The sequence below is a fragment of the Plecotus auritus genome, assembly GCF_963455305.1.
Source record: "Plecotus auritus genome assembly, chromosome: 2".
Classification (NCBI taxonomy): Eukaryota; Metazoa; Chordata; class Mammalia; order Chiroptera; family Vespertilionidae; genus Plecotus; species Plecotus auritus.
Window position 1 is genome coordinate 160,004,165 of NC_137771.1, and position 144,179 is coordinate 160,148,343.

Here is a 144,179-nt window from a genome sequence, read left to right on the forward strand (position 1 = left end):
AGCATTTCTTGTTCTACTGAGGCAACTCTGGGTGGGCTCTTGGATGAGGGCCAATAACCAAAAAAGCCAAGTCATGATTAGAAGCTTGGAATTTTCTGCTCCACCCCACATCCTCAGGAGAGGGAAGAGGGGCTAGAAACAAAGTTAATTGATCATGACTATGTGAGGAAGCCTCCATAGAATCTCAGTAGTAGGGGTTGAGAAAGCTTCCAGGTTGGTGAACACATCCACCTACTAGGAGGATGATGCATCCCAACTCCACAGTGGCAGAAGCTCCTGTGCTCCGGACCCTCCCAGACCTCTATGTATCTCTTCTGGCTGTTCACCTATATCCTTCATCTTATCCTTTAATAAACTGGTAAACATACTGTTCCTGAGTTCTGTGACCAGCAAATTTGAGGAGGCGAGTCATGGGAACCTCTGATTTGCAGCCAAATTGGACAGATGTTGTGGGTAAACTGGGAACCTACTTACTACTGGTGATTGTTGTCTGAAGTTAGGTGGGAGTGGTCTTGCAGGACTGAGTCTTTAATCTGTGGGATCTGACACTATCTCCATGTAGATATTGTTAGAATTGAGTTAAATTGTAGGATACCCACTTGGTGTCACAGAAAATTGCTGGCTGTAGGGGAAACCCTTCAAACATTTGTTGAGCAGAAGTGAAGCACTTTGTGTGAGTGGTAAAGGACAGAAACACAAGTGGAAAACTGAGTTTTTCTAATACATCCCTTATGGTCCTCTGTACCCATTCCTTTGGATTAAGTACTCCGGAGACATAATTTGACCAAGCACTACCAGATTCCACCCTAAAATGGCTGTATGAGTCTGCACTGTATCAGCAGGATACAAGGATTCCTCTATCTTTGAATGCTTACCATTATCCAACTAAATGTCAAGTATAAAGAAGTATCTTTTTTTATTTGTATTAACTAGCATCTCACTATTGAGTTAAGTATCTTAACACACTTGTTAGCTTTTTGATTTTCTTCTTCTAAAAATTGCCTGTTCATATTTCATCTTTAAAAAAAAAATTAGGATTCCTGGCTATGGTAGTGAGCCTACAAGATAAACCACAATGGTCCTTGCCTCCTGGCATTCACATTTTTGTGTAGTTCTCTCTCACAGTGGCCAGGACTGACCTGTGTAACCAACAGGATACTGAGAAAATTAAAGTTTGTAAATTCTGAGATGAGGTCATATGATACCTTGGCTTCTGCGTTACCCTCTTAGATGACCTCTGTTGGAGAAGCCCACTGTCATGTCCTGAGGACGCTCGAGTCTGATCAAGATGTCCACAAAGTGAGAAACAGCCAGCATCAACTTGCCATCTGGAAAGTGCACAGAATTGGATCCTCCAGCTCCAAACCTCCCAGTATCAGAAACTGTGGCCATCCCTGGCTGGTTTGGGTGAGTGGTTAGAGTGTTGGCCTGCAAACCGAAGGGTCTCAGGTTTGATTCCTGGTCAAGGGCACATACCTGGGTTGTAGGTCCGATCCCTGGCCCAGGTTGGGATACATGCAGGAGCCAACCAGTTGATGTGTCTCTCACATCGATGTTTCTCTCTCTCCCTCCCTCCCTTCTACTTGCTCTAAAGAGCAATGGAAAAAATATCCATTGAGGATTTTTCTTAAAAAGATACCATGGCAAATATGCTGACTGTAACATCATGAGACCCTGATCCAGAAACATGGCTAAAACACTCCCAAATTCCTAACCTATAGAAGCTGAGAGAAGGAATGCTTATCATTTTAAGCCACTACATTTTGAGGTAGTTTGTTATACAGCAACAGATTAATAACCTGATGTTCTTTGTTTACTTATAGGACCTCCCATATAGTCAAAAAATATGAATCCTCCATCAGTTTTAGACTTTATGTCATCTTCCAGAGTTACATAGGTCAATTAGACTATACGGTGTTTTTAAAAATAAGTTATTTTTTTTTGTTATAATAAAATTCTTTTTCTGCATTATGGTCCATGCTAGCTGTGGAAGACTGTACTTAAGAAGCCCTTCTACATCCTAGATGACATTTTCCTACATTTTCTTCCAGAAAGTTTATAATTCTACTTTCACAAGAGTTTTTGGCTTACTCTCTATATGCTCCTCAGGGCATATTTACCTCAATGCAGGTATATGTAATTTTTCACTGCAATAATATGCTCCTTTAAATCTTTGGAAGTAGAAAAAGTAAAAATTATAAATGCAGAGCGGTCTCCATTCTGTAGCTTCACACATAATAAGCTTTACCTATGAATCACTTTACAAGAGCTCATGTACTGTAACAGAATTCCTTGTAAAAGTCTGATATTTTTACCTAATATTTTTAGGAGAATCTAGGCTTAAGTTGCTTGGTTGTCTTTCCTTTCTTGAAATAAAACCCAAATCCTACACAAGAAACTATGCGTTCTTTAGATAAGTGAGTTTTGCATAGTTCTTTGGGAGCTCTCAAATCATTGACTTATTTGAATTATTTAAAAAATACACCAACTATTTTTAAACTGTTAAAAAACGTAAACACACCAACATATCATATGCCAAATACTTAGTATACTGTATACCATCACATCATTATATACTTCCAGGTTAAATCATTTTTGTGCAAAAGTCAGAATAAACATTCTCCACCATTTGGCTTAACTAAAACGTTAAATTGGTATTTTAAAAAACATAGACTTAAATTGGCATTTTAAAAAAACAGACTTCTGCCTTGGAATGTAGAGAGCTGGGAAAATGTTGCTTCCACCCCTGCAGCAAAAAAGAGCAAGTTGAGCTTCAAATTTAAGACTTTGAACCCATAGGAGACCTGAAGTTGCAAAGGAAACAACTGTCCAAAATCATCTCTGCAGGAAAAGGAGAGGTGACACAACCTCCCTAAGGTACTGCAGCTGGAATAGCTGGCAGAGGTGCAGGCAGGTTGCAGAATGGCAGAATAGTGTGAACCCCCTGAGGCTGAAGATAGTGGGGGAGTCCACATCCTTTGACAGGCTCTTCCTCCAAGAACTCTACCCAGCACTCACAAAAAAGGACAGGAAAGAGTCCTAAGAAGTGTCCATTATGGTACAGTCCCAGGGTAGGGGGACAGCAGCTATGCATGAGGGGCAGAAACTTCACCAGAATCTTTCCCCTCTATGTCCACTACAGAACAAAATGCCTTTAAAATTAACACAAATTACTAAAGAAGAAATAGACGTAAATATAATAAGAAATTGTGTTTTAAAATTTCCAAAAAAAAAAATCTCAAGACCCAGATGGTTTCACTAGCAAATTCTAATTCTATACAATTATCTTCAACAAAAGAGGAGAAACACTTCCTAAGTCATATTATAAGGCCAACATTACCATAAAACCAAAATCAGATAGACATTAGAAGAAATTTACTGCCAATATGCCTCATGAACATAGATGGACCTGGGGGGAATATGCTGGATGAAGTCAGACAGAGAAAGACAAATATACTTTGCTTATATGTGGAATCTAAAGAACAAAATAAATGAACAAATTTATAGATACAGAGAACAAACTGATGATTGCTACATGGAAAACAGTTTGGCGGGTTAGGTTTAAAAGGTAATGAGATTAAGAAGTACAAATCGGCAGTTACAAAATAGTCACAGGGATGTAAAGTACATCTTAGGGGAATACAGTCAATAATATCATCATAACTATATATGGTGTCAGGTGGGCACAAGACCTATCAGGGGATCACTTTGTTAAGTTATATAAATGTCCAACCACTATGCTGTACACCTGAAATATAATATTGAATGCTAACTGTAACTGAAAAATTAAAGATTTAAGGGTATCTGTAATTTTGGTAAATTAGACTTAACTGGAAGAATAATACTGACAATGTAATATCTAACATTGAATATCATTTAAAAGTATTCAAAAATAGATTTATAAAATCAATATGTAAGATTCGTTTAATAAAGGAGAGTGGTTTGCTGGCTACATGAGCAATATATCTGAAGTATATTAAATGATGATGCCCATATTTATATCTTTGTATTATATTACATCAAACACTACTTTAAACTCTCCCAAGTTATTTTCCTCATGGAGATTTCCTTGCAATATAAGAATTTGACTACAATTGGAAAAAGGAGAAACATAAAAGGGTTATTAATGGTAGAGTATTCTTGAATGCTGAGAAAAACAAAAACAAAAACAAAAACAAAAAAAAAAACCTGTAAGGTTCCTTAGAGGCAGGGTTAGCTACTCATTTGCAGGAAAGAACAGGGGTGAGAGGCAATGTGGGAGTATAAAGAGAATGAAGTAGGAGTTATCAAAGGGCCTGGTTTTGTTTTTTAAGTTGCGCTGTCTTTTTATTATTGAGTTACAATAGTTCTTTATATGTATGGGTTTTTGGATATAAGTTTCTTGACATATGCTTTGCAAATGTTTCTCCCATTCTGTGGGTGGTTGCTTCAGTTTCTTGGTGTTCTTTGAAGCACAAGTTTGATATACTGATAAAGTCCAATTTGTCTTATTTCTCTTGTTACACATCATTTTGTTGTATCTAAGAAATTACTGCCTAGCCAAAACCGGTTTGGCTCAGTGGATAGAGCGTCGGCCTACGGACTGAAGGGTCCCGGGTTCGATTCCGGTCAAGGGCATGTACCTTGGTTGCGGGCACATCCCCAGTGGGAGGTGTGCAGGAGGCAGCTGATCGATGTTTCTCTCTCATCGATGTTTCTGGCTCTCTATCCCTCTCCCTTCCTCTCTGTAAAATATCAATAAAATATATTTAAAAAAAAAAAAAAGAAATTACTGCCTAATCCAAGGTCAAAGATTTACTCCTGTTTTCTCCTAATAGTTTTATAGTTTCAGCTCTTGTATTTAGGTTGATGATCCATTTTAATTTTTTTATATGGTATAAGGCAGGAGTCCAACTTTATCCTTTTGTATAAGTATATCCAGTTATCACAGAACCACCAACATGAATGGAGACTGGGAATAACCCATATTCATACTCTCCTGGAGAGTATGCCAGCTTCTCTTTAAGTGAATCAATCAGTTCTCTGGATTTTGCTGACAGATGTCCATGATCTCTCAGCTGCAGCACTTTCCAGAAAGCAGCAGTGTCCCAGCCATTAATTTCACATAGTTGGCTCATCAAAACTGAGTAGGGGGTCCTGCTACATCAACACTGGGTCAATATATGGTTAGCACATCTTTGGTTCTTAGGATTGAGAAGACTTTTTCTTTAGTAATCAAATACCTTATGTCCACCTGGTTGCTCGTCTCATGTATGGCCAAGTCACTCATCCTGGCCACACTTCTCACCTCAGGACCCAGGGCTGCAGTTTTTAGGATCTGAGTTTTACTCCTTGGCTCTCAATGTGTCTCACAGTAGAACACACTTAAGCCTATCTGAACTCCTATACCCAGATCAATAAACTGATATGATAAAACAAAGGAATCCCTTTAAATTCTACTATTCTACCAGGCAATCACAATAGGAAGAATATTCTTAAATCCTTAATAAATAATAATTTTGGTGGTATGAATAAAAACAATCAGGAAATTAGATAATAGCACTTAGTATATTTCCTGGTCCATTAATATGTGCTTCATAAATATTAATAGATAGGAGTCTTGGGGAGAAGGTAAGAGAGGAAGAATAAAGAGGAAGAGAAAAAAAAGGGAAGTCTAGCATGCAGTATTTTCAAGGCTTTGTTCTCACACTGTCACATGCTTAAATACCTCCCTCATAAATGTGAATCAAAAATATTTTTATCATTCTGTATGAAATATTTCTTGACTTAAATGTTTGTTATAATGAAAATACTATATCACCTTTTGATAAGAAGCAAGGAAAAACCATCTCTTTACACTCATTTTTATTAAACAAATAAGGCTGGTAGTGGAACTTTTTTTATTTAATGCATAAACATATAAGTCCCTTTATTAGAGAAATTGTACATATTGGTGAAGAGGGTCAATGGTCACATCCATGGGTTAATTCTTTAAAAATCAGAACCAATGATTAGGATAAACTGTAAACTCTCTTCATTACATTGTGAAGTGTCTTGTGTAGTCATATTCTATTGTTGGAATGACAGCTTGTACAAATTTCAAGAAAATTAGAAGATACCTAAGGTCTTTGGCTAAGGAAAATAGATCAGTAAATAGCTCTATGATTTAAGCTAACATTGTAATTATCTATTTTATTAAGCAATAATTTCTCAGAAAAAATACGTAATACAAGATCTTAAATCAAGTATATTTAAAAAAATTCACTCATGCAAGCTTGTGTCTAGTCCATATGAGGCTCTCTGTAACTTTCCATTCCCTTTTAATATTTAAATGTGAAAATTGTTGTTGAGTAAGAGTTCATACAAGCCCAATTATTTTGGTATAAAAATAAAGACAAGGTTGTCCATGTTAAAATGACTCTTTTACTGTCTACAAACTTGCATGAGTATGTTAGATGGGTTAAAGAATATAAAAGCACTGAAGCAAAAAAGAAAAAAAAAATTAGGTGGAAACCCTCCATCAGAACCAATTCTAGGTTAGTGCATCTGTATTTGGCATAGAATCTGTTATTTTGGACTATCTTTAATAAAACCCTGAATTGTTTTCTATATTTCACTGTACTTGAAAACATTAGGAGCTTAATTTTTACTGGGGGAACTGATGACTCAATTTTAAATTATATACAGTCTTCCAAGTTGCTACCTAGCCACAGAGATGAATGCTCAAATTATGCATAATAGGATTTCAGGAATAAATTTAGTTTGGACCAAAAGTTCTTGATTTGTTTCATTATCAAATTGGTTCATGTACCTCTGAGGGATGCACTTTATTTGCAATGCTTATGTTACCTGTAATATCAAGAGAGTAACGCCCCTTAATCTATATCTAACACCTAGGGACATGAACCACCATGTCTAATATCAATCTAGCACAAAACTAATTCCAGCTATTTGCATCTAAACCACTGACTTTGGCTGCTTTTGATGAATGCATGTTATGGGTACACATATGTCAGGATTCGGGAGTTTACTTAATTTATTCATCTTGATAACCCCAGAGAACTGAGTTAACCTCAGAAGATAATTATAGTAAGAAGGGTATACTCTTCTTGTAGAAAAATGAAAGACAAAAAAAAAAAAGAAATGGGGGAAAATGAAAATACTGTATTTTAAGAATATCTGAAATATGCTTCAATTGCTTTACTTTTTAATTAATCTATTTAAGTTGAATTATTTGCTTCAGAGAGACCTCAAACTGTCACAAATGAACTCTACTTTTACCTGAGAGGAAAACACATTTTATAACATGTTAAATTGGATATATACTTAGGGAAAAGGTAATCATGTATTATCCTCTAAATTAGTAGACTACTCATCTTTCATCAATAAATTAAGCCCATTAAGTTTCTTTTTCATCAAGAGCAATGATTTTATATTCATATACGCTTAGCCATTGCCTCTTCAATAAACAAGAGCATTTGGAAAACTTGTTTCAGTCTCTGTAACAAAGCAGACCTAACTGGTACACACAGGGACATGTGCTGATCAACTGAACAAGGCAGAATAATCACAATATAACACATTCTAAGTAAATTAAATATTCCCATTAAGACTTCCAGATATGAGAGGCTAAAACAAGTTATAGGTACTGTGCCATTAAGGTTAAACTAAATCAATCCCTGCCTCCCCCGCAAAAAATCCTAGGAGTCAATTTGCCACTAGTCACATAAACAGGTAAGGATACATATGAACACCAAGTTCTCCCCCTCCTTCTGCAACAGTCTCAATGATTTTCTTCATCACCTCAGCATGCCTAAAAGCAAAAAAAAAACAACAAACAAATCTTATGAATATAGATCAATTAGACCAAAATAGGAGTTTTTGTTTGTAAAATCTACCTTATTGTCACTGAATCAGTTTTAATATATAATAGTTACATTATAAGACGTTCTTCCTATTCCCCAACAAGCCAGATGGTTGAGTCATGAAGACAGCTTTATTGGAGAAGGGGCAATTTTAAAAAGCTCTGGTAATCACAGATGAACACAATGGTACCAGCTCATTTTCCTATAATGGGGGTGGAAGGCTGGGAGGGTTGGGGTGGGGGGATAGAGGGCAGTTAGAAAACCAGAGAAAGGGAAATCATGCCAGGGCAGAATTGTAGAGCAAGGGCTCTCTGCTGAGAAAGAAAAAGAATCAAACCATGTATGGTAACAGTAAAAAAAAAAGAGGGGAGATATTTATAATGCTGTAATTTTGGCTGTTTAAATATTTAGCTGCAAATAACCCAAAACTGAATTAAAGAAAAGCTAACTGGTTAGTCAAGAAGTTTAGATATTTTGCCCTCATTTGTGCTGTAAAATTTATCTGATTCTATTACAAAGTATTTTTGTCTTTATACAGAGAACTAGAGACCCGATACATGAAATTCGTGCAAGAGTAGGCCTTCGCAGCCGCGGCGGCTGCCTGGATCTGTCCCTTACAGCCACAGCAGCTGCCTCCATCCCTAGGCTGCAGCCCCGGCTTCGTCTGGAAGGACATCCAGTCTAATTAGCATATTATGCTTTTATTTTCATAGATATTTATCTGAAGTTTTTGTCCTACCAACAAATCTTTTCATAGCCAACTGGTGTTTCTTCTGTGCTATACAAAAGAAAATTGTCTGGGCACATAAACTGAGAAAAGGACAACGAATAAAATTAATGAATAATCTTTTAAATCACCCTGGCTTAAAGATATGATGCTTCAATTTTTATGAATACAACCTTCATGACAGAGGCACTTAACTTAGAAGATGAGAGATTAAATGTATTAACTCTGAGGCTATGAAGGCATAATCTGAGGCGACCCATGGCAAGGCCTAAATTGTCCTTGAAGTCTCATTTTACAGGCCCCCAGATTTTCTGCCATATTTACATTTTATTCCATTATATAGTAGTTATTTATTAAAATTGTATAAAATTAATTCAGTTAAATTACTTATCTCTTCCACCAATTGGGTAAAATTTACACCTCAGAGTGTAAATTTAATAAGCACCATCCTAAAACCTCAGTCAAAAACGGAATCAATCAAAAATAAAAACCTTTTAGATTAAGTAATTGAAAACTAAAACTAATGATGCATAAATTACCTTTCACAGCAATATTAATACTTCTTGATATAAACTGGAAAAATGAAACAAACTTTCTATGGGATGAAGTCTGAGAATAAAGAGGTTGTAAAAAATGAGAAGAAAATATTAAAGAATTTTTGAAAACTAGAATGTTGCATTGAATAAGTCAATGGAATATCAGAGTTTTCATCTGAAAATTATTGTTGCCAGAATTTCTCAATAATTTTGTGAAAGTTACCCTTTAGAAACAACTAACAAAGAAATTGGCATGTAACACCTCTTTTATTTTTTTTTTAAGGAAATTTCTGAACAAATCATATATAGATTCAGCTTCACTTAATTGATCCTGTGAAAACACACTGATATAAAGAAAATCCCAAATTATAAAATGTACTTGATTTGGTAGGACTGAAAACTTCTTGACTAAAGAGTAAAGGAGAATAGAAAGTCCGCATATACATCTCCCTTCACTAACCAATAAAAGGAGATAAATAGGTCACCTAGAAAAAGCACAAGGTTAATTTTATATTCCATATTCACAGAAAGATACAGCATGACAGAGCAAACCATGCCTAAATAGTGAGTATTTTTTAATATAAAAAGGATCATCCAAACTATTTGTGGAGATAAAAATACGAGTAAAATCACCAAGATCAATACCTAAACAAAAAATAAAAATATATTTTTAATCAACTGAATTTAAAATAAATTTATAAAGTTTTTTGTTTCCTTTTCCTTATGTATTTAACTAAGCACAAAAACATTTCTAAGACAAAAGAAATTTTATCTGTATATTCAGTAATTTTTATTTTTTTATTTTGTTAGGGCACTACATTTATAAACTCTCCAAATAATAAATCCATGAAGTACGTACACACACACACACACACACACACACACACAGACCTGCATGGGTGAACTGAACACATAGGAGGTGGTGGGAGATGAGGATGATTTTCAATGGTCACTGTTTTCTTCACATGATCTTGACTGATGTCTTCATACATGTGTTCAACTGTTAAAGGCTGCCGTTGCTGAAACCATAAAAAACGTTTTAAAATTATAATTTAAAAACTTTTAGGCCTAAAATTCAATATTTATAATATATTCATCTCCACCTCCCATAACACTTACAATTCAGAATTCTAGACTATTTAGAATTACCAGATTATTTGGGGGAAATTTTATACCAAGAAAGCCTGACTGTCCATCAGACTATGTGACATCAACCATCAGCTAATGTAGTAAAGATCCCACGAAAAGGCAGGTTCATAGTTATCCAAACGTTTTATAACTACAACTCATCTTTTAGGCCTATTTTGTTGTATCTTCTTGTTTCCTATTGATGGTCATTAGAATAACAGGTTAAACAAGTAAATTTTATTTTAGTTATCCTTTAATTAAATTAAGTGGATGACTTTAAAAAAAAAAAAAGTTTTCTGTCTTAAGGGAAAAAGACACACATGTGCCTTGGACATTTTTCCCAGTGGTTAGTGCATCGGCCCAAGGACCAAAGGATTTCAGGTTCCATTCCTGGTCAAGGGCACATATCTAGGTTGCAGGTTTGATCCCCGGTCCTGTTTGGAGCACATGCAGGAGGCAACCAGTCGATGTCTTTCTAACATCAATGTTTCTCTCTCTCTCACTCTCTCTCCTCCTCCTTCACTTCAACTCTCTCTCTAAAGATCAGTGGAAAAAATATCCTCCAGTGAGGATTAAAAAAACCAAAAACATACACATGTGACATGATCTATAATAAAGGCACAATATGCTAATAAGACCGGACATCTTTTTGGACAAAGCTGGGGCTGTGAGGGAAGCCCGGGTCCTGGGTGCCAGAAAGAAGCCGGTGCCAGCAGCCGGGAAAGGAAGGCCTACTCTTGCACAAATTTCATTCATCGGGCCTCTAGTCACTGTATAAATGCTTAGTTATCCAACAGGGGTAATCCCAAACAAAATTTATTACAACAAACCAAGTTCAATTTCCTTCACAATTAAAAAGAATAAGATCAGGGACCAAGTAATAAATATGTAACAGATTATTTATGTTCAATTCTCAGTAAGAATGATGTCACACTGAATAATTCATAGTTTCTTCAAAGTAAGAATCAAGTGCAATATTAACCATAAAATTATAAAACAAGTGATATCTAAATTTAAAAGGCCACATACAATATATATCCATAGAACTAATGATGAAGAAATTAAATCCAACAATTTAAAATATTTACATTAAAATACATTTTTATTTTTACCTCATCGTAGCCGAACAACCATAGTCGTGGTGTCTGATAATATTTATCGTAAGTGATATAAAGGTCATATGTTCTGGTTTGCAAAATAGCATCTTCACTTCCAGCATCAGTTTTAGCTTTACAAGCTTCTACTATTTTCCTTGTGTCTAGGGTAGCCTGACAATAATAGAAAAAAAATTTACAACCATTAAAATCACTATGAATGTGACATTTTAGAAAATCTGTTTTTCTCACCCTATGTATTTATTTTTCAAAAGCAGATATAACTTAAAACTCAAAATGTTATATGCTTTGAAGAACTTGAAATATCAAGGTATTAATAATAAAAACACTAATCCCTAACTTTATTCATTAAAAATTAACTAAAGAAAACTCAGTTTACAAACCTCATCTGTTTCCAACAATCCACTCTCTTCATATTCTGTTGTAAAAAGCAACAAAAGATTAATCGATTTCAAAATAATTTTGTAAACCAAATTATATATTACTTCAGAGTATCAATGAAAAATTGGATTTTTGCTTTTGTTTCTGACAATAACGAATAAAATATATGTGAGATTCTACATATTTCTACAGCAGCAGCAACTTTACCTGGTAGAGAGCCAGACTGGAGAAAAAGTCAGCATATTAAGGCTTGGTCTGTGCTATAGTTATTAATACCAACTGGCATAATAAAACTGTAAAGTCTTAAGGGACTCCATAGCATACACAAGGCTATTTATATAATTGCAAAAAACGTGCTCATTGAAGTCACCAGTGACTTCTACTTTGCTGAATCCAGTATAGTCCCGGTTTTCATCTTAATTGACCTCCCTCGGCTTCTAAGATACTCTATTTTTCAGGCTTTGGTCTCACCTTATTTTTTCTTCACTATCTCCTATGCTTGTTCCTCTTCATCATCTGGACCATTTAAAAAACAATACAAAAGAACGCCAAAACTCTACAGTAACAAAGACTCAGTTTTTGGACCTTCTCTACCTACACTTAATCCTTGATGATTTATTTCACTAATCTCAATGGCTTTAAATGTTGCTGACTCCCATATTTATTCCATGACTACAGACCTGGATACCTAATTGTTTAACTTATGGCTCAAATGAATGGCTAAGGGACATCACAAATATTACATGTCCAAAACCAAGCTCCCAACTCTCCCTCCAAAGCTATTCAGTCAAGTGTTCCCCATCTCAGTTAATGCCATCACTCCAGATGGACAGGTCAAAAACACTTGACTATTCTGTCTTGCTCATTCCACATTCTCCAGCAGCAAATCCTTTTGCACTCCCCCCGACCCTTAAAAATATGTCCAGAATTCTGTTTCTCATCATTTCCAATGTTGCCACTTGAGTGTTCTGTTTAGATGATCAAAACAGCCTCCTGTTATCCTATCCCCGCTTCAGTCTATTCTCAACACTGCAGTCACATTGTTAAAATGTTAAATCTCATTCTAAGTCACTCCTCTACTTTGAAAAGCCCCCCACTGGTTTCTCATCTCACTTCTGAGTTAAAGCCAGGGCCTTACATAATCTGCCCCCAGGTTACCTCTCTGACTCTCCGTCACTTCTCTCTGAACATAGGAGCCTTCTCAGAGTATTTGATAAGCCACACATGCTCCCACTTCAGAACCTTTGCACTCCTCCTCAGATACCCAAATAGCTTGTTCACTTACTTTCTAAAAGGCTTTATTCAAAAGGCATATTCTCAATGAGATTTTTCTTCATCAACCTATTTAAAAATTACAACATTCATCCCACCCTTAAAGACTCTCTTATTCTCCCCTTTATTTTTCACCTTAACACTTATGACCATCTAATACATACAGTAAATGATTTGCTTATGTACTGTTGTTTATTGCTTTATCTCCAGCACCAAAAAGTATCTGATACATAGATTATATATTACTCAATAAAAATTTGCTGAATCATGTTACAGTTCAGAACTCAATGGAGCAGAGTTCTTAATCCACATAAATTACAAATATTCCCAAATCAATATTCTAATGTAATGAAAGCAAATCTGGGACACAGATACCTTCCATATCTGCAGCTTCTCCTTCATCTTCCTCTTCCTCCTCCTCACATAATGCTGAGCAATCTTGGAGTTTTATACTATCCTTTGAAATTAATTATATTTAAAGTCACTTAATATGTTCATTAGTTCTAATGCCAAGCACTCACATGCCAGCACAGTGCTAACCAGTGAAAATAAGAGTGATAAGACAGTTCTTATCCTTAAGAAACTCCTCCAGTGAGATGACAAACCCAAAAAACAATCATTAAAAGTGTTGTGCTAACGGCTGTGAAAAATATAAAAAGCATTATAAAAGCACCATGAGTCCTCTAAGTTAACCATTTAAAAATAGTTGCCAGTTGTTTTTAGTTAACCAACTCATTAGTATTAGAAAATAAGTTAAAAGTTATATTAACTTAAACATAATTTAAAGGACAAAAAATTATACATTTATAAATCACAATACACTTATATGTTAAATTTATTATTATAAATCATCAATATATTCTAATTTATGAACATACTGGCTGAATTAAGCAATTATAATTATTACAACACACAGGATTTCAGTTCACTTTCTTAACTATATTAGCACTAAAAATAATGCTAGCCAAAGACAAGCCTATATACTTATCATTTTCACAAATTAATATTCTAAAATTGTGAAGTCAAAAAGTTGGACATCTAGTTTTTACCTAATTTACAATTTCAATTAGGGATGATTTTACTTATCACTGGAAACTTAGATCATATACCAGTATGTCATTATTACACCAAAAACGTGAAACACAGAATAAAGTATCTGGGTAATTATTTGATGAGCCAACATCTGGCAAACTGATCATTAAGGGAAACTTTAATTAATTTACCCCTAATGTCTTGGGAGGGCCAGACCAAAGGATTTCTCGGCCCTCGGGCAGGATGTTCCCCACCCGTTATATTATGACATAAATATGTTAAGTGGCACAGCAAGTACCATATTAACCACTACTGCGTTTATTAAAAATTCTTGAAAGAATTCTCATAAACCTATCAAAACAATGTCATCCAAACTACTCTACCATTTATCATTCCCCAAATCTGAAGCATATACACTAATGGCTGGAGTAAACAAGATGATCTCTTTTAAGGCAGCAAAGCTGTTTCTCCTCAGTCATCCAAATTCTCCAAAAAGTACAAATTCAAATGAACTGCACCCTAAGCAAACATAAAAGTGAATTTCTAGCAAGCATAAAATTGTGCACTGAAAAAAAATTAAATTTGTTTTAGTCTCTAACACTTTCTGTTAAGCCCCAGTTAAAAATCCCAAATGATTCAAATGACAAGAACATGTAAAGAATATCTTAAAGTAGTAACTGGTTGAACATTTCATAAGGAAAAAAAGGAGTACAATTATTCTGTCTATTCTCTCTGAGACGTGACTTAGCAAAAATACATTCATTAGCCGTAAACTAAGAAAAAATGATATAATTAGTAAATTGCTTAAGATAATGTTTAAACTAAAAATTTTAAACCATAGCATTACTATCTACTAATCAGCAAGTAAATAAACTACTTCAAAAGTCTCCATTTACAGAACATTTGGTATTTATACTTAAAAATAAAAAGCTATTTCTTTTAAAGTAGCTTAGAAGGCTTCTCAATTAGTAAAAATTAGTTTTACTAGCTATAATTTCAAAAAATGTTTCTCTTAACCATACTTCAGATTAAGGAAAAGAAGAGAAACACTGGGAAACAGTAGTGTTTTAATATGTTGATACACAAAAAGGGGGGGGGGGAGTTAGAATATAAAAGTGCTTGATAATAATCAGTTTGGAAAAAATGATATGAGTAATCTTAAACTAAATATATATATATATATATAAACTAGGTCACTGAATTTGGAAACATATCTAATTAACAAGTACCTTGCTTTCCAGTGTAATCTCCTTAACTGCTTCGGTTATTCCTGTAATACCTGTTTAAAATTGTGCATAAAATATTTAAGTTGTAAACATTTTTCTGATTCAAGCAATATAACAACACTTAAAATTACTTAAATTCTGACAACTTCTCCAAAATAAGAAGCCAATATTAGCAACAATTTTATTAATGAATTCTAATAGAAATAAATAATCCCAAAGGTACTTCTCAAATTTTTAAAATAAAAGAATACCAATTTGATATTTTACTATGAATTATCCTATTTTATCATCCCTCATTTACTATTCATTTAATTTGCTTATGAATCGCTAAAAATGAGATTAAGAGACTATAGGATGCACATTTACATTTTCATCCTCAAAAATGAGATTAAGAGACTATAGGATGCACATTTACATTTTATTGAAACCTGCATTGGAATTTTCTCAACAAGGTATTAGTTATATTACTATGCCATTTGCTTCAGAAATCTAGGACACCCAGAAGTGCTAATACTATATCACATTTATGCAGGGCTTTCTGTTTTACTGTTTCCACATCTTATTTAATCCTTACACTGTCCTGTGTGCTAATTAGGGTAATAATTTCTCCCTACAAAGAAATAAAGTCTCTAGACAGGTAAAATAACTTGCTTGAGTCTCACAGCTAGTTAAGTGAGATATTGGAATTCAAATCCACACATTCTGACTTTTGGTTCAAAGCTCTAACCACTGCACCTGATTAAACAATTACCTCAGAACCTATTTGTCACAATGAAGGTGGCATTAAGCATATAACGGAACAACAAGTCAGCTAAATAGTATTTCTAATTCAAAATATATGTCAGTGTTCTCACTTAAATAGTTCAAAAAGGATGAAAATAGTAAAGAAAAAACCCTACATTAAAAAATATGCTTTGCTCCTTTGTTAATCTTCTAAAATCTTGATGTATCTGTTCAGTATGTCAAAACCAAAAAATGATTCACTTTCACAAATGGAAAATGACACCATTCACTCTAGCATAGAGCTTTTACTTCATTTTTTTCTAAAAATCTTACCTAATAAAAGAGAAACATGCAAATTAACCATCACTCTGCTACACCCACAGCCAATCAGAGTATGCAAATTAACCCAACAAAGATGGGGGTTAATCTGCATATGCAGGCGCGGAGCAGCCGGGAGGGGCGTGCAGCCAGGAGGGGCGTGACGCCTGCTATGAGGGGAAGGGGGGCGGCGGAGGGAACTACTGGAGCCGTGCTCCGGACAGAAGCGAGGACTTGCCAGCTCCCGGTCGGCCAGGGAGCTGGGACTTGCTGGCTCCCAGGCAGCTGGGGAGCTGGGACTTGCTGGCTCCTGGGCGTGCCGGGGAGCTGGGACTTGCCGGCTCCCGGGCGGCCAGGGAGCTGGGACATGCCGGCTCCCAGGCGGCTGGGAGTGAAGCCAGGGGAAAGAAGGCTTATTCTTTTTTTAAAAAAATATATATTTTATTGATTTTTCACAGAGAGGAAGGGAGAGGGAGAGATAGTTAGAAACATCGATGAGAGAGAAACATCAATCAGCTGCCTCCTGCACACCCCCTACTGGGGATGTGCCCGCAACCAAGGTACATGCCCTTGACTGGAATCGAACCTGGGACCCTTCAGTCCGCAGGCCGACACTCTATCCACTGAGCCAAACCAGTCAGGGCAGAAGGCCTATTCTTGCACGAACATTGTGCAATGGGCCTCTAGTTACTATATAATAAGTATGATTACTTCATAACAGTAAAAACCAAATCTTAACATATTGTATTGGCATTATAAAACAATTCACTGAATCCAGTATACAGAAACAAAGAAAATAAACTTCTTCAACCAGTCTAAATATGATATAGTATCTCATTAAATCACTCTTCTAAAAGTAGATATTTTGGCAAAAAAGTCCAGTGACTCTAATGAGGATAATACTCTCAAGGGTTGTGATGGTTAATTTTACATCAACTTGGCTAGGTTACTGTGTCCAGATATTTGGTCAAACGCCAGTTTAAATGTAGCCATGCAGGTATTTTTTAGATATTATTAACATTTAAATCAGTAGACTTTGAATAAAGCAGATTACTATCCTCCATAATGTGAGTAGGCCTCATCCAATAATTGAAGGAATTCCACCTCCAAACTGCCTTTAGACTCAAGCTGTAGCAATCAACACTTACCTGGATCTTCAGCCTGCTGGCAAGCCTGCCCTATAAACTTCAGACTTACAAACTCCCACAATCACGTAAGCCAATTCTTAAAAATAAATCTATCTATACCTATATCTACAATCTATTTTCTCTATCCATATCTACATTCTGTTGATTCTGTTTTTTCTGGAGAACCATGACTAATATAAGGGCTAAGACAAATCAAAGAAACTTGAAAGAAGTGAGGCACAGATGAAGCAAAAAAAATCTGCGTTGACAAGGAACCAGGCATCTGGACCTTGTGAGTCAACAGAAGCATTGTTTTAATCAAATCAGAACATAGTTTAACCCTGAAATTCTAAAATTATCTCTCATACACATATTATCTAATAAAAGGGTAATATGTAAATTAACCATCATTCCGTCACAATGATGGTGGCACCCATAGCCATGAGATGACAGCACCCAGTTCTCTCAGCCCCGCCGGAGTCCCCCAGTTCTGGTGGGGGGGGAGGGGGGGCGGGGTGTGACTGCTGAGAGCGGACAGGGTGAGCGGCCTGGCAGAATGCTTGCTTCGCGCTGCCATGGCGACGAGGCAAGTGTCATTCCACCCTGGCTGCGGAGGGCCTCTGGGCAGCTGGCATGGAGTGGCCGGGGGTGGGGGGAAGGGAGGGGATGGAATGTTTGTGTTGTCACCCCGGTGACGAGGCAAGTGTCCTGCGCCCAGCCGCAGATGGGCCTCTGGGCAGTGGGCATGGAGCGGCCAGGCCCTGTAGAGAGCTACTGGCGTATGGATTTGTGCGCAGGGCTACTAGTTAAGTTATAATTTGTTAGGTATATCAAATTAACTGCAGTAGAATACTAAGTTGTTTTCCATATATGAAAACGTTACTTGTCCCCATCAGCAAGGCAACCTTTTTTTTTAGTTGTCAATTTTCTGTAATACATTTTTGTCAATCCAATCATATTGATACCAACTTATCTCTGTAATGAAGGCTTTTGTAAATATGCACATAGATTTTTGGGATAGGGATTAAGGAATAAAATACAACTAAAAAACAGAGTAACTCATTAACTTTACATCAGAAACATAGTGCTATAACCAATGGGTATAGTCATCAACAGACAATTTCCTATGGATGTGCTGCCCAGTCAGGGGGAAACTAAAGCAGAACAGCTGAATAATTTTGGAAATGATGGAAAATAAATAAATGGGCAAAAGAGCATGATTTTGAAATTAGTTTAAAAATTTGCTATTCTCTTTAGGTTTTGACATAACAACATTCAACGCATTAAGAAACAAGTGAGTTTCAAATCAAGGAGCCCACGTTCTGAACCTGTGCCTATTATCACCATGAACAAACAGATGGCAGTGTCCCTTATCCAGAGTAAAGGACAAACTGACATACCAAGGTTCTTCTTCCTGGGCAGATTACCTAGCCTGTCTATTGCAGTGGATCTCAATTTAAGGGCAGCAATTTTGCCCTTCATGGTATATATGGCAATGCCTGGAGGCATTTTTGGTTGTCACAACTGAAAGAATTCTACTGGCATCTAGTGGGTACAGCTCAGAGATACTGCTAAACATTCTGCATTATACAGAAAATGCTGCAACAAATAACTACCCAGCCCAAAATGTTAACAGTGCTAAAGATGAGAAGCCCAGCTATACCACTACTTTTGATATGCCTCCTACTCTCCAGGGCTTACAGGGAGAAAACTTAATTTTAGTATTCTAGATTTAAACTCAGAACATACTTTCTTCAATAAAACTGGTAGTTAGCTATAGCAGCACATAATATGAATTTACATAGTTAATGTAAATATAGTGGCAAAGTAAGTTTTTAGGACTTGGAATAAAAAAATCATATTCAGAATTCCAAACAACTTATACAAGTAAACGCTTATGAATGGCTTAAGTTTAGTCAAATCCTTTAACAAAAAATTTGTTGAATAACTTCTGTATCAGATACTATGTAGATATTGAGGATTCAACAATGAATCTATACCTTCATGGTCTTTACAAACCTCTTAGTAGTCATTAAAAAAATAATTATTAAATACTTTTAAATGCCAGGTATCAAGTAAATATGAGTATGGTTCCTGTCCTAAAACTCATCATCCAGCAATGGAATGACATGCAGACAAGGGATTCAAAGTAAAGTAGTATGCATACTCAGTCTTTCTTTCTTTTTTTTATTTATTAATTTTATTTTTAATATTTTTTATTAAGGTATTATATGTGTACATATCTTATATTTATTAATTTTAGAGAGGAAAGGGAAGGAAGGGGAGGGAGGGAGAAAGAGAGAAACTCTTGCTCCACCCATCTATGCATTCATTGGTTGATTCTTGTATGTGCCCTGACCCAGGATCAAACCCACAACCTTGATGTATTAGGATGATGCTCTAAGCAAATAAACTATCCGGCCAGGGCCACATACTCAGTATTTTTAATTGGCTTTCTTCCTTTCTTTAGAAATAAAGACAATGATACGGGAATTTTCAAATTGCTAATGAAGTAGCAGTACTATAGCAATATGGTATACTTCAAGAGGATTTTTTTCTAATTTGTCCTCCCTGCTTCTTTTCTGGTAAAAGTCTACTGTGCCTTATATATGCTCTTCTTTATTTTAAATCAAAACTGTTATAAAAGATTATAGTTTTTAAAAATTTAAATCATATGTATGTCATTCTATTTGCCTCTTACCTGTGTTATGGTAAGTATCTACCCATCCTCCATCACCATCATCCTCTTCAATGATAGCTTCCAATTCATCTGAATATTCCATCTGCTTGCACCGCTTGTAACATGGCACTATAAAAAATGGCAAATACAATTAGAAGCACATAATCTGCTTCCTATAAATCCATTTTTAAAAAGATAAAGTTTATACCATAAAATAGTTTTGCCATCAAAATATTAAGGGAATATTACAGTTCTCCTCTAATGAAAATGATTAAAGAGTTATATTCACCCTACAGACACATTATTTGACCACATTTATCTTTCCCTAAGTAGCTTTTGTTGTTGTTAATCCTCAACTGAGGATATTTTTTCCATTGAATTTTACAGAGTGGAAAGGAGGGATGGAGAGAGAGATAGAAACATCAATAGGAGAGAGACACATCGATTGGTTGCCTCTGGCACGCATCACTGACTGGGGCCAGAAACAAACCTGCAACCCAGGTACATACCATTGACCAGGACTCAAACCCAAGACCCTTTGGTGCTCAGCCTGACCTGACGCTTTATCACTGAGCCACACCAGCCAGGGCTAAATATCTTATTTTTAGAAGATAAGTAGAAAGGCTCTACTTGGAGTGTTCTATAAATTCTTTACCCTAATGGTCTGTGAAAACTGCAAACTGAAGCCAGAGATGACATTATTCAACTTCAGGCTAATGAATAATAACTATTTTAATAGCTTTACTCTCAGAACAAGAAGGCACCACCTGTCATTCTCAGAGGTGGTAGAGGTGACCTCCAGAAATTCATAATGAGCAAACCAGTATAAAACTCACTGCTAAATGTTACTCTATTGTACAATATTGGTATTGAGTTTCTGATATATCAAATGTTTCAATTAACAGGTATTATTATACATATATGCCTAAAATTAAATCATTATAAGGCAAAAACATGATGCATAGTCAACAAATTGCTATAAATACCCTGATTTTTTTAAAACAAGCAATATATAAATTATTAATTCTAATAAAAACATGCCGTAGGAAAGAAGAAACTGATATTTTATACATATTTTGCCCTTCCTATGAGTAAATTAGAATGAAAATCAATGTATTATTATATGATAAGAGAGGGATTACAACAACTTTGTGTTGTTTTCAAATTAACTTTATAAATAAAATGCTATCTGTTTCAAAAACATATTTTGTACCTATAGGCAAAATTTTATTTTCAATGACATTATGGATAATAAAATCTTTAGCTTTGAGCTTTTAGATGTCCAAGTTAGTATCAATTTCATCTTCCATAAAAAATTTAAATCTAAAGAGGATCGAAGTTAAATAGCTAAAAATATTGTAAAATCAACTTACATTTTGGGTAAAAATAACAAAAAAGAAAGAAGATGAAAATCAGATAAGGAGAAAAAAATACCTCAGCAATAGAAAACCCAGAGCTTCATTCAATTTCCAAATTTGTCTGAAATCAGCTGTACGTACAGCTTTGAGCACAAATCAAGGTTATAAGGTGTGTTTTTAAAACATATAACTGTAAAATTTACTAATAAATGCAACATAATTCTTACCATTTTTGGTGACCAAAAATTGTTTGCCTGTTGGTAGGTATGCCTTCACTTTCAATTCTTCCCCTGTAGCCCTTTAAAAAGAGAAGCACCAAAATACAAAATAAAATTTTAAAGGCAAAGACAGAACAGAAGATATCACATGTAAATCTCAAAACTACACAATCCACACCCCTGAAAAAACTGTTTTAGGAAGGACACCATTAAAGTGATATACATCAGGGCATCAAAGAATATAGCACTATTATAAATTAAACTAGAGGCCCGATGCATGAAGATTTGTGCAAGAATGGGCCTTCCTTCCCCTGGCTGCGGGCACCACCTTTGCTCCGGCCAGAGCCACCTTTCCGCCTTCCCACGCTGCCCAGAGGCCCAGAGTGGCCAGGGGTGGTGTGGAACGCCTTGGGCCGCTCGGCGCCTGCATGTGCAAATTAACCCGCCATCTTTGTTGGGTTAATTTGCATATTCACTCCTGATTGGCTGGTGGGCATCGCGAAGGTATGGTCAATTTGCATCTTACTCTTTTATTAGTGTAGATGTACTAAGAGAAACAAACAAGACCTAAGAGAATTTGGATTAAATATTAGATAAAAAATACAAAATAATATAGAATGACTATTATATTTGCCTCTGAATAAAAAGAAAATGCTGTTTTTAGTGAGTATAATCTCATTCATATTTTTAATCCTAAAGTACTGCTCATCTTGAGACCAAGAGGCTGAAAAATAGTTGCATGACATTATATAACAAAGTAGGTGGTTAGCAAGATCTCTGTTCCTACCACACTATTAAAATTGGAACTAAGATATAAGATACTTTGAATCACTGAAAACAAAAAACTTGTACTGAGTGCTTATTAAATATAGGATTTAGAACTCTAACATGCATATTTTTTATATTCACCAAAGTATATATTTTTATTGATTTGAGAGAAAGAGCAAGAGAGAAACATCCATGTGCGAGATAAACATCGACTGTTTGCCTCCCATATGCAGCCCAACTTGGATTTGAACCCACAACCTAGGTATGTGCTCTGACTGGGAATCGAACCTGCAACCTTTTGGTATAAGGGACAACATTGCAATCAAATGAGCCACCCGGCCAAGGCTAACATGAATTATTTTTATTTAATCCTCAGAACCCTAAGAGGTGAGTAACATTAATATCCCTTTTTTATAGGTAAGTAAACAAGAGCTTAAAGAAGACTGCCCACAGTTACAAAACCAGGAAGTGGAAGAGCCAAGTGAGCCCAAGGCTCCTGCTTTTAAACACTATGACCTATGTGGGTCATTTCCGATTTTTCAGTGCTACTTTCTGGAATATCTCATTAAGAATTTGCTCAAAGAATCTCATGTGGGTCAAAGAATCTTTTACTGGAATTGGCCAGAGCTGAGATAATATGTCTATCACAATCACATGAGCATAAATTTGGAGTCCTGCTGTGTTCTTTCTCAAGCTTTAGTCTAAAGCTCAAACCATCTATTTAAGCACAAAATAAAGCTAGGTAGCTATCTAAGCATCCTTGGACCTTTCCCAAAAGTCAAATTCAACAATGCCATGACACTGCCTGAAGTTCTGAGAGAAGATGGTATAATAAAGTCATGATGACACCTACAGACATGAAAGTATAATAACAAGTATATATTTTAAACACTGATTTAAAATAAATTGTTCCTTTGGCCTCAGGAGTTCAGCTGGAAGTGTGGACATTGGAGTGGGGTAAAATTAAGTTCTAAGTTAAATGAAATTATTTCAACCATTGCAATTCATAAAGTATAACTATAAACCACCACCAGCTAAAGAAGATTCTATACATATATATAATCCCTATAACAATACTATATATCACATGTCTAAATTAGATAATTAAGGACTATAATAAAGAAACCTGAAAAAGAAAATATGTTATCGTATTGAAGATCCTAAATTAGTTATGTTTACAAAATGAATATTATTTTAAACTTTATATACCTATTTGACTTTTTAAAATACATAAAATATAGATCCGACCTAGGTAAATATAGTTTTAACTTACAATTTAGCATAGCGGGGGGGGAAAAAAAGTCAACCAATCTTACTAAATCAGAGAGATTCTATGATATTAACTCAGTTTTAAATATGGAACAGAAATACATGTAGGAAAGACAAGGACATAAAAATAAATAAATCTGACACTTTGGCCTTGATACTTAAAAATAATGCTCTAAAAGATAAAGAGCAATTTACATATATAAAAGTGTAATATGCAGATTGACTGGACAGTGGGACAACTGGTTGGCTATGATGTGCACTGACCACCAGGGGGCAGACGCTCAATGCAGGAGCTGCCCCCAGCCTGAAGGCTCTGATCGCCCAATGGGGAATTGGGAACCGGGCATGGGTGGTGGTGGATGCAAGCTGCGGACACAGGTGGCGGGGGACGGGGCTGCCAACTTCTTGGTCCCCCCCCCCCCCCCCGCTGCCCCCACCCTGAGCTGACAGGCTCCCATTGCCTGATGGGGAACTGGGAACTGGGGGTGGGTGGTGGAGGACATGGGTGGCGCCGGGGCCCCAATCACCCCACCGGTCACCCCACACACACAGGGCGACCTGCAGCAGCAGCAGCCGGGGGCAGGGATGGCTGCTGGGGAAGATCGGCCCTGATCACAGGCCAGGCCTAGGGACCCTACCCATGCACGAATTTCGTGTGCCGGGCCTTTAGTTGATAATAAGCAGTAACAACTGTGTGGGGTATGTGTTAAATATAAAAATTGAGGGGAAGAGAAGAGCACATAGTGTAATTCTTTAAGCTCTTTAGATATTAAGGAAAATTTATCAATTAGAACCAGGTTAGTTCTAGAAATACTTCTAACAAATCAAAACTGTGCCTTTCAACTATAATTGAAAAAGTGCCATTGAAAGAAAAAAAGGCTATCATAAGTTAACAACTTGTATATCTAAACTAAATAATAATTGCAAATATTTCTACAACAATTATATAGTTCTGCCAGTATTGAGATCACTTTTCCAGGAACTGTCTGTCTGGTGGTTTTACCATGAGTACTTAACAGTAATAAAACTGCATTTTTAAAAACACATTCTGCTATTATTCAGAATATTTAAAATATATGTTATGAGATCAGCTAAGTTGCTTAAACTACTTTTATGAAGAGAAAAGTTAATAAAGAAAATAAAACATTTTTAAAGTATATTACCAACAGATTTTCAATGAAGACATTAGTCGATATGAAAGTTTTAAACTTTTGAATTAATTCCTAAAACGGGATCATACTTTTGAACTTTAATAAAAGGTCATATGGTTAAAGAACATAAGACTGCAAAATCTCTGCATTAATGAATGTTATAGAAATATGCAATAAATACCCATTAATATGAAAAAAATGAGCTGATCAAATTTATAATCTCTTGAACATGATTTTTTAAAAGCACTATAAAGAAATGGAATCCTAGTAAAGGAAGTGAAGGCATTTATCTCAAAAATACCCATCTTTTGTGCTAACAGAGCAAAACAAAACAGGTGTAATGCCCAATTTTTCTTCCTTTACTTTCGCATCATGGGGAACCATTTAATAGAAAAATCTATTAAAAAGGATTAGACTGGTCATTCCAATTTTCATGTCCTAACCAATTTTCCCAACTGCCATAGTTATGAAGTCATACCTTTATTAATTTTATATTCTTCACCCAAGATTACTTACCATTGCCATGTTGGACAGTGGTGAACTAAGTGATCTCCAGCTGCCACAAACTATTAAGGATTTAGAAGGAATATGAAAAAAGGGAAAAAGAAAAATTGAACATTACTAAATGTAAGTTGGCAAAATACCAAAGTGTCATCTTGTGCATTCTTGATACCTAATAATCAATTTAAATACAAACAGCACCAAATCTGCTCTACCAGCCTGAAGATTTTTTATTATTATTAAAACTGAAAAATTTTTAGCACCCATAAGTTTAATTTTGGAACAAAAAAAAAACACTGAATGCTATTATTTTAATCCGTTTTTATCACTGGATTAAATGCCAAAGGCATACATATCATGAAATGTATAAAGTTGACATAGGATTCAAAATGTCAAAAATCATTTTATAGAGAAATAAAATGTAGAGAGATTCTTCCTAGTGGCTGAAAAGTCAAAGAAGATCTTGAAAAAAAATTGCTAAATAGATACATGTCTGATGTAAGAATAGTTTTTACATCACATTTCTTTCTCTCTCTCTCTCCCTGTTTTCTTAAGTTAAGGTAACAGCCAATTTTGAAAGCTTTTTCATAGTCTTAAAGGAATATTAACAAGAGTGCCAAATAATGGGGGAATGTTAGAAGCTTTTGGACTGACTTAGAAAACACCGAGACAATTAAGAAATTGAATTCTCTAACAAACTTTGGACTTTCTGGGCAGATTGAACATTGAACGAGTTTTTGTTTATTGTTTCTTTTTTTTCCCCAAAAAAGAAAAACCAGACTCAGGAAGAAGTAGTTTAATCTTTTGAGAATTTCTATTATACATGAACTGCTCTTGCTACAAGATAGAAATCTTGTTTATTCTTGAAAGCAGAAAATGAAAGTCTGTTAAGCATAATTGCAGTGTCCCAACTCAAACAATATGCACACATACTTTCCCAATTACTATTTCACAACAACTCTAACCTAAAATCATGTATTTTTCATGGGTTTATTACACAGCAACAAATTGCAATGTCTTTAATTTTCTAATGTCTTTCTGAGAAAAGTCAGTCTGCATATAATACTCTATTTTATTTGAGAGAGTAAAGCTCTATAAAGTAAGCATTCTGCGAGTAATTTTCCAAAAAGACACAATAACAAGATTTAGCATTGTATTCCCAACAGCAACTGTTTATGTTCTTTTATTTCACCTTTACAAATGTTTCTGTTCTTTTATTTCAAAGAATCCTTTTTATTACTTAAACTGATCAAGCAAAGACAAAAACCCAAATGAAAACAATACTCTCTTCCCCAGGTTTTCAGCATTTTGGGTCATTTCGACTAGATGCTGCATTTAACACTAGCTATCAGAAACTAATTTAGCACCATCAAAAGAGTATTAACTTAACAAAATGCAAGCAAAACAAAGAATTAAAAAATTTAAAAACTTGCCCTAACTCGTTTGGCTCAGTGGATAGAGCATCGGCCTGTGGACTGAAGGGTCCCAGGTTCGATTCCAGTCAAGGGCATGTACCTGGGTTGCGGGCACATCCCCAGTGGGGGGCGTGCAAGAGGCAGCTGATCGATGTCTCTCTCTCATCGATGTTTCTAACTTTCTATCCCTCTCTCTTCCTCTCTGTAAAAAATCAATAAAATATATTAAAAAAAAAAAAAATTTAAAAACTTCTTTAATGATACTGCCTTGATGTCACAAGACTCTAATAATTTTATTCCATGGTAACTCCGGTAGCATCTATTAAAAAAATAACATAAACACTAGAAGGTAAGGAAAACTATAAAAGAACACAGAATTGTACTGATAATTAATACATATGTACATTTGCCCTCACTAGCAATGGCCATTATTAAATGTTTCATATGTTCAAGTGAAATAAAATGTAAGACAAAAACTCAAACTTCTAAATTTTCAACATTTTCTCCAGTAGCTTTTTTAGTGACTAAACATTATATAACACTGAATAACTCCCAAAAAGATTGAATCAGTATTAACGATTTGATGAGCAACTTTATTTTTGAAGCTGCTCTTTATTACTATATTCAATCAAGTCATACACATGTTGTACAATAAAGTATTTTTAATAAACAATACTATATTGGATAATGCCTGACCCTCTTTTAAACACAAGACTTCCAGACCTCTCAATGAAAACAAAAAGATATCTGGAGGCTGACAGCCAGAAGCCTAGAAATAGTAAGAGAAAACAAAAAACTCAGTATAGTATTTATCTAAAACAAAGTATGTCTTCTCATTTTCCTCCTCTAGAGTCATTCTAATTTAACACAACCCTATAATTGTGCTCTATCCCAATTCAGCATTATGTGGTTGGGACCCACCTGGGCTAGTTATGCTTTGTATTTTTTTTAAAAGGAAAAAATTTACTAGGTGTACCGGTTAATAATGCGGACTTTTTTCTTTCTTTTTTTTAAAATATATTTTATTGATTTTTTACAGAGAGGAAGGGAGAGGGATAGAGAGTCAGAAACATCGATGAGAGAGAAACATCGACCAGCTGCCTCCTGCACACCACACCCCCTACTGGAAATATGCCTGCAACCAAGGTACATGCCCTTGACCAGAATCGAACCTGGGACCTCTCAGTCCGCAGGCCGACGCTCTATCCACTGAGCCAAACCAGTCAGGGCCAGACTTTTTTCAATAGATGGAGTTACACATATGTTGATATATAGGCAATCTGATATGTATGCTATTTTGTTGTATTGACAACAATCTTCAAAACTTAATATGTCAAATTTGCTGCAGGTGTTAACATCATAGATATTTTTACACTTAAAAATGTCGAATTTTGTGCCAAAAAAAGAGCATTTGTGGGAAGTTATAACTCATTACTTTATTTTGAAGAAAATTGTTGCTGAATACTTTGGGAAGCTTATGGTGAACATGCTCCATCTCAAGATACTTGTGTACGCTGGTTTAAAATTTTTAAAAGTGATGATTTCAATGTGAAAGACAAAGAACGTCTAGGTCAACCGAAAAAGTTTGAAGACCAACAATTACAAGCATTATTGGATGAAGATGCGTGTCAAACTTAAAAACAACTTGCAAAAAAATTATGAGCTTCTAAAACCAGGTGAAACCATTATACTGATCACTACCGACAACAAATAATCAATTTGAACCACAACCAGAATGTTCCATAAGACACGGTAAAGTAATTTTGCTTCATGATGATGCACCATCACACACTTCAAAACCAGTTAAAGACACATTAAAAGATCTTGCCTGGGAAGTATTAACCTGCCCGCTGTATTCACCAGACCTTGCTCCTGCAGATTACCACTTGTTCTGATCAATGGCACACACAGTTTCTGAGCAGCACTTCAAAACATACAAAGAAGTGGAAAATTGGGTCTCTGAATGGTTTGCCTCAAACCAATAGAAGAAAAGTTCTATTGGGATGGTAACCACAAATTACCTGAAAGATGGAGAAATGTGTAGCTATCGTGGACATTATTTTGAATAAAGCACTTCTGATGTTTCTCTTGAAATTACTGTTTTCTTTGATTACAAAATCTGCTATTATTAACCAGTACATCTAGTATTACCCACTTCATGATACAATTAAGTGCAACAGTTATTCAATCTAGGATTAGTAGCTATTTTAAAATAGCTTAACTCTATCTAATAACTAATGATATGGATCTCTAACTCATCTATTTAGTAATTAGTCATTCATCTTTACATAGAGGAGATAAAACCAAAGAGCCCAAAAAGAATAGCATACTTTCATCTCTGCTCTTGACTTCAGATACTTAGTTTCAAGAGTCTTGTCTACATTACACCTTTGTTGGACAAGAACATTAAGATCCTTAACATCAAAACTTTAGTTTTATTTGGCATCCAAGATATTGAACTCATGATGCCTAAGGCAGAATGGGTCCATCAGAAAATGTCTAGCCATGACCCCTCATTTTATAAATAAGGAAACAAGAAGCCTGTGCCTGGTTAGCTTAATTGATTTGTCCGAGTCAGAATAGGAGAAATTAGAGAAATTGGTCTGGAAGGCAGATCTCCTAGTTTCTTTCCACACCACTATGTGTCTTCACTAAAAATAAAGACAATTTTAGATAAAAGATCATCATCCTTATAACTCACAAGGATTTGGCACTGAAGAAATTCCATCCCAATTGAAAACTGAAAGATCAGTTAATTCTCTAGCTTGAGATCTTGCAATTTACAGCACTAGCCAATCATAAAACAAGGTTTATTTCAAAAAGTTTCTCTCAAAACAATGATTAAGTTCTATTGCCAATTAGTGGTACTTTTAATAAATTCTTTGCCATTTATTAAGATTAAAAAATAAGTCTGATGCAATCATAACCATTCATAAAACTGGAGTCTAAAAGGACTTTTAGGTCAGTATTCATTCCACTAAGGATGACAAAATAACTGCCTAAAGGAAAGAGAACACTTTTATTATATAGATTTGGTGAGCAAGTAAAATGACTCCTTCGAACATAATTCTTCATTAAAAGTTCAATAAAACTCCACAGGCCTATAAAACAGCCATCAGTTTCAGCATTAAGCAGAGTTAATATTACTTGGTTGGGAGAAAAAGTGAAAGAATGTGAGAAAAAAATCCTCGTTAAATATGTAGAAATAAAATGTTTAAGCTAAATACTGCGAAAAAACTTAATATCCAAGCAGTGAACCAAAGTTTCCAAATGGAAAGTCATGAAAACTCATGTTTGGTTAGACCAGTGGTTGGCAAACCGCGGCTCGCGAGCCACATGCGGCTCTTTGGCCCCTTGAATGTGGCTCTTCCACAAAATACCACATACCCTAATTAAGTTAATAACAATATACCTACCTATATAGTTTAAGTTTAAAAAATTTGGCTCTCAAAAGAAATTTCAAACGTTGTACTGTTGATATTTGGCTCTGTTGACTAATGAGTTTGCCGACCACTGGTTAGACAAAGGCACGACAACAAAGGCCTCAGAGTCCACTGCTCAATACAGCACAAATATGAGTGAAGGGTAAGTGAGGACAGGAATCTTTTCTGTTCCCTCTTCCACCCTCACTTCCAAATAAAGAGGAACCACAGAGAAATATGAGAAGTGGCAAATCAAGAGGGAAGTTGCATTTCTATGGGAAGCAGAAAACCCTATAAAAAAGCTAATACAGTCAACAGAATAAACTTTTACTCAAATCTAAATTAAAGTTAAATATTTTTTTCTTAATAGTAAAAAAGCCACCCAATTTAATATAATTGTAAAATATCAGAGCTTCAGAATATCTTCAACACTCACCTCTTCTGGGGTGATAACACCTGTTTCCTTAAACTTTGATTCCTAAAGTGAGCAAAAAGAATAACAGTATTATACTACTTTCCCTTTCAAATTAAAAATGTTTTTGTGCAACTGTTTGCCTGGCAGTCTTTTAGGCAATGGAGCACTTACAAAAAAAGAATATATCACTGGTACCCGACCTCAAGGAATATATATATATATATATATATATATATGTCTAGTGGAGAAAACTGACATGAAAATAATTTCAAAACAATAATTTGGGGAAATCACAAATATCTTTATTTTACAGAACAGTGAAAATGTCTTAAAGATGTTTAGACATCCCACAATTCAGCCAACATTTCATTTAAATGGAATAATATTAGAAACCAAACCTATTAAGTTGTAAGTCATTTAATACTTTCCCATTATTTTCATCTCCAAGGTACTAATGCAATATTCTCTTTGCTAAAGCAAGGATGTTATCTACCAAATATTTCTAAGTTTTTAAATTATATGTAAGATTTTGTGGTAGAGTCTGAAGAAATGCAAAGATTCATTTATGAACATTATTAATTCAACAAATATTAACTGAATAACTATGCGCACTATTTGAGTTAATGGGGGTATAGGAGTAAATAAAATAGAGCAAACTCATCCCTGTCCTCATAAGAACTTTAAACTCTCTAGTGGAGAGACAAAAGCCAAATGGTAATGAATACCATGAAGAAAAATGAGGCAGATAGGAAAATGGACTGGTCCAGGCTGTAAAGAGAGGGGTGTAAGGAGAGGTCAGAGATGGTCAGCGAACAAAGACTTCACTGATAGGTAACTACTGAACAGAGAGAGACCTTAGGAAAGGAACCAGCCACAGGCTGTCTGGGTGAAGAGCATTTCAGGCAGAGGGAAGAGCAAATGCAAATCTGAGGCAAGAGAGGGCTTGATGGAGTAACAAAAATAGGTCAGACTGGCTTAAGCAAAAGTGAGCAAAGGATAGAGTAGGAGATAAGTCGATAGGGGCCTTCTACCAAGGCTTGAAGACCACTGTAGACTTTGGCTTTTACTGTACTTATGTCTTTCAAACCATGGTTTTTCTTAATTTTTACCTACTAGGAAAAATAATTCTTTCCTTCCCAGGAATTTAGTGTTTTTTTTCCCCCTTGCTTTCCTATGTCTGGTAGGAAACCATAAGTATTTTCTCTGTAAACCAACAAGTTTGCACAGGGAGGGGCAAAGAGAGGGCCATTAATTCTGCTTTCTTTATTACTAAAAATACATACTGATAAGCTAACACTTCCTGACGAGTAAAATGATTTCCTAAAACACAATTCTATGTTATAAGATCAATAAAATACAACTGGCCAACAAAATAGCAGTTTTATATTTAATTTAGAAGGTCTTTTTCTTTTACACCTCTCTCCCTGAAACTAAAAAGTTGTAACAATCATGTATTATTTAAATGCTGTATACCTATGTCCTAGGTAGACAGTTTTCTGAAAAGATGACATAATATGCAAAATAATCATGATTCAACTGTCACGATGGTTTTCAAATTCAAATTGACTGAATAATCTCAATTAAGATGGGTTTCACAGTAAACAAATATAAGCATAGCAGGAGTTGAAATTCTCATTTATAAACTTTTCTGACTTTTTTTTTTTAACTTGGTCTAAGTATCATTTTAAAATCAGTCTCAGAAACAAATATAAAAAGAATATAGAACATTTCTCTTTGCCATGGGAAAGGAGCAAAGTAAAGCTGTCCACTATTCTTCTTAGTGTACCAGAATAGCTTCCTGAATAAAGAGAACCATTTCCATGGATACTTCATCCCCACACCAAGATTTGTAAAATTTTAGATGAAAGCTTAAAAAAAAAACATTAAACAAGAACTCGCTATTCAGCCACTATAATTGCTCTTTTCAGAAAGGAAAAATAAAGTTGCAATAACAAACTTTACTCTAAAATAATTATATAATAAAAACTTGAATACACTTCTAGAAATGTACCTTTGAAAATAAGAAAACCATCAGTCTCTCCTGTAATAGCTAATGTGTCACAATTTTTACTTTAAAAATGATGCACTGCCAATGGAAAATCAGTTATAGATCGAGGAGGGGCAAAGCTGCTCCTTATTATCACTGAAGTCCAAGATTATCAACGAATTTCAGCTTCTTTAAAAACTTGGGAAAGGGAGGTTTCGCCTGTTAGCTGGGTTCAATGGTACCGATGATGCTGCAAATTCACCTCGTTCCTTTGAAATCTAACAGGTTGGGTTCTCAATCACCACTGGTTATTTCAAACTCTTAATCATACAAAAGATTTACACTTAGAGAAAAAGTGACATGTGTCATTTTAGTACCAAGTATAGATTTCATTTTTTTTTTAAAGATAAGCAAAATCTTTGTTTAAAAAGTTCTAAAGACTACCGATGCTGGGTTTAACGTTCTCAAATATACTTGGCTTCGGACTACCTCGCAACCCGACGTACCCCGACGCGCTGAGTTCTGACGGGTGAAGGGCGACACGAGTATGCACAGAGCGTCGCTCCAAGTTTACCCGAAGAGCCGGAAAGCCCTAGAAAACAGCTGCGAGGACCACAGGTGGGGGATGCACCTTTTCCGGTGTCCCACCTTCCTACACCTTTCCCGGGCGGAGAGCACGGTGACTCCCCCGGAGCCCGGTCCTCGGCGCCTGCAGAGTTGAGCGTGTACCTGACAGCCCCTGGCAAGCCCGGCCCGGCTTACCTTGAGGACCGGGGTCAGGTACTCAGCCACTTCCAGTGCCTTTCCCTTCACTGTGTTAATCACATTCTGCATCCTGGGGCCGGGGTAGCGGCCGGCCCCGCGACGGGGTGGGAAGGGCAGCCGGGACAGGGACCAGGAGTCAGAAAATGTCCCCGCGGCCACCGACGTGCATTGGCACGCGGCCGACGGCACCCGAGGGGACGGGACGCGACGGGACGGACGGGACGTGGGGGAGGGGCGGCTGGCGCGGCGCGCGAACGGGGCGCGCACCCCTGCGCCCCAGGCAGCGAGTGGCGGACCGGGCCCGGCTGTCACCTGGCCTCGAGGGAGGGCGGCAGGGCCGAGGGGTGTGTTGGGGTGGGGAAGAGCGGGCGCACGCGCACCCCTGCCCTCAGGAACTCTCCTCTTCCCTTGGCTTCATTCGCGCCCCTTCCGGCTTCCCCTTCCTTTTCTCACTCTCTCGCCGTAGCTTCGCCTCCACCTAGGCCTCACGTGACGCAGGACTCTCGGGACACGTGACGCGAGAAAGGCCGCGCTGGGGCGGAATCAGGTCGCTTCTCCCCGCCCTCCGGAAGCGTAACACTGAGCGCGCCTGCGCAATGGGCGCCAGGTCCGCTCTCTCCCCGTTGGGTCCTTATTGTGCTTTTTGTTTCGTAATAGGAGGTTCTGGGGTAGAGGCTTTTTCGCCTCTCTTTCCCTCCCTTAGGTTCCCCGCATATGGATCCTAAAAGCTGCTGCTGCTGAGCTGATTCAGCTTTAGGATGTGAGCTCTTCCCCTGGAAGCTCTTCGAGGGAGGAACTGAGGTGACAAGGCCGAGCAGTGCGCGTGCGGATGAGGGGTGGGCGCGGCAGAAGAGATCCCTACTGCGCAGGTGTGACGAGAGGTTTTTCCCTGGCCCTGCAGAAAAATCTGCTGTCCTCTTGTGGGAGAGGTGTCTGTTTGGCCTCTGGACATTGTCCAGTCGAGCTGTCACCGGTGGCGTTTCAAACCCATAGCTCACCAATCCCCCAGTGCGCCATCCCTACACGGGGAGGCTTTGTACAAGTACCCGCCCTGGCGTTTAGTGTCCTCAACATATGAAAGTGTAACCAGATAACCAAGGGGTCCGGGCTGCCTGTCACTACCTGAGCCACTTAAGCAGAGATAGGATTGAATCATATATGAGCGTTTTTTTCCTAATAACGCTGGCAGTATGGGAGAGTAGCAGGTCTTCCGCAAAAATCTGCTCTGACACTCCCCATAAACCAGCTGCTTATGTTGGGTAGAAGGGAAAAGATTACGTGGGAAAGTAAGAATTACAGGCATGGGAAAGTGGGCAAGGTATTATGGTTACACTCTACAGGCAATAAGGGCTGGGGGGTTGCAAAGGGCGGGTGCCTTGGGGACTAGATTGTTTCAGCCAAGAGGTTGTAAATCTTTCCATAATGATAGGCAGATCTTGGAAAAGGAGGATGAACTGCATTCCGATGTTAGCTCCCATGTCCCAGGGAGCACAACTCTCAGCCAGGCTAGAATGTGTTTCTCTAATCAGAACAGAACCATCTCAGTTAACAGCATGATTAATATTTCTTATAATTGTAGCTAATCCCCAGTATTCTATTTCTGCCCTTAACAAAAGGAGGGCCGTAGAGTCATTGATTTCTAAGTTCTTTCTTACTTCCATAATGAGTTCAGTATAAGTTAACAGTAGTGTAATGAAATCTTTCCAAGCAAGCTCTTTTTCCTCCTAAGGAAGATCTGCAACAAAGGAGAGAAATACAAATCTGAAATTCTCATCTTCTAGAGCAAAGTTGCTAATAAAAATGGAAGTTAAAGAATTGCTTTTCTGTAGAATTCTGCAGTCCCCAAGTGTCAATTACTCGCTTGCTACCTTTGGCAGCACTTCTAATGTGGTTCTTGCCTTTTCTGTCTCTAGAGTTACCCCTCTATCAAATTTTTATCATTTTCATTTGCTTTCTCCATAGTTTCTCTTGTACACTTCAGCTTTCTTCGATTTGATAATAGCCATAGCCAGTAGGGTTACCCATGAAAATTTATTTTCTGTCCCTCACACTTCAATGGTATTTGCATTATCCTTAACCTGCCAGTTGGGTTGCTCATGAATTTATTCTTCTTTTTAAGGCAATTAGAAAACAGTGAAATGGAAAGCAAGTGCTGTGGTCATCCCATGTTATGCTCCTTGTCAACAATGTATACATTCTTGCTAGGGACCATATTTATTGCTTTAAGCTCAAGTCGCATCCTATTGGTAAAATATTCAGCCAATGAAGGTAAGTTAAGACTTGTAATATGTATGGAGCACTTACATCTAATTACACATTCTTCTGTTTTTTGTTTCCTTGTGGGTAAAATGGGGATAATACCCTTTCAAGTACGTGGCTTCATGTGAATGATGAAGAATGTTTAAATTGATTTTTTTAACCTTTAATTCTTTAGCAAGAAACATTTTTTATGCTTAGTGAAGTTTGGGTCAGTCAAGAACAGGATCCAGCCCTTTACAGAACAGATCATAACATTGCTTTAATCAGCCAGTACATCTGGGCCTGTAGCAGTATGGAGGATATATTTGTTTGGTCACTTGGCATTTTTCATGTACCATCTTAATTACTGCATCAGTGTAACAATACAGATTATTAGCTTTGATAAATATGTGCTCAAGAAATCTATTTTTTAATGTAAGAATTTGTATTTAAACTTACTTTAATTCCACAAAACTATATTGAGAACCTTTCACGACTTACTGAGGACACATAAGTTTATGACACCATGACCTTTAATGGTCTGCTTGAGAAGTCTGATGTGTCTTAAGTCTCTATTTCAGTTAGCATTTATCTGCCAGGCCCTAGGCTAAGTATAAGCAGGGTTCAAAGTGCAGAGCACTTATGTACTTGTTTGCATAGCCCAGCCGTGGGCAAACTACGGCCCGTGGGCCGGATCCAGCTGTTCTATCCAGTTCTCTTGCTCTCCCCTCCGCTCCTTTACTTTGAATTTATATTAGTTCACACAAACACTCCATCCATGCTTTTGTTCCGGCCCTCCGGTCCAGTTTAAGAACCCATTGTGGCCCTCGAGTCAAAAAGTTTGCCCTCCCCTGGCATAGCCCATGGACACAGGCAATAGGGTGGTGAAGAACTGGATAGATGCTGGGAGGAGTGGGACATCTGTAATACTATCAACAATAATATATATATACTAGTGGCCCAGTGCACGAAATTCGTGTACATTAAAAGGGGATTAGTTAGAGGAAATAATTTAATATTGCTATTTGCCCTTTCTCTATAATAGAAGTGTCAGAGATGAAAGAAAATTAGTAAAATGTATATGAAAACCTTCCTCCTGTCAGAGTCTGGGGCACACCATGGGACCCAGAGTTAAGTCTCTGCCCACCCACATGTGCCTCAAAATTGTGTGAGACCCAGACCCGGCGGGCCCCCACCCCTCATTGGGATAGATCCAGACCTGGCTAGTCCCACCCTTGTCAAGCCCCGCTGGGCAGGGAACATAGCCTTAGGTCCCCTGGCCTGGCACCAGGACAGGGGGCGTGGCCTGAGGTCCCCCAGCCCAGACCGGGGTGGGGGGGGCGTGCCTTGAGGTCCCCCGTCAAGCCCCGCCAGGTGTGGGAGATGGCCTGAGATCCCCTGTCAAGCCCTGCTGGGTTGGGGCATGGCCTGAGGTCCCCCGTCAAGCCCCGCCAGGTGGGGGGGAGCGCAGCCTCAGGTCCCCTGTCAAGCCCCATCAGCAGGGGGGTGCAGCCTCAGGTCCCCCCTGGGTGGGGGGTGCGGCCTGAGTTCCCCCGACCCAGCACTGAAGGTGCACCTTGAGGTCCCCTGTCAAGCCCTGCTAGGCAGGGGGGTGCAGCCTCAGGTCCCTTGGCTCAGTACTGGGGTGGGGGGCACAGCCTGAAGTCCCCTGTCAAGCCGCACCTGCTGGGGGGCCTGGCCTGAGGTCCCCTAGCCCCTGTCAAGCCCTGCCGGGTGGAGGACATGGTCCGAGGTCCCCTGTCAAGCCCCATGGGGCAGGGGAGGGTGTAGCCTAGGGGTGGGCAAACTTTTTGACTTGAGGGCCACAATGGGTTCTTAAACTGAACCGGAGGGCCGGAACAAAAGCATGGATGGAGTGTTTGTGTGAACTAATATAAATTCAAAGTAAAGGAGCGGAGGGGAGAGCAAGAGAACCCTCCGCTCTTTCGGCTCCGCGGGCCGGATAGAACAGCCGAACGGGCCAGATCCGGCCCGCGGGCCATAGTTTGCCCACGGCTGGTGTAGCCTCAGGTCCCTGCTGATTGCTCGTTAAGGCTCCTTATGGGAACTTGGCCTCAGCTGTGGGTGCAGCCATCTTTGTGACGGAGTGATGGTTAATTAGCATATTCCCTCTTTATTAGATAGGATACACACACACACACACACACACACACACACACACACACACACACTAGAGGCCTGGTGCACGAAATTCGTGCACCAGAGGAGTTGTCCCTCAGCCCAGCCTGCACCCTCTCCAATCTGGGACCCCTCGAGGGATGTCCGACTGCCCGTTTAGGCCCGATCCTGGTGGGATCGGGCCTAAACGGGCAGTCGGACATCCCTCTCACAATCCAGGACTGCTGGCTCCCAACTGCTCGCCTGCCTGCCTTCCTGATTGCCCCTAACTGCTTCTGCCTGCCAGCCTGATCACCCCCTAACCACTCCCCTGCCAAGGGGCCCAAGTGGAGGCCTTGGTATCTAGGGTTTATTTATCTTCTACGATTGAAACTTTGTAGCCTGGAGCAGAGCCAAGCCTTGTGCTTGCTCCGTGGTGGCAGCCATTTCTGTTGGGATTTATGTATCTTCTATCATTGAAACTTTGTAGCCTTAAGCGGAGACCTGGGCTGGCCAGGGTGTGCGGAAAGCTTGGCTTCCTCCATCGCCGGGGAAACCCAAGCCTCCCTCCTGCTCTCTGTGGCCGTAGCCATCTTGGTTGGGTTTATTTGCATATTCGCTCCTGATTGGCTGGTGGGAGTGGCCTGTGGGTGTAGCGGAGGTACAGTCAATTTGCATATTACTCTTTTATTAGATAGGAGATATATATATATATATATATATATATATATATATATATATATAAAATAATTTTTAAAAAACTAAGTGCATAAGACATAGACCTAGTTCTCATGAACAGTTTATTAGGAGAGACATACATGTAAATACATTGTGAAAATACAATATAATAAATGCAGTTCTATACCAAAGATGAAGAAATTGTTTAGAGTAGAAAGTGGTATATTCTGTCTGGGAGACAATGATGTGGAGTGCAAAGGGATAAAGGAACGCTTCCTTGATAAGGTGACAGTTGATCCCCAAGAATACAAGGTGGTCAGGAGTATTCAAAACAGCCTGTAAAAATGAATAGATACATATAAAAGTAGGATTGATTGTGAGAAACATGTAGTTCAAAATTACTGAACAAAAAGTTTAAGGGCTCAGAGGAGAGAAGAAAGGAATGCTTTGCCAGAGAGAGAAGCAATGATCAGATAGTTAAGGACTTCATATGTCATGCTAAGGATCTGGGACTTTATTCTCTAGACCTTAGAGCAGGGGTGGGCAAACTTTTTGACTCGAGGGCCACAATGGGTTCTTAAACTGGACCGGAGGGCCGGAACAAAAGCATTGATGGAGTGTTTGTGTGAACTAATATAAATTCAAAGTAAAGGAGCGGAGCGGAGAGCAAGAGAACCAGATAGAACAGCCGGATCCGGCCCGCGGGCCGTAGTTTGCCCACGGCTGCCTTAGAGTCTGGGGAATAAGGAGTACTTGCAGTATTATAAACCAAAGGGCAAAATGAAAAAGACTATTTTGGTAACTGGATGGAGGATGGACGAAAGGGGAAGAGACTGGAAGCGTAGTTATGTGGTTATTGAAAATCGAGCTACAGGTGATGGAGACTAACCAAGGCTTTGGAAGTAGAAACAGAAAGGAGAAGATAAATTCAAGAAATATTTTAAACATAGACAAGACAGGACTTGTAGAATATATTGAATGTGGAGACTAAAGGAGATGAAACACTGGATAGCTCAAAGTTTTCTCTTGGAAGTGCTAAGTGGATTAGTGATATTCTCAGCTGAGATGAAGACTATTAGGAGGAAGAACAGGTTGGGCAGAGTTAAGAGAGATTACAGAGTTTTAGCTTTGTACCTTCCATAAGGCCAGTAGCTGTATACATGCTCATTGCAATATCCTGCAGTATCTGGCACATCACACATGTGAAGGAAATGCAAATTAATGAATTAAATACAAGGTAGTTATTCATATGCATATGTTTAGTGAGCATTAAATGTTCCAGAGTACAAATTTGGAGACATTAATATTAAATTGACATTTAAAACCCTAGAAGCAAAGGGCTCATTCAGGGTAACATGCAAGATGAGAAAACAGAGCCAAGGACAGAACTCAGAGAAATGCCAACATTTAACCATCCTGCAGACACTCAGAAGGATTTTAAGAAGGAATTGTTAGTGAGAACTAAATGCACATGAGTCGCAGAAGGAAAGAAACAAGTTTGAAGACAGGGAATTGCAACATCATACTAAGATAAGGATTAAAACATGCCCTTTGGAATTAGTAATATATATATATATACTGAGTGGAAAGATTATTATGATCTCTGAATGCATAATAATCTGTCCACTCAGTGTGTGTGTGTGTGTATGTGTGTGTGTGTGTATAGTATATGTAAAAGGCTAATATGCAAAGTGTCCCATTGGGAGTTCGACCGGGAGACTGTGAGTTCGATCACTTGCTCTGACATGCGCTGACCACCAGGGGGCGGTGTGGAATGAAGGAAGGCCCAGCTGGCAGCTGGGGAAGGAAGGCCCCAGCCAGCAGCAGGAAGACCCCGATCGTCCCTGATTGCCGGCCAGGCCTAGGGACCCTACCCATGCATTAATTTTGTGCACCGGGCCTCTAGTTTGAAGATAATTAGGTATCTCAGGAGTAGGTAGGTTGAGTACAGTGGTGGGATCAGAAACAAGATTGCTCTGGGACAAGACCTGAATGGAAAGTAGGCAAATGGAAATGATGAATATTGACACAGTTTTAGGATGAGAAGGAGAATATATAGTAGTTGAAGTGGTAGGATATTATACAGTGTGTTTCTTGTTTGTTTGTTTGTTTGTTTCTTTGTTTTGGATGAGAGTTTTGAACAAATTTTAGTCATGGGGAGGAAACCAGTTAATAGAAAGATAAAGGAGATACTGAAGCCAGAGTACTTACTTATTGGAAGAAAATCTCTGAAGATAAGAGGAGATTTTAAAGGGGAGAATGGGTGAATAGTGGGGCCACAGCCCCTTTTTGGGGCGACTAAAGGGACACCAGTAAGTATGGATGTAATGTAGATAAGATATGTGAGTGTGGGCAGAAGGTGAGTGGAGGGAGGTCCACATAATGCTGAGACACAATTTGGAATCAACCATGATAGAACTATCCTATCTAATAAAGCAAGAATATGCTAATTGACCCTCACGCTGTAATGAAGATGGTGGCACCCACAGCCAATAAGGAGGGAATATGCTAATTGACTGTCACGCCCTCAAAAGATGGCAACGCCCACAGCCACAAGATGGCGGCACCTAGTCCCCTCAGCCCCGTTGGGGTGGCAGGCTGGACCAGCCGCTCTGCACACCTGCCTCCAGAGTCCCCCAGTCCTCTCAGCCCCCCTGGCACCCAGGGCCGGCCCGAAGTGCAGGCAAACCTCAGATGGTGACTCCCCAGCCGCCCAGGGCTAGCCCGAGGCACAGGTAACCAGGGCTGGCTGAGGCTTGCACTGCCAGCAGTGGCAGCAGCAGAGGTGTGATGGGGGCATCACCTTCCTCTGATCGCTGGGTTGCCTCCTGCCCCTGAGGGCTCCCTGACTGTGAGAGGGGGCAGGCCGGCTGAGGGAACCCCCCCTCCAGTGCATGAATTTTCATGCACCGGGCCTCTAGTAAGAAAATAAGAACAAGAATGAATTGAAGAATGAGTTTAAGAGTTGTGTTCTGAAACCTCCACCCAACCCCATTCTTGTTTGTGCATGTTGGCAGATGTGTATCATGAGAGAGATCAATGCAAAGTATTGGAGGAAAATAGAGTGTGATTTCAGTCTAGCTTTGAGCTCAGAAAAGGGAAGAGGATATCTTTTAACTAGGCTTCAAATGATGGAAAGTTTAACATGCAAATAACTAAACTTAGGTAACATTTATTAAGTGCCCACTAAGTGCAAAACACCATTAACTGCCAGGTATATGAAGATGACTAGCATGGTCCCTTCCTTATGAGGAGTTTACATTCTAAAGGTAAGACATACACAAAAAATAACAGTAGAGGTAAGGACTGTTATAGAGGTTTGTAGGTAGTGGTACAGGATCAGAGATGAATAAGAAATTAATTATGCTTAGGTTGAGAAGGTCAGGGGAAACCACAGGGAAAAGGAAGAAGGGTGTTCTGGAGAGAATGTCAAGTTGGCGTTTTTCCTCTGTACTTGGCCAGTTTGGGTTTTTAATATGATGACCAAGGGAAACAAGGTCATGTTTTCAAAAGGGGGCAAAATTCATTCCTCAAAAGAGAACCTAAGAACGTTTATGTTTGTCCTTGGCAAAATTATAGAGCAAGTTGTTTGTAAGCATTTGGAAAAGACAGTGGTAACAGCTAAGACCAAGGCATGCTAACCAAACGTCATTTCCTAATTAGATTGATTTGTAAATTAGGACCTAGCTTCCCATCTCATCAGTGGGTTCCTGACTGTGTCAGAGCATTTTCTCTCAGCCCTAGAGTAGCCAGACCCCTGGAGCAGTTGCCTCTTGCCTCAAATAGCTTCCTTCTTTTACTCCAATGTACCATTTGTTCCAGAGTGCCAAACAAATACTATCTTTGTGTGCCATTTTATGAAACAGAGAGGAACACTCTTGACACCATGAGCTGAGTAATAATTCAGCCAGATAAAGTCATAGCTGTTTGAGGAGTAAGGCCCCGAGTATTAATTAATGGTCAGTTTTAGAAGGCAGCCTCTAATGCCATGTCACAAAGCTTTTATTGCCCATAGCCCTAGCCTCAACATATTTATCAGCAACTTGGATGAAAACATGAGGGGCATATTTATCATATTCAAGGATAATAAAATGCTGAACAGGGTAGGGATAGATAAAACAGTAGGTGAATTGACTGAAAAAATGCCCTAGCCGGTTTGGCTCTGTGGATAGAGCATTGGCCTGCGCACTGAGGGGTTCTGGGTTCGGTTCTGGCCAAGGGCACATGCCAGGGTTGCGGGCTCGATCCCCAGTGGGGGGCATGCAGGAGGCAGCCGATCAGGGATTCTCTCTCATCATTGATGTTTCTATCTCTCTCTCCCTCTCCCTTCCTCTCTGAAATAAATAAAGAAATAATATATTTAAAAGAAAAAAACCCAAAAGAGCAAAACCAATTGGATGAAGTTTAATATAACCAGCATTACAATTCAGCTTTTAAAAAACAACTCTAAATTATTAGCTGTATATAAGCATTGTATAAAACAAAATTGATAATTAAAAAAACATTTCTGTTACATTTCAGAGAACAAATATGATTATCTTCCAACTACTGTGAATGTGTGCTCAGAACTAGTGAAGCTGGTTTTCTGTGTGCTTGTGTCATTCTGGGTTATAAAGAAAGGTGAGTCTCGAAGCAATACTATATACATGTTAAAAATCACAGAATCAAAAAATTTTAGAAGTGGCTGGCAGGAACATTTTATATCATTTAGCCCATTAAATTCATATATGAGGATGCCAAAATACAAACATAATTATGATTATCTGTGTTATTCAGGTGTAGATAAGGGCTCAGAGAAAAGTCTTATGCAGTTCTGGGTAGGAGGGCAGAGCCAGGACTCCAACCCACGTTTTCTAGTGTCCTGTCCGTTGCTTTACCTTGTAGCTTGTTCTTATAGTGGGTCATACAGTGAGTTAGTTATTCAAATTCAGGATTTTTAAAAATTACTCCTGTCTGACTTAGTATGTAGCACATTGCAAAGACATCCCCTTTTCCATAAGCAAAGGTAGTATAGTGCATTGGAGTCAGGGAGACTGTATTTAGGACAGATTATTTTAACTTGTCTGAACTCCAGTTTCATCAACTATCAAATAAGGACATTAATTCTTACTCAAGTCGGAAGTATCTAGCCTTTTGTGGCTCTTTAATATGTATTTATTCTTCACATGCACTTCCCAATTAATGAGCCTTTGCTCTCTTTATTACTTTGATCTGCCTTCCCATGTGAGGTAAACAGAATTTATTAAAGGGCTTGTACAAGAAGATGACTTGTCACACTCAAGGATTTCAGTCTGTGCAGTTTCCAGTTAGTGGAATATATTTCTTAAACTCATGAAATCCAGTATTTACAGGGCTTAAACTTAAATTTTCTTTTTATTTTATATTCTTTCTGTTACAGTACTGTCCAAAGTTTTTGAAAATCTAGAAATGGGACAATAACTCATACTAGGTTTAGTGAAAGTTAATTTTTTCTACTTCCCTAGATATAATTTTTCACCTAAAAACTGCCTTTCATGATCCCCCACTCTCAGGGAAATAGGGAATAGGGTGGGGAATACCAGCATACCAGCCTGAAAGCTTGGTATTTTTTTCTTTTAATTCATTGATCTCTTGGTTTTATGCTCTCAGAGTACTATGAGAAAAACAAGAGTATCCTCAGTTGCCTTAAGTGATACTTATATTTCAAGTTAACAGAAATTAGGAGGATCAGTAATCCTAAAGTGTTGCTAATTGTCAGTGATGATACACAGTGGTGGGGTGCAGAAAGACGGCATGCAATGAAATTCTGTATTGTCTTTGATTTCCTAAGGATAATAGTCATTTATGAAAGCAAGTTCATAAAGCCTCTTTTAAAGAATTTTGTTAAAAAGCAAATACAATTTACTGTCTATAAAAATATGGACATTCTCCTCAAAATCATTTATTTATTGCTGTATTTCTTTCTTTAGAAAATCATCAAAGTAGAAACTTGAAATGTGCTTCCTGGAGGGAGTTCTTTAATTTCATGAAGTGGTCCATTCCAGCCTTTCTTTATTTCCTGGATAATTTGATTGTCTTCTATATCCTTTCTTATCTTCAACCTGTAAGTAAACATGACAAAGAAAATAGCATTGGGAAAACACAGAGAAATGAATTTCAGGGCTAATTTTTTTCAATCATTTTCCATGGCATTGTTAGTTTCTCATTGCCCTCCCTGGCCTTCCAGAGGTTTGACCAGAATCATCTGAGTATTGACTTACCAATCTGCTTGCCAGATTCTATCACTTGTTAAAGTTTGCTGTATTAAACTGTGATGACTAGTCAAGAATTGCTCCCTGGCCAGTGAATCTGGATCCATCTCTCTTTGTGTAACCTTAACCAATCTGCCTGTTTTCTGAGCCATCCTATGATCACCAGCCTCTAAAATTAATCTCAGCATCCAGGTCCTCCACAGAGACTTAACTTAGAAAAGTATACATTCAGTACTCTGCTCTTTCTTACACCTGCATTAATGTAGTATATACTAGAGGCCCAGTGCATGAATTCATGCATGGAAAGGGGGGAGGGGCCATGGGAGGTTGGCCAGCAGGCCCCGATCTAGTTGTGTAGATGTGTTGAGGTAGCGGCAAGCAAAGATCACAGACAGAGTGCCCCCAAACAGCCTGAACACCAGCTATGCTCTGAGATGGAATTACAGCTCTACCTTGCTGCCCACTCTCAGGCAGCCTCACCCTCCCTGGGGTGGAGTTGCTGACAGACAGACGGGTCATCTGTCCTACCTCAGCCACACCTTTTCTCAAGGCTCCACCCCCAAGCTTGATAGGTAGCTGACTTCAGCCAATGGTGGCACACCATCATAGGAGTGCTAGCCAATCAGCAGCTAGTAGCCTGGAAAGGCACAGGGCAGAGCTAGAAGTGGCCAACAGGGCAGAAGGGTGAGCACCCACACATGCGGTGGCAGAGGTAAGATGGCAGTGGTGCTTACTTTACAACTTTGCCGTTAGGCTGCTGCCTTGCCCCTTCTGCCCACTCTGAGCTGCTACTCTGTCACGATCAGTGTCTGGGTCACTCTCCTCCTACATGCTTCCTGGACCCAGATTCTCCAGTGCCTGGAGCCTTAGCCAGAGGGAGGGACCGGCTGGGGGAGGGACTGTGGGAGGTTGGCTATGGGAGTGCACTGACCACCAAGGGGAAGCTCCTGTGTTGAGCGTCTGCCCCCTGGTGGTCAGTGTGCATCACAGCGACTGGTCGTTCAGTCATAATGGTCGCTTAGGCTTTTATATATATAGATATATTTGTTATGATTTTATTTTTGTTAGTCCTCTCTTTTAACCAACAAGTACTTTAAGGGTAGAGAGTGTATCTTCTCGACTCTAAACACTATAACTGATAATACTGGAATATTTCTTATCACTATTGGCATTCTCCAGGCCAATTTAGAAAACCATTAATAATCAAACTTAAAATTTGGTCTTCTGCTCTTACCTATTACTCAGTTTGGGTCATGTGTGTGTGTTCTCCTAATGTTTTATAAAATGAAGATTTCTGTTGCCATTGTTGCCAAAATGTGTTACAAGTTGTAATGAATAAGTTCGGGGATTTCTATCATAAATAGTATTTTTATTGGTTCTAGTCTTCTATGTGAAGTCTCTTAAATATAGCCAGATTAGTTTGTGAGTGGGATGACAAAGAGGAGTCAATAGAACACAGTAGTAGAAAACAGGAGTTTGATTCTTTTGCACAATTTAGAAGCTATGTAACTAGCAAGCCCCAACTGCTCTAAGAGTCAGTTGCCCATCTGTAAAAGAGAATAATGTTATCACATCACCTGTGCTGGGTGATCACCTGAAGTTCTTTTCAGCTCTGTGATCCATATTGTTATTATTACTAAGTGTCCCTTTCATCTAAACTGTGTCCTCTCCTAAATTCTTGCTTCCACTTTCTCAGATCTGAGAATTCCTGTACCCAAAGACATAATTATTCACATTCAATAAGTATATATTTGTTCTATTTTATTTGTATTCAATAGATTAAGTTCTTAAATTCATATCCATTCCCTGCATCCCCAGTTCCAAAATAAGATTATAATTTCCTGTTTTTTTTCTTCCAAGTTACTGCTTTGCTTTTCTTTCCTGATTGTGTAAAACCACAAATATTACAAAATAAATCACATGGCATATTCTGTGCATTGCTGTGCCCAAGTCTAATTGGAAAGAATTAAATAGAGATGAATGGAAGTTTGGGAGCAAAGAGTTCTTGCGTTTTGTTTATTCTGTACTATTGCATAGAAAGAGTTTTCAGAATTCATCGGGCCAGCCAGGATGCTTGGTTAGTGCATTTGCACTGCCGTTACTATGACTGCTCAGAGCCACCACTTCCCCACTCTTACCAGCCACTTTCTTCATCTCTTAACTAGGGCTTCACAAGCATTTGTCTACAGAGAAGGACACTGAGAAAACAAAATAGTCCCATAAAAATTTAATAGAAAAACAACAATGTTGTATTCTTGGAATTTTTGTTAATTGTTATTGGATTTACTCTTATTTCTTTAATTCAGCTTCATGTTAGCTCGTTATAAAAGATTATTGAGACTCTGGAGTTTAATCATTTTAAAGTGACAGCAAGGAGGAAGTCAGGGTGAACTAAATAAGTAGGATTTGTTTTTTAAAATTATTAATATTGTCAGATCCAATTATGAGGGGCAGTGATGAAATTTCATACTTTCTTGGCCAAAATGTATACATGTTCAGATTAATAGTCTCAGGTGAAATATGGCTGAATTTACAAAAAGAGACCTTCATGAAATTTGGTTAACACATTTCTAAGTTTTTAGAACAATAAATAAATCCAAAGGACTGTAAGATATGAGTTTGGTAGTAAATCATTGGTATTGGGTCATTGTAGTTCAACCAGGAAAATGGATTCAGTTCCTACAACAGGTATGATGCTTAAAAATCTGCATCCCAATTATCTTAATGTATAAAAGGGCCTAACAGATTCTGTCTTTTCTCTTTCCATAAAACAGTATTAAAAGTCTATAAAGCACTCTGAGAACTTTAAAAAGTATGCTTTAGAAGCATGGTAACTGTTATTTCAGACCCAAACCTTTAGAATTTATAAGTATTTCTAAATCTGCACATACAGATTATTTACACAGGCATTTTCTGAATTTCAACACATTTTGAAAGCCTGTACAATAATTTGATCATATCTGCATAAATTTAACAAGCAATAAAAATGGAATTTAATCCTGTAGTGAAATAGCTGCCCTAATAACCCCTCTAGTTTTTGACCAAAAAGCTTTTCTTGTCAGGTGAACCACCGAGCTGGGAGATTTCTGAGGTTAGTACTTTATTTGGATTGTAACTCTATATCTCTTTTTCTTTCTAGGCCATGGCTGTTATCTTCTCGAATTTTAGCATTATAACAACGGCTCTTCTATTCAGGATAGTATTGAAGTAAGTAACTTGTTGTGAAAGCATATGTGGTATTTTAAAACGCCACCACCTTGTTTCAGGTGATATACCCAGAGCACTGAACCCTCCGGTTCCCAAGGCCAGGATTTTATTCCTAACTAGAGGCCTGGTGCACAAATTTGTGCATGGGTGGGGTCCCTTGGGGTGGCCTGTGGGGATTGGGCCCCAACTCACACTCCCAGGCTTGCAGCCCCAGCTTGTGCCCCAGCCTCACAGCTCTGCCTGGCACCCAGTCGTGGCCTGGCACTGCCCCCTCACCTGCTCCACCATCCTGCCTGCAGGGCAATCAATCAGGGCCACCCCTCCCCCACCTCCCCACTGCCGGTCGCCCTCTGCGGGGTGATCAGTGGGGCAATCGGCCCCCACTCCCACCCGCCTTGGCCTGGTGCCACCTGCTCACCTGCTCCTCCATCCCATCGCGGTCCCGTTCTCATCAGGGCCGGCAGCACTGCATTGCCGACGCCCACCATGTTCCGCACCACCCCCTGGTGGTCAGCGCACATCAGCGAGTGGTCAAACTCCTGGTCGAACAATTTGCATATTAGGCTTTTATTATATAGGATAGGATTGGCTCTGTGTGTTGGCAAGTTGCTTAACCCACCTAGAAAACAGCTCCACTGCTAGCCTGTCTGAATCCTCTGTGATTCCATGTTTCAAATGTTTTTTTTTCTTAGCATCTAAAAAAAAAATGATAATTGTTGGGGTTATAAGTATTTTAATTTTTAGTGCCAGATTTTCAACAAATAATTCCTGAGATGTTTTTATTTGTTTTGTTTTGTTTGCAGAATCTATATTACAGTACTAGGGAACCAAGAAGTTCTTAAAATTAATACACATTTGTTATTTGGTGTTTGAAGATGATAAAGAGTAACAAATTCTTTGTTAAACTACTTGAGATGAGTACATGATTTAAGTTCTAACTGGCAGAGTATTTGCATGAGAAATCGAATTAATAAAATGATAGATTTTTAAACTTCAAATTTCTATCACCAGTCTTTACTATCTCCAGGAAGACCTATGGGTAAAATTAAAACATTTTCAACTAAATAGGCTCTGCTGCCAAGCAAAGGTCATAATGTTCTAAGGTGGAATGGGGTCTGGGCACTTAACTCCAGTTTGATTTGTTATTTAATGACTAGAGGCCCGGTGCACGAAATTCGTGCACGGGGGTGTGTGTCCCTTAGCCCAGCCTGCACCCTCTCCAATCTGGGACCCCTCGAGGGATGTCCGACTGCCCATTTAAGCCTGATCCCCTTAAATGGGCAGTCGGACATCCCTCTCACAATCCAGGACTGCTGGCTCCCAACTGCTCGCCTTCCTGCCTTCCTGATTGCCCCTAACTGCTTCTGCCTGCCAGCCTGATCACCCCCTAACCACTCCCCTGCCACCCTGATTGATGCCTAACTGCTCCCCTGCCAGCCTGTTTGCCCCTAACTGCCTTCCCGTGCAGGCCTGGTCACCCCCAACTGCCTTCCCGTGCAGGCCTGGTCACCCCTAACTGCCCTCCCCTGCAGGCCTGGTACCCCCTAACTGCCCTCCCCTGCAGGCCTGAGTCCCCCACAACTGCCCTTCCCTGCAGACTAAGTCACCCCCAACTTCCCTCCTCTGCCGGCCGGGTCACCCCTAACTGCCCTCCCCTGCAGGCTTGATCGCCCCCAACTGTCCTCCCTTGCAGGCCTGGTCCCTCCCAACTGCCCTCCTCTGCTGGCCTGATCGCCCACAACTGCCCTCCCCTGCTGGCCATCTTGTGGTGGCCATCTTGTGTCCACATGGGGGCAGGATCTTTGACCACATGGGGGCAGCCACCTTGTGTGTTGGAGTGATGGTCAGTTTGCATATTACTCTTTTATTAGATAGGATAGAGGCCTGGTTCATGGGTGGGGGCCAGCTGGTTTGCCCTGAAGGGTGTCCCGGATCAGGGTGGGGGTTCCCTTGGGGTATGGGGCGGCCTGGGTGAGGGGCCTGTGGTGGTTTGCAGGCTGACCACGCCCCCTGGCGACCCAAGCGGAGGCCCTGGTATCTGGGGTTTATTTATCTTCTACAATTGAAACTTTGTAGCCTGGAGCGGAGCCACGCCTTCTGCTTGCTCTGTGGCGGCAGCCATTTCTATTGGGATTTATGTATCTTCTGTAATTGAAACTTTGTAGCCTTAAGCGAGGCCTGGGCCGGCCAGGGTGTGCAGAAAGCTTGGCTTCCTCCATTGCCGGGGGCAACCCTAGCCTCCTGCTCTTTCCAGCTCCGTGGCTGCCACCATTTCTATTTGGGTTTATGTATCTTCTATCATTGAAACTTTGTAGCCTTGAGTGGAGGCCTAGGCTGGCAAGGGCAGACAGAAAGCTTGGCTTCCTCCATTGCCGGGGAAACCCAAGCCTCCCTCCTGCTCTCTGTGGCCGTAGCCATCTTGGTTGGGTTTATTTGCATATTCGCTCCTGATTGGCTGGTGGGCGTGACTGGTGGGCGTGGCTTATGGGTGTAGCGGAGTGATGGTTAATTTGCATATTACTCTTTTATTAGTATGATTATGATAAAATACAATTTACTTCTTGTTATATTCTTTGTAATTGTTTAATTTTGCATTCACTTTTCCTTATTAATTTCTTATTTCTCAGTGTGCTATGTCATAGGGTGTTTTCATAATTTATATGTATTGCAGATGAATGGCTTGATGCATAGGCACTTAGTAAATATTGTTGAATCCATGATGCCTTCAGTACATAAATTGCATGGAATTCTTAAAAGATTTTATTTTATCTTGAGGAAACATTTGATTTAATAATTGATGTAAGAGATAGAAAAAAATAAAGTTTTTGTGTCTTCCGATTTAAATGTTACAGTACACTGAAGTTTGCTTTTGTTTCTTATTTTATGAATTTTTTCACTTTATTCATGAATTATGAAAATAATTCAATAAGCATATTAAAGAATGCTGTTCTAAAACATTTTAAAGTCTTTAAAGTCAACATGAAAGTCACTTTGAAGGATAAAAAGTTAGCTTCTGAGAAAATATATAAGCCATAATATTTTTATGTTGATTCCTATAATAAAATTATAGATGCATTTCCTTCCATAAGGGACAAAAAATTGGCTCTGACACATAATAAAAGGTTCACTATTTAATAAGGGAGCAAAGGTCTCAAAAACATGTGTTTTTTTTAAGTAATATTTTTTTCCTCTGAAATGATAGTTTATGAGTAAGTTATTAAATAATACACTAGAGGCCCAGCACATGAAATCATGCCCAGGTAGGGTCCCTAGGCCTAGCTTGCGATCAGGGCCATCTTCTGCCTGCTTGCCAGTTCCCTGTCCCGCCCCACCACCACCCACCCCAGTTCCCACGTGGTTGCCTGTTCCCCATCCTGCGATCAGAGCCTGCAGGCAGCGGGGAGGGACCAAGAGGTTGGCCATTCCACCCATTTGCCAGTCCCCAGTCCTGCCGCTACCCACCCTGGTTCCCTGTGGTTCCCCATTTGCCATCTTGCGATCGGAGCCTGTGGGCTGGGGCTGGGGGGTAGGGACCGAGAGGTGATCAATGCACCTCATAGCGATGGTCAAGCAGTCGTTCTGGTCGTTACGTCGTTATGGTTGCTGGGCTTTTATTATATAGGATAATATGTATTATATCTATGTACCATGTCAAAATTGCATCGATTTAAAACTAAGTTTGCCAAAGAGAAGATATAAAGTATCTATTGCCTAATTTGAAATCGGCCAGTAGTTTGACTCCAGAGCATGAGCTTGGAGGCCAATGTGGGGGTCCACTTAGAAAGACCCTACCTACCCAGAAGTGATTCAGCTGCCCTGTAGGCAGCGGGGGCAGGGAGGCTCTTGGCCAGGCAGTGATGAGAAAACACTTGACTCAGGGCCAAGTGCTGCACTGAGGGCCTTTCCTCCCTATTTTGACTGAATCCCACATTGACCCCATGAGGCAGGTATAGTCATTGTCCCTGTTCATCAGTAGATTCATCTCAAGCTGCCTCTGTGCTTGAAGCCCATAATTGAAGTGATTGGGTGGTTCCCTTTTACTGTAGAGGAGAGAGTGTCTGGGTTGGACAAGGCTGGGGACAGAGGAACCAACTTGAAATGAGCTGCCTCTTTTCATGCAGAGAGTGCCACCACCATGGGCAAAGGTGGGCCTGTTAAATTTTTAAACATTTAACAATTTATGTTAACACAGTTCATTCTTAATGTAACCAAATCCAAATCTATGCTAAAAACTGTGTTTGCTTTTAATACTATGAAATATAATAATATTAATTGTATTATTGCTAGTTTTATTAAAAATTAGCATTGTTATAAACTAAAATTTTAAATACTTTTTTCACATTTTTACCTCTTGATATTCAGAGCAGTAATATTGATTCTTAGATATGTGTTTGCTTTGCAGTTAATATCTCTGTTTTGATTCCTTGAAAGTTATTTATATTAAACAATTTTAAAAAGTACTCAATTTTTTATTATTTTCTCAAGCATTAACTTAGTTCTCAGTGCATCATAGTTTGACTGATTCACAAGAAGCTATTCTGAAGTACAGCTAAAATATAATAGTAAATCTAATAGTCTTTTATGAGAATACCTTTTAAGTATTTTCTATTATTACATTTTAATATCAACTTTATTTTATTAGTTTTATTGTTGGTGGTGTATGTCTGTCTGTTTTTCCCTGTTTAATCTATTCTGTGTCTCATTTGATGGTCTTTTGCCCTCTGCAATAAAATTTTGACCCAAGAGTAGCAGCTTGAGTCCTATCACAAATTCTTAATTTGTTTTTCATAAATAACTCATATTTCATTTAGAATATTATAGCTCCTGTTTTATACTTCACTCTAGTAGAGCCGTCAAATACCCTTCCCGTAAAGATAAAGAATATAAGGCTACAATGGGAATTTGCTTTTGTTTGTTTTCATTGTCTGGAGATTTCATGGAGGAAGATGCATGATACGATTGGCTCAGTGGAAAGATAAAAACTTTACCACGATGGTCTGAGTCATTGGATTAATGCTGTGTTGAGCACATGAGTTGGAAAGGAAAGAAGATGCAATCTAATGAAAGAAGCAAGACATTTCAAGGCATTTGTTACTCCTCATTACCAGAAAGGAGTTGTGATACCTTACAATAAACACATATATACCATACACAGGGCAATTGCAGGAAAAAAAGAAAAGGTCACAAGGAATGTAGAGAAGGAAAAGTAATTCAGAGGACCGGCAAGGGGCTTTGAAACAAAGGTGGTAGTTATTCCAACTTTAGTTTGTTCAGATTTCCAGAAGGCTTGTGGTGGTCAACTGCCATTATGTTAGCTGAAACTTAACTGGTTTGTCCTCATCTAAATTTTAAGAGACAAATCAATAGGGCCTGGGAGTAAAGAATCAGATCTCATTGCAATGAATTTTTATGTAAAGCAAAATTTTTTCAACTGCTAGTTTATATCCAGTTTATTGCAATGTTATTAAGTATAACATTATAATTATAACTCTATACATATATAATATTTTGGTACCGTCAAAAGAGTTTAAAAAGGAATATTGGTCAAATTCTATTACAACTCCTTTCAATTCTTTGGAATGAGTTGTGATAGAATCTGACCCATATCTGTGGCCCAGGAACTTGACCAAGCTCACATAGTTTGTTCTTCTCTAATTAATTCAATGGCGGGACATTTGGTTTTCTCCCTGATCAGATAGTAAAATCACCCATGATTTGTATATTGTCTCTGGACATTAGGAGTCCTTTGACATTAGTTTATAAGAAGCCTCCAGCATAACTCAGGTTTTTATTTTTGAACTTAAAAATGTGCTTTTGAGATTGGGCTAAGAAGTGATTTTGAGGCAGATATTTGAGTGAGTAAGGAAAAGCACAGGATGATTGAGTTAATTTTATTTTTCCAAGTGATGTTCAGGCCATGTCCTCTCGCAGCCTTGACTGGAGTCAGAGGATTGTCAGAACTGCTGGCAGCCAGTTCCAGAGCAAGAGACAAAAATGGTCTTTGTCTTTGACACAAAGCACTGTGTCATCGCAAAGCTGCTGTTGTTCAAATGACTTTATATTCCTGGACCCACCTTTCCTGTCTGTGTCATTTTCTCTTACATTTTCACACCCCATTAAACTGTGGAACTGTTGCTATCAGAGGAAGTAGTTGGACCCCTAAGATTCTCTCACTAAGACTACTGAGTGTTCATTCTTTGTCTTTTAAAACAACTCAGGGAAAGGAAATTGCAGCAGAGATGAATTCTTTGAAAATAGCCCTTTGCTGACTCACCAAAGTTGAGTAAGAATGACTCCTGCGATATAGTCTGTTACCTGTCTACATGCGGGATGCGCTGTTCTTTTTCTGTGAACCTTTCCTTCCAGAGACAATTTATAAAAATAACCAAAAGGCTCAAGTATAGAAATCTAACAGCTTTGCCCTTTTGTGTATAGAATCATGAAATATTAACAGCTGGATTCTGTAAGCATCATCTCTTGGATCACACCCTCATTTTATTGGAAAAATATGCTCTGGGGATATAAAGTGACACCCAAATCTCACAGCCCAAACTTGTGTTTCAACTTGTTATTTTCTAGCTGCTTCATTTCTCTTTATACCAATGGAGAGAGCAAGTGCCTTTAGCACACCTGCGTGAGCGTCTGAAGAGTGAGTTCTTGCGCACAGTCCTAAGGGACAATGCCTGTGTCTTCCCTGGGTTTTGTCCATGTTTAAGTGTTGTTATAAATAAGAGTTGGCTATTAAGTCATATAATTGACATATAACATTAGTTTCAGGTGTACAACATAAAGATTATCTATACTAATAAAAGGCCAATATGCAAATTGGTCAAGATGCCCTCACAGTAATGACCAAACAGCAGGCTGCGTGGGGCATCTATACTAATAAAGGAAATATGAAAATTGGTCAGGACGCCCTCACAGTAACGACTGAACATCAGGCTGAGTGGGGCGACCAGGATGACAGTGGGGGGGTTAGTGAGGGATGACCAAACAACTGACCAGCAGGCTGTGTGGGGTGACCAGGCCGGCAGAGGGGGGGCAGTGAAGGGCGACCAGGCATGCAGGGGGGGCAGTTGGCGGCAACCAAGCCAGCAGGGGGGCAGTGAGGGGTGACCAGGCCAGCAGAGGGGGGCAGTGAGGGGCAACCAGGCCGGCAGGGGGGGCCATGAGGGGTGACCAGGCTGGCAGGATGGGGGGCAGTTGGGGGTGACCAGGCCAGCAGAGGGGGTAGTATACACACACACATACACATACACACACTCACACACACACACACTCTGAGTGGCCAGATTATTATGATCTCTGAACGCATAATAATCTGTCCACTCAATGTGTGTGTGTGTGTGTGTGTGTGTGTGTGTGTGTGTATTAGAGCCCGGTGCATGAATTCGTACATGGGTGGGGTCCGGCCAGCCTGGGCAGGGGGAGGGGACATGGGCGGTTGGCCAGCCTGCCTGCTGATCAAACTCCTGGTCAAGGGGACAATTTGCATATTAGCCTTTTATTATATAGGATATACACTGAATGGCCAGATTATTATGCGTTCAGAGATCATAATAATCTGGCCACTCTGTGTGTGTGTGTGTGTGTGTGTGTGTGTGTGTGTGTGTGTGTGTGTATAAAGGGTAATATGCTAATTAGACCGAACGTCCTTCCAGACAAAACCACAGCAGGTGGGGGCTGGGGCCAAGGCCCTCGCACGAATTTTGTGCATTGGGCTTCTAGAACATATATATATATATATATATATATATATATATAGCACGAAACGATCACAACAACAAGTCTAGTTAACATCAGTAACCATACATAGTTATAATTTTTTCCTTTCAATTAGAATTTTAATGAGATTTGCTGTCTTAGCAATTTCAAATATACACTTCAGTATTGTTAACTCTAGTCACCATATTGTACATTACATCCCAGGACTTACTTATTTTGTAACTGGAACTTTATGCCTTTTAATTATCTTCACCCATTTTGCCTAACACCGCCCACTTTAGGCATTTACAATCTGTGTTTCATATCTATGAGTTTGGATAAATACCCAGAAGTGGGATTGCTGGATTATATGGTAGTTCAGTTTTTAATTTTTGAGGAACCTTCTACTGTTTTACATAGTGGCTGCACCAGTCTGCATTCCCACCAGCAGTGCACCAAGGTTCCCTTTTCTCTACTTCCTCACCACACTTGTTATCTCTTGTCATTTTTATGACAGCTATTCTTGTAGGTGTGGTTTTGTTACAAGAAAGGGGACTGGGCCAAAACCGGTTTGGCTCAGTGGATAGAGCGTCGGCCTGCGGACTGAAGGGTCCCGGGTTCGATTCCGGTCAAGGGCATGTACCTTGGTTGCGGGCACATCCCCAGTGGGAGGTGTGCAGGAGGCAGCTGATCGATGTTTCTCTCTCATCGATGTTTCTAGCTCTCTATCCCTCTCCCCTTCCTCTCTGTAAAATATCAATAAAATATATTTTAAAAAAAAGAAAAAAAAAGAAAGGGGACTGGCCTAGACCAGGAGCCAGTCTGCCTCAGGCGGCCTGTAGTGTGTGGTTCTTGATGTGCAGCAAAGATTTCATAACAGGAGTCCAGATGACTTTTAGAGCAGGTTTATTAAAGCTGGGGACAGAAAAACAAGGGTGGTCCTAGGACAGAATAAGCAACAGGCGAGGGACTAGGTAGGGCTGCTTTGGCTCCCTGGGAAGGTTATGGGAAACAAATGAGCTGAGGTGGGGCTGCTGTCAGCTCACTGCAAAGTCAGAGAAAAGGGGGCCTTGGAAACATGTTCAGGGGCTTAGCCTGGGAGGAGCTGCCGCTGCCCATTGCTGCTCTGGTTGCAAGTCTCCTGGGGACCGTTAAGAGTTCAGACAGGGGTGGGCAAACTTTTTGACTCGAGGGCCACAATGGGTTCTTAAACTGGACCGGAGGGCCGGAACAAAAGCATCGATGGAGTGTTTGTGTGAACTAATATAAATTCAAAGTAAAGGAGCGGAGGGGAGAGCAAGAGAACTGGATAGAACAGCTGGATCCGGCCTGTGGGCCGTAGTTTGCCCAAGGCTGGTTTAGGAGATGCTTGCCTGTCTGGGAAGAAGGGGAAGGGGAAGGCTCAGAGCCAGGGAGAGAGAGTGTCCCTGGCACTTTTGTTTTGAGAGTTTTTAAAGGCTGGGAGTTTAGAGGGAGTCTTACTGGAGGATCTCAGTAGAATATTCAGCAGCTTTTCCAGGTGTGTCCTTTCAGGGCTATGATCGTCACTGATTGGTCAGTGTCAGGGCAGGGGAAAAAAGAAAAAAAAAGAACATAAGGCTACACTGGTAGGAAAAAATAAGTCTGGTGACTAATGCAAGAATTATTTGAAAAAATTCAAAAGTGGAAAAAGGAAAAATATTGCTATCCAAATGTCTTATTGTCTTTTCTAGAAAAACCCCATTTAATATATAGATTTGTTCTTTGAAGTATAGAAGACATTGGTTCAAAGTGGAAACTGGGGACAGGCCTCAAAGCCTTACTGATTTGCTCTTAAAGCTTGGCAAAGCTGTATAAACTTGTTTGTTTAGGTTTTAGTAAATAATTTCCACATGAACATTGAAATTTGTGAGAGGGAGGGCAAAAGATAACTAAGACCAGCACTTATTTTCACCTAAAGAATGTATATGTGTCTCTGATTTCTTTAAAGAGAAGCTATGGAAAAAAATATTTAAAAACACATCTTGAAACATGATGAATGTCTTAGAAGTCATGGTAAAGTTTACTCTCTGAACCAGCAGAGAAATAAAAGTACAGCTCAGTAAACAAGCCTTTCTCCAAAATCATTCACTTGATAAATCTTTTTATAATTTCTCATTATAAATCTGCCCCTGGTTGCTCTATTTGTGCTACTAAGAAACATGTTATGTACAGCTTTTTGTAAAAACAGTTATGTAAATCTTTCCACTTAATTATTTTCATGCTCTGCCTTGGTTTACTACCACCAATATGGTAGTGATGCCCTGACATAATTTTGATTTAATTGTTGACTTTCCCCTCAGTTAGTTGAGGGGCAACTCAAAGTAAGGAATTATTTTTAAAAAATACATACTTTAAACAATTTAACTTAAGATATGTAAATGTTCATTATTTTGATTGAAAGCTAGGGTCTTTCCTTTGAGTATGTAGGGTTTGCTAATTGGCGTTCTTTGGCTTCTTTCTTGGTTGAACCTATATTGGTTATTTCTGGTTTTAGTTTGTTTAAAGTGGAGCAAGTCCTTGAAAGTACTTTTAAAGTAGATTCTTCCAGATTTTTATTATTTATTACCTAATTATAACATAAGCTCAGCTATACCTAAATCACAGGTAGTTTTCTTATCTTGTGATTTCCCTTTAATTTTCTTAAAGCATTCAACTTAGTTTTCATAAAGACAGCAGTTCTTTTCTTTACTCATAGTTTATCATTAATTTAACCGTTAAAATATATCATTACAATAATGAGGTCACTTGGCAAAAAAATACGTTTAGAGACAGAGCTTGGGAGCAAACAGTTCACTTGGGAACAGAGGATCTCAGGTAGAGCATTCCTCTGGCTGCAAGTGTTCAACTTTAAGCATCAATCTGGATGTTTTACTGGGGCAGTGGAGACATGAGTTGAGTTTCTGCTAAATTGCATCTACTAAATTGAGGAGCAAACTCTTCATGCACTATCAGTCATCACTTGTACTAACTAGTAAGAGCACAAATTCTCAGCTGACTTTACAGAATAACTTATTAAGCGTTATTTTATTTGCTGAAAACCTATTTTCAGCCTAATCCTTAATTATTTTTATCTTCCCAAGAAAGTTACCTTGAATGAGTAATTATTTGCAGTAAGTACTATTTAGCTTGTTTAGGGCTTTGTTTCTTTAGATTCTTTTTTCTCAAGGTCAGTATTAGTGCAAAATCTATAGCTGTCAGAATTGAAAACTTCTAAAGGAACTGTAGATCATTGCCTCATTTTTCTTTTCTTTTTTAACTTTATTTTTATTTTAACACTTTACAGATATCCCCGTTTTCCCACCTCTTCCCAGCCCCGACACCCCTTCCCTCTGGCACCCACCACACTGTTGTTTGTGTCAATGGGTTATGCATTTATGTCCTTTGACTACTTAGTTTCTTTCATCAGTTTTGATATATATCATCTGTTTTAATATACAGTTTGCTAATAATATTTTTTTATAAATTGGGCATCTATTTTTTATCCTGTATTTTCTTTTTCCATTTGATTTGCTTCCTACAACTTAATGCATACCAGCTGCATCTTCAGAAATACGTGTGGCTAGTTCCGTTTCTGGCCTCATGTCATAGGGCTATGTTAGCCTCGTCACTAAGTGCTTGATCTGGTTATTTGAGAGTATATACACAAGAAACGATGGTGTGCACAGGTGACCCTGCTGGCGGTTCTCAACCTGTGTGTCGCGACCCACGGGTTGAAAAAGGCTGCTGTAGAGCCTAAGACCATCGGAAAACACAGATATTTACATTAGGATTCATTCACAGTAGCAAAATTACAATTATGAAGTAGCAATGAAAATAATTTTATGGTTGGGGGTCACCACAACATGAACTATATTAAAGGGTCATGGCATTAGAAAGGTTGAGAATCACTGCTCTATGGAAACATTGGTGAAATCAGGCACATCTTCATATATACACACTTCAAATAATTATAAAGGGAGTGTTTATTAAAATACATTTCATTTTCAAAATGTAATATCTATGGACATTGTGTGTATACACATATAGATAGATAGATACTAGAGGCCCGGTGCACGAAATTTGTGCACTCGGGGTGGGGGTCCCTCAGCCCAGCCTGTGCCCTCTTGCAGTCCGGGAGCCCTCAGGGGATGTTCAACTGATGGCTTAGGCTCCCTTCCTCGGCAAGCGGGCCTAAGCCGGCAGTCAGACATCCTTAGCACTGCCACAGAGGCAGTAGAGGCTCCCGCCACTGCCACTTTGCTCCCCAGCCGTGAGCCCAGCTTCTTGCTGAGTGGTGCTCCCCCTGTGGGAGTGCACTAACCACCAGGGGGCAGATCCTGCATTGAGCAGGATCGGGCTGAAACTGGCCCTCTGACATCCCCTGAGGGGTCCTGGATTCAAGAGGGCACAGGCCAGGCCGAGGGACCCCACCAGTGCATGATCAGGGCTGAGGAGGGACCGCAGGAGGGCTCTAGGGCGTGTCTGGCCCGTCTCGCTCAGTCCCGATTGGCCAGACCCCAGCAGCAAGCTAACTTACCGGTCAACTGTCTTCCCCCTGGTGGTTAGTGCACATCGTAGCAAGCAGTTGAGCAGCCTTAGCATATCATTAGCATATTACACTTTGATTGGTTGAATGGATGATTGGATGACCAGACACTTAGTATATTAGGCTTTTATTATATGGTATAGATATAGATATAGCTATAGTATAGATATAGATATAGATATAGATATAGATATAGATATAGATATATATCTTGAGCACTCTAAATTACTTAAGAGATACATTGGTCTGGAACAGGGGTGGGCAAACTTTTTGACTCGAGGGCCACAATGGGTTCTTAAACTGGACCGGAGGGCCGGAACAAAAGCATGAATGGAGTGTTTGTGTGAACTAATATAAATTCAAAGTAAAGGAGCGGAGGGGAGAGCAAGAGAACCGGATAGAACAGCCGGATCCGGCCCGCAGGCCGTAGTTTGCCCAAGGCTGGTCTAGAAGGAAGACATACAAACCATGGCTCCTTGCCCTTTCATAAATGCATGACCTTAAGGAAGTCAAAGTCAGTTAACTTCTCAGAATATTCATTGTTTCCTCTTGTAAGGACATTGCTTGACCCATGGTCGGTGCTCAATAATGCTCCAAAATTCTTATAACTTCTATTTCCTACCTGTTACTTTATACTTCTGCCTTTGCTTATGTTATTCTCTTGTTTCCCCACTCTGGTGTCCCTCTAATTCATCTGACTAATCCTAATCCATCTTCAGACTTGAAGATGTTCTTCCCCCCAGAGCAGCTGTGGGCAAACTACGGCCCGAGGGCCGGATCCAGCTGTTCTATCCGGTTCTCTTGCTCTCCCCTCCGCTCCTTTACTTTGAATTTATATTAGTTCACACAAACACTCCATCCATGCTTTTGCTCCGGCCCTCCGGTCCAGTTTAAGAACCCATTGTGGCCCTCGAGTCAAAAAGTTTGCCCACCCCTGCCCCAGAGGCTTCCCTGTTTACCCCAACCTGAATCAGTTACTCCTCTTTATTTATTCAACATTGTACATTCTTGTTGCCTTTTCATAGACTTATCCCTCTGCCTGGATGTACACCAACTCCTTTTCACATGGCAAATTCAGTTATTTTTCATCTTTCCACTCAAGTGTCATTTTTCTTTGAAGCAATAGCTGACTCCGTTATAGACTCAAATGTTTCTTCCTCAATGTACCCCAGGTGTTCTGTGTATCACTTGTCACACATTATATTGTCATCATTTAGTTTCATGGCTCTTTACCTTTTAAAAGTATAAATTCCTCGAGGGTGGACATCAAGTTTTTATCTTCCCAGGGTGCCTGCCACATAGGTGCTTATTAAATGTCTTTTAAACTGAATGAATCCATAAAACAGAATAACAGTGTATGCCTTTAATAAATCACAAGTTTGTTGTTAGGCAAAGTAATGCATTGTTAAGACTTTGTAAAATTAAATACTAAAAATATATTTTCCTTGCCTTATCAAGCAGTGGTTTGCTATAAAATGCTTTATGATTAGGTTATGGATCTGGGAGCCAGCTTCCTTACATCTTTTTTGGATGGTGAATACCTTTGAAATTTGACAGAATTTGAAGGGTCTTCTAGGGCTGGGGGAAGGCTGATAATTCACCTAGATAGAGCATTTGGCACATTGCAAAGATTCACATATCTAAATTTCATCACATTCTGGTTCATGAAAACCAGGTTGAGACTCTCTTCTACAGTTTACTATATACTAAGTTAAAAAGTTATTGTTCTAAAGGTTCAATTAGGTCTGGAGGTAGAAAGGAGGCTTAAACCTCTAGGCTCAAAGGAAACTTAAAATGAGGCAGAATGACTGAAAGGTCTTAAGGGATGTTTATTATGAAAGTGAATTAAAATAATCAACTTTAAGAAGCAGAGACACTAACTTGAACTGTGGGAAATTGTGGCAAAAACTGGGTACAGTTTATTCAACCAAGTACTTAAGTGTCTGAGTTTTCAGCAGAAACAGTTGATATGGGAGGGGGCAAAAACCTTGTAGTAAAATCTTATTTTTCCTCTTTGAACAGAAGACATCTAAACTGGATACAATGGGCTTCCCTCCTCATTCTGTTTTTGTGTATTGTGGCCCTTACTGCTGGGACCAAAATGTCACAGCATAACCTAGCAGGACATGGATTTCATCACGACGCCTTCTTCAGCCCATCCAATTCCTGCCTTGTTTTCAGAAGTGAGTGTCCCAGAAAAGAAAATTGCACAGCGAAAGAGTGGACTTTTTCTGACTCTAAGTGGAACACCACAGTCAGGGTTTTCAGTCACATTCGTCTTGGCATAGGCCATGTCCTTATTATAGTCCAGTGTTTTACTTCTTCAATGGCCAATATCTATAGTGAAAAGATATTGAAGGAGGGGAAGCATCTCACTGAAAATATCTTCATACAGAACAGCAAACTCTATTTCTTTGGCATTCTTTTTAATGGGCTGACCCTGGGCCTTCAGAGCAGTAACCGTGATCAGATTAAGAACTGTGGGTTTTTCTATGGCCACAATGCATTTTCAATAGCCCTTATTTTTATAACTGCATTCCAGGGCCTCTCGGTGGCTTTTATTCTGAAGTTTTTGGATAACATGTTCCATGTCTTGATGGCCCAGGTCACCACTGTCATTATCACAACAGTGTCTGTCCTGGTCTTTGACTTCAGGCCCTCTTTGGAGTTTTTCTTAGAAGCCCCATCAGCTCTTCTGGCCGTATTTATTTATAATGCCAGCAAGTCCCAAGATATGGAATATCGACCTAGGCAAGAAAGAATCCGAGATCTAAGTGGCCGTCTTTGGGAGCGCTCCAGTGGGGTAAGTTTGTAAAGATACTGCTTTTTGTCCTTCCCGAATTCAAAGCATGGTGACACAAGAATATAAATAGGATCAGTGCTGATTTATCAAAGGATGTATCAGATCTCTTGGCTTTAAAAAAATTATTCAACAAACATTTTTTGGTCTCTTAATGTGTGTGCAAGGGCTCATGATGATGCTGTCACAGGTCTAGAAAAAATATAAATCACACTCTCAAGAACCTTATGCACTAGTTGTATTAGAATATTATAGAGTCACAGAACTGGAAAGTTCCTCACAGATTACCTTGTACAGTCTTCCTAATTTTACAAGTGAAGAAGCAAATGCAGGCTAAATGCAATACTAAGTGTAAGAACTGGTACTAAACCCAGGAGGTCTGACTCCTTCTTCATTACTCTTTCCACTCCACCATTGTTGGGGAAATAAGCCTTCTTCATAAGAAAAGTTCAACATTAGTAAGTCTTACTAAATAAAAGTAGAAAACCTGGCTCCTTAATTTTCCCTGTATAGTTTTTCATAAACCATCCTGTGCCAGATAGGCAGACATTGTTTATCTCACTAGGGCAGTGATTTTCAAAAGGAACCTATAAGAGAAAAAAATTTCTAGAAAAATACTTGTGAAATTATTCTGAGTATTATTTTGCCAGTTTATTATTTTAGGAGGGTCTGTCAGTCATGTTATTAGCAAATTAATGATCTTTTGGAGACTCAAGTATGAAGTTAAATATTTGTTATAAATAAAAGATGAAATAGACTCATCAATCTTGCTTTAAATTCGCAATTTTCATTAACACTAAATATGAAATACTTATTCCTGACAAAGAATGAAAAAATTAATCTCTCTTATTTGAGTTCATGGTGGTGCTTTCTTCAGTATTGCCTCTGAAGTGGTGATACAATAGGTTATCCAGATGAAAAAAATTGGAATATTGAGTTCCAAATGCCCTGATATCAGCCAGAATATAGATTCAAAAGTCATGTGTCCTTTTCCAGTGGTCTGATAACACTGTTTGCTGTACTTTTTAGGTAAAAGAATATCAATTTAGGTAACAAGGCCTAGTTTTATCTTTCTCCAATCTTCAGTCATATGCCTTCAAGACCAGCAGAGGGTGCTCCTACTATGCTCAGATTAACTGAAATTCAAGTCCTGAGCTTTATTTCAGTTTTTCATGGTCTATTATACATCTATCATTAACTTTCCAAGAACTTCAGTATTTATTTAATTTCCTTTGACCATTATCTGAAATAAAATCCGTGATTTCTGAGTGATCTTTCTCCTTGGTAATTATTAAGAACACTACATTTCTAGTTTCGTTTTAATTAATGACTGGTTTTATGGGGTTTTTTTTTAGGATGGAGAAGAACTGGAAAGACTTACCAAACCCAAGAATGCCATTGAGTCAGATGAAGATACTTTCTAATTGGTACTCAAATAGGTGGCAGGTCTCACAACCTTGTTTTCACATTTTCTGCATGTGTAATATTTATCTTTTCACTTTGATAAACCAAGAATATTTCCAAAGTAAAATGCTCTTTGCATATATCTAACTACTCCCTAAACAGTTTTATCCAAGGCTTAGAGTAATCAAAGGCCAGAAAGATCTAAGGAACTGCCATGAGAGTAATAATATGGAAACTGCATTAATGGCCTAGAAATTGATAAATCAATAAGATATATTCATAGATTATTTTCCTTATTGTCCAAGATTTCAAAAACCTTGTAATAATCATAGCAGCTGTGCCTGATAAATATACAAACACAGATCAGTTTGCCAGATATTAATAATTATGTAGTCCTACTCTATTACCAAAGTCTTCACTTTTTTTATCATTATGAACATCACCTCAATTGCCCCTTGAATTTTGAGGCCCTTGAAGCTACACATTTTGCAATTAAAAAGAAACATGACACTTTCTAAAAAAAATTCGTTGAAAGACTGCCATCTGGCTACAACATTGATTTGAGTTTAATGTAGTCTATGCTAAATGTTTTACCAAAGAAGCAACTTTTCAGAAACAAAATCTCAGAATTTTAATTTTTAGGAATTCATAGGGAATTTGGTTTTTAGGGATTATCTTTTTCTACATAAATAAGCTTCAATTTAGGTGAAAATTGATTCCTAGTCACCAGTTATCACTTGTATTTTAAATCATTAAGCCATGTCTGTTTTTTTCCTCAGATTGACCTTATTATTCTTGGATTATTATATTTTGGAGAACTAAGAAGAAGCCATTTCATTTTATTAGCTATTAATTAGAAGTTAAGATAATTATATATCATATCCGCTTCCTCAGAGTAGAGATACTGGCTTGAGAATCATACCAGATGAGAGTTCCTTTGAAAAGGGTCACTTTGCAGACAAATGATTTTTGCTGAAATATGAATAGTATTACTGTAAAAAGAGGAAGACCAATAATAAAGCACTGTATAGTAATAATATTTCACATTTCAAGTGCATGTTATTTTTCAACATTTTTGCATGCAGCCAATTGACTCTGAGGTAGTGATAGATAATTTAAAAAAATAAGAAACGAGTGACTTGTCCACAGTCATGCAGCTGGATGGTGATGGAATAAAAGTTAACTTTAGCTAAAAGGCCAGTGTGTTTACAGAGCCGGACACTGAATGTGAAACTTATACTATCATTTTCACGCGGTTGATTCATCTCTTCTTTCCCCTAATTTTTATACAGATGAATGTAGATAATACTATTATATAATCCATCTGTGATGTGCAGAATAATATGACTGGCAAGAATTGGTGGAAATTTATAAATAAAATAATTATTAAACCTATGTCTTGTGTGCCACTCTGTCATGTGAGGTGGGATGCGGAGTACTTTTAATTTCAAAAAATGGAGTGAGGCAGAGACCCAAACGACTTTTAAAACTTTCTCTTTCAGTAGATCTTGACTTCAGAAAATAGCAAAACTGTTTGCCTTATCGTACGCATTCCCATCACAGTTGTAGAACAGGAAGATTACATTATTATAACAACTTTAGAGGTAAGAGAAATCAGGTATAGGAAGACCTCACTTTAAGGAAATAAAGCATACAAAAACAACGTATGGAACAGATAAAATTAGAATATTATTTGCAAAGGTATTACCTACAGAATATATTACATAAAATGTTCCACTAATTCTGGAGCTTGATTTTCTTATTTACAACTAGAGGCCTGGTGCATGAAAATTCATGCACTGAAGCAGGGGGTCCCTCAGCCTGGCCTGCCCCCTCTCACAGTCCAGGAGCCCTCAGGGTCGGGAGGCGACCCGGAGATCAGGGGAAGATGATGGCCCATCACACCTCTGCTGCTGCCACTGCTGGCAGCACAAGCCTCAGCCAGCCCTGGTTACCTGAGCCTCGGGTGGCCCTGGGCGGCTGGGCAGCTGACATCTGAGACTTGCCTTGCTGCACGCCTGCTGCCCCAGCGGGGCTGAGGGGACTGGGCACCGCCATCTTGTTGTGGCTGTGGGCACCACCATCTTTGAGGGTGGGGCAGTCAATTAGCATCTTCCCTCTTTATTAGATAGGATTACTTTTTTTCACCCTCTTTTTCATAAAGTATCTGTTGCCCAAAGTGTAAATGTACATAATAAGAGAAAGAGCTGGAGCTAAAATGTAAAGTTCTGATGTGGGTACTTTTCAGGAGTACTTAGTGAGCACTACTGGTTTAAAAGGAGAATAACTGGAAAGTGAGAAGTCTAGAAACCATATCCATTTCATGTGCTCTTGGTGTCAAGTGTGCAACCTAGCGAGAACAATTGTCACGTGGAGAAAATAGATTTCTTTCCTATCCTAAACCAAACTACAGTGAAAGTTACAGGATGATGGTTCTTCTTTCCTTATATGGAAGACTATTCCTGACAAATACTTTTCAACAGAATAAGCCTTCCTGAAGAGTAGATAGTAATAAATTCTCTATCACTGAATTTTTTAGGGAAAGATTGTGTCATTAAAATGTTTTAGGAGACATACTTCTTGGTATAGAAGTTGGAATGATTTCTATCGTCCCTATTTTTACATTCTCGTCTAAGTTTAAGATTTACAACTAATGTACTAAATCTGCTTCCTTCATAGTTTCTGAATAGCCTTTGGTTGGACCACAAGTGTGGCCTGCAATGACCTGGTTCCAGTTCCGTCATTGGTCTTAGAACCAACCTTCTATCCAGCAATGTGCCTAATCTTGAGGGAAAGCAAGATGTGACTGGAAAGGTAGCTTAGACCCAGGGTCCCAAATCCTTGGTCAGCTGCCTCCTGCTGCCATAGGTTTTCAAGCTCCATGTGCAGATGAGAGACTCGGGGCAGAATTACTTTCTTTATAACTCTAAGGCAATTGCCTCTGAACCTCCAAGTGGAAGCCCATTGTTTGTGAGCTGGAGTAGGCTGTGAAGCCCCAGGGACTCCTTTGTCTCTTGCACAGGCCTAACAGGGGACAGTCGCTCAACGCAGGAGCTGCCAAGCTGTGGTGACTTGGCAGCTGTAGTTCTCGGGTGACGCACCCAGAACCAGAGAGGAGGGAGCCCGATTCTGGGGTGTGTTAATTGAAAACCACCCTCTTGCAATCCAGGACCCCTCCAGGGATGTTGGAGAGTTGGTTTTGGCCCAATCCCCATAGGCCAGGCCGAGGGACCCCACCGGTGCACAAATCCATGCACTGGACCTCTAGTTATGTCCTGATTTTTCCCCTTACACTTACCATTCTAGTGTGGGGAAGAGGCAGAGAAAGTCACACTGGAAGGAAAGAGTATTTTCCTTCTCTAAAGCCTGAGCAGATTTCCTGAAATTGAGTAATATACAGGCAGTCCTCTGGTTATGTTGGACTCGACGTATGTCGTTTCATGGTTACATTGCCATCGCCCATTTATTTATATATAAAAAAAGTTCCGCCATTTCAACGTATGTACATATGTGCTTTATGTTTTTTATTATTTATTTACCACAAGTAAAGGTCAGGAATTGTTATCTTTCTTTTAAATATTTTTTACTGTTTCACTTCATTACTGCTGTGTATGTGCTCCATGTGAGTGACGTAGGTGCTTATGTAGGTGAGTTCCAACTTACGGTCCAAATCGCGTTATGTTGTGCCATAGGAACAGATCTCCGACATAACCTGAGGACCTACTATATATCCCTCCTTGAAAGGAAAAAAAATTCTCACAGATCTCAGTGTTGACCTTTTTTCTACTTTACAGTTATTTAAATTCATACATACATAATATAAAATACAAACTTCTTATCGCTTTTATATGAAAACCAACACAAATTTAAAAATAAAATATAAGCAAAGCCCTAAAACTAGTAAACTTTTAATTCAATATGAAATTTAGTGAAGTGATATTTTCCTCACAGTAAATACTGAACAGACCTGCAGGGCTTCTGTCCTCACTTGCTATTTCACTTGATTCCAGCCATATCCTCTTTTTGCCAAGATAACGAAACCTACTGACATTGCTAGTCATGCATTTAATCCTGCTGGGATTTATCAACCCACGTCCCTAACAATCGTGTACGGATGTGGTGTAGGTCAAGCTGCCAAATCCCATTGGCCTCAGTTCCCTGAAAGATTTTTAAAACATCAGCTTTATATATTCCCTGAATTTTTGAAAGAACTCGCCAATAAAATTGCCTTGGCAATTATACACACACCATTCTCTATTTTCTCCTCATCCTCTTGATTTACTCTGGATTATTTATCTTTTGCTAAAAAACCATCCAGATTTTCAAATTTATTTGCATAGGAATTTATTAATCATTCTCATAATTCTTTTCATTTTCTCTTTTACTATAGTTATATTTTCTTTCTCATTTTGAATTATGTGTATGGATGGTTTCTCTGTTTTTTTTTAAAAAAATAGGTTATTTAGCATTTTCTAATTATCTGAAGTATGTTTTCTTTTTCCATTTTATCTACTTGAAATACATTTATTTTCTTTGTTATTAATGAACATGTTTATAACTAATAGAAAATTTCTTTGGAGTAAGTACACCTTACACCAATCCTCAAAGACTTTAAAATATAGCATTGTTATTATTTTCTAACTATTCTGTTTTGAGTAAAGGGTAGTATGGTTGAGAATTTTAGTCATTCTTTTTAAATTTCTAGTTTTCATACACTTGGTTCTATTGTAATTTGCAGATTTTTATATCTTAAAGTTTCTTGTAGTGTTTGATATTTATTCCACTTACAGTTCCAGTTTCATTCATTACTAGTAGTTGCTTTTGCATTTTTTAAAATAAACTTAGGACCCTATTTACAAATGTATCAACCTAAAAAATTAAAATACAGTTATTGACTCCTTTTACTCAAAGATGAGGAACTTAGGATATTATATGTCCTCTCAACTGTTAGGTTTTTGTTTCTTTTTGTTGATTTCAGAGAGGAAGGGAGAAGGAGAGAGAGAGAGAAACATCAATGATGATTGGCTGCCTCCTACACGCCCCCTCCTGTGGATCGAGCCTGCAACCCGGGTACGTGCCCTTGACCAGAATCAAACCTGGGACCCTTCAGTCTGCAGGCCAACGCTCTATCCACTGAGTCAAAATGGCTAGGGCTCAGGTTTTCTTAATAAGCTCAGAATTTTATCCAGGTCTGCTCTCACACTCCTATGTTTTTACATTATCATCTATGAAATTGGGATGCAAACACTGGCATGTTAAAGTAGCTTACTGCCTCTTGGCAGTAATGATGAAGTTGAGCTTGCTTGCACATGTAGGCTTTGGGTTTGACTGGATAACTACAACTCCTTGATATTTCATTCAACAAACTACCTAAGAACCATTTAAAAGGATAAGAGTCTTGGTTGTTGTCTGAAAACCTGTCATTGACACCCCTTGGTAAGATCGAGAACATGTCAGCATCAAATTTTACAAAATGAATGACAATAGCTTGGAAGAAAGTCCCTGGCAACCACAGCAAAACTCGTTTGTAAAATGGGGCATGGGCCCAGCTGGCGTGGCTCAGTAGTTGAGCGTCAACCTATGAACCAGGAGGTCACAGTTCGATTCCCACTCAGGGAACATGCCCAGGTTGTGGCCTCGACCACAATTGCGGGGTGTGCAGGAGACAGCTAACGAATGATTCTATCTGATCACTAATGTTTCAGTCTCTCCCTCTCCCTTCCTCTCTGAAAACAATAATATATATATGTGTGTGTGTGTGTGTGTGTGTGTGTGTGTGTGTGTGTGTGTATATATATATATATTTATGTATGTGTGTATATATATATATATATATATATATATATATATATATATATATATATATAAATGAGGCATCGCTCTAACCAGTGTGGCTCAATTGGTTGGGCATTGTCCCTTGCACTTCAAGGTTGCTGGTTCCATTCTTGGTCAGGGCACATGCCTGTGTTGCAGGTCCATCCCTGGTATGGGCCATGCAGGAGGCAGGCAGCCAATTGATATTTCTCTCCCTCTTCCTTCTTCTCTCTCTAAAAATCAATAAAAATATTTCTTAAAAGAAATGCTGCATCATCATCAGTTCTCTCAATGGCACAGAGAACTGTTCTGTGTGGAAAACCTCAGACATTATGAACCTGCATCAAAAGATTCTGGCTTGAAATGGGTAGATGTTTTGAAATAGCTTAATTTATTTAACTTATAGTTTCCCCTTTTGTGTAATCAGAGAATGCAACATGAATATAAAAATAAAAATTCTAGGTGATAAAAAAAAGTAATGTTTACTTGACCATGCTTTTTTAGTGGGACATAAAATAGTGGTGCCTCTTAGATTTGGTGCTGTCATAGATATGGTTAAATATGGAAGTTCATTTTTTTAAAATGTGTATGTTATATACTTTTTCTTTCAAGAATTAATAGTTTGCCCCGAATAGCCACAGCAATCCTGAGAAAGAAGAACAAAAAAGAGGGATCTCAATACCAGATTTCAAGCTGTATTACAAAGCCACTGTTCTCAAAACAGCCTGGTACTGGCACAAGAACAGACATATAGACCAATGGAATAGAATAGAGAACCCAGATATCAACCCAAGCCACTATGCTCAATTAATATTTGACAAAGGAGGCATGAACATACAATGGAGTCAAGACAGTCTCTTCAATAAATGGTATTGGGAAAAATGTACAGATACATGCAAAAAAATGAAACTAGATCACCAACTTACACCATACACAAAAATAAACTCAAAATGGATAAAGGACTTAAACACATGACGGGAAACCATAAAAATACTAGAGGAATCCACAGGCAGAGAAATCTCAGACATATGCCGAAGGAACTTCTTCACAGATACCACTCCTAGGGCAATGGAAACTAAAGAGAAAATAAACAAATGGGACTACATCAAAATAAAAAGCTTTTGCACAGCAAAAGAAATCATCAACAAAACAACAAGAAAGCCCACTGTATGGGAGAACATATTTGCAAATGTTATCACTGATAAAGGTTTAATCTCCAACATTTACAGGGAACTTAATAAAAGGAAGATAAATGATCCAGTAAAAAAATGGGCGACGGACCTAAATAGAAACTTTTTGAAAGAAGACAGAAGGAAGGCCAAGAGACATATGAAAACATGCTCAACGTCACTAATTATCCGAGAGATGCAAATCAAAATGACAATGCGGTACCATCTCACACCTGTCAGAATGGCAATCATCAACAAATCAACAAACAAGTGCTGGTGAGGATGCAGAGAAAAAGGAACTCTTTTGCACTGCTGGTGGGAATGCAGACTGGTGCAGCCACTGTGGAGAACAGTATGGAGTTTCCTCAAAAAACTAAAAATGGAACTCTCATTTGACCCAGTAATCCCACTTCTAGGAATATATCCCAAGAAACTAGAAACACCAATCAGAAAGGATATATGCACCCCTATGTTCATAGTAGCACAATTCACCATAGCTAAGATTTGGAAACAGCCTAAATGCCCATCAGCAGATGAGTGGATTAGAAAACTATGGTACATCTACACAATGGAATACTACGCTGCTATAAAAAAGAAGGAATTCCTACCATTTGCAGCAGCATGGATGGACATGGAGAGCATTATGTTAAGTAAAATAAGCCAGTCAGTGAAAGAAAAATACCACATGATCTCACTCATTTATGGAAAATAAAGAACATTATAACCTGATGAACAAAAAGATAGATACAGAGGCAGTAAAGTACTGAACAGACTTTCAAATTACAGCAGGAAGGCTGGGGAGTGTTGGGGAGGAGGGGAAAGAGATCAACCAAAGGACTTGTATGCATGCATATAAGCACAACCAATGGACACAAGACACTGGGGGGCGGAGATGGGGATGAGGGCATGCGACGGTGTAGGGGAGGCTGGGAGAAGGTCAATGGGGGAAAAAAAGGAGATATATGTACTACTATATGTAATACTTTAAACAATAAAAAAAATAAAAATAAAAAAGAATTAATAGTTTGCCTTTTAGTTTGTGATCCCAATGATTTCAGCTAATTTAACTTAATTTGTTCATAACAACTTACTCATAACTTTTTAATGCTAAGTTATCTCTCAGCTGGGAGCTGTCTTAAAATAGATATTTTCTCTTGCCTTAGCTCATTTGGCTCAGTGGATGGAGTGTCAGCCTGAGGACTGAAGGGTCCCGGATTCAATTTATCAGGGGCACATACCCAGGTTGTGGGCTCGATCCCCAGTAGGGGGTGTGCAGGAGGCAACCAATCAATGATTCTCTCATCATTGATGTTTCTATCTCTCCCTCCCCCTTCCTCTCTGAAATAAGTAAAAATATATTTTAAAAAATCTACATATATAAAAGGCTAAGTGTCCATCTGTCTGACTGATAGCTATGATGCACACTGACCACCAGGGTGCAGATGCTCAACGCAGGAGCTCCCGTGATGCACACTGCCATTTAAAAATAAATGGCACCACAGACCTGGCACCGACAAACCAACCCTCAGATTCCCCCAAATGGACAGCTGCCACCTCAGGCCCTGCCACCACCTCGGAGCAACATCCCACCAAATCGCAGCCAATGCTGCCAAGACCCCATGGTGCAAAATGTGGCCCACAGCCCAGCCCAGCCCAGCCCAGAAACGGTGGCTGTGGGTGCCAGGTAATAATGTCACATAGCAATGCCCGGCTTCCTCTCCCTAGCAACTAGCATCCTTGGAGTTTCTTCAGCCCTGGAACCCAACTTACTTTATAGCCAGGTGCAAACATTTTACAGTTTAACCAAATGTTTGTGAAGTGTTTTCCAGTGCCTAATCTCAATTGATCCTCACAAAAGTCCTGGAGTAGGTAGATAGGAGACTTGGTAGAATCCTATTTTCTTTTCATTAGCAAGATGCGAATAGTGATATTAAACTATTTCTTCGAATTAATTTTCTTTCAATGTGCATGAATCCATGCACTGGGACATAAATAAATAAATAAATAAATAAATAAATAAATAAATAAATAAATATTTTCTTTTCTGAAATGGTTTTGGCCGATGCACCTCTACCTACCTCTGCCTAAGGTTTTGCATATTTTTTAGTACCTAATAACTATTTACTGTCAATTTTTTTCTAGTCATATTGCTCAAAGAGGTTTTGCATTTTTTATTGCTTTCTATAGCCACTTAATATAAATGACAGCTTGTCTGGAAAATAATTGTCAAGTTACCCTTTTTCCCCCACCAAAAATCTCTTTTTTATTATTTAGTGATGCCAAGAAATTAAATGTTTTCCTGCTGTATTATATATGTGTGTATGTGTGTGAGTGTATGCATATGTGTGTATATCTATATATAGATATAGATTTTTTTTTCTCCCTTTGTAGGTAAGCTGCTTTTAATCCTGGGTGCATGGATGCCTTTTGTGAAGGACTTCTTTTAAGATTTCTGGTGTACTCATCTTTAAACAAAATGTAACATTCCCATTAGGCCCAACGTTTGCCACAAAACAGTGCAGGTAGAATCTTCCTTACCTAATCATTCTTTACCTGGACCCCACGTGCCATCTTTGAAGTTCTGCTAAACAGCTGGAAGTTGCTTCAAGGAAGTGGAAGGGAAGCAGGGACCACAAAAAATTGTAATGAGGACATTTTCTAGATGTGTATTTTTCTTCTATATTGGTTGAAACTCCTGCTCTGAGGGCCAGTTCCATAAAGATGGGGGTAATACTGCCTCCTCCTGATGAAGATGGGTCATCACTGGAGCTTTAGTATGTTTTTCTGTTTTAGATCAAACCCCTGCTTTGGTGAGAAGTCGGGTTATGTGAAGTGCCATAAAAGCACACGAGGTTTCTGTATAGCTGTGAAATTTGCTACTAGAATTTCTATATTGCATACTCTACGTACTTATATAATAGTTTATGTATTCTCATATACATTTAATCCACTGCGTTAAATATTTTAATCTTATTTTGTAAATTTTTTTCTGTGAAGTTTACACACATCACCCTGCAAGGCTTTCCCCAGTTCACATGTTGAAAAGGCTCACCAGATTCCACAGAGCACCCTCACAGAAGACCTTTATTTAGAAGGGAAGGATACAGTGCAGCAAGGAAAGGGGAGTGCAGACGATGGGGTCCAAGGAGATTGCATGCCTAAGCTCCTGGAGCTTTGTTTCTACACAGATCATGGTCTCACCACGACCTCCAGCTCACACTACCAAGAGGAAACTTGACTTTGGGAGAGCCCAAGTGGAATTTCCCAGGATAGTTATGCCTCTCTGGCCATGTAATTAGCCAGGTTTACTTACGTTATCAGGCCAGTTGGGAACCATCACTAAAGACACAGATACTGGGGATTAACAGGGTAGTTTCAGAGTTTAAATGGCACATCATAAATCCCATTGCCCTTATCTTGGCCCAGAGTGAAAAACCAGACATCTTCATATCTTCATGTTCATGGAGATGAAGCTAGAGCTTTCCAGTCTCGTTGTAAGCCAACTCTATCATATATATATATATATATATATATATATATATATATATATATATATATACACACACACACACACACACACACACACACACACACACACACACACTGAGTGGCCAGATTATTATGACCACCTGACATTTGTAGGCAAATTAGCTGCACACTGCATCATATGGGATATGGAAACCAGGAACACGAAGGCCTGTTCGAACACCTTTGCTGTCTCCAGTTACCAAGATTAAATGTCTCCAATTCACACAAGAACACAAGGATTGGACAGTTGAGCATTGGAAAAAATCATGTGGTCAGATGAATTACGTTTCCAGTTGCATCATGCAGATGGCAGAGTGAGAATTTCACGGGAACAGCATGAAAGCATGCACCCCACATGCATGAGTACAACCTTTCAAGCTGGTGGGGGCAGTGTTATGGTTTGGGGCATGTTTTCCTGGCATGATTTGGGCCCTTTGATTCATGTGGAACAACGTCTGAATAGCACAACATACCTAAGTATCATTGCTGATCAAGTTCATCCTATCATGTTGATGGCGTATCCCAATGGAGATGGCTTCTTCCAACAAGACAATGCGCCATGCCACAGTGCTTGTATTGTGCAGGAGTGGTTTCAAGAACATTAGGGAGACTTTACCTTGCTTAGGTGGCTCCCACAATCACCAGATCTCAATCCAGTTGAGTATTTGTGGGACGAAGTTAAAAGAGCCATCAGGCAGCTGGTTCCACAACCATCATATCTCACAGAACTGGACAGTGCTATTCATCAGGCATGGTGTCAGATTCCTCGCATCACCTTTCAACATCTCATGGAGTCAATGCCAAGAAGAATCGCCACAGTATTGAAGGCAAAATGAAGTACTGATGGGGGTGGTCATAATAATCTGGCCACTCAGTGTATATCCTTACCTTCCAACCTCCTTCCTTCAATTAGGAAGCTAAGTGGGTCAAAATGAGGATAAAAAGACAGACTATAGCCATGTTTCCTCTCTTTGCCTCTCGGACACAGCTGATCCTTGCATGGGCAATAGATTACAGATACATTATCTTTCTTAGTGCTCAGTTTTCCCAAGTCGAGGATGGTGAATAGGCACCATGCTAGAGCTAGAGCTTTGAAGTTTATGCTGTAGGATTAAGGGCATTCCCTAGTTTCCATCTTAATGAAGTTTTCTTCTATAACTTAATTACTTATTGTTCATTCTGGTTTATTTCAGGGAGGGGTGGTGCTTGTGAATAAATTAATAGTGCCATCATTTTCCATGGACATCCTAAATCTTTGAGAGATAGGAAGTTCCCAGGGGAAGAAGTGCCTGCACTATGAGTATCCAAAAGCCACTGACCGTGGTGATGATGGAGTCAATATGAGGGACTTGCTCAAATCATGTGGAGCTTGACAGGAAGAGTAATGTAATACTCTTAGCCCCCAAAAGACTGAAAAACTATCATCACTTATCTCTCCCTGGTCCCTTCCAACCACTCACACTCACGTCATTGATTATATATACTATCTTATAATTGACAGTGTACTTGACTGTTCTTTCTAGTCTGTACAGGAAAATGTCTGTTTCAGTTTTTATTCCTGGTTTCTAGCAAACTACATAGAAAATAATGGAAGTACAATAAATGTTTGAATCACCATATAACTTGCATCTAACCTTCAAGTTAGTAACTTGCATTAAGAAATGAAATGACCAAGAAACTAGAAACACCAATCAGTAAGGATATATGCACCCCTGTGTTCATAGCAGCACAATTCACCATAGCTAAGATTTGGAAACAGCCTAAATGCCCATCAGCAGATGAGTGGATTAGAAAACTGTGGTACATCTACACAATGGAATACTATGCTGCTTTAAAAAAGAAGGAATCTTTACCATTTGCAGCAGCATGGATGATACTGGAGAGCATTATGCTAAGTGAAATAAGCCAGTCAGTGAAAGAAAAATACCACATGATCCCACTCATTTATGGATAATAAAGAATATTATAACCTGATGAACAAAGGTAGATACAGAGGCAGAGAAGCATTGAACAGACTGTCAAATTACCCGGGAAGGTTGGGGGCGAGGGGGAGAGTTAAGAGATCAACCGAAGGACTTGTATGCATGCATATAAGCATAACCAATGGATGCAAGACACTGGGGGGTGAGGGCATGTATGGGAGTGGGGTGGGGGGCAATGGGGGATATGGACAAATATGTAATACCTTAATAAAAAAGAGAAGAGAAAAAAAAAAGAAATGAAATGACCAGATGGTTCTTTGCACACATCAAGGCTTTCAGCTATTCCTGAACAGGTCTTGCCAAATTTGGGCATATACCTAGCTCTGCCTACCCTGTTTCAGTTCGGTTCTTTAAAAAGTGTTCCTGACCAGAAGCAAGCCAAGGCTGGAAAAGAGGAATGAAGGAGACAGATGGAGTGAAGATGATGTCTGCAGGTAGAATTTACTCTTTCTCTAAGTTTTGGAGGAAAAAGTGAGGCTTGTTTCCAGGGGTTGGCAATCTTCCAGAAAGGGTTTGCCAAGCTGTTCTCTCCCTCCCACCTTCAATGATCTCCTTTTGCATTGCAGATATCCTTGGAAAGAGTGGCACCTTCAGGCTCTCAGTTACACCTAATCAGTTATAGCCATCCATGAGCCAGAATGGGTCATGACAGAGGGGCCTGGGAAAGGGGGAAAGGGCCAGGAGAGAGGAAAGGGGTGCTTATTGGGGAAGAGGAAAGCCAAATAAAATTTTGATCAGGATCAGTTTTATCTATTTAAAATCACCCCATCTTTTCACGCAGCCTCCTTATCACATGTATCCACCCATAGATTGAAGGATGGAGGACCATTCTTTTGCTTTCTAGGAAGAAAGCACTAATATTTAAGGCCTCTGCAGTCAGCAAGGGACTGCCCAGTTTGTCCAAGCTTTAGGACAACAGATGATGCATGTGGTCACCAAGTTAGGAAGCTCGGTACCTTGTGGGAGGGACTCCTTAAACGTTCAGGATGCTCACAGTCTTTGCCAACCTGAAAGTTCTTGAAAATGCCAGTCTGGCTATAAGGAGATGATGAGGGTTTCTGTTGTTAGATGTATGACCTCCTTGATTCAGCTGCAGCAGTGCACTATGCTGGGAAGAACTTGGGGAAGTTATTTCATACCTTTTCCCCAACCCTCTAAACATCTGGAACTGAATTCTGAACTACGAAGTCTAAATTCTCTGAGAATTCAATTCATTTTGACCACAGAAAACCTCTGAGCTTAGCAGCCTACTCCTTAAAGGTCAAGAAAGATTCATAAATGTCAGAGTTAAACAGAAACTTACATATCTAGTCCTACTCTCTTATTTGGAGATGAGAAACTGAGCCCCAGAGGTAAAGTGACTCATCTCAGGTCACAGGTAAGTACATGGCAAAGCAAGGACCAGCAGTTGTCCCAAGACCAGTGGCCTTTCTAGGACACCCACTGAATCTGCTACAATTGGCTCTTTGCCCTCACTACCTGTAGTGTAAGTGCCTGACAGTTAGCTTTTTTTGGTTTGTAATGTACTTATTTGACAATAACTTTGGCTTACCAAGGCATTCATTTAGAAAACATCCATCTTGAATAAACATATTATCTACTACATAACTAAATAGCCAGCTGCCTATCCATGAAGTTCCTATTTATTTATTTTTGTTTATTTAAAATATCCAAGGATTTTTTATTATTATGGATTTCAGAGAGAAAGGTGGCAAGAGAGAAATATCAATATAAGAGAGAAACATCTATCCATTGCCTCCTGTATCGGTCCTGACCAGGATAGAGCCCACAACCTTTTGGTGTACAGGAAAACACTCCAACTGAGTCACCTGGCCAGGGCTGAAGTCCCCCTTGTAGAAAGCCCTCGATGACCTAGATAACTGATCACTTGAGTCACCCTGCTTTTTCCTTCCTGCACTTTAACTTCTGCCCTTATGTTTTAAATTCACCAGTAAGGTGTGAACCCATGAAGCCCTAGAACCTATCTTTGACCCCAATAAATTCAAAACCTTTGGTTCCCATTCTTCCTGTGACCTAGTTCCAGGACCTGTGAGTAATAAACTAGTTTTTTTCAAAGCTCCCTGAGGGTGTAGCTGAAGTGCATCTTGCAATCATAATAAGGACAAGGCCACAACATGGTTCTGCTCAGGGAAATGTCTGTGGGGGCTGCCACCACAGTATGGATCCAGGTGAGTGCCTCAGGCATTCCTAGCTGATAGCAGCACTATCAAAGGCTGAGACCAACACAAAACACATCCATGACCTTGATTCTTGAGCTCATGATCACATGTACAAAACTCAGAGAAAGTCTGGCATTGGGAGCTTTGCACCAACTCTGAGAGAACTGAAGAGTAGGAGTTAGCATTTTAACTGTGCTTCATTTTTGCCATGAAGTTAAGAATATTCATTAACTACACCGCACTCTCTGCACACCCCAACCCACTAAGTAGAGAGCAGCTAAGAAGGAGAGAGGAAGAAAGGAAAGCAATCGACAGGGAAAGGAGAATTCGTGGTGGCAGAGCAATGGACAAAGTTTCTTTTCAAGAGGCCACTCTATCTGTAATCTCCATACATGACTGAGTCCTGAGATCAACAATCAGGGCCCACTGAGGTTACCATCCTCCCTGGTCTTGAGCTATTTTTATCCTCGATGCTCTAGAAGTTGAGAAGGTGTGAGTTTCATTATTAACTAACCTCCAGAAAATGAGACCATTTGGGTTCCACGGGCTTCCCTGCACCTCACCCGCCTGCCTCTGTAGCAGGGGAAGGAACTCTCTGCTGAATTAATATTCACTGCAGAGCCTGGGATTGCTCTGGTAAAAAACAATTATTGAAATTCGTGGAAGGGAACTGTGACAACCAGTGACTTTGGCAAGGCTGTGTCCTTTTCAGGATCATCCAGATTTCCCTGACTCAACCAGCTGCTTTTCTTTTTAAATACCATAATTCCACAGTCTTTCTAATAAATGATATATTGTTTGTTCCTTACCATTTTTGTTGTTGTTATGGTTTTGAAAGAAATGCTTTTACAGAAAAACAATACCCAGATTTCAAACTCTCTGATCTATACCCCTAGAAGACAGAGACTCATGTTACCTAAATATCCAGTTTTCTCATCTGCTGGAGAATACTTTGTATTTTACCAGATTGTAGAATTTGAGGACTTTTACCAATAACACCTTCCTCTGAAGGTATTTCAGGGTTTTTGCTGAGCTATGGCTAATTCTACAGTGCTCCAAATGATGACCCATAATTTTTAGGCCCCTCTCATTAGAGAAAGGAGAGTCAGAAACATTGCTAATTACTAATCTCAGTGCAAGCAAAACCAGAAGAATGATTGAAAAAGTAATCTGAGCTTATGAAAAACGGTTGTTGTTCTTTGATTGTAGGAGCTACAATCTTACTTGATATTATTTTAGAAGTAAATTTTCTATTTCTATCTAAATTCATTTCTTTGAGAGATGAGACTCCCTCATTATCATATTTCCTAAAACTGAGACTATTTGGGCCTCTTACTTAAGCATTGTCCCTACATTATTTCAGAAGCAATGGTAAAGAAATTAATTTTTATTGGCAATTTTAAGCTGCGCTTCACCTTGGCATAAATTTAAGAGTAATATACGTCAACCTGGCTCTTTCCCTTGCACATCTCTTGCAGCTGGTACAGGCTGTTCTGGAAGGAGGGAGGAGGAAAGCTCTCCACCGTGCGAGAGGGGTGTGGTGGGAGCATAATTTACAGAATAAGAGAACTGTGTTCTAAAGTCACTTGAACTTTCCAGACCTCAGTTGCCTGTATAACAGGTAAGACTGAATGGTCATGGAGAATGAGGGGCAAAACGAGATTTTTTCAAACTCATGTAGTCACAATTTCCACTTTTACTGTAATTGTAACAAAGTTCAGCTGATGTGAAGACAGATTTGTACAAATAGGCACAGGTGAGTTAATAGGGAACATTCACATGTTGAAATGCAGTTATCGATATCTTTGCTCATTGCTCATTAGAGTTAATAACCAACACAAACATTATTTGGAGAATTAGTTATTATTAACAGTGGAAAAAAATAAGCATCCCATTACTGATAGAGGCTGGCACTGTCAGCCTGGGAATCTGACTGACTGCCTCAAGGCCAGCTCATCGATATTAGTTGGTAATAGTACTTGGCAGTTGTTTGTTGAAAAAAGAGAAGAAGGAAAGAAGGAAGGAAGGAGGAAAGGAAAGTATTTAGTTTATGTGCTGTATGTAAAAAACACGTTCTTTTTCAAAGAAAAGGATTGTATTTTCTTCTCCAGCTACAATTTTATCCACTGTGATATAGTACCATTTGCCTTTGACAGCACAAAAGAACTCCTGAATAGAATCTCCCTCTTTGTAATTTTATTTTACAAGGTCCTGTGTGGTAACAGACCCATTAGCAAATAAGTACAGGGGTCAACGGTGAGGGGTCAAGGTGTTCCATGCCAGGAAGTCCACGGTACCTGCTAGAACTCTATAGGTGTCACCTCTAGCAGCAGGGTCAGAGTCCACTGCTGATTTAGGGATTCCTCTTCCCTGCCCCATCTCAAACTCAAGATAACATCAACAGAGTGGGTGGTGGCTATAATAGAAAGGCTGGTTTTGGTGCTTTCTCTGGTTTGGTAGCCAGTATCAATGGACTCCTGTGGTATCAAGCTTCATGAAAGAAAATAACACCATGAAGAAAGCAGATCCATCTCAATCATTTCTTGATGAACATTTCAAAAAAGGTTAAGAAACTATCTCTTCTGTCTGCCCCAGTTGTTCAGATGTGTCCTGAAAATACGTGCTGTGATCTTTAATTTCCTTGATCATAGTTTGCACTTACCAATGAACACTAAAAAAAGTAGAAGACAGACATAATTACTTATTCTATAGAATTTTGTATTCCAAATCATGTCCATCATGTAAGAGAAGTAAAATACCCATTTTCAGTAACCATTTTTCAGCACCAGATCCCCTCCAGTTAGAACAAATACTTATTTCAAATGCCTTTATGACTTAAGGCTTCAATAACAACTCATGAGTAGGCTAAGGTTTGCTATTATTTAATCTTGGAAGAACACAGAAAGAAAAAGGAAGGGAATGTAGTGGGCAGTGTGGAATGTAGGCAGAACTCCTTTACGTAGCTGGCCACGTGTGGCTTTAACAGATGAAGGGGAAACTGACTGGGGCTAAGGTTACATATTTCTGTTCAATAAGGGTATCCATGGTGGTAGCTCTCATGGTGACGGTAGTCGTCCTGGTAACCATCCTGGTATCCTTGGTGGTAACTATGGTAACCGTAGCCTGCATACTCATCTTCTGGGCAGCGCATCCCCAGTGACTGCTGAATGGCCATTTCCTGTCTCCGGAGTTGCATCGAATCAATTAAATCGTACACGATCACCATGGACCACATTGGGGAAGGATACCAGGATTTTACATTTCCATCTTTTCCAACTAGAAGCATGGAGAAGTACTCAGGGCTCACTTGAAAATAGTTACGTATGTCTTTCACCAAATGGGCTGGTACATCTTCTCGCTCAACAACAGAGCTCCCTAGAATAGAATTAGAAAAATTGTTAGTGGATTAAAGCGAGCACTCAGGAAAACCAAGTGAGAAGAAATCACAGTGAGAATGAAGAAAGGACCCATGATCTATTCTCTTTAGCTCAAGATCCAATTAAAGAAGTTTGCTGTTTTTTTCCTACTAGAAATTAAATGTCCCTGCTGTGTACATGATGTCCCCTTTATAAGAATGTTAAACATATAAAACCAGTCCCTTAATTTAATCCTTACAAGATCAATTTATTTAAGATTTGTCATTAACAAAGATTATATTATTTGCATTTCTAAGTTTATTTCCAATTAGCTTAGTTAGTTCTTTGCAATTACAATTTTTCTTTTGATGCTGTAGTCTGTATTTTAAAAAAGCTTATTTTATTGTTAAAGGTGAAGAACAACCAATCATGTAAGCACTGGGTAAATGTATTTGAACTATTATGATTATTGACACTGTCCAGCATTGTGCCTGGATTTCATATACATTTTCTCATGTAAAGAGCCTGATATTGGAAGGAAGGACTGGATATGCCTTCTGAAATCTTTAGTCGCTAGTCATTTTCTTTCAGCTTCTTGGAGCCTTTTAGTATACTAGTATATCTTCATCTGTTGAAAGGGAATCAATAAGATATAACCTATGGGCCTCATAGTACCATCGTGAGAATTAAATGAGATAACATAGATGAAAATGCTTTGTAAACCAGTCAAATATTACTAGTTAATAAAGTAAATATTTTTACTATCATTTATGAGTAATTTTACATTGAAAACAATGTTAGTTTTTTCACCCCACTTCCCCTTCCTCTACACACATACTGTGTAGGCATGCACGCGCATACGTGCGCGTGCACACACACACACACACACACACACACATCCTTATGTGCAAAGGAGGTGGGGTATACCTTAGAGGTATACCCACTGTTAGCATAAAATTCAATATAATTTAATTATTATAAAATAGAACACTATACCATTAATCGGGAATAGTTCTAAGACTCCCCCAATTTCTTCTCCAATGCCTAAAAGCTTCAGAATGGTTATGTGGCGCAGACCTGAGAGAAAAAAAAAAGCCATAGAATTAGAGGAAAGGACTTTAAGTCATCTTTTAATTCCAAATACCAATGTCTGACCATTAAAATCTCTAAGTTTAAAAAGAATATAGAACATAACCTGATTAGGTAGAATAATCTATTTTTAAATTATTCCATAAGAAAATACTTAAATATTTCTACAACTGTAGATTTTGGGAATTAACAGCATCAGATGTTGTTTGCTTTGGGGGGGTGTTGTTTTTGTATATTAAAATAGAATAATTTGCTCTAAAACTGTGATTCTGACTTTATTAAATGACAAGACGAAAATAAAGTCATCAGAACATTAAAAGATCTAAGATGATCTAAACTGATTAGTGTTCTGAAAAAAAGTCACATAAACTTACATGGATTGCTTTCAGGAAAAAGACGGGAGACCTTATCCATTGTGATTGTTAAAGAAATAATTCTGGCTTCCCTGAATAAAGTTTGTGGCTTAAAAGGCAGATTCTTATCACTTATTTAGAGGATTCAAAGGGTAGGTCACACTTAGGCAAGCACAGTCTGCTTCCCACCCTCAGCTAAAGTTTCAGGAAGGAGAGGTCATGCCTTGGCAGCTCACTGGAATTCTTTTGAAGATGAAGCACACATGGAGGGATTCAGGAGAAAGAAACCGGAGGGCAAGGGGGCTGACAATTCATTCTCTCAAGCTCTCATGGCTTAGACAAGGTTCCAGCCTACTCAGTGTAATAACTTGGGACTAATAATATGAATACTGTTGGTGTTTATTGTCCAGGGGAGAAAACTGAAAGCAGCTTTGGGAGGTCTCTTTTAAGGAGGAGCTTAAAGCAAAATATTTTTTCAAAAAAGTTTTTGTGGTCTTTACTCTTCTCAGAGAAGTAAAACGTTCTGTTCTATATGTTGTTGACTTGTGTTTCCCAAAAGGGAAGATCATGAATTTATTCATGAGTTGTTCACATTTCCTGTATATTGTAAACAAGAGTTTGCCTACAGTAATGTGACTTAGGCTCTACGTGCAGAGGTTAAAAACACTAGCCAGTTTGGCTCAGTGGATAGAGCATTGGACCTTGAACTGAAGGGTCCTGGGTTCGATTCCATTGAAGGGCACGTACCTCGGTTGCTGTCTCCGTCCCCAGCGCCACCCGGTTAGGGCGCGAGGCAACCAATTGATGTGTCTCTCACACATCTATGTTTCTCTCTCTCTCTCTCTCTCTCTCTCTCTCTCTCTTCCCCTCCCTTCCACTCTCTAAAAATCAATGGAAAAATATCCTAGGGTGGAGGATTAACAAACAAACAACAACAACAACAAAAAACCAACATCACCTAATAGCTGCAGCAAAGATGTCTTTAGAAAATTAACAAGTCATAATTTTATTTATATTCTTATTGTGAAGGGTCATTAACTACTCCAGGAACTTCTGTTTTCTAGCACCATTGGTAGTAATTTAAAATACGCTTAAGAATAGTGTCACAATCAAATCTTACATATGTTGATATAAAGTCTTAAAATTTTTAAAATATATATTTATTGATTTCAGAGAGGAAGGAAGAGGGAGAGAGAGATAGAAACATCCATGATGAGAGAGAATCATGGACCGGCTGCCTCCTGCAAGTCCCCCACTGGGGATCGAGCCCACAACCCAGGCATGTGCCTTGACCAGAATCGAACCTGGGACCTTTCAGTTCGCATGCCAACGCTCTATCCACTGAGCCAAACCAGCTAGGGCTAAAGTGTTAAATTTTAACCGTGATAATAGAAGCATAAATAAAAACTGAAATGTATTTATAATTTACAGTTACAGGTACATAGCAAGGATCCAGGCTCTGTTGGTGCTTTACAAAACTCACCTCCCCCTTTGATAAATCAAGTACAGTTGTATAACAAATTATTTCCCTTTTTGACAGAAGTATAAAAATAATACTGATTCCAATAATATTTTTTTAAAACAGTGGCCCCTGCTACTTCCCCACACCCAGGACTCTCAAAAGTTCTTCCTCTGCAGAGGTATATCTTAAATGAGACTTCAGTTGGGATTTCCACTTTTGGAATTGCCATTATGTATGTACTATGCATTTTCCTTTCTAAATATACACTTTAAAAATGATAGTAGATGCATCAGATCACTAGAATAATAATGTTTGGTAAACACACACACACACACACACGCATTAATTTTCAAAACACTGGGCAATTCACTACAAAAAAAAGTTCTCTATTACCTACTTGTCTTAAAAATAAGGCTCTGTTTAACAGATCGCTTGGTGCCCTTTTAAAGGAATGACAAATTAGCATAATGTGCTTCAATTAATACATTCATTCCCAACACCATTCCTGTTGTACAAAAGATATTTAATTTGTGAAGTATCCAGAATTACCTAAGTAAATGATGAATATCATAACTTAGGTCAATGATGATAGATATGGTCTTGAGACATATATATGACATAATACAGATCACTGACAGTAAAGCAGCAGGTATTTTCACGAAGAATCTGAGAGGGGAGAATATTGAGAGAAAAAAAAATAGATCCCAGTTGAATAAGGCTCCAGTCTGAAAGCAACTTTATACTCAATATAACTGAGTAAGTGTCTGGGAATCTATAGTCTGGACTGGGGAACATCTGAATGAGCTAAGCTTCTATGTTTCATTTTAGAGTTGAGCAGGAAGAGAGTGGTGTGGGAAGGCAGAGATGACGAGGCTTCCCACTCACCAAAATTGCATGCCTGGCCACTGAGGGCCGAGAGTTGCTGTGAATAGGCCCAGTCTTCATCATTAGGAGCAGAGATCACCAGCAACCGCCTCCTCCATCGGAATCTGGAAAAGAAGCAGAAGGCCACAATGACTGCTTCGAACAATAGAGGCTATAGTGTAAGGAAGCAGGGTAACTTTGGCTGTTGGTATTTTCCTATGCCCAGAACAAAAAGCACTGACTCTCAGAAACGTCTCATAGCTCCTCAAAGCCATTCAACCGCATTTGCACATTTCTTGTACTTTTTCTGTTGTAACTTCACAGTCTGCCTACTGTGGAATTTGCATGGTATGTCAGGCATGAGTTTGGCCACCATGCCTGATGAGGTCACTTAGGAAGAGACACAGCTCTCAGATGCAATAGGGACTGACCAAAATTGTATGTCCTATTGTAGCAACAGAAATAAGGAATCTAATCTCACTTATATGTGGAATCTAATGAACAAAATAAACTGACTGATAAAATAGAACCAGTGGCATGGAAACATGGAACAGACTGATGAATCTCAGAGGGAAGCAGGGAAGGGGAGCAGTAAGAGATTAATCAAAGAACTTACATTGCATATATACATTGCCCATGGACACAGAGAAGAGGGTGATAAAAGATTGGGGTGGGGCAGGAACTGGGTAAAGGGGGGCAATGGGGGAAAAATTAGGACATCTGTAATACTCTCAATAATAAATATTTTTTTAGAAAGGAATCAGAAGGGGACTGAGGAAAATTCAAGTTCAAGTAGAGTTCCCTAGGGCTTGGAGGGGGATTAAGAAATAATTATATGTACAGAAAATAGAATAGGAAAAGAGAACTGAATTTTAAGTAGGTGACAGGAAGAAGGAAAATGGGAAAGTGGCTCAAAAGGTCAAGGAGGATTCCTGGCAAAACAAAGCTCTATTTACCTTCCTCAGTAGCTAATGGTTTCTCCAGAGGCAAGCACAAGTTCTAAAATGTACTCTATCCCATTAGTAAGTACCAACACTTATAAAGTACCCCTATGAACTAGAATGGGACTAAACCTATAGCCATAGGATTTTAGAATATACTAGAGGCCCGGTGCATGAAAATTAGTGCACTCAGGGGGGGAGGGGGTAGGGGAAAGGGTTCCTCAGACCAGCCTGCGCCTTCTCACAGTCCAGGGCTCCTCAGAAGGTGTCCGACTGACGGCTTAGGCCTGTTCCCTGGGGCAGTGGTCGGCAAACTCATTAGTCAACAGAGCCAAATATCAACAGTACAAGGATTGAAATTTCTTTTGAGAGCCAAATTTTTTAAACTTAAATTTCTTCTAACGCCACTTCTTCAAAATAGACTCGCCCAGGCCGTGGTATTTTGTGGAAGAGCCACACTCAAGGGGCCAAAGAGCCGCATGTGGCTCGCGAGCCACGGTTTGCCGACCACTGCCCTGGGAAATCAGGTCTAAGCTGGCAGTCAGACATCCCTATGGCAGCCCGGGAGTCCTCAAGGTTTGTCCGACTAACTGCTTAGGCCTGCTCTCAATGGGGAGTGGGCCTAAGCCATTAGTCAGACATCCTTAGCACTGCCACGGAGGTGGGAGAGGCTCCCACCACTGCCGCTGAGCTGGCCAGCCATGAGCCGGCTTCTGGCTGAGCGGTGCTCCCCCTGTGGAAGCACACTGACCACCAGGAGGCAGCTCCTATGTTGAGCATCTGCCCCCTGGTGGTCAGTGAGTGTTATAGCAACCGGTTGTTCCTAGTTGTTCTGCCCTTAGGGTCAATTTGCATATTACCCTCTTATTATATAGGATAGTAAACTTGTTTCTGCTATTATAGCTCCAACACAGTAGATAGTGGAAAAAGCATTTGTCTTGTAGCCAGGAAACATTTGTCACTGCTACTTTTGTGGTCCCTGAAGCATGTCTCTCAATTCATCTAAGTCTCAGTTTTTCCTAATCTCTAGAATAAAAAATAGCATCTACTTCAAAGAGGTGTTATAAGAATTAAACCAGAGCTAAGGAATGTAAGTTACCAATGTGATGACATGGATATAGATAGTGTCTTCATCTGCAGGCTCCTAGATGTTGAAGTGTGTCCATTAACAGGCCTTGGACATTGTCTATCACACTGCCCATATCATAACTGATCTAACCCTTGTGTTTGTACCATTTTACAGCTCACTTGCATCTACAGCATATGTGTTTCCTGTTAGAGCCCAGTGAGCACACAACGTATTGTCTCCATTTTACAGATGACAAAGTGAAGCTTAGAGAAGTGAAGTAACTTGCCTACCTAGTAAATCTAAGAGGTGGTAGCAAAATACAGATTTCTCTGGCTCCCAGGCCTTGGTATCCCTCAACTACCACCCTCAGTGATCCTGCTGCTTGGCTGGTGCTGCCAGGGTCCCTGAGAGGGTAGCAGGGAGAGAGCACAAGCAGAGCGTATGCAGCCAAGGGGCAACAGTATGGAGTTGTCTCAAATTCCGCCTTCACCGGAGAAGGGGTTTTGCTTTCTGCCTCCAGTGCAGGCAACTGTGGGCTGTGAGTGTACTCACTGAGCTGGAAGCCAGCTTATTTTATTCATCGCTTCTCTCCCTGTGCCCCTTCTAGCCTCAGAGTGAACATGAGAATTTTCAACCCAAAGAAAATGGCCTCTTGGGGGAATAGTGGTTTGGGTGAATGAGAGAAAATGATAGTCTGATGAAATACAACCTCTGAATAGATGCCTGGAGCAAGACTCGCCAAGAATTGCTTGCTGTGACATTACATTCGCTTCCTCTGCTTGTTTTTCTTCAAAGGGAAAGAAAAACTAAAATCTCCACTGAGGATAGGGAGATGAATGTGTTTGGCATGGAGGAGCAGAGAGGAGCATCTGAGACAGTCCAAAGTTTCCTGGGAAAAGGACCAGTGACTGCTGTCGGATCACAAACATGGTCTCCTGCACTTTCCCTGCTTCCTTAGGAGACATGCCAGATCAGCGCTGGCCCCCCAGCCAGCATCCAAACCAGGCCAGCCTCCCTGGCCTCACACGGAGCCTAAAGTATCCTGCAGGGAGCTATTTTGGGTGAGGTATATTTTGACTTGTTTACCTGTGTGCACTGCTGTCGGCTGTCCTGATTGCAGAGGAATGGGGTCTAAGACTCCGTGCTCTAGACACACCAAGAGAAGGTCATTTCCCTAAGAAATGATTTTTCTTCTCCCACAGCCCTTCACAGGAAGATAAAAGCTCACAGCTCTAGACACTGAAGGAAATAACGCCCGTAGGATGTAACAAGAGATGTGTGTGTGTGATCCAGATCCTTATTCTGGACAACTTGTTTTTCTGTCACTTTAGCTTCTCAGTAAATAAAAATTATATGAGCTATGGATGTGTTTGCTTCTCTTAACCAAAATTAGTGTGCATTCGCCCACTCTTTGGGGCTTGTGTGTCAGAGAAAGGTAATTATAGGCTGAACCAAATGAGTGTCGCTAAAGGTTAGATTGGCTTAGAGTCTGGTCAGCTGAAACCAGGCTTTATAAACCCACCAACAACTCAACAGATCTGAAGGAAAATTCCCATTTGGATACTGATTTATTTATATAACTTTTAGTTTAAAAATATTTTTTTTCAGTTCTCTTTAACTGGGTTTTAATTCTGAGGTATTTGCTAAATCTCCTTTTCTCACCTCTCCTCACCTCTCTCTCGATGACAAAATTCTCTAACTAGGAGCTAACTAACTGGCCCTAATACTACTAATAGCTTGCATTTATTGATTGTTCACTTTGTGCTAGATTCTGGGCCATCATTACCTTAAGTATTGAATTTACCTTCTATAACAATCTTAAGAATAGATACACTTATTACCCCCTTTTTAAATGAGAAAACAAAAACACAAGAGGTTAAATAATCAGCCCAAGATCACACAACTAATAAGTGGAGAAATCAGAAATTAAATTCTGGGCTGTCTTTCTCATGCATTTAAGTAATATACTATTGAACTTTAATTTTTAAGACCAATGATAATGATCAGCACAGTGATTTCTAACTTGTGCCCATAGTCATGTATACCCATAGAACATCCAAATCATGATCATATACCATTCTGAATATCCATAAGAAATGTACATTCCTGAAATAGTAATTAATGTAAGAGCCCCTGGGGGCTCTTACATTATAAAGAAAATATCCTATATAATAAAGAGGTAATGTGCAAATTAACTCTCACACCCTCACAAGATGGCTGCCTATGACCAGGCCGGCAGGGGGATTAGTGAGGGACAACCAAACAACTGAACAGCAGGATGCGTGGGGCAATCAGGCCTGGGGGGGGTGGGCTGTGAGTGGCAACCAGGCCAGCGGGGGGGGGGGGGGGAGCAGTTTGGGGCAACCAGGCAGGCAGGCAGGTGAGCGATTAGGAGCCAGTGATCCAGGATTGTGAGAGGGATGTCCAACTGTCTGACATTCCCCAAGGGGTCTGGATTGGAGAGAGTGCAGGCTGGGCTGAGGACACCCCCACCCCCGTGCACGAATTTTGTGCACCAGGCCTCTAGAAATTACATATTGTAGGACTCCATCCAGTTCAAAAGACTTTAGATGCAAAATGTGTGTACAAGTCCTAAGAATCAAAGATAAGACTAATTCAAATTAGTGACCAATGTAAATGAGCATTGCAAGACTGTGAGTGAAAAAAATTGAGATAATGTAAGATTTCCTTTTCAGGTTTAAAACCCAACACATAGTGATTATAAAAAGACATTCTGCCTGTGGATGGTAAGAAGAAGACCTCATGATATCTGCAGCTGAGAGTGTCACAGCTGGCCCAAATCCTTGGTTATAAATAACATCAGTGGTAACTGTCTATTTTAGAGGTTGGGCAACCTGAGTTTACTAGGATGGTTCAGAAAGTATGCATCTTTTAGTCGTGATTTAGAATTAAAAAGAGAATATTTTCAAAGAATCAAAGTCATTGTAATAATGTGTATTTCTAAGAAAATCCTGGTTTTCATTATATAATTTATGTTCTTGTGAAACTTAAGATAATTTGTCTTAATAAAATGACATCCTTAAAATTCAAAAGTAGAATGTGTAATTGAGTAATAGGTGTAAATGTATGGTTTTAAGTGGGAATCTCACTAAGTGTACACAGTTATTGGAACATCTGAGAGAACTTTAGATTCACTGTGTTTACAAGATTAACTTATTAAACTTATGAGTCATTTAAGTTCTCAGAAATACTTTGTTTATTTCAAGCAATTAGAATAAATATTTAAATGTGAAATGTCTGAAATAATGAAGTTGTTTAATAGCTGAGTTTTTAAGCAAGATCAAACATTATCAAAGCCCCTTAAAACTCTAGGTAAAATTTCCTAAGTTATAAATAGAACTAGAGGCCCGGTGCATGAAATTCGTGAATGGGTAGGGTCCTAGGCCTGGCCGGCAATCAGGGCCAATTGGGGCCTTCTGGCTGCTGGCCGGGGTCTTCCTTCATTCCACATCACTCCCTGGTGGTCAGCACACATCATAGTGAGCGATCGAACTCCCTGTCTCCCAGTCAAACTCCCAAGAGAACAATTTGCTTACTAGGCTTATATATATAGATTATAAGACTTAAAAGTCTAACTTAAATGTTTAAGGGAGAACTAAGATCAAAAGTAAACTTGTTTAAGGGAGAACTAAGATCAAAAGAATCTTTTCTACAAGGAAGGAAAAAAGGGGGAAATGGAAAGAAAAGGAAAATATACTTTTTTAAAAACTCCCTGAGAACAACCATAAGCTCTTATTCTTCTTCTTCTAAGTCACTGCCATCTAGAGGGATGACCTGGGATCAGAAGTTGATGTTTCAGTGGCCCCAGACTGAACAAGAAGCCATTTGCCTGTGGAGTCCTAGAGCCCTTTCTCAGCCAAGAGTGTGGCATGAAGGCTGAACTGAGTGGTCCTGTGGAGGTACCATTCCAGGTACTTGCATTGCACTGAAAATTTGGGTGAAGAACCTATAATTCATTTTAGCTCTGAAATCCTGTGGTTTTAGGATGATTTTCTTTCACTTCAAATTCTGGGCCTCTGGGTTCAAGACTAAAAATCATTCATTTCATATTTTCAAAAGGAGTATTAGATAAGAATGTGGACTTTGGTAGCCAGGTTATCCTGGGGCCACGGAGTCCTAATGCTGACACTAGCTGTAATGAGAGAAAGTTATTTAATCTCCATGATGTTTAATCTGCAACATGACAATAGTTACAGTATTTAGATCACTGGATCGTTGTGAAGACTAAACCCACAAAAGAAGGAGAAGTGCTTGACACAGAGGTGAGCATACAGCAAGTAATCACAGCAACCTTGGGATGGATGTAGGGCTACTTACTATCTTTATTCTCATTTGTCCCTGAGAGATTTTTAATTAAGAAACATAGGGGCAAAATAGCTAGTAAATTGCAGACCCAAAACTGAGATGAATGATAAGTCCTATGCTCTTTACACATCATGAGGTTATCGCCTAAGAGGCCCAAGCTTCCTGAATCTAGAGGAAGTCAGATTATCATTTACACATCATAGAATTCTTGATTCTCTGACTCGCTCATGGAGAATGTGCTTTATAGATACAAGTAAGGAAGCTCTGCCTGGAGTGATACACAGTTAACACCGAGCCGCCAAGCAAAGGCTTGCTCCATTTCAGGAGCCTCTCAGCCACACAATTCAGTTTGAGTGAGTCTACTTGTTGTAGGTGGAATTAGTGCAGCTTTGTACCTCCTAGGGCCTCAAAGGCCCTATAGAATTTTTATCCAACATGCAGGAAGGGGTAGGGAAGGAAAGACATGAAGAGATTTTTTTTTTATATTATTTTCTGTGTGTACAGAAAAGAGCTTCCCTACAACGGTTTGCCATAAACCGCTCTCCCCGGAGAACCAGGGGGTTGGGTTAAGAGGATTGCTCCTTCTGAGGTCCTGGTAGGGCTTTTGTTTTCTCTGCAGAGTCGGAAGGAAGCAGAAAATCAAGCACAGTGTTCCAAATCTGGTTTGAAACTAGAAGGGGCCTAATAAATAAATGAGTAAAATAAAATTGTTGTATACAAAGCCCTCCAAATTCACTGACTGAATAAAGTAACCCTCACAGGGCAGAATTCTGTATTTTGTGCCCAAAAAAAGGAGCAGAAAAGATTTATCCAAAGCCATTAAATCAAGCTTGCAGCTGCCCCCAGCCAGCCTTGTGACTAGAGCTACTTCCGACAAGGCAAAGACAGAGCCCAGTGGCCAGAGGGCTGGGAAGCAGACCTTTCACCAGGGAAGGTCGCTCTCTGCACACGTCTGCTCTGTGCTTCCTGGGCGTTTTCATTAGCTCACCCAGAACACATTCCTGCCTGCCTCCTCGGAGACTCCAAAGGGGATATACCTGGATAGGAAGTTCTCCAGTGACTGCTTCTTGTCTTCCTTGCAAACAATGCCCTCCTTCTTCTGTTTTTCCATGTCTTTGATTCGGGACTGGAAAGTATCGATCAGATCAAACACAGACTTCATTGCTATAGGCACCTCATAGTATTGCTGTTTAAGAAAGAATAGAAAGTATATAATGTATAAGCGTGTTTCTTCCCTCTGCTCAGAGAATAGGGAGCCCAGGAGAACTCAAGGGAATTCTGAAAAAATCAGAGCCTGGAGGGCTCAGTGGCTTAGAAACTCTCTCCTGTAATAGTACCTCTGCTAATGTTAAGAACTTCAAAATTCATGAGACAACCGCCACTTACCTTTTATGAAGATTGCTTCTCAACTGCACTCCTTTTATTGGAAAGGGTCCATGCCTCCTTCACCACACATATCCTACGTTCACTTCCCTACCTCTGGGACTAAACTGGTTCCTGTTCACTATACAATTGGCGAGGAAGTGAGAAATGCTCTATCTAACACAGGAATGGAATAACATGTTAGAATGTTCCACCTGAGCAATAAGGGTAATTGTCTACCAGAAGTGGACCTGTTATTTGGCCATTAGGAATCTGCATAAACTCTTTATGATTCCCAGAGATTATTTTATTGAGTGACCATCACTTAAAATCAGGCCGCTTCCTCAGAAAAGAATTGGGATACAATTCAAGGATAATGAAATTAAATTTGCTGGATCATTCTTGTCTGGACTTACAACAGCAACCTAAGATGGATTTGGGGCTGGCTGAACATAAGCAGCATAGATTAAGAACATGGCCTGGAGCTACATAGGGTCCCAGTGGGAAATTAAGTCAACCAGAGGATGTGAAAGCTGGCACAAACCTCAGGGATTAGCTAAGATTAGAGGTCAGATGCACAAGTACAAGAAGAATTAATGAAGGAACCTCTTTCTAGATTCAGAGAAATACTGCAGGTTGAATCAGCTGTACAGATAACCCAGGCAGACTTTTTCCTGATGATTTTCACATAAGCATGATATACTTATGTACATTCGAATGGTTAAGACAGTGGACTCTGGAGCAAGTCTGTATGGCTATGAAGTCCAATGCTAACTGGGTGACTTGTGCAATACTTAACTAACCTGGACCTCTGTTTATTCCTCTGTGAAATAAAAGTAATTTTTGTTATTTATTTTAGGTATCTGAGATAAAGGTCATCAAGAGTTAAGGTGAGTGCCTGGCATAAGGAAAGCACTCAACGAAGTTAGCTATTTTTGTTATTTTTTAAAATAATTCTTCATAGTTCAGAACCTTTGTCCCCAAGCATATGAACAAAGTAGGTATAAAACCTTACTGTCTTGTCCATATTTGATCAGGAATTAAATTTGTAGGCCCTTCTGAAGTAGGCCTATGTCAAATCTGGTTGTCTTGAAGGCAGAGGCCAAATACTCTTTATCTTTTATCCCCAGGGCCTGACACACCATGGCTATTCAACAAGTGTCTAATGAATGCAAGACATTGATGTTACAGAAGCATTTAGTCGGAGTCAAATAAGTGGGGCATAGGAGGTCATCCAACCCAGTCTTTTTCAGAGACCACATTTCTGGACACAAATTATACAGACCAATATGGAATATCTGGACACGGGAAATTTCAAAATTTTCCCATTTATAAAATAATTTGTGTTCGCTCATATCTAATAGGCTCGGTGACAAAAAATTTCAGAGCTGCTGTCGTAAGGAATGGCACCACATTATCCAAATCAAGAACCCATACCTTGACTCTGAGGTCCATGTCTGTTAGCACCATGAAGAAGTCATCATAGGTCATTCCATACTCTCTCCTCAGCTCGCTGATGAGATGCTGGTCTACCAAGTCCTCATTATCCACCACTTGCATGGGTTTCTCATTATCTTAAAGCAAATGAAATGTGAATTAATATGGTGTGACAAGATAGAAATCAAAAGAAACAAATGGGTAGAAGCTCTGGGCCTCCATCCAGAGTTAATTAGAACAGCTTTCATTAGTTGCACATATTTGACTAACATTTGGTTTAAATAAAAATTTACAAAGTGAATGAATAAATAAATTCATTTTGAAAATCGCTCTTCTAAAGATGACCAAGCTCCATCTCTGCCCACCTTGGTTAAAGTAAATCATTAGGAGCAAAATGAGAGACTGCTGAATCATCCCTGCAAGAAGCCTGCCACCTCACCCAGGATGAGTCATCACCCTGACTCACCAGGGAAGCAGGCCAGGTACTTTTAAGTTTTACTTAATTTTAAAATTTATTTTTGTTTTAGCTATTTATTTATTTAAGTCTAAAATCTGGGTCTGTTCCTCCCTTTTATTATACAATCACTTTGGGAATCAGTGAACCATCTCATTGCTATAGAGAAAAAGGAAAAGTCTATGTTCAAGCCTAGTATCAAGTTCACCTGGTACTTGAAAAGAGTCAAACTATTCATAATCCAAAATTTCCAAGTCAATATAATTTTAAGAACAGTGTTACTGAACTTAAGGAAGTTTTAACCATTATCTATTTGTTTTCAAATATTAAGTCTTAAAAATAAATTATTATAATTCAGAATGGTTCCTGAAGGTGCCACTGGGTTAATAAGAAGTATGAAAATGGCAACTCCTATGTCTGGAAAGCATTTTGGAAGTGAAAGGACAGCTTTATTTACTTATTCTCTCCCATACAAGTCACAGTGTTTCCTTCAACCCTACTAAAATTTTTATCTGCAAAATAAGCCCTTGTATTTTTTAATGTAAAAATTTAAACTTAACAAATATGTGATTAATAGATATATTAGTGAAGAGAATCTATCAGTTGTTATTAACATTGCCAATGAATTGTAGTGCAGTAGAAGCAATCACCATTTTGCAGATACTGAAGTTATATAGCTTGAGTACCATTGACCATCACTCTTGTATTTATTTTTTAAAGGGACAATTATAATTTAACTATCACTTTTGTTTATTTGATTAGTTTCGTTGAAAGTATATAAACAAGAAACTTGATTTCTCCCAAGTAGATCAAAATGAGAGAGGAAATAATCTATTTTCCTTCCCAAATCATAATGGTTCTTTATGGATATGGTCCAAAGGCATGGAACCTACATGAAGACCAAACGCTGTTTACAAAATGAAAAATAATATACCTCATACATATAAACTATTTTAGATGCACATTTTGCTCTCATTCATAAACATAAATCAATTTAAAAGAATTGCTAGATCTGTGTTATTTATTTATTTATTATATCTCATTGAGTAAAAAAACCTAGTTGCAGAATAAAATGTATAGTATGACTTTATTCTTCATTAAAAGGAAACAAGACAAAAGATAATACATCCACATATGAATATGCACAGGAAAAGGTCCAGCAGGACATACAGCTGTTAACAATGGTTGTGAGGAGAAGCAGGTGGTTCTGGTGATCTTGGCTGGGCTTTTTTTGGGATATTGACTATTTTAAGCTGGTTATTTTTAAGAAATAAGACTCAGGAAGAAACTTTTACCTTCTCCCTGCCAGGGGTGGGCAAACTTTTTGACTCGAGGGCCACAATGGGTTCTTAAACTGGACCGGAGGGCCGGAACAAAAGCATGGATGGAGTGTTTGTGTGAACTAATATAAATTCAAAGTAAAGGAGCGGAGGGGAGAGCAAGAGAACCGGATAGAACAGCCGGATCCGTGGCGTAGTTTGCCCACGGCTGATTTAGACAGAGGGCCTGCTCCAGGAAGGGAGATACCATCACAGATAAATGTAGTTTAATATAAACTAGGTGTGATGGAAATGAAGGAACCTAGTTAGGCCTGTTTGATCAAAATCTTTTCTGGGTCCCATTATTAAAGTTGGCCCAACAAAAGTTTTTTATCAAAAGTTTGCTTTACCATCTTCATGTAAATTGCCTTCCTGCACTTTGAAGTCTCAAACCACTCCTGCTCAATTTGTCTCTGGATCCTATATTCATATGGAACCCTTGTATGTACATAAGTAATAAGTTTGGTCATTTTATCCTGTTAATCAGTCTCTAGTTATTTTGATTATCAGGACTTAAGAACTTAGAAGGATAGAAGGAAAATTATTTTTCTGCTCCTACTGTTGCCTCTGGAGAGTGGGGAGAGGTAGGGTAGAAACTTTCATTATTTACTCTATGCATGTCTATAATTATTTATATTTTAACATGAAACATATTTTACTTAGTGATTAGAAAGAATTAATAACGAGAAAAAGATCATTTAAAAACTGATTTTCAAAATGCCCTTAACAATTTCTTTTCTGATTCTAAGATTTTACAAACCAGATTTTATCTCGAACTTAGGAATTACTACTTTTAATTCCCAACACACATTCATTTTTGTTTTTGTTCATTAAACAAAATACTTGTCTCTAGTGTCCTGAACTGATTCTGTTTTGGGTGCTGGATTCAGAAATAAGTATGCTTCAAGAGAGTTCAAGTTCCTAATCAGAATAAAAAGTAGACTATTAGCATTTACCTAACAGATAAAATCACAAAAACCATTGAGTGGCTGAGACAGAAGGAAGTTGGAGATTATAGCAGATTTTAAAAAATGGCCCCAATTCTCCACCCCTCCCTGTACCTACTATACTCTGCCCAGTAACTGCAACTCCCTGTTATGGTGAATGGGTTGAACTCTCCTGCCTTTTGATTTTGAACTCATCTGACTTGCTTTATTAGCACAAGTAACACAAATAGAAGCTAGAAGTGAGTTTGCACATTTGGAATTGCTCTTGCCTCGACCACTGCCATGATTACATATCCACACCAGACTTCTAGAGAATAAGTCAAGTCATGTTACTCTGGTCTCATCCCAGCCAGGGCTATCCCAGATCAGCTGGCATCCAGTTGATACCTAGCCTTTATGCAAGCCCAGCCAAGATCACCAGAACCACCCAACCAACTTGTAGCTGACTGAAAATACATGAGCAAGCCTAGCCAAGCCAAGCCCAGATCAGTTAAACCCTACAAACTTGTAACTAAATGAATATCTAATGGTGTATGCCAGTGAGGTGTGCGGCTCTTTATTACATAGCCTTATTGTGTCACTAGATAACTGATATGGACATTTTCAACCCAGTCACATTATTGAGGTTGAAACTAAGGAACAGTATGTAGTGCATGCTGTAGTGAGCAGTCCAGATCCTACTTTCAGACTAAGTCTGCTGTGAATGTTAATAGCTGAGTCCTTCTAAAAAGTGCTCGTCTTAAAAAATAGCTGCCTTGCTCTAAGTTACACCCATACTAGGGAACGCCCATATTCAATGGTTGATGCAGTGTGTGTGTGTGTGTGGGGGGCGGGGGGGGGCGCTGTAGATATAAAGCTGTTCTCTTTACCTTAAAGTGAACTCTGGTGGGCCAAGCTCATTACAATTCAAATTCTCCCTTTGTCATCTAGTATCCCTCATCCCTCATTGGTATTGTTCCTGGGGATATTCCTCATTAACTTCCTGCATGCAAATCTCAAAGTCTCAGAATCTGTTTCTCAGGGAACCAACCTGTCACAGACCCCAGGGAGGGAGCAACTTGCTCAAATTCACTAAGCTAGTTAATAACAGAGTGAGGGTTAGGACTCAAATAAAATGACCTCATTCATTTCCAGTACTCTTCCTGCTTTACCAAAATATGTCACACTCAGAATGGAAAGGACCCGGGACCAAGATTTAAGGCAAACTTTGTTCTTCTAGGATGTGGCAAGAAACTAATCTCATGGTCTGGTTTCACCTTTCAACTAAAATATTTTCTGAAGTGTTTTGACTGAACATGAGAAATAAACCATTCTGCACTTCCAGACTAGAGAAATATCTACATCCCAAATGGATGTTAGAGTTGAGCAGGAGAATCTGCCAACAAAAAGCAATAAAAGCACTGACTGACACTGGATCCAACCCGGGTGGTGGCAACTCTGCGGCAAGACAGAGTCCACTTCTGGCTGACTTCTGAGTAAGGTACATGGGAGGCCAGCTCCTGTCCCAGTGGCCTGCTCTCTGCTGTGGTCTGCATTCCGTCTAAATCAGGGCTGGGTGAGCAGGAGGTTCTCTGGGAAAGCAACATAAATTTGGCAGCTTCTTGTTTTGCCAAAGCTCTGTAGTCCTTGTCAAGGGTTGCATGGCTTAGAAGCAAACATTTGCTCAGGAAGCATTCCATAAACTGTCCATCTGCTTCTGATCCAGTTGAAATGATTCACAGATTCAAGCCCATTTGGTGGAATTTGGTCATTCCACACAGCCTGCCCCAGACTTAAGAGTACTGAGGAGAGAAAGGGGGAGGGTGAACTCTGCTGTGTCCTGGTAAGGACTGGCCCTGCATGTGGGACATTTGTCTGGTTTCCCATCTTTTAGTAATTGCAACTCCAAAAGTTGGGGTCAAATTCAGGTAATAGCAAATTTCTTTATGTATTTTCTCTTCTATGTCTGACCATAGCAATGACATGCAGAAAAATTCAGCATCAATTACAACTTGTTAAACACCAATTGTCCCAGGCATTATGTTTGAAGTTTTCATCTGTGACTGCTTCTTCTCTGTAATATCCATGGTTTCTCCTCCTTCCACCCTCCCATCCCTAAGTGCAGCCCATGCCATCAATGTGTCTGGAATACTTTAGTTCCTCCCGTTGCTTTAGAAGTTCCCTATCTCCTCTAGCACTTTTTCAAAGTATAACCTACTGTCTACCTTCATCACAATCACCTTGAGTTCATATTAAAATTACAATCCTTGAATCCAGACCACTGGGATCAGAATCACTAGTAGGGAGACCCAGGAAACTGCATTTTGACAAGTTTCCTGGGTTATTGTTACACACACTAGCAGCAGAGATAAAATTCATATCCTTGGCATAGCATACAGGCCATTTAAATCCTGGACTCAGCCTGTCTTATTAGCTATCTCTTAACTCTTCTTCCATACATTATGCTCTAGCTCCCTGTTTTCAGTGTCCAGAAACATGCCTTCCCTTTCTGGCATGCTAACCCTGCCCTTGTTCACATGGGAACTCCTAATTAGCTGGGTAACTTGTCTTTACTTCACCTGTGCACTCATAACATTTTTACATTCTCTGTAATAATGCCTATCGCCTTCCAATGTAACCAATTATTTACACATCTGTCATCCTTCTAGATAGGAGCACCTCAACAATAGGAACTGAGTCTTGATCATAGATCATCTTCTAAGTTCTTGTAGCCTGGCACACACAGGCACTTGACCCAGATTTGGGAATCATGAAAATGTCCCCTAAAAAAGATACCACACAGAAAAAGAAGGTAGTGAGGGACAGAGCAAAGAAATTGAGCAATTCTGGTCTGTGTACAAAACCCACCATCAAACCCTTACACTTTCCTTTACCTTTTGAGCCTCAAACACAGCCAATCCAGTGCAATTTAAGAAAACATACTATATATATATATATATATTCATTTTTAAAAAATTTTGGTTTTCATGTATGAGGTCTTAAAATTGAATTAATAATATATATATATATATATATATATATATATAATTTTTCTGTATATTATCATGTTTTGACACTTTAAAAAGCCTGGGGAGCAACTGTCCCTCTCTGGGCTAACCAGGGAGCCGGTCTTTGAAATGCAAACTAACCAATCCAGAGCCCTAACCCCTTTTTCTGGTCCATGGAACCCAGAAGACAATATTTCTCTGCCTTAATTATTCCAGGACCAGGTACTAGGCAACTAGGGACCAACCCGACAGCCCAAAGCCCACTAAAATCATTCACATTTAACCAATGTAAAACTATTCACCATATCCTGCCTTCCTTTTTCCCATGGAAACCCCAATTAAGACCGTGGCCTGGACTCTCTCCTCACTCTTGCTTCTGCTTCCCCACCAAAACCTGGTGTTTTTCCTGTGGCCCTGAGAGGCATGCTGCAGCTTCCTCTCTGGAACCTGTGAGTAGTAAATTCTATTTTCCATTGACATTCCAGTCTATTAAATGCCATTCAGTATGCCGCACTATTCACCATCAGACCTTAATAATGTCCTGGGGTAACATATAACATAAATGAAATATACTTACACGGCATTTAAAATGTGACTATTTTATTCAAGAAGTCAGTAGGAGCCAAAGGTCTCTCTGTTGTACTTTGGATAAATCTGGAGAGTAAGACTCCAGTAGATGCTAAATTGCTTTTATCTCAAGAGTATTGCCAGGATTGCTGAGCAGTCAGTGGTAGGTTATTTCAGTTCGGATAACCTTGGCCTCCAGCTATGGGATTTACTTCCTTTTAACTGGAAACAGATCAATTCAAATGACTCTGTAGTTGATCTGCTTGCTCCTATTTTACTCCGTGAGTGGTGAGTGGTCGTTTGCCTGCTTATCATCAGTCATTGTAGGAGGAGTGACTGGGTTACACTGATGGATGGGACTAGCCTGGCCATTCCTGATCACAAAGCTGCTGCTCTCACTTGGTCCCTGAATAGAGTAACCTGTTCTATATATGAAGAATGGGTCCTGCCAGGTACTTTTCTATCCTGCACACTAACGCTACCAAAACTTAAAAGTTATTTATAATTTATTTGGAAAATATATTCCAACATCTTTAGTGATTTCACATAGTTTAGCAAATAAAGTTTGGATTCTTTGTCCTGGTAAAATGTGGCGCCAACCTGCATTTCCAGCCCCCTCTTCCCTTCTACACCCAATCTTCTGCTCTAGACCAAACCTAGCTGCAAATCAGAATCACTTGAGCATCATTTTTTAAAAGAAATCTCTCCTGGACCCCATTTCCCAACTGAGTCAGTATCGTGGAGTGAGGAGGGGGCCTGAGAGTCTGAGTTTTTAGTACCAATCTAATAGAAAAATGGGTAAAGGACACTAAAAATAAAATATAAATGCTGCTTAATTATATGAAAAGGTGTTCAGTCACATTCATAAATAGAGAAATGCCACCCAACACTACACTACAACACCATTTTTCACATACCACATAGGCTAAAGTCACTCACAAGTTTGACTATATACTCCATGGAGAGTTTTGGAGAAGCAGTTATACATTGCTGATGGGACTGCAAAAAGATATACTTGTATAGAGAGAAATATGTTCTTACCTACCAAAACGAAATACATTTTCCATTTGGTCCAACAATCCTACTTCTACAAATCTACTGTAAAGATATACCCATATACATAGAATGACAAATGTATGAGGTTATTAATTGTGAAGCTGTTTATAAAAAATACTGAAAAAATCCAAGTGTTTATCAACAAGGGGACTAAAATAAACTATGGTAGAATAAATCTCACAATGGCTTCATAAAGAATGTGAAAGATCTCTATAAATTCAAAAGGAAAGATCTCTAGGAAATATATTTAATTGAGAAAAGCAAAACAGTATATGTTATATACTATATTTTGTATTAAAAGAAAGGGAATATAGGTATTTATATTTATTTGTGTTTGCACAAAGACGTACTAAATGAACAAATAAGAAATCATAAAAATACCTATGGGAGCAGGAGTAACAGAGTAAAGGGGCCAGAAATGGGTATCAGACTTATTTGTGTATATCTTTTTATGACCTCTGAGTTTGGAATAAAAAACAATGTATCATTAAAACAATTTAATAAAAATCAAAAGAACCTTGATAGAGTCATCAGGTACCAAAAAAATTTACTTAGTTTCAAGGCACCTCTGTTAAATCAACCCACTTTTAAAAATTCTGCTATTTATAATACCTTCTCTGATGGGGGCACCACATTCTTCAAACACTTCAAGCATTTGACTTATGAGGTACTTTACACTTCTTGATTGTCAGGGGCTGATCTTGACCCTGATACACTGGATGCTAGAGGCAGCTGAGGGTAGTGGAATGGGATGACTAAACAAGTTAGGAGACAGCCTCTCTAGCCCGTAGGGCACAGAGTGATTGATAATCGAAGACTAAATAAACAGAGAAGGACACTGCAGCCAGTGTCTAGAAATCTGTTCACTCACCCAGCCTTGCTTCCCAGCACAGGGTGACAGGGTCTAGAGAAGGCAGCTGCCAGACAGTGTCACCAGTGATGAAAGGAGGAGTTGGGGCAAAGGGTCAATTTTTCAGGTACTCCTGAGGGAAAGCAGCGTTTCTGCATTTTTATGGATCCTGGTGGTTGTGAAACTTGTCCTGAAAGAATAATTCTCTTCAACAGGATCCAAATCAGAGAGTATTTTATGTTGAAATGTATTCTTTTATACTCATAAAAGTTTGGGATTTTTTAAAAAGAAATTCACCTATGAATTCCATATTCCATCCTAGATCAATATTTTATTTTATTTTTTAAAATATATTTTTATTGATTTCAGAGAGGAAGGAAGAGGGAGAGAGAGATAGAAACATCAATGATGAGAGAGAATCATTGATCGGCTGCCTCCTGCACTCCCCTTACTGGAGATCAAGACCGCAACCCAGGCATGTGCCCTTTACTGGAATCGAATCCAAGACCCCTCAGTCCCACTGAGCCAAACCAGCAAGGGCCTACATCAACATTTTAAATGTCACTAGCAATTAAGAATGCTTTTATGTGTTAGGTCATTCTAAAGCCTCCTATATAACACTCTAGGCTGGCAAAAGCAGATGGGCTTAATGCTGCACTGGAATTTGCTCAAGCCTGGATAAGTTTGTTAAGCTGATGCCTGAAATCTTCAGGTAAGTTTCCTGGTATTTGTAGGTCTATCATCTATAGTTCACATACATTTAAGAAGATCGAGCAGGTGGGAGGACAGCTCATACTGGAATTGTATGTGGTCCTCTGCTTTTTAGGACCAGTAAAAGCCTGGAAGAGTACAGAGTGCTTGATTTATTTTTAAGGAAAGTAAGGCCATCTGATAGATTTCCAGCTGAAAATCGGTCAAGGCTGGAGTTTGGTTCACTGAGACCATGAAGCACGCCAATTCCTACTTTCCCATGGCTGACTCCCAGTCTTGGCTGAAAGTACTACGGCCTTTCCCATAAGGGTAACCTGGGACATGACACAAAGACAGAAAGGCCTTCCAGGAATTAAGTGAGGAACAAGATAAAAGTACCCCAAACCATGTCCAAGCTGCCATTCAGTGACAGGCAAACACCCAAATCACAATACCTGACTTCTAATAGGACAAAAAAGAAAACCTCAGTCCCTCTACAGTTCATATTCAATCCAGATGTCTAGAAAACAGCAGGATTAATGCTAACATTTTGCCAAGGCAGCACCAGATGCTTATAACAGAACCATATAGAGGATGAGGTAGGAGACATAATTTTCCCAAACACCCCTCAAATAAGATGACAATTCTTTGTGTGAGAGTCAGTGGTTAACACATTTGACATTGGGAACACCTGGGGAAGAATTTACATCACCAGCCAGAACCCGTTCCTGCACTGGATTGAATACCTACTTCCTCTCCAGACATCTGGATCGTAATTGAGCTCACTGGCTCATGCTACTATTTGAAAATCCAGGAAGCAAATGGTTGAATCCCAGTTAACCATTGAACAAATGCCTTTGGGGTATTATCACCAGGAGTAGTAATACAGCCTAACCTTGCAGAGCAGTTGTGAGGGTTCACTGTCAACATTCTGTAAATAGCAGAAAACGATTACAAGTATTTTTCAATTATAGGTGCTCTACTCCCTATGACAGCTCACTGATCTCCAGATGCCTGCCAGAACCGACGATGGTGATGATGACCACAGTAATAGTGCTCATTATGTGATGGCTATTTACATACATTGCCTTATTAAATCCTCACCGTAGCCTGGAAATACAGACAACTATGTTCTAAGCTGAGAATTAGGGAGTAGCTTGGCCCAAGATGTTCACACAACAAAGAGGCAGTGACTGTGTTTTTGAAATGGTTTGTTTGACTCCACAACTTCTTGGTGTCTTCTGTTTGTATGCCTGTTGTTTCAGTTAAGGTAAGAACATTTAGTTGTTGTTGTTCCCCCTACCAAACACACACACACAGCACATCCACAGATAAATCACTGATCCTCAATGGTTTAGGGTGGGACATTGGGAAGGACGCTTTTAATTTTCCTTTGGATCTATGTCAGGAGGGGAAGGTGGGCTAATGAAAGAAAATGTATAACTGAAACTTCCTACCTGAATACATTCTAGAGATCTACTGTACAACATGTGCCTAAGGTTAGCAATACTGTACTAAGAACTTAAAAATCAGGTAAGAGGGTCGATCTCATATTGTGTTTTTACCACAATAAAAATATGACTTAGAAAGCTAGACCATATTAAAAACCAAACTGACATTATCATGACATAATTACGACTATGTATTCAATTATACTAAGATCACATGACAGAAAAATCTGTGAGCTAATGTGTTATATGTATTGAAGTTAAATGTTAACTAATGGGGAAAGTCTGTTTTACATCCTTTCAGATGTTTTCAGATGTAATGTATTTTATGAAAAACATACAGAATATATAAATGGTAGAACAGGAAGTATTTTCTTTATAGTTAAATGAAAATAAAAAAGTAGACAAAGCATGTAAGAAAAAGGTTTTTAAAAATAAAACCCCTGCCCTAGCTGGTTTGGCTCAGTGGATAGATTGTCGGCCCTCGGAATGAAGGTCCCAGGGTTGGATTCTGGTCAAGGGCATACAGGCCCAATCACTGGCCCTCTAGGTAACTAATTGATTAGTCTTTCTCACATCCATGTTTCTCTCTGTGTCTCTCCCCCTCCCTTCCACTCTCTCTAAAAAATCAATGGAAAAATATCCTCAGGTGAGGATTAACTAACTAACTAAAGTCCTAGAGATGTAATAATTAGAGAATAAATAGGTGGGGCAGATTTGGGGCTTCTGACTCTGAGGCTTAACTACTCACAGCAAGTCTTTCAGTGTTCCCCGGGGAACTGCAATGAGTTAGATCTCAGCTGCCCAATGACACTTCAAGAGTCCCACACGCATCATTGATATGAAAAATTGCAAAAACTCTACATTCAGCCAAATTCTTCTGCTCTCCAAAAGGACTTGGGCATAGTTCAGTCCTTATTTCAGTGACTTTTCATTTATCTTAACAGCTTCTTTCAGCCCTGGTTAATTCCCTCCCCAGCCTTGCCAGACTCAAGTAGTTCAAGGATCTGGCAGGTCCCCGTCTGTGAGTGATTTGCCTGCAGCATGAAGGCTGCAGGAAGATCAGATGATGTTACTCACAGGCAAGAAGACTCAGAATCCAGAAGAAAATTTCTGAATACCTTTCTGGTTCTCCCCCTGCTGTATTACTTGTCTCTTTTTTCTCCACCTTACTGGCTTTCAAACCATAGAGTACTTGCATATTTTTCATTTAAAGTGCCAAAAACTTAAACCAGAACCATCGGAAATGGTTATGCAAATAAACCTTAGGCACAACTAAACTTTGTTGCCAAAGGAAAGAGCCCTCTGGATATCTGAAGTTTCCTGTGATTCCCCACCAACCTCTCCCATACAATTTGTCCCACCTTAGCTAACATAAATATATAATTATATTAAATATATAATTAAATGGTTAAGAGAAATATAATTAAAATGGTTAAGAGAACCTAGCTGGAAGTGGTCGATTTTCATGGTGCTGTTGTTGACAGGGCCAAAGATGGTGATCACAGAGATTTTCCTGGTGGCCATCTTGCAGAAACTTTCCAGATATTCATCTCGCTGTTGCACATACATGTTGTTCTCAACCTTAGGAGCGGTGATCAGCTGGAGGTGGGCGAAGGCAAGCAAATATTAATTCATACCGATAGTTTTACACTGAGGCAAAATCCAAAGGGATGACTTGGAATAGAGGGTTGGTAGTGACTTGACACCAAAACTAAATTAAACTAAGTTAAGCTAAGCTAAACTAAGCTAAACTAAACTAGACTATATGGTTTTGTTGGACAGTTAATATAATTAGGGCCAAAAGATTGTTTGTAAAGGGTTTTTATTTTTAAATGGCTTCAGGAAGCTTAGATTTTCTCCTCATTTCTACTATTTACATTCTTTACTAGTGTCCATGTGTCTTGGTTTTCTCACTTGTGAACTCTGCACAGCAGAACTTGTGTAAGACTGTTGTGCGCACTGCATAAATACTTGGCATGTAAAAATTGCCTGACAAATCTTCCTTATCCTAATTGGCTGCTATGACATTTGTGAATTGAGTGGTTACTACTATTATTTCATGTCTCACAGGGTTGAGAGAGTTTCATAGCCAGGCCTTGGGCACTCTGGAACAATTGATGGCTGATGTCTGCTATGAACACTGTCCACTCATCATTTGCTAACTCATCACTGGGCTCAGAAGTCAGCCTTTATACATGTTATCCCATTTGACGACATTCAAATATATCAGCCACTTCTCTACTTGCCCATCTAACCTTATAAAATAATTCTGAAGTCTGTCACATGGCATTTCTCAGGGGGGAAGTTACCATATTGAAACCTCTTTCAAATTCTTTCTCAAAACAGTTAATATCCGGTCCCAGCTTGATTCTGCTGTTTATTTTTCTCCATCAGAGATGTTTATTGCTTCCTGAAGGCTTTCCCTTCTAAGAATTGTCTATGCTTGACAAAATACTATCCCTCATGGAAATCAAGATGTGTTCAATAACTTTAGGGTGGAACATTAACAAAGGTTTTCTGGGATAAAGTTATATCGTTTTCTCAAATTGTTATTTATTTTAAGTAGACATGATTTCATTTATTTTTTATTTTGTGTTTATAAGCCTGTTTAGTTGGACATGATGGGTAGAATATGCTTGTTTAAGAAATGTAATTTTCCAAAAGGAAAAATAATCAGATTTATTCATTGATTCTACTTAGCCTTAAAAAAGACTTAAGGTGGCTATAAAAAGAGATAGTAATGGCATTTTGGGTTTGTTTGTTAGTTTTTAATTAGCTAGATGACATCTGAAAATATTTGCTTAGGTGTTTATGGTAACCGAAATCTTGGAAGTTTTATTTTCAGTTGGGATGTTTTATGTTTTTCTTGCTGGTTATTCTTTGCTTACAAATACACTATTTTGAGATAAATAAAGTGAATGTTTAAGTGAGAATACAACATAGTCAAAACAAAGGTAAGATTTAGTGGTTATGATTTTGGACTTCCTACCCTACTCTAAATGAAGGATAAGCCCATGATTAGAATATGTTTAGAGGAGTCTCTAGGGCACAGTTGCTCAGAGGCTAAATGACTGATAATTACCTGCCTCTATAATTTCAAATCCATACATAGACTCCATTTTATTCATCTCACACTTTGTCATGAACCTTTAAAGTCCATGGACAGACCATGATATGACAGGATTTCAAGAGTCCTCAAAATGCTCTCTGGTCTTCTCCCCCTTGTACATGCCAAATAATTGAGAATTTCACAGGATATATACAGAACCTCATCATCCCATCTGGAAGTTTCTCCCAGGGATCTGTGAACACAGTAGTCTTAGGCCAATGGATACTCAGTAGGAATCACACTATAATAAACCAGGAGCTCTAATAATGTTTATTTTCACCTTGGGACCTTTGCCCAAGGGTGCCTTAACCCATCTTGAGGTGACATTCATCTTTCATGACTCATTTCCCAGTTTCTGGCACTCAATGATCTTGCCCTAGGTTCTCTCTTGCTAACCTTTCTTCCTACTCTCCTTTATGTGCCCTCTTCACCCATAGCCAGACCATTCCAAATTACGACATGAAAGAAATCTTATCAGAGTGGCACAGAGAAATGGTGATTATAGTCAAAGTTGGAGGGCCTGCATTTTAATCCTCATTCGACCCCTGGCTTCCATGTAGCCTTAATAAAAGGTCATTTAACCTTTTGAACCTTACTTAGTTTTCTCATTTTTACAGTGAAACAACTTCCCTGCCAACCTCACAAAATAGTGAGAAAACTGAGCAAAATAAATAAAAAGATGTGTGTAAGGCTGTGTGTACCCAAGTACTATACATGTATGTCGCTTCTGAATAGTTCACCCACATTCCTTCCTCTGCCTTGGCCTATATTGCCCCTCCCACCCAGAAAACCCTCTGGTCTCCTCCAACTTATCTGATGCTGAGACATTCTTCAAATGCAGCATCCTCCCTAAAGTCTTTTCTATTTCTCAATGATCACGTCTTCCTTTTAATTACTGTTCTTAGAGTCTGCCCTGTTCACTTGGAATTTATGAATTACCTTGATTCACTATTATATTTTATGCTTATGGCACTGAAGCCCCAGCCCCTACCACTGCTGTGCCCATGGTTAGTAGGAGAGCAAACTCTGGCCCACGTCCCTCAGGTTACATGGGTCATTCCAGCCAGGAGAGGGGAGCCACTCAGAAACACAGTGGTCGCCTGCCTATGAGTGTCTAGCTGCAGCCCACAAACCAGTTGGTTTAATCTGTTCCTCAAGTTCACATCAGGGAAAGTAGAAGAGGCTGATCATCTGAATATATTTTAAGATTTCTTTTTCTGTGTTTTGACATCTCCATCCAATTAATTTTCTAGTTTGGCAGTATTTCAAGCAGTACTTAAAATGGTAACCATTTCCAATCCCTTCTTCCTAAAGAGAGCATCCTAGGACTTCTCAGTAAACATCATTGTCTGGTACTTGGCTTCTTTACAGTTTTTTGGCGATAAATCAGGGCATGTCTCTTAAATTTAGAACTGTGTTGTGGTTCTTTTTATGTTTCTGTTCCAACAGTGTGTTGGCACAAGGAGCCTCAGAGTATAATGAAGCCAGTTTACATTAATAAAGGGAGTGAACAGGAATGGGAAATGCTAGGGGGGAAGTATTTTAAGTCTCAGGTTATTCTACATATTGTGTTAGGCTAAAAACACTAGATATTTATGAAATTCTGAAAAATAGCACTTAAGGTAGCAGTCTGTCTTAGTAAACCAGAACTTTATATCCTTTTCTAAAATTAAATCAATTAAGTATATTGCTATTCTAATATCCAGATTTCTGAAGTAAGGTTGAAAGTATCAACCCACTTGAATTACCAGAGCTTCAAAGAATGCTTAAACTTGAACTTGAATCTCTGCAATTCAGCACTACGAGGCCTCTTGTCAATTGACAAGTAGGTAGATTCTTGGCACAAAATGATGGTTTGACAGCTACACTCCACATAGTCCAATGTTTAAGTGATAAACAGCTTATCTATATTCTCACCATTGTCACCCCCACACTGACACCAGCCAGTCTGAGGGATTAGGTTAACTGGGATTCAATCTATTGTTCTTGACTGACTGCCGGGAAAGCCAGCCAGTTGAAGTGCAGAGAATTAGCTGGGTATTCAAGGCAGAAATTCTACATTGGTGCTTCGCACAAATGTTGACAACTGATATGCCTTACCATTTATCTGAGTAATTTAAGGTGTGAGATGAATTTTTAAATATCTGTGTTCGAATAATTAACAGGGAAGTTTCCCCTTCACGTTAGCAGTGGCCGGCAAACTCATTAGTCAACAGAGCCAAATATCAACAGTACAACGATTGAAATTTCTTTTGAGAGCCAAATTTTTTAAACTTAAACTTCTTCTAATGCCACTTCTTCAAAATAGACTCGCCCAGGCCGTGGTATTTTGTGGAAGAGCCACACTCAAGGGGCCAAAGAGCCGCATGTGGCTCGCGAGCCTCAGTTTGCCGACCACGGCTTTATGGCATATGCCCCATATTCACTCCACAGGAATGGGGGAGTGGCTTGAGCATGAGCTTTAAAATCAGACATACCTGAGTTCTAATTCTGGCATTGCCATATAATAACTGTTCACCTTGGGAGCCTCAACCTCTCTAAGCTTCTGTTTCCTTGTCTGTAAAACGGAGTTAAGTCTTTATTCATGGGATTGTCATGAAAAATTAAACTGCACAGTCTCAAATAGTCCCTGGCAGGACGTGCCCCTTTTCTTTGACAGACTGAGAGGCAGGGGGTTTGAAGAAATGACCTCAGGCCCAAGAAGAGGACACCTGGGTCCTCCTGAAGCTCCTTTGAAGGCTTCTAGGGTGCTGTTCACCCAGCCACAACCTCTACCATTGCTGCCAGTGCTTCTCTAACTAATTGCTTAAGTAGAGGTTATGTTTTCACATCTAAAAAATGATATTAATAAATGCAAAGCATTGGGGGTTTGTGATAAATTGTAACAGGGTACCAGGTTACTGAAACGTTGGAAAGATAAGCTCAAAGGCCAGCACAGTTTCTTGGAATTCAAACCTCATTTAAGTTTGAGCTCACTTGTTAGACTGAAGCCAGTTAGAGATATATGTCGTCAGCTGTACTTGAACAAAATGCAAAGCCTTAATGAATATTAATTGAATCTCCAGCTTCCTGAATAACATCAGCCATGTTGGGTGGGGAAAATGAGTGGAAAAACGATCAATGGCACCAACTATGTCTTTCACCCAGAAACACAAGTCTCCTCTCTGTCTGGTCAAACAGTCTTTTCTCTCCATCTTTCGATATTGCATCATGTTTATTTCATCTTGTCTTTTCTAATCCATTCTTATTTTAGATGTCATTAGCTATTTAGAAAGCACAGTTCTGATACAATCATCAGCTGAGCACACGGGGATTACTAGACTGAAATGCCTCTTGTTGGGGCTTTCTGTGTAAAACAAACCCAGTCCTCTTACCAGCCACCAAGAGCAACGTTGCCATGAGCAATCCCAGCTGGTTTCTGTTTTGCCTCACATGACATCAGCAGAAGCTGTCATCTGAGTTTCATTTGCTAGAAATTTATGATCAGGGATACTGTTAAAAGCAGAAAAGACCCAGCTGGGCTTTCAAATCTCTGACTAAGGGAGTGGAGAGAAAGGGAGGGAAATAAAAGGCATGACTAATACTAGGGATATGTATAAAAACCCTTTTCTTTTGACTCATAAACTAGCGGTAATGGAAGTATTTACCCATAGGTGCACAATTACAATCCTGACAGTTTATCCATAATTATTTTCGCCTGGTTAAAACCTGACCACGAGGAACACTTTGCCTGCCTTGTTGGCTAAATGGCAGGATTGGGTGGTATTCTTTAGCAGGCTGGACAAAGTCCCAGGTACTCAGGATGAGGGCAACAGAGCACACCACGAATGCTTTCTCCCAGCCCAAAGAGAGCAGTTTCTCCCCCATGGGTTCTCTAGCAAACCATTCAAGTACCAGGTAGGGTTCTACTCTGAAATCAGTGATTCTTTTGGTTCTACTGGAACTTTTCCATTTAAATTTATATACTCTGGGAATAATCAAGTAGTTGTTAAACTACTCTGGCAACCTATCCTCTGCTACCCTTAGTTTATATAGTTACTTTAAGGCTCTGGTTAAAACAAGTAACAACATACAAAAAATAACACACACACACACACACACAAAACCTCTAGAATCAATAAAAACGTGGGTTTTGTCCTAACACATAAATACACTATTGATAGGACAGCTAAGAGAATTTAGGGACATGCCCCACCCATGATAAATACCACAGGGACTCTGCTCTAAATTACACTTCAAATGCACATTTAAACTTTTTAAACCACTAAGATAGATGGGTACCAGAGTCTCTCTGGCTCAGATCATTAATTAAAATTTAGGCCAGATTGAAAAAAAAACAAAAAAAACAAAAACAACACTAAAATCCCCTCTGAGCAAAGCCCTGAGAGAAGAATGCCTAACTTGTTTGGTGGGGAAAAGGCAGGGTGTGGAGTCACCTTGTGCCTTCAGTAGGATAGATGATGCCCTCAGTGTCACAAGATGGCTCCCTGCCACCCAGGTACCTGAAGGAATCATTCTTGATGCATATCACCCAACATTAATTCCTGATCTTTTTCTCTAAATTGTATAGTACTCTTTTCCTCATGGACAGCCTGGAGTAGAACAACAACATTAAGAATCTAGGGGTAAAATCCTGGAAGAGCACTGGAAGAGTGGGTAAGGAGACTTGAAGAGGAGAAGAAACCATGTTCCCTTTGCTGATGAGAAATGCCCTTACCTTTAGGATGGGGCTAATTCCTGTCCGAAGCCCTTTTTCTGGGGTTTGACAAAATGTTGTTGTTATTCTTTGGATGGTGGCAAGTAATGGCCAAATAGATAGCTACTGAGATGTAACTGTGACACTCAATCCTACTGGCACTCAGAAAAAGAGACGAAGTAGAAGTAAGGACTGCTTGTCTCCTTACACACACACACACACACACACACACACACACACACATTCATGTTCATTTTATAGCGTCTCAGGGCAACTGACATCTGGACTCCACGTTCATATGTGTCTTTAGGGTATTGGAAATTAGAGCAATTAATCCAGCTCCTCACATTCCATCCTTTTGGCCTCTTACTGGTTGGGCAGTGATGGAAGAGACAGCCTTTAATAAAGGGATGAAGATTTCAGACAGCTGATTTAAAAACATTTATGAGGGTCACACCAAAAAGGGCCCTTCCCCACTCCCAGTCACACCTACTCTCCACCGAGGCTGCCTTACTTTCCCCTTTGAGTTTTCCAATTCTTGATATAGACCTAATAAGGGGAGAGAGGAGAAACCTTGTTTATTTCCCCATACACATGCTTCTGGTTTCTCAGATCATGAAGAGAGAAACCCTTTTCCTAAGGGTTTCAGAGTCAATGCATACCATTTTAGGAACTTCTTCATTCTGTTGTTATTCATTGAACTTAGTAAAATGGAGCTGTGTCCAGAACTATCCCTTGGAAGAGAGGAGTAGAGTTGGGGGATGGGTACTGATGGGTTTGGAGGAAGCCGGCCACCGGTGCTTCCCTGAGTTCATGTCTAAGGTTCCCTGGCCAATGGCTCTGAGTCTGTGTGAGAAAGACTCAGCATGGAAACCAAAAGGAGCTGCTGGCCCGGCTGCCCTTCCCTGACACACCTCCCGATCTTCTCCACACCGCACAGGTTCAGCCAGGGTCTGCCGTCCAGCAATGTGATTTCGGGAAAACAACACACCAAACGTGAACACGCCCCGCTCAGCCCCCAGAACAATGCCAAGGAGAAGGTTACTTACTAGGAGCCTTCGCTTGCCTTCGAAGGAGCCCAGCAGGTCGGCCACCAGCTTCTTGGGGCTCTGCGTGTGGTACTTGGTGGTGGGTTTCAGGTAGCCGTCCTGCTCTGCGGGGCCCGCTTTCTTCTTCTTGCTCTTCTCTTTCTCCGGCCGGCTCTTTTTCTCAGCCTTGTCCTTCTTCGCTTGCTTTTCACTTTTGAGCAACTTGTCCGCCTTCTCACTCTTCGCCTTTTTTTTCTTCTCCTTCTCGGGTTTCTCAAGCTTTTCGTGCTTCTTAGACTCCTTTGCTTTCTGCGGGGGGATATTCCCCACCTGCAACTCCTCCTCCAGCTGAGAGGCAGTGGGCCGGCTGGGGTCATACTTGTCCTCATACTCGTTGCTAAGGATTTTGTCTTGGGCTTTCTTTTTGGGAGGCTTCCCCTTTGCTGGCTTGTGAGGACCTGGCACCACGGCTGGGTCCCGGTGGCCGTGCTCCCGCCGGTCGGTGCGGTTGTCCCGGGAGCGGCCGGGGACCTCCCTGGTGCTGTGCTCCCAGGTGGGCGCGGGCGAGGCCGGGAGGCCCTCGGAGCTGCTGGCCTTGCCGGGCCTCCGGGTGCTCGGCGGCCTCTCCCTCGGCTGCTCCTTCCTGGGCGGAGGGTAGAGATTCTCTGAGGCCACGGCACCCCTGGCGGTGGTCACCTCGGCTGTGGCTGGGGGCCTGTGGGCATCTGAGAAGGGGTGCAGCCGGGGGGTCCAGGGCCTCTGCGTGGTCGGAAACGCCGTGGTGGTCGTGGGCCTTACAGCTACAGTCACCACCCGCGCGGTGGCCCGAGTCGCCGTGGGGACTGGAGCGGGAGGCAGGGTGGTGGCCCTGGGGGTCGGGGGCGGCGGCGGAGGCGCTGCCGTGGTGGTGGCCGGCTTTCTCAGCACCTTCACCCGACTGTCCCTGGTGGGTGGCACGTGCGCCCTCCGCAGGTCTTCCTTCCTCTTCTCACTGCTCGGACCCGGCCGCCCCGCGCCCCCGCCGCCGTTCCCCTCCTCCACCACCTGGCCCTCCACCCCCGAGGCCTTGCACTTCTGCACAAAGCCCTTCTGCCGGACCTTCTCGATCCTGCGGATGGGGCCCTGGTCGATGACCTCGTACATGGCCTCCAGCCTGACGGGGTAGGGGTAGCGCTCCTCCACCTGCAGCGTCTTCTTCAGCAGCACCATGCCGAACTTGCCCTTCTCCAGCTTCAGGAAGCTCATCAGCTTGGGGATGAGGCCGGGGTCCAGGGGCTGCTCCAGCACGCGGCCCTCGCTGGTGATCCTCCGCACCTTGCCGCCCTCCTCGCCCGCCTGGTGGAACAGCACGATCTGCTGGATGTGCCTCTCCGCCAGCTCGCAGTACACGTCGTCCTTCAGGAGGCTCATCATCAGGCGGTAGTAGCCTTCCGAGGCGTGGGGGGCCGAGATGACCCACACGCGGTTCTTCCCGGCAAAGCTGGCCAGGATGTTGGGAGAGCTGGACCCAGAGGGGAAGCGCAGCATTCTTGACCGAGCCGAGGACCCCTCATCTCGGACCATCTCCCGGGGAGAAGCCCGGGCTGCTGGTCTCCGCTCCGGTCTCCCCAGGGCCCCATGGAGGTCCGGCGGGGCTGGCGGGGCCTTTTCGTGAGCTACTCTGAGCACCGGCACACTGCGCCTTCTTTGGACAGGCTGAAGGTGTCGTTCTCCCAGCGTGGTTCTCTCCATTCCCTGAGACTTCCCCGTGTGCCTCAGCAGCCGCGTTGGCCTTCTGTGCACTGGGGAGACCAGAGGCGCTCTCTGCCCTCCATGGCTCCCTCCATTCACAGCCTGGGGGTGGGGTTCTGACCCACACACCAGCCACATGGCCACCAGCATGGTAAAACTGGGTCCCATTCTCCATGTCATTGTGCAATCCACTTTGAGAGGCAGCGAGGTCAAAGACAAAAGGGGAGAGGAAGGGGAGAAAAGAAAGAAAATTATTTAATTGCAAACAGCTGGGCATTTTCCCTTTCTCCAATTTGGTCAAAGACTGGGGGAAGGGGTGGTTAGAGAAGAATAAGGAGGGAGGTCAGGGAATGGAAAATAGGATGAGATCCTGTTACTTTTAAGCCCCTATAATTTGTCAGCACTTAGCAGAGACAGTTACCTTAAGCAGGAAACCCAACTCGGTGCCCCATTCAGCCTGCTCGCACCCTTTCATCTGACTCTCTGGTGCTCCAGAGAAAATGCACACTGAGCATATTAATTATGACAAGAACCTCATTTCATTTCTTCAAACAAGCAACAAAGAAGCAATCACACCAAAGACAGAAAGGATTATACACTTACACTGTGGCTCATGGAGATGGAATGCAGAGGGTTTAACAAGCAAGCTGAAGTGTGGTCCCAGGACAGGTTCCTAGATGAAATGCCTTTCCTCCCAACCCTCTGTCTCCTTTGCAAGGCTGGGGCGCGCTGCAGCTCCAGCTCCCGAAGTCGCCTGTCCTGACCTGAGGGCTCAGCGGCTCTCTTCTTTCAGGCTGTCTTTTTACCTTCTTGACAAGTAGGATGAGGTGACGGGAGCTGTCCTTTTACGTCTTTGCATCTCCATTTTTCTGTAGTTTCTGCTGGGTCTTGTCTCTGTGTGTGCCAATCCCTGTGTGGACAGACAGGAAGCCCCTGAGTCTCACTCTTTGCTCTCTTTAGAGTTCCAGGATCCTTCTTATCACCCTTTCCCCCACAGTCTGGCTTAGTCCCTTTGTTTCCGAGCGGAAAGGCACTGGGATTAATATGTTTTCCAGGCTGAGGGAAAACACAGGAATGTGATGTTGAAAATAGGCTTTTTCTCTTTTCCTGCGCCTCTCTCCTCCCTTTATTTCTCCCCACCTTTTTTCCCCTCCTCTTTTCCTTCTCCTTCGTTTTCTTCTTCCTCTGGCCTGGATTCAGTCCCAGGAATGCCAGGACAACCTCAGTTTTTATCCAAACCAAACTCAAACAACAGCAGCCACTGGAAATCAAGGAAACTTCACTAAGAATTTAACAGATCAGCAAAACACCGCCTCCTTCCCATTTCAGCACGTTGAGAGTGGACTCGGTGAGGAGGGAGAGGGCTGTTCTTTGGGTGGGGGAAAGTTTTGAAACACTACCCATCATCATAAATCACTTTAGAATAGGATGGCTGAGGACTTAACTCCTTCCATACCGAGTAATCAGGATATTCTCCCTTCCCGTCTGTACTCACACTGCACTTCGGGACGGGAAAATTCTCAGATTTCTGCATCTGGCTGCTTGATTTTCCTAGAGACAGATAATCATTTGGGTCAGGGTGCTTGGCATACACACAGAGATAGTATATATATTTATAGTTCCATGAATATATTTTTATCTTTTTCTCCCTGCTTTATGCATTTAGTTTGAGGTTGGAAAAGCCCGTGGAAAACATGACTGGGTTGTTTTTATTTTATGCTAATTGGAGATCATATTACTGTATTCTTACTCCTAGTTTTCTCCTTGGTATGGAAGGAAGCTGGTAAAAGGTTAGAAATGCAGGCAATAGCTGTTGTTCCCCTGAGACCAGTCGGCCATTGCATCAGGGGAGAGGCACAGTTCTGGATTCTGCCTAGAAATGGTAGGCTAAGACGTTCCTCAGAGGCATGAGTGAGTGTGTGTGTGTGTGTGGTGTGTGTGTGTGTGGTGTGTGTGGGGGGGGTATGTGTGTATGTGTGTGGTGTGTGTGTGTGTGTGTGTGTGTGTATGTGTGTGTGTGGTGCAGTATTTTGCTCTCCAAAAACTTCAGGTATCTACAGGGCTTTAAACAATCCTTCGAAATAGCCATATCAGGTTCCAAAGAGGGGACTTACGTAGCTCTCTGTGTCTACCTTCTGGGTCTGTCATAGGGATTCAGCTTTCAGATGGGTGGAAAGGTGCCTCAAGTTATACAAACATTTTGTCCAGCTTTTCTAAGACGATTCCATCGGTATGAATTGCCAGAAACCGTGGTGAGCCAGGATTCTCAGAATGCCCTTTGCAAACTAGGCCATGCTAATGGCGACTCTCACAGAATAAAGCCTGGTCCTCGGTTGCTACCCCTTGATGAGCCTATCTCCAATGGGTCATATGCCTTTCCTTCACATAAGCTCCCAGCACGGAATTGAAGACCTATAGGGGGTTGAGTGGAAGGCACTCAGCCCACAGCTTGAGGACCGCGGCGTGCCTAGAGGAAAGGCCCTATTCTGGAGTCCTCACAGACTCTTGTGACTGAAGCAGCAAAGGTGGGCTTCAGACACAGACCCTTTGTCCAGTCAGAGAAGGTGTTTCCTTTCATAGGCTCCACCTCTTAAGTTGATCAAATGCCTGTGCTAAGTTATACAGCAAGCATGTCAAACTTGTGGCCCACAGGCCGCATGTGGCCCACAATGAATATTTTTGTGGCCCAGCCAATATAACTGTATGTAAGAAACGTTTTAATAAAAATTTCGTATCTGCAAATCAATAATGTGCCCTAACCAGTTTGGCTCAGTGGATAGAGCATCGGCCTGTGGACTGAAGGGTCCCAGGTTCGATTCCGGTCAAGGGCATGTACCTTGGTTGAGGGCACATCCCCAGTAGGGGGTGTGCAGGAGGCAGCTGATCAATGTTTCTCTCTCATCGATGTTTCTAACTCTCTATTCCTCTCCCTTCCTCTCTGTAAAAAAAAAAAAAAAAATCAATAAACGTGATACATCACATAAACAAATTGAGAGATAAAAATCACATAATCATTTCAATTGACGCAGAAAAAGCATTTGACAAAATCCAACACCCCTTCTTGATAAAAACTCTCAACAAAGTGGGAATAGAAGGATCATACCTCAACATAATAAAAGCCATATATGAAAAACCCACAACCAACATCATACTCAATGGACAAAAACTAAAACAATTTCCCCTAAGAACAGGAACAAGACAGGGATGCCCACTCTCACCACTCCTGTTCAACATAGTACTGGAAGTACTAGCCATTGCGATCAGACAAGAAGAAGAAATGAAAGGCATCCAAATTGGAAAAGCAGAAGTAAAACGGTCCTTATTCACAGATGACATGATATTGTACATAGAAAACCCTAAAGACTCCATCAAAAAACTATTAGACTTAATAAATGAATTTGGCAATGTAGCAGGATACAAAATTAATGCCAAGAAATCTATGGCATTTCTATACACCAATAGTGAACTTATAGAAAGAGAGACTAAAAAAGCAATCCCATTTACCATCGCACCAAAAAAAAATTAAGATACCTAGGAATAAACTTAACTAAGGAAGTAAAAGATCTATATGTGAAAAACTACAGGACACTGAAAAAAGAGATAGAGGAAGATGTAAATAGATGAAAGAACATAACATGTTCATGGATTGGTAGAATCAACATCATCAAAATGTCCATACTACCCAAAGCAATCTACAGATTCAATGCACTCCCAATTAAAATACCAATGGCATATTTCACAGACCTACAACGAACTTTCCAAAAATTCATCTGGAATAAAAAAGGACCCCGAATAGCTGCAACAATCCTGAGAAAGAAGAACAAAGTAGGGGGGATCTCAATACCAGATATCAAGCTGTATTACAAAGTCACTGTTCTTAAAACAGCCTGGTACTGGCACAAGAACAGACATATAGATCAATGGAATAGAATAGAGAACCCAGAAATCGACCCAAACCACTATGCCCAATTAATATTTGACTAAGGAGGCATGAATATACAATGGAGTCAAGACAGTCTCTTCAATAAATGGTGTTGGAAAAATTGGACGGATACATGCAAAAAAAAAAATGAAACTAGACCACCAACTTAAACCATACACAAAAATAAACTCAAAATGGATAAAGGACTTAAACATAAGACGGGAAATCATAAAAATAGTAGAGGAATCCACAGGCAGCGAAATCTCAGACATATGCCAAAGGAACTTCTTCACCAATACTGCTCCTAGGGCAATGGAAACTAAAGAGAAAATAAACAAATGGGACTACATCAAAATAAAAAGCTTTTGCACAGCAAAAGAAACCATCAACAAAACAACAAGAAAGCCCATTGCATGGGAGAACATATTTGCCAATATCATCATTGATAATGGTTTAATCTCCAACATTTACAGGGCACTCATACAACTTAACAAAAGGAAGATAGACAATCCAATAAGAAAATGGGCAAAGGACCTAAATAGACACTTTTCGAAAGAGGACAGAAGGAAGGCCAAGAGACATATGAAAACATGCTCAAAGTCACTAATTATCTGACAGATGCAAATCAAAACAACAATGCGGTATCATTTCACACCTGTCAGAATGGCTATCATCAACAAATCAACAAACGACAAGTGTTGGCGAGGATGCGGAGAAAAAGGAACTCTTTTGCACTGCTGGTGGGAATGCAGACTGGTGCAGCCACTGTGGAGAACAGTATGGAGTTTCCTCAAAAAACTAAAAATGGAACTCCCATTTGACCCAGTGATCCCACTTCTAGGAATATATCCCAAGAAACTAGAAATACGAATCAGAAAGGATATATGCACCCCTATGTTCATAGCAGCACAATTCACCATAGCTAAGATTTGGAAACAGCCTAAGTGCCCATCAGCAGATGAGTGGATTAAAAAATTGTGGTACATCTACACAATGGAATACTACGCTGCGGTAAAAAAGGAGTTCTTACCATTTGCAACAACATGGATGGAGATGGAGAGCATTATGCTAAGTGAAATAAGCCAGGCAGAGAAAGATAAATATCACATCATCTCACTCATTTGTGGAATATAATGAACAACATAAACTGATGAACAAAAATAGATCCAGAGACAGAGAAACATCAATCAGAATGTCAAACCTCAGGGAAGGTAGGGGACAGTAGGGGTAAGGGGAGAGATCAACCAAAGGACTTATATGCATGCATATAAGCCTCATCAATGGACACATACAACAGGGGGGTGGGGGCATGAATGGGAGGTGGAGGGTAATGGGGGAATAAGGACACATATGTAATACCTTAATCAATAAAGAAATTAAAAAAAAATACATCCAGGAGGGAAAAATAGAAAGAGTTCTTAACAGCATGGATGGAACTGGAGAGCATTATGCTAAGTGAAATAAGCCAGTCAGAGAAAGATAAATACCACATGATCTCACTCATTTGTGGAATATAATGAACAACATAAACTGATGAACAGGGACAGAGAAGCATCGATCAGACTGACAAACCTCAGAGGGAAGATAGGGGAGGGTGGGGGAAAGGAGGAGAGATCAACCAAAGGACTTGTATGCATGAATATAAGCCTAACCAATGGACACGAACACCAGGGGGGTGAGGGCATGAGTGGAGGGGGCGTTAATGGAGGGATGAGGACACATATGTAATACCTTAATCAATAAAGAAATTTTTAAAAATTTCATAACTTAATTTTTATAATATCCTGTTGTACATAATTATTAATAATGAACTACAACGTTTGCTAATGACTGATTGCTATAATCGTGTTGCATTCATTTCCTTTACGCATCTTAAGCGAAGGCACACCATTTCTCTCCACTAAATCTAGCAGCGAATATTTTAGCAGCCCATTGCCACGTCATTAGTCTTGGACTGACTTGTTTGGTGTGCGCAACAGGAAAGATTTCACTTTCGGAGAACCAGAAAAATAGGTTTATTTGCGTTATGCTTATTAATTTGTGCAGTTATTCAGTGTCTGGTAAGTTAATGTTCAAGAAAAAATAAAAATTTTTATTAAAATTTTCTATTATTCTATGTTAATGATTACTCATTTATTTCAACCCTTTGTATTCAGCATGTCTCTATTGAAAAAAACCTATGTTTCTATGAAAATTGAAGCTTTTGTATTTTTGCGGCCCACATGAACTTAAACCTTGTCTATTTGGCCCATGTTAGCCTTTGAGTTTGGCATGCTGGTTATACAGTCCTGATGTTATTTCCTTTCTCAAAGCATAGTGTGTTCTGTACTATCCCTTTCAAGGTCTTTTCTCTTCTTTCTATTCTCCTTACTAATAACAACCATCATTCACTGAGCATTTTTAGGTGGGGCTCTGGGCTTGGCACTTTCATATATTCTTTTATCTAATCTCCCCAGTATCCCTAGGAGATAGGTAGAATTATTCCCATTGGACAAACTGAGGCCTAGGGAGTTTAAGTACATCCCCTGCTCTCACACAGATATGAGTGGTAGTGCTAAAATTGACCCACCTACAAAGCATGTGTTCTCCTGCCTCCCCCTTTTATTTTCTTCCCACACTTTCTCTTATTTCTCTTCCTTTAATACCTTTTTATGTTTCCCATATTCATAGAAGAAGCTCATTTATTCACTCAACCAGAGCACTTATTATACTTTAGAATCCTACTTTCCAGGGTAATTTTGTAGTAGTACTTTTCACCTTCCTTAATAGGTCCTTAAAGCCTTGTCCTTTTTCTTAAATAGTCTTCCACCAGCCTCCTAATAATGTGCACCACATTTGTCACGTGTGCACTAGTAAAGTTCAAATACAAACACTTTAGTGACCAGGATTTGATTAAGAGAGGAAGCCAGCCCAACCCTGAGCTGTGTGTCTTCCTGGGAGCTTCAGGGTTTCTTCCCTTCTGTAATTTTCAGCCACCAGATGGCGCGCTAAACACATATATGGGAGAGGACCTAATACTGCCATCTTGGTGTCTCCCTAATGCTTCCCCACCCCCCCACACACAGACACACAGGCAAAGTGGGGCTTCTCAGTGGGACTTCAAAGTGGGGCTTATAGCCCATTATTTAAAAGCCGTGTACTAAAAAGTCCCCCACTTAGATCTTTCCATCTTTTCTGTAACCTAAGAAAGAAACATTAACTAATTAGCAGAGACAAGCAAGAAAAACGAGAGAGAGAGAGAGAGAGAGAGAGAGAGAGAGAGTTATGCTGAGTCAAAGAAAGATAAAAGAAATAAAATTCAAAAGTAGATTTTAGAAATGCTAATTTTGGAATTCATTGACAGGAAACTACCTGACATTGGTTGCATAGTAATTTGGAGGGAAGAGAGGCCAGAATGTTCGAAACAAAATTGCTTTAGAGATACAGGATAGGGTGTAGCTATTTGATGAAAATCAGAGTAAATGTAAGGTGGCATATCCAGAAGGGGGTGTGCTAACTGATCAGACCCACACTGACCTAAGTCTTCAGCAACCTGGGACCAAGACTCAGGGAAATATGTCTCAGGCACCCTAGAGAAAGCATGGTTTCTGTCACATAGAGTTTGTTCCCTTGCACAGAGTAACTCTTGGTGGGTGTTACTGAACTGGAATCAAAACATTGTTCTATTGCCTGAGAAAATTGTTTGCTTAAGAGGGAAAAAGAAAAGGAGGCCAAACACAAGCTCTTCAGTGTGGTCTTGGAGGAAACCACCTCTCCTGCTCTGTTGCCCCCAGCAGAGCCATTTTAACACACTTGTGTGGCAGAGACACAAACAATATTCAAGTTGAGGGTAATGCTACATGCTTTTTCTTTCCATTTGCAGACTTTACTCGATGTTCAGTACTAAGCCACACTTGTCTTTCAGAATGAAAAAGAATTCTCTTTCTCAGTATTCACAGAGTAGGACACACTGAAGAGGTAACCTGCAAGGTCAAGGGGCAAGTCCACAATGACTATTTATTACCTCAGTATGCTGCTGCAGCCCAGAGAAGCTCTGAGAAAGGGTAACCTCCTCTGAAACTGCTTTGAAATGTCAACAGGTCACATTTAATCCAAAGCTGAAGGATATGTATACTTTAAATAAATAAATAAAAACAAACCGATAGAACAGTGACCAAAACTATTTGGAAGAACAGTTTTAATATTCTGTTTTATTCATTTGTTTTTAATTACTTTAGGGTTTATTGGAAAAATCTTGGAGGCACCTTTTTCTAGGTGGAAAGTTGTTTAATTAAGAAGTTGTCAAACTCCTAATTAGAGCAAATTGAAGGATCTTGCCCTAGCAGAGATTAAGGAGCTATTTAAATGAACTAATGGCTCATTTAAAATTTTTTACATCAGTGATTTAAACTTCCTATTTGTATTGGTTGCCATTCTGTGTGAGTAGTGTGAACTTGTGTGTGTATCATTTGCTGCTTGGGAGAGTTGATTCTAGGCTGGGAAGAGATGGGCAGTACTGGGTTCAAAGTCTTAACCATTGGTCATTTAATATTTAAAAAAGATTTATATCAATCAGATTTGAAGGGACAATTTTGATTATGCTGCTCTCCATACTCTTAGGTATAGCCAAGAAGAGAGTCATGATCCATTTTCCTTCTCCCTTCTTTCAGCCTTTCTCTCAAAAGTTCTCCAAGAGTGCAGACTTTGTACCAGGAATGATAGAGAATCCATCTCTTCCCTTTAGAAGCTCACAGTCCAGTGGAAAAGGTAAACAAATACTAGTTAATTGTACTCTGCAGCAGCACTGCTGACTTTTTATTATGTAAAAGTCAGTGCTGACATGGCTGTAGCCAATGTGCACAGAGTTCATTCCTGTCCGAGGGGTTTGCTTCTTTGATTGTTGGAGCAGGTTTTATCCAGAAAGAGGCTTCCCATGGCAGCCACTGTGTGGCACCTGGAAAATCTTGCATGGTCTGTTCCCCTGGCCTCAGAGTTCACTAGTCTATAAGAGTCCAAGATACTCTCTCTGGCAGGATGTGCTAGATTGTCTGACAGTCCTCTCATTCTCATTTCCCAGTTCCCATCATGCACCGGCCCTGCTCGGATTGCCTTGTCTTTCACTTCTTGTTTTTCCATAATGACCTTTTACTCCAGGTTTTGATTGCATCACTCAGAACATCACCTGACATAAGGAGGGGTTAACCAACAAGATTCCAATACGTTCACTGAACAAACATTTATTCAGTGCCAGGCATTGTTCTAGTTATGAGGGATATAATATGAATAGGCTCCTGACCTCATGGAGCTTATATTCCAGTGGTAGAAAACAAGCAATAGAATATAAACAAAAGCTATATATGCCTATACCTAGATACATGCTTGGGAGACAATTTTTAAAAGGGAAGGGAGTAAGTGGTGTTGAAGAGAAGAAAGCTATTTTAGATTAGGGTCAAGGATAATGGTCCTAAGTGAAGCGAGGGAAGCCAGTCACTCAAGTAGTGGGGAGGCGAAGAACATTCTAAGTAGAGGGAACAGCAAATACACAGGCATTGAAGCAGGGATTGCTTCACAAGTATGTCCCAGGAGAGTGATGCTGAAGAATTTTAAGAAAGGATGTAGCAAGACTTGATATATAAGTTAAAGGGATAGCTATGGGTGTTACATGGAGAATAGAGTAGGGGGCCAGAATGGCTGTGGGAAGACCAGTTAGGAAGAGAATGTACTAGTCAAGTAAAAGGTACAGTAGCTTGATTTAGTGTGCCAGTAGCTGGGTAGGTGCAGAAAAGTCATCCTCTTTGGTATATGTGTTGAAGCCAGAGCTGATGGGAGTTGTTTGGGGCAGAGACAAACAAATGTTTTGTCTGAAAATCCTGTCAGACATTCTGGCACAGAGCTTGAGCAGCCAGTTGGTACATGAATCTAGACTTCAAGGAAGACTGGGGCTGGAATTATAACATTGGAAGGCTATTTAAAACGTGAGGCTGGAAAAAAAAATACTTAAGGAGTGAGTATAGGTGAAGATGAAGAGTCCTCCCACCTGGGGGACAACCTTTAGAAGATGAGAAGAGTAAAGGATGTGGAGGAGGAGTGACTGCTGTGGTGGGAGAAAGGAAGGACCACATGGTGGTTTTCACTTGCCCACAGCTCGAACGACATGTCACCTCTGACCCTTTCTCCACAGGTTCTTACCACACATATCAACGTTCAGTTCATTCTTTAATGTCTAGGCCCTGTACTATTTCTGTCACAGGGTTTCCCCTGAAGCTCCAACATGAACCACTCACCTCTCTCTGAGAAGATATTCTGTAGAGCATCACTCTTCTGATTGTTTTGTACTTCAGATATGGGTTCTTGTTCTTCCAAAATCTTTAAGCTGATGAGAGCTTCCATTTAGTTTGCCTTTTTCTTTGCACCCTGCATATAGTGAAAGAACAAAAAATTTAAGTCTGTACCAATCAAATACCGTTAGGAGAGTCAGCAAAACCCCAGAAGGCAACCCAACTATAACTTATCACTTGAAAGAAAGAAAGAAAGAAAGAAAGAAAGAAAGAAAGAAAGAAAGAAAGAAAGAAAGAAATAAATCTACACTTCTACTGGCACTAGAGGGTCACTTAATCTCTATTCATTAAATACTAATAGTAGCAACAGAAGACATAGAACTATAAATCATCAAATTTAAATCTTATACTTGCATTGAATTATGGAATTGTGAAATTGAGGCAAAGTATCTATCTCTCTATATAAAAGCCTAATATGTAAAGTGTCCCCTTGGGAGTTCAATCCAACCAGGCAGTCGCTAGGGACCCTACCCATGCACGAATTTCGTGCACTGGATCTCTAGTTTTATATAAAGAATTAGGAATCTTATTCATTTCTATCTACATAAAATCCTAAGCAACTATCACAACTGAACGGAAGACCGAACAGGCTGTGTGGGGTGACCAGGCCAGCAGGGGGGGGCAGTTGGGGGCAACCAGGCCAGCGGGTGGGTGGGGGGGACAGTGAGGGGTGACTAGGCTGACAGAGGGGAGCAGTGAGGGGCAACTAGGCCAGCAGGGGGGTCAGTTGGGGGTGACCAGGCCAGCTGGGGTGGGGCAGTTAGGGGCGATCAGGCAGGCAGGCAGTTCAGCAGTTAGGAGCCAGTGGTCCCAGATTGTGAGAGGGGAGTCAGACATCCCCTGAGGGGTCCCAGATTGGAGAGGATGCAAGCTGGACTGAGGGGACCCCACCCCCCGTGCACAAATTTCATGCACCAGGCCTCTAGTATTTATTATAAAACTGTTTATGGAGCACCTTTTGGGTGTTGGGCATTATTCCAGTGTTGGGAAAAAGCAGCAGATAAAAATCTGGGCTCTTATGGAACTCACATTCTATTAGTGAAAAATATGGACCCTAAAGAAAATCAATGCCGAAAAAAATAATAGTAAATGAAGGAAAAAAACTCACTATTTAAGATGGAGTGATCAGATACTACCAAGGGCTAGCCTTGTCAAAGTAGTTATATGCTGCATTTAAGAAATTTTGGGCATATCTTAAATTTTGTCATTTTTTCAACCTTTGAAGTTGGAGTTGTGTTTTAGTCATAGTCTGATGTCTCTAGGAGCCAAGCCTATTGAATGAGGTAGATGACCAATTGTATAATTCTGGTTGAGGCCAAAATAATAGATGACTACAAAGTATATTTCATGCAAGGTTCATCAACTGGTTTTGGGGGAAATATAAAAAAGAAATTTCAAAAATTCTCTGAGTGTCTGGCATAGAATAAGTACTCATTCTATGTTTGAATAACCAAACCATCACTATCTAGTTTCTTAAGAAGTCTTAAAAAGTCTGCTTTGAAGTCAGTGATATTAATTTGAACTCTGCTGGGTTTTTTTTAAGTAGTCACATTAGTTTGTAATCACATATTATTAGAAAGCTCTGTTTAAAAACTGTATTGTTATAACTTACATGTTTTTAACCAAAGTCTGTTGCAAACATTCCAGACTAAAGATCAAATACAATGTGGATTTCAAAGTGAATTAAAAAGTTCAAAGTGGAATTCATTCTCAATATGTTAAAAAGTAACATTCCAAAGTCCTAAATGTTATTTTTATGTAAAAGTTAAGTATGGAAAATAAAGACATGTGGTCCCTTTACAAATAATTTGTGATGTTGGATTTTGGCAAAAGCCTTTGGGAAAATTAAGAGGCAGTACATGAGAGAAACAATTTAGATTGAGGGGGGAAAATCCCGGTTGGAGAACAATCCCATATTTGGATATTTCATTCATTCATTGAATAAGATTTGTTTTGCCTATAAGAAGGCAGCAGGAAATTTGCAAACAAAACAGATTGAAATCCCAGGTTTGTTGCTCACTAGTTGTGTGACTTCGGCAAGCTGTTAACTTCCCCTAACCTCCGTTTCTTCATCTATAAAAATTGGAATGGTTAATTTTTTATATAAATAATAGGGTTAATTACAAATAACAGAAAATTCACAGCTAACTACTATAAACAACAGAGAATTTGTCAGCTCACAGAAATAAAGTGTGCCAAAGTGGGACAAGCTTCTGGGTTGATTTCGTTCAGAAGTTCTCAATCTTTTTTTGTTGTTGTTGTTGTAAATTATACATAACATGACATTTACCATTTTAACAATTTTTAAATGTGTAGTTCAGCAGCATTAAGTGCGTTCACATTGTTGTGCAACCATCACCACTGCCCATCTCCAGAAATTTTTTATCTTCTCATACTGAAACTATGTACCTGTGAAACAATAACTCCCTGTTTCCCCCTTTCCTCCGGTCCTGGTAATTACTACATTATTGTGTTTCTATAAACTGGAGTGTGAATGGTTACTTTTAATGCATGAAATTTGCCAACCACAAAGCTAATACTCAGCTAATAGTGGTGGAAATGGTGCCTGCACATGAGCAGTCAGAAACTAAGACTTTCAGCCTAAGGCTAGTGAAACAACTTGGGAAGGAACTAAAGGGTCAGATAGAGGAGCTAACCACCAAGTACAAAGATAAATGGTCCCACATTGGAAGGAGATGCACCTATGAAGTATTTCATGCCAACCTGTCATGAAATCGGGAGCCAGACCAGTGTTTACACTTTGTGTCTCCCGTTGCCTCTCACCTCCATGGCTGTGAAAGTCTTCCAGCTGGTCATCTCACCATCAGACTCATCCTCTCCAATCCATCCCCCAAATGGCCATTCTTGTAATTTTCCTAAAGCATCAATGTTTCATTTCTGCTTCAAATTTCTCAACAGTGGGCAGAGAATTTTCAAGAGAAAACTCAAGGCTCCCCTGGCCTAGAAGTGAGCTAGGAAACAGACACTGACCCAGTGGTAACTATGGAAACCTGGTGACGATTAAAGTTACATCAAGCTGAAAGGTGTAATGAGAATGCATGCCTGGAATATAATACCTGAGTGGAGCTTGGCACCCTGAGATCTCCTCCCACAAAGGTTTTGAACTCTAACCAAACCAACAGAGATGAGTGTAATGTGGAAGAGGCCCCCTAGAGGAGCAAATGAAATGCATGTTCTCAAGGCCATGGTCTTCAGGAGAAAACCTCTTGATGGTTTGAGTTCGAGTTGCACAAAATACACTAAACTATGAGACACCATAGGTACATCTCACACTGCACATGGAACAGTGAATCATATATGAGGGGAAATCAGAGCCTCGGAGCCTCTGCTTCCAATTAAAGAGCAGCACAATTGTGTAATTTAGAAATTGAGGAGCAGTGATTTCATTAAGGATTTTAACAACTTGGTTAAAAAAAAAACACACGTTTTCCTGAGTATAAATATGGAATTAGATGGAAAGAATTTGTTTTTACCATGTTGGACCTAAACTAACTTGGCCAAAGTTTAAAACTTAAAGAATACGGCAGGAAGAAGATTGTGGTTTTAATTATATTTTTAGAAATAAAATAACTTATTTTATTTTTTTAAAGAGTGTGGTTTTAATTTTAGTTTTTAATTGAATGTTGTCTCAAAATAGATGAACTTTAAAACATGAACCATGCCCATCTATTCATATTGAGTTAGTATGTCTAAATTATCAAGATTTCTTTATGAGTGAGTGATTATAGATAGAAATATAACATAAAACAATATTTTAAATCCAGAGATTATGTTTAAAGTGTTTTTAAAAAACAAATACTTTATCATGTGTAAATTAATAATATTCACCCAGTTTATTGAAATATCTCAAGTGCTTAGAGAGAGTTGAAACTATTTGTTCTATAGATGTTCAGAGAGTAACAACCTGACATGTTTAAAAGAACCAATTTCTTTCCTGTGTAATAGTGCTAGTTAAATGTTCTCCCAACTATTCAAACTCAATTTACCTCAATGGGAAAAACAACCCAGTTGATTTTTTCTTTTTCTTTTTTTTAACTCCTCTTCTTTTTATTTTTATTTTTTTGGTTTTCTTAACATTTTATTCTTTTTAGCTTACTTTATTGTAAGAATACAGTATATAATACATATAACATACAAAATATATATTAATTGACTGTTTATATCATTGGTAAGGCTTCTCTGGTTATTACTAATAACTGTAAGGTTATTAGTAAAGTTTGGGGAGTCAAAGCTATATGCAGATTTTTGACTGCGTGGGGATTAGTGGCCCTAAACCCCAAATTGTTTTTTTTTTAATTTCTTTATTGATTAAGGTATCACATATTTGTCCTCATCCCCCCATTCCCATCCCAAACCCCTCCCCACGCATGCCCCCACCCCCCTGTTGTCCATGACCACTGGTTAGGCTTATATGCATGCATACAAGTCTTTTGGTTGATCTCTCCCCTTTACCCCCACCCTCCTCTACCTTCCCTCTGAGGTTTGACAGTCTGATCGATGCTTCCCTGTCTCCGGGTCTGTTTTTGTTCATCAGTTTATGTTGTTCATTATTTCCCCTAGATGAGTGAGATCATGTGATACTAGAAATACACTTATAAGAACCGAAAATGAGACAAGCAGTAATGGTTATGCTGAGAGGCAAATGAATCAGTCTGTAGTGAGTTTCTTTCTGGGCCAACCGTTCTTTTGAGTCCCAATTTCAATGTCAAACAGTTCCTTATGTGTACATGTCAGCAATGATATTTCAGTTCTGGATGGTGGACAAATGGTGGTAATGCAGGTCCGACCCTCTCTGGTTTGGTCCTGGGCAACCTGCCGTGATGCACAGCTGCTGACTGCTAGTATGGCAAGGCATTGTCAGCGTCTTCCATCTCTGGACTGTTTCTCTTCTGTCTTCATGGGTGGAGCAGTCCTGTAAATTCCTCTCTGTTGCAGGAATCCACATGGTCTTGGAGGTGTTTTCTCAAAATATACAAACATATTCTTGACCAAAAGTTAATAAAGGAATCTTTTGCCAGTTGATTTTTTTCCTTCCCTTTTCCTCACTATGTTTTTCCAGCATATACTTTCTTATGTCCAAATACTAGATAACATTTCAGTTTACTAATAAAGAAAATGTTACAAATGTAAGAGCTGTTCAAAGATGAAGAGAGATGCCTGGAAAGACAGTAAGCTCCTTGTTGGATTAAATGTTAAAATATGGATTCATTAGCAGAGAATTTAAGCATTAGGTGAGTGGTTAATCCAGGTGAATGTTTAGCCTTGAAAATCCTAGGAGTCTATGGTTTCTATAATTACTATGCATGAGTTGATGCAAAAAATTTTACTCCTTTTGAGCAAAGAAAAATTTACATGAAAAACCAGAGATGTCAGAGTTGTCATATAATGGTACAACGTAGGAATCACGTGTCATCATAACACAAAAATAGTGGAGTTGTCCACTAACAATGTTGATTCCCAAACATTCTTCTCTGTATAATAACTTTGCCCATCAATTAGTACCTTCAGCAAGAAATGGTGAAGAAATATTGAAATTACATGCAAAGGTATTAAAAAATAAGCTGACAGAAGAGAAGGTAAAAAAAATGAAAAAAATGATGGGTACTTCAAATGAAAATTATTTGAATATCAATAGATTAAAATAAGTATCTCAGGAAATCAATGAAGCCATTGAAAATCCATAGAATAAGCTTAAAAATGTGATCCTTATTGGGACTGTGCTGTAAAAGTCCAACTGTGAAGTGATGGATACTGGATCATGTTATGCAATTTTGTTGGGATTTGTTGGAAAAATTTAATTATCTCTCAAATCAACAGCTGACTCTCTTTCATCATTCTAAGAATTTAGTGTACATTTGTCATTACAACTAAATTTTTCAAATTTAAAATAAAATAAACTTCACATTTTTCTCTCAGATTTCAAAATAATGTTGCAAACAAAATTTAAATGATTTGTTGTGACATTTAGTACTTGTTGAGATAGATTAATTTTGGTGGCCTTCTCTCAGGATTAAATTTTTATTGAATAACAAAAACCTTCAAAGGGAGCTCCTTAAAACAATCTGAAAGGAGACATGTAAAATAAGATGCATTGCATCAATAATTTAAAAAAATTAATCTTTCCCACCCTATGAAAATTGGCAGCAGAAACAACAGATATATGTCTACCTCAAAGGGAAAAGTCTAAGCCTGTTGTGTCAAGAAGCATCTTCAGAAATCTAAGATAATTTCATTAATTAATTATACTGAAAACAGTTTACAATAAGGTGGGAAGCATCCCCCGGGATGTCAGTCACTGAAAGCAATTAAGGGTGCCCCTGGGTCATAGTTTTAGGTGATTCAATATAACTAGATTCAGGTGTCTATTCCTAAACTAGATCTGTCCCAGCTCTGCCTATGACCTCTGTTTTATGAACCCTGGGCCTCTTGACCTACCACTAGTGTTTTAAGGTCCAGCACATCAGTCTGAGTACCTGTTGGAGTCCATTACTATTCCTAAAATCCTCACAGGTATCACCTAAGATTCTTTTTTTTTTTTTTAAATATATTTTATTGATATTTTACAGAGAGGAAGGAAGAGGGATAGATAGTCAGAAACATCGATGAGAGAGAAACATCGATCAGCTGCCTCCTGCACACCTCCCACTGGGGATGTGCCCGCAACCAAGTTACATGCCCTTGACCGGAATCGAACCCGGGACCCTTCAGTCCGCAGGCTGACGCTCTATCCACTGAGCCAAACCGGTTTTGGCTCACCTAAGATTCTTAAAGTAAATTTATCTCTACCCCAAGGTTCTCCCTTAACAGTGAATTACCAAGAAAGTCTGCCTTGGACAGGCATAACCTCCAGCTTACTCTGGAACCCAATTTGGTTCTTTCCTCAGTACAGAGTAATGTCCCAGGGAAGATTTGGGTGGTCAGGAAATCCTGGCACTGAGGTAGAAATGTAGGTCTTCTCAGAATTGAACTAGGAAGACTTTGGAGGCAGTTTCAGATAAGAGAGAGTCACAAGTATAGACTAGAGCCCAAAGACTATCCTAAACAGCCTTTCAAGACCTTTGGCCTTTGGGCCAAGGCAGCAAGGTGAAGCTTCTGGAGAACAGGCCCTGAGGTAGCATTCCTCTCGATGGAAGTTTTTCACTTACTTGCTCACCATTTGGAGAAAGGGCTTAACCTCTGGCTGCCTCCCCTTCTTACATAATCTGCTCAGGACTGAGGGCCCAACCCTAGTTGCTGGTTGCTTATTTGGATGAAGAGAATTTTAAATTCTGGACTTTGAATTCTTTAACAGTTTATCTGGATGACTTGGTATCATTTTCCTCTATGTTGGTAAATTCATGCCAAATGTGTTTATTTAATATGATGACTTTTTCATAAAGTAATATTGACAAAATCTTCAGCTACCTATCTTGCTCCTACATAATTAGTTCTCCTTGCCTTGGGAATAGGAAGCCCAGTCCCTTATTTGCCTCTGGCTCTAAGTACAAGCCTTGAGAGCTCCTCTGTGGAGCATACCAAGACAGTGTTTCACACTCTCTGGAGTTCATCATGGAAATGTGACAGAGATGAGAAATATGCAGACCTTTCTCTGTGTCTGTCTTCCAGACGCCCTGTGAGGGCTGGCAAAAAGTGTTCTTATTCTTCAAATTTTCACTGGCATGTGTTTGTGTAGTAAAATTATGTTTGGGGTTTGTATTTGGGTTTTTGTTTTGTTTTTTTCTTAAATGAACATCTGTTATTCTCTTTTGGTCCAGAGTTTCTGAACCCAACTGGGCAGGGCAACTTGGCTTCCTCCACCACTTCTGTAGAGTCACAAATGGAGCCTGTCTTCTGTTAGCTGCTTATTGATTGGCTGACCAGCCACTACTCACCTCCCACACTTCTTCTGGCTCTGAGAGGCTCACGGGTGTGCCACTCACCTCCCACATCTGTTTTGGCTCTCAGAGGCTCATGGGTGTGGAGGGAGGGGGTCAGGGTCAGCTTGTTCTGTGCACATGGCCTATGGGAGTTCCAGAAGCAGGGATATTTCATTATGCGGCTCTGATCAGCTATTACTGACTGCTAGTTACAGCCCTGAGGGGATATGAGGAAGGCAGGCAGTCTGGCATGTACTTTTGAGAATGGTGAGTCATAGCAGCTTAGTTTTTCAAACAAACGTTTTTATCTCCTGGTGTCTCCCCTATTTCTATGATATGAGATTGTAGAAAATGTGACCCCCTACGAAGGCAAATGAGAGATGTGTTTACAAAGAGTGCTTTAGATTCACCAAAGAAATGTGATTTCTTTGGATCTATATTATGAAATTCATAGTATTCAAGGAAGAAGTTAATTTTGACCAGAAGAACATTTTTTAAAAATGAGCCCAAAATATCCATATAAAGAGGTAATTGATCAATTATCAAGTAGCAGGGATTTCACAATGCCTTAATATTTAAATATTTGGAAATATTGAGATACTTAATGGTACAGGCCCTATAATTTAATTCTTTTTTAAAGAATAACAATGTAAATATGGCTATATTTGATATTATCAAGTTTCTATGACTATTAATAATAAGATGGGGGTGGAATCAATAAACAAAATGATTGGAGGAATCATGGCGTTTGGATTGGAGCAAAGATATAAGTCAAAAGTCCATTGTCATGGAAGTCTAGCCTTCTAGAGTTTAGTTTCTGGGCCAAAAACTTAAAAGTATTTGGGAAATGTAATAAAAGAAATTAGATTTCATAGCACAAAAGGGGCACCTTTACATAATTGAGATGATCTTTGCAATTTTATAAAATATAACTTAAAAATATATTTTTTTACTTAGAGCAAGAGGGAGAGGGACAGAAATGAGAAGTATGACAAAGACTGATAGTTGTCTTTCAATATTCATTCTCCACTCCTTTAGTAAAAAGAAATCCATATTGTTGCTTAAAGTATAGCCATATATATATATATATATATATATATATATATATATATATATTTCAGCTAAGGCTAACCATGTGATTAATTTTGGTCCATATGGCATTAGTAGAAGTTTTATGTGGCATTTTAAGAGTTCTCTTTAAAGATTAAAAAACTCTACTTTGCTCTCCCTTCATCTGCTGGTTAAGCTCCAGCAGCCATCTTGAAGGAATAAAGACCAGCCCCCTAAGTAGGTTGGACCAGAACCTTGCAGAAAGATCATTCCTGATGATCATAATGTTGATAGCATTCCTGGACTCATTTTATATGAGAAAATGACATTTTTAATTTTTAAGGCACTTGTGTGCTGCGGGGGATGCAGGGGGTAGAAAAAAGTGGTCCATGTTATTCTCAGGTGAACCTAATCCTAACTGATATATTTTATTTTTATTATTTCCTTTCCAGTCCTCTGCTGGAATGAGGTGTTGGGTTTGAGGGAAAGTTGGAGATAAGTGGGATTTAATAAATCAGAAGGTTAGGCATTTGTTACAGCTGCAACCTGTGGGCAGGATTCTCCAGAGAAAAAATGAACAAGAAGCCCCTATTACCCTTTTAATACAAGACAGAAAATTAATATATCAGCGTAATTTTTCCTTTCTTTTCTTAATTCCAAGTGTGTGTGTGCGCGCGCGCGTGCGCAATTTTGAATATGTTACAATTCTGCTTTTCTCATGAAGATCAAATGAAATCTCAGTTTTAATATTTTTCATTTATGTGATTAACCCCCAGGAAATCCTAAAATCTGAGTCCCTGTGTCTGTGTTCAATTTTAACTGAATTCTAGCCAGTTCTTTATTTCTGCAGGCAAATTCCCCAGCAACATGGAGTCCCAGAAAGAAAAGTACAGTTGTGGCCAAAACTTCCTGTTTTTGAACAAACAATAAGAACAGTTGTGGTCATACCTCCTGTGGCTTATATCTGGCTGGTGACAGACAACAGTAAAGAAAAATGCATGGTTTTGGAGAAAAGAAACAATTATTTGATGTAAAAGCAAAATTATCTTCCAGTTGAGAAGTGGACTCTTTTGCCTTGCTAAAAGGCACCTAACAATGAAAGGACAGTGGGGTGAAAGACACCTCTGTTTATTCTTCTTTGCGGCTATAATATGAATAAATAATCAAAGTATCACAAATTAGGCAAAAGCCTTAAATGAAATTAACTGGTAAATCAGCATCTGTCCTATTGTAAATTATTTTTTCAAGTGAATTGAAAGATGGTGCACTTTTATATATTTTAAGCAAATGGGTAAAAACGACTCTGAATCGTTTTGGAAAAAAAGATTTAAAAAAATAGTTCAGAAAGTTCTATTTTCAAATTTTGTAAGTATACAGAGAAATTAAAAAACTTGATAAATTAAATCATTTTCAACAACAAAATCACTTACTATTGGAAGCATCATTTTTATAAAGCCCTTTTCAGAGTATAAAAGTTTCTTTTGAAAAGCAATTATTTTCTCATTCATTGTTAAAATTCTTTCTTTATCCCCCAAAAAATATTGAATTTACTTTTACAAAAGTACCTACAATGTAGCACACTGTCAGATCCACTTAAATCGTCAATGTTTGTGTATCATTTTAGGGTTAACAAAAAGTTTATACTATGTTAAAAACAAGACAACAGGCCCCAAATGGAGTCACTTATGCTAAGCCCCATGTCACTAAACGGAGACTTAATTTAATTACAATTTCGGCTCTCCCAGAAATGGAATCTTAGAGTCCATGAGGAATCTCCTCATCTAGTTGGGTAACCGGATTGATAGAGTCCTGCCATCCCCTAAAGGAAAATAGTCTTATAATAGTGAACCTACTTTTTTGGACTAGTATAACTTCCTTGTTTCTGCTCCCTCCTGCCTACAGAAGTCTTTCCTTCTACACACCTCCTCTGAGCTTCTTTCTGTCTCCTAGACTGGATGCTGCTGGAGTCTAATTGATGTTTGCTCAAATAAACAAAAAAATTTTAATATGCCCCAGTGTATCTTTTAGCAACTGGAAATAAGAAAAGTGTCAGTTTGACATGTTTTCTTGTTTCTTTGTATTTGTACTGTTAGCATTATCTTCAAGATGTAGCGTGTTGTTATTTTTTCAGAAATCCTTTTTATGCCATTTATCTATTTTGTGAGGTTTGCCTAGCTTAAACCAAACACTCCGTAGTACTGTAAATACACTCAGACAGGCACAAATAAACCATCATACATTGTGGTTCTCAGAAAGCAAGCCAATTGGTGAAGGTGTCTCTGTCAATTCCCCATAGGATGAAGTTCTCCTCTTCCTCTCAGACTATATCACCTGTGTCTAAGACACATGGCCATCTGACAGTCAGGCTTAGTGAGGGAACCCATGGCAACATGTGCACATATATGTTGGACTTTCTCTGAGGTTGGCAACAAGCCATTGAAGGAGCGAGTGTAACATGATGACATTTGTGTCTTAGATAACTGTAAAAATGGATTAGAGATCTGTATAAAGTTAGAGCCCCGGGGAGAAAGATCTCATACGTTTATGATGCCATTTCATGCTAAGACTCAGGAGACACTCAAGGCCTGGCCTAAGTCACGGGGACAAACACACAGACCAATGCAGTCGATTTCACATTTTCGAACTGAGAGCCTGGAACTAAACCCCAGTTTTTTAAGGCCGCTCACTCATGGATTCATTTTTTATTCAACAGACGTTAATTTTGACATGACTTTACAAGAACTGATCTCAGAACTAGAGCAAACTCTTCCCATCCAGTGCATCCAGGACAAACCCACATCCCTTAAGCTGAGCAGCCTAAACAGACTCCTCCTCCTGGCTGGGGAGCGTGTGAGGACACCTTCATGCATATTTCTCTCCGCCTGCCCTCTGCACTTACCTCTGTACCGTCTGGCAACCAGACTCCAGCAGGAGTATCAGTCACACTGGCCCATAGAAAGTCCCTGCCTTCTAGGCAACCATGGGTGGTGGCAAAGTGCTGAGCGACCCACCCGTCAAAGCCCCGAGGAACTTTCTGCAGAGGGACCAGCTGACTGCTGTGAGAGAAAAACTGAATTGGAACCGCACTGGCTAAAGCATGTCAGCATCTTTACCTTAATAGATGAAATTGAGGATAAACAAAAATCCTCATCTTGTTTGCAGAGGCAACATTTCAAATAAAACCCACATGGTATCAACCAAGGAAACTGTCATCATGCCAGCTGTCCAACCCAGAAAGGATGAACATTCTGCCTTCTTTCATAAATTGTTTGGATTCTTCAGTGTTAGAATAAGAACCAACACACCCTAAATAGAGTTTCTCCATTTTTTCTGCCATGATCTTGTTCCAAATTCTGCATTGTCACTGTTCTCACTAATCCCAATAACGAAAATTACTGACGACCTATTTGTGCAAAGCACTATACAGGACACAGGAGATAAAAAATGCATAAACAGCATTACTGTCCTTGAAAACTTCACTCTAATTGAAGTAGAGAAAAGGTACCTAAGAAAACAACAACACCAATATGAAGGCTATGTAGCATAAAGTGTGTAGTACAGACAATGGTTTCAAAAGAAAGAGGAGATTTATCTGTGAGTAAAAGGAACGGGGTGCGGGGGGCGGCGGGTGGTGGTGGTAGATTATCAGAAAGTGAAGCAACCCAAGTGGGGCTCACGAAGGAACAGCATGCACTCTAGGATTGGCAAGCAACAATCTCTAACATTCACATAATATTGCCAAGCACTGTTCTGGGTGCTATATACATATACATATACATTTATTTTTCCTTACAATATCCTTATGAGACAAGTACTAAATTATCCCCTATGTGAAAGATGAGCAAATACAGAACAGAGAGAGTAAGTCCCACAGCTAAGAAGTGTCAAAGCCACGATGTAATCTCAGGCAATCAGCCTTCAGAATGTGGTCTTAACCACCGTTCCACTGCACACCATAGATTTGTGAACAGCAGCCAGACTTCATCCACGAGCAGCAGGAGAGGGTAGCGGTGGGCAAGTATGCACATGGCACAGAGGGTGAAAGCTGAAGGGAGGGGGGATATGCACAGAGAGGCCCCGGTAACCTGGATATTCCCAATGTGGATGACAGGCTGAAAGGCATTCACTTTCAGGTTTTAAAAGCAGGTTATTTTATATTTACAAATATGTCTAATTTCAAAAGTCAAAACTGAAATAGAAATGTCTTAAATACCCACAGGTTGCAGTGGTATTAAAGTTGAACAGGAAACTGGGGGAAGTGGCACATTGCATAACTCCAAACATGAACGCTAATATGGCCTTCAGATGTGAAAATGTTCAAATTTAGAATGTCTCTAGAATCTGTAATTACAGAATCGACATATGTGTGCAAACTTCCATTTTAATTAAGAAACATTCAAGAATGTCCTTTATGTTTGGCCTCATCATTTATCCTTCTCCCTGGCACCATGCTTCATGCTGCCCCTTCCTCCCCACAAGCCAGAGACGGTGTGCAGGACAACGACCATCCTGACCACCCACGCTCCTTAGGGTCCATTTGGGTGGGAACACTGCGCTGGCTCACTTCCTCCCACTCTGCCACAGAACCCAGCTTCTGGTTAAAAGAGAGGAGAGAACAGGGAGGGATGTGACTGAAAGGGGAAGCTGGTTTTGTTTCAGGTGGAAGGAAAACTCTGTAATCAAAGAGTGAGTCTCAGTTACATTGACACTGTCTATTCGGGAACAAATTCACAGAACTCTTTCCACCCTAAAACCTGGTAGCAAAACAGTGGCCTGGTTTATTTGAAGGGGCAGAGAAGGACTCCAGCAGATAAGCTTCCTAAAAAAAAATAAAAATAATAACAATAATAATAATAATAATTTTAGTCCACATGTGCATTCTATAAGTCCTCCTCCTTCCTCTAAAAAAAAAAAAAAAAAAAAAAGTGTGCTAAGGGAAAGCCAGTTAGTCTATCCTCGCACTCTTCCTCCAGCTCAAATTCAAATGGCATCAAACAAAATCTGCACAAATGTTTTGAGATATTTTCTTTCTATATTTTTGTTCCCTTTCCCCATCCAGAGGTGTTTAGTATTTTGACAACTTTTTGATCATATGACCTTCATTTGCACCCCTTGCTAGCTTATATATCTGACTCCACTTTGGTGAGATTGGGTCTCTCAGATTTACACCCACTTCTTCAGGATAAATTGTGGAGGGGGTTCATGCCAGGAGAAAGAGGAAATGTCTTTTTATTTTCTTACTAGTGACCCGGTGCATGAAATTCATGCACATTAAAAGGGGATTAGAGGAAATAATTTAATATTGCTATTTGCCCTTTCTCTATAATAGAAGTGTCAAAGATGAAAGAAAATTAGTAAAATGTATATAAAAACCTTCCTCCTGTCAGAGTCTGGGGCACACCACAGGACCCAGAGTCAAGTCCCCGCCCACCCACATGCACCTCAAAATCACGTGAAACCCAGACCCAGCCGCCCCCGCCACTCCATTGGGCTAGATCCAGACCCAGCCAGTCCCACCCTTGTCAAGCCCTGCTGGGCAGGGGGCCTAGCCTCAGGTCCCCTGGCCCGGCGCCAGGATGGGGGTGTGGCCTGAGGTCCCCCAGCCCAAACTGTGGCAGGGGGAATGCCTTGAGGTCCACCGTCAAGCCCCGCCAGGTGGGGGACACGGCCTGAGATCCCCTGTCAAGCCCCGCTGGGTGGGGGGCATGGCCTGAGGTCCCCCGTCAAGCCCCACCAGGTGGGGGGAGAGGGCACAGTCTCAGGTCCCCTGTCAAGCCCTGCTTGGCGGGGGCACGGCCTGAGTTCCCCCGACCCAGCACTGGGGGTGTACCTTGAGGTCCCCCATCAAGCCCCGCTGGGTAGGGGGCACTGCCTGAAGTCCCCTGTCAAGTCCTGCTGGGCAGGGGATGTGACCTGAGGTCCCCTGGCCTGGCTCTGGGGTGGGGAGAGCAGCCTGAGGTCCCCTAGCCCAGCACCAGGATGGGAAGCACACCTGGAGGTCCCCTGTCAAGCCCCGCTGGATGGGGGTGTGGTCTGAGGTCCCCCAGCCTGGTGCCAGGGTGGAGGATGTGGCCTGAAGTCCCCTGTCAACCCTCGCCAGGCAGGGGGCACGACCTGAGGTCCCCTGCCTGGTGCTGGGTCAGGGGGAGCAGGCTGAGGTCCCCTAGCCCAGCACCAGGACGGGAAGCACACCTTGAGGTCCCCTGTCAAGCTGCTGGGTGGGGGGCATGGCCTGAGGTCCCCTGTCAAGCCCCACAGGGGCGGGGGAGGGCATAGCCTCAGGTCCCTGCTGATAGCTCATTAAGGCTCCTTATGGGAACTTTGCCTCAGCTTTGGGTGCAGCCATCTTTGTGATGGAGTGATGGCCAATTAGCATATTTCCTCTTTATTAGATAGGATAGTTTGGACTAGGCCTCCCTATGTAGCTCTACAATGTCTGGAGCTGTGGAGCCCTGCACAGGCATGGCCAAGGGTAGGATGGGGCACAAGATACAAACAACCTCCCAAACTGCCTAGAAGAGACCCTTTACATAGCCACAGCTCCCCAGAACCCAGGAGGAAATGTGGGGAGCACCCCTCTCCCATGCTGTCATTGTCTCTGAAGAGGTGATATTTATTTAAGGTACTTACACTAAAGTCTCCACTTATAATTGTTGAAAGTTCTCTGGAAATAAGAAAAAACAACATAAAATTGTTCAGAATTCCTTATGTGTGATAATTCCAAGTACTTATCATGGCTGGCATGCTGATTAGACATAGAAGGAAAGGGTCAAAGGAAGACTTGGAGATTGGAGGGAATGGAGAAAGATGGAGAGGGAGTGAGGGAGCCTGACAGGAGGCACCGACCTGCTGCTTGGAAAGTCTGGGGAGCCTGGGGATGGCTGGTCTCAGCCTTTCCTGGAGCAAGTACAGGGGGGTGTGGGTGCTCTGCTTCTCAGGTGGCCACAGGGCCAGACAGGCTAGGAAAGAAGCAGATTGGAAATATTGGTGAAAGGGTTTTCTGATAGCTGGGGATGGTGACAAGCTGGTCTTGGATGCACAGACAGAAAAAAATCTAGAACAATAATTTGGTAAATCCTAATTATTTACCAAATAATGACCACTTTTTGATATTGCCTTCATTTGCATCCGTTGGCAGGTTATATATCTCTGAATCTGCTTTGGTGAGTGGAGGGAACATGCTAGACAGTGCTGATCCATATGTTGTTTATAACCTGAGGTGTAATCGTAATTTTCTAGAAAAAAAGTATTATACATCCTAATTCTCTTAGTTATGTTCCAGTCTTGTTTTCAATGCTTGTTGTTAAATTTTTATTTGATTCTCTTTCTTCTCCTTTAACTTGTAATTGAGTTGTCATTTTGAGATAACTTTGTCTTCTTCCATTTCATTACTGAATTCAATCAATGCTCATTTCATCTCTTCCTGACTGGCTAATTTTTTTTTTTTGCTTCTGATTTTAATTTTTAGATTCATCCCAAGTACTGGCAAGTAAGGCTTGAAGTAGGTGAGGGGGTAAATCTCGTGAGGGGGTGTGGAAGCCAGGCCAGCGGAGAGAGCAGCATTTGCAAAGGCACTCAGGCAGGCACAAGCCTGGCTTGTCTGAGTAACATCAAGGAAGCCAGCACAGCTGGAGCAGGGGAGCCACGGAGCTGTTCTCCTTAACAACTCTTTTAAGGGCTTTTACAATATTGACTTACTTTGTCTGTAACAATCCTAAGAGCAAGATATGATTATTAGCTTCATTTGACAGTTGAGGAGGTGAGAATAGACCAGCTATTTACCCAAAGACACACAGAAAATAAAGCCAGGATTTGAATCTGTATGAAGAGGGGGAGGAGGAAAAGAAAGAAGAGAAGAGGCTGAGAGCAAAGGTAACAGGGTGCCTACCAGTCTCTCTGGACTCCGGTTTTTACTCTAGATGAGATGAGAAACATCATGGGAAATTTTTGATCAGTGAAGTGACATGATTTCATTTACATATAAAAGGATACCTCTGGCTTCTGGGTTCAAATCAGATTGTCAGCAAGGAGACCTACAAGGAAGCTATTAAAATAATACAGATGCATTTGCCAGATACGCAGATATGCATGAATTCTGATTTTTTAAAATATATTTTTATTGATTTCAGAGAGGAAGGGAGAGGGAGAGAGAGATAGAAACATCAATAATGAGAGAGACTTATTGATCAGCTGCCTCCTGCATGCCCCCTACTAGGGATTGAGCCTGCAATCTGGGCATGTGCCCTTGACTGGAATCAAACCTGGAACCCTTCAGTCCGCAGGCCAACGCTCTATCCACTGAGCCAAACCGGTTAGGGCAGTGGTTGGCAAACCACGGCTTGCGAGCCACATGCGGCTCTTTGGCCCCTTGAGTGTGGCTCTTCCACAAAATACCACGGCCTGGGCGAGTCTATTTTGAAGAAGTGGCATGAATTCTGATTTTTTAATGTAGAATAATCCCTTTTTAAAAACTTGTTGGCAGCTAATTCAGGGCTTTGTAAAACACTGTTGATTGCTATTTGAAAGACCTGTCTGCAGATCTCTTCGTCCCCCCCACCCCCCACCCCACCCCACCCCCACACACACCTCTGCTCTTGTGGGAAGAGCTCTGTGGCCTGTCCCTCCCTCCTTCTCTCTCAAACCCTATTCTCCATTTGAAAATACATGTGCCATGAAAGAATCGGCTCAGTCATCACTGGAGTGAGGGGGCGCACAGCAAAGACTGTCCCATCAGGGGATTTCACTTCCTTGAACAGTGTTTATTCTGCTCCCACATTTCACACTGGGCCAACCGTTGGAGAGACGCCCATCAGCTCTCTCTTCCTCCCTTTCCACCCCTTACTCCCACCTGCAATCACAGAGGGGGTGGCAGGGGCGATCTCATCGGTGACTG

General features: G+C 39.9%; 3 protein-coding genes across 12 annotated transcripts; 1 reads left to right on the top strand and 2 right to left on the bottom strand.

The window, feature by feature from the left end:
• Positions 1-5,862: 5,862 nt before the first annotated feature.
• Positions 5,863-33,881, bottom strand: ATG3 (autophagy related 3). Of its 3 annotated transcripts, none has more exons than XM_080657687.1 (12): positions 33,120-33,881; positions 30,648-30,689; positions 25,390-25,439; positions 21,695-21,765; positions 20,131-20,238; positions 15,265-15,314; positions 13,379-13,460; positions 11,734-11,768; positions 11,348-11,503; positions 9,999-10,126; positions 7,724-7,792; positions 5,863-6,098 (listed from the first exon to the last, which is right to left on the bottom strand). In XM_080657687.1, the coding sequence occupies exons 5-12, from the start codon at positions 20,210-20,212 to the stop codon at positions 6,017-6,019; spliced, it is 684 nt and encodes a 227-aa protein (XP_080513813.1). In that variant the 5' UTR covers positions 20,213-20,238; positions 21,695-21,765; positions 25,390-25,439; positions 30,648-30,689; positions 33,120-33,881; the 3' UTR covers positions 5,863-6,016. The 3 variants fall into 3 exon arrangements, with proteins under 3 accessions (XP_080513813.1, XP_080513814.1, XP_080513812.1); XM_080657688.1 differs by having other exon boundaries at positions 33,691-33,874; XM_080657686.1 differs by having other exon boundaries at positions 33,376-33,874.
• Positions 33,882-33,938: 57 nt separating this feature from the next.
• Positions 33,939-65,698, top strand: SLC35A5 (solute carrier family 35 member A5). Of its 8 annotated transcripts, none has more exons than XR_013960028.1 (8): positions 33,952-34,247; positions 35,498-35,646; positions 42,934-43,032; positions 44,361-44,494; positions 47,782-47,849; positions 62,122-62,282; positions 62,755-62,902; positions 64,255-65,698. XR_013960028.1 is itself a non-coding variant. In XM_080657692.1 (8 exons), exons 2-8 carry the CDS (start codon positions 35,517-35,519, stop codon positions 64,321-64,323), a joined length of 786 nt encoding a protein of 261 aa, XP_080513818.1. In that variant the 5' UTR covers positions 33,952-34,247; positions 35,498-35,516; the 3' UTR covers positions 64,324-65,698. The 8 variants fall into 8 exon arrangements, 7 of the variants coding, with proteins under 7 accessions (XP_080513816.1, XP_080513818.1, XP_080513815.1 ...); XM_080657692.1 differs by having other exon boundaries at positions 62,778-62,902; XM_080657693.1 differs by having other exon boundaries at positions 33,960-34,179; positions 62,778-62,902.
• A 16,145-nt stretch (positions 65,699-81,843) lies between these two features.
• CCDC80 (coiled-coil domain containing 80) lies at positions 81,844-117,461 on the bottom strand. Its single transcript, XM_080656067.1, has 9 exons — positions 117,261-117,461; positions 116,724-117,030; positions 114,411-116,311; positions 106,999-107,155; positions 95,236-95,372; positions 93,474-93,622; positions 86,122-86,225; positions 83,329-83,409; positions 81,844-82,351 (listed from the first exon to the last, which is right to left on the bottom strand). The coding sequence occupies exons 3-9, from the start codon at positions 116,298-116,300 to the stop codon at positions 82,005-82,007; spliced, it is 2,865 nt and encodes a 954-aa protein (XP_080512193.1). The 5' UTR covers positions 116,301-116,311; positions 116,724-117,030; positions 117,261-117,461; the 3' UTR covers positions 81,844-82,004.
• Positions 117,462-144,179: the final 26,718 nt, after the last annotated feature.

Coding starts and splice junctions, on each gene's coding strand:
- ATG3 (XM_080657686.1), bottom strand. CDS start 33,447: ATGCAGAATGTGATTAACACAGTGAAGGGAAAGGCACTGGAAGTGGCT. Junction 21,766..25,389: donor CACTGTCCAACATGGCAATG/GTAAGTAATCTT, acceptor CTCTTTTTAAAG/GGCTACAGGGGAAGAATTGA. Junction 15,315..20,130: donor AGATACTTACCATAACACAG/GTAAGAGGCAAA, acceptor AATTTTAAACAG/GTATTACAGGAATAACCGAA.
- SLC35A5 (XM_080657690.1), top strand. CDS start 35,517: ATGGAAAGCAAGTGCTGTGGTCATCCCATGTTATGCTCCTTGTCAACA. Junction 44,495..47,781: donor TCCTTTCTTATCTTCAACCT/GTAAGTAAACAT, acceptor TTTTCTTTCTAG/GCCATGGCTGTTATCTTCTC. Junction 62,903..64,254: donor TTTGGGAGCGCTCCAGTGGG/GTAAGTTTGTAA, acceptor GTTTTTTTTTAG/GATGGAGAAGAACTGGAAAG.
- CCDC80 (XM_080656067.1), bottom strand. CDS start 116,300: ATGACATGGAGAATGGGACCCAGTTTTACCATGCTGGTGGCCATGTGG. Junction 95,373..106,998: donor AATCGACCACTTCCAGCTAG/GTTCTCTTAACC, acceptor ATTTGCTTTAAG/ATAATGAGAAACCCATGCAA. Junction 93,623..95,235: donor ACATGGACCTCAGAGTCAAG/GTATGGGTTCTT, acceptor TTTCTTAAACAG/CAATACTATGAGGTGCCTAT.